Source organism: Pongo pygmaeus, chromosome 19 (genome assembly GCF_028885625.2).
Source record: "Pongo pygmaeus isolate AG05252 chromosome 19, NHGRI_mPonPyg2-v2.0_pri, whole genome shotgun sequence".
Taxonomy (NCBI): Eukaryota; Metazoa; Chordata; class Mammalia; order Primates; family Hominidae; genus Pongo; species Pongo pygmaeus.
In genome coordinates this window covers 50,488,187-50,630,879 of record NC_072392.2, presented here as the reverse complement: position 1 = coordinate 50,630,879, position 142,693 = coordinate 50,488,187, and the positions used below count along the sequence as shown (strand labels likewise).

Genomic DNA, 142,693 nt, shown 5'->3' with positions numbered 1-142,693 from the left:
AGGAGTGAGTCATTGACGTTTTTGAGCAGATCTGGAAGCCCAAATGTAGTGGAAAGGAAGGAGTCTAACCCTGAAGTTTAGGCTCCAAGTGTCCCCAGCCAGAGAGCCCAAGGGCTGGGTGACAGTTCAGAGTCTTCTCAGTGCTCCATGCAAGGTGTGGGCCTAGGTCTCCATAGATGAAGGAGGCAGCTTCTGCCAGAGTCCCTTTGACAACCCCTCCTCCAGGATTGTCAGTCTTGAGTAACCTTCCACCACCCTACACCCCCACTACACATGCCCAATATCACCAGCCATCCACAAGTTCATCCCTACCCAGCTCATGAAAACAAGATCCTCCTTGAGCTCCCAGCATGGTGGCATCTAAAGAGCTCAGGATTTGAATTCTGATAGATCTGGGTTCAAATTCTGTCTCACATTTATACCTGCATGACTTTCAGCAAATCCCTCAACCTCTCCAAGGCCTAGGGTCCTCATCTAAAAACCATGAACAATGATACTTCCTCCTTGATTCGTCGTGAGGATTAAACAGTGTGATGAATACGAGAGACCTGTTGAATGTCTGGCACATTGTGCAGACTCAGGGAGTTCACTTCTTCCCACAAGAAGGTGGGTCTGGTTAAGTCTACATTGCTCTCACCTCCAAGAGGGTAGGATCCAAGTGTATCATGGCCACTCTTCTATTTCCAGTAATGATGGCATGTCTGGTGCTTTGTGGGTGTTTAATGCATGCTCACTGAATAAATAAATGAACGTATAAGTGACCCCAAGTGACCCAGGTCCTGGACTCCAGAGGCTAAAGCCTCTTACCTAACTTTCCCTTCCCCCACCGTGAACATGCAATCTTCAGAGGTGCCCCCTCTGCTCATGTCCTGGGAGCCCGGTTCCTTGTCAAGGTTTTCAGGGCCTTCTCTGACCTGGCAGACTGACCCAGCTTTCTCAGGGTCCCCTGGAACCAGACAAAGCTTCCAGCAACTCATCTCCCTGCCCAGTGGCCTCTTCCATTGGCATCTAAATATGCCTTTCCCTGGCCCCACCCCACGCATCTGGCTGAAGCCTTCTGCCTTCCCAGTGCTGGGCACCTCTATGCTTGTGAGTGGCCCCAAGTCTGCCTCCCACTCTGGTACCTTGATGTCAGTCTTGCTGTTCCCAATCCCTCATCCTTTCTTCTTTCACCCTGCAACACTCTCTCTTAGGGGATAACCACCAATTAGAGTATAGCAGGTATCCTTCCAGACCTTTTTTTTTTCTACACAAAGTTTAAAATCCTCCCATAACATCCCCTTATACTTAACATAAAATCCAAACTCCATTCCATAGCTGACAAAGCCTTGTGTGATCTGGCCATGCTTTCCTCTCTGACGTCTTCCTCCCCACTCACTCCCCAGGCTTCTGTCTGATGGTCTTCAAACACTGAAAGCTCAGGGCCTTTGCACAGGTCGTCCTCTTTGCCTGGCACAGTCTTGCCCTGATTCTGACTAGCTCCTCAACACTCAGGTTTCAACAAAATGCCACTTTCTTGGAGAGGTCTTCCCTGGCCACACCATTTAATATTGTGCCCTATATTTTTCATAGCACATAGTATTATTTAAAATTGTCACTTGCTGATTTTCTCATGTGTGATCATCTCTCCCTCTGGAATGCAAGGCCCATGAGGACAGGACCTTCTCTTTTCTACGACTGCATTATCCCTAGTAACTAGATGAGAAACAGGCACACAAAGCTCTCAGTAAATATTTGTTGAAAGAATGAATCTTTCCATATATGTGAATAGATAGTGTTCATTTACTGAAAAATGGGTCACACTGTAGGGTTTTGTGGCTTTTTTCCCTGGTTATGTGGGCGGGTAATTTTCTGCCTTCCATGTTCACTGATCACTGTCGGCTTACTTGTCCATCACTGCCACGCTCTGAGAGTCCCCAGAGGGTAGAGCTCATGCACAGAAAAGGGAATGGTCTGTCCTTTGCATCTGACGGATCTGGCTTCGTGTCCTGCCCCATGCTGGCTCTGAGGCTGCAGGCAAGTTCCCTGCAGTTCTTGTTGCCTCAACTGGGATATTAATGGCTCCCACTTACAGGCTGCTGGGAGTGAGTGATGGTGTATGTTCAAGCCTCTTCCCAGTCAGCTCCAGGCACCAGTGCGACAGATGAGAGGTTTAACTGGGTCTTTAGCAGCCAGATCGTGGCTGTAAACACTACGAGTGTTTCTCCTCATTGGACCCTACAGCTCTGACCTGGGGCTTAGAGCTGTGGCAGACTCTGGGCCCCAGCCTCCATCCCCTGTAGGGTGACAGGTGGGAAGGGGATCCAAGGGCCCAGGTGGGAGACTAGCAGGTGGGAGACTAGACAGCCCTGAGTGGCCAGCCTGGCCCACTCCCCAGCACCCTCCCCATTTCTGGGAAAGAAGAGAACAAAAATAAACCTCACTGTCATCAAGCAATTAAGTGGAAATCAAATAATCCCAAGGACAGAAAAGGCAATTAATAAACGAGCAATGAAAACTAACAGAACTGTGGGGGCTGCGAGGAAATGCTAAGCAAACACAAACGGGGCAGCGGTGGGAGGAAGTTGGGAGAGGGCTGGGCTCTGGGCTATAGCTTCTGAGTGTGAGGAAGAGGACTCTGCAGGCTGGGAATCCGCTAGTCTGATGGGAGAGACAGCTTAGCCCGTGGGGAATCCTAGACAGAGTAAGGACACAAAACTCCTGCCCTGGAGGATTAGGAATGGAAGTGTTTTAAACCACTGTTACGTGTCAGGTCTTGTACCAGGTGTTTTTACACAACATCAATTCCCAAGAAGTTTATTTTCAGCTTGACCATTCCATCCAGCACCAAACCCAAAGTCCTCCCTCCCTACTGCTCACAAGGCCCTACTTAATGCGGCTCCCATCACCTTCAAAGTCTTCATCTATAACCTGCTTCCTCCCACCACTCTGATCACCCTTCTGGTTCTCAAACACTCCAGGCACACTCTTGCCTCAGGCCGTTGCTCTGACTGGCCCGCCTGCCTGGAACATCCTTCCCTTAGAAATTTACAGGCCTTGATTCACTTCCTCCCCTTTTGTCTAATACCACCTCTTCAGAGAGGCCTTTCATGACCCCTTTTCCTAAAACAGCAACATGCCCTGTCCTTTGGTCCTTATACCCTTTCCCTGATTATTTTTCTCCATGACAGTTATCCCCCACACTGGACATTTTATATGTTGATTTGTTTTTTTTTCCCCATCTTCCTCTTGCTAGGATGTGATGTCCATAAGAGACATTTGGACTCTGATCCCCAGAGCTATAAAATAATAAATGTATATCATTTAAGCTGCCATGTTTGTGAATGTGTTACAGCAGCGATGGAAGACTGATACCAATAATGTTTGGAAGCTGCTTGACCTCTGAGTGGAAGCCCTGGCCCAGGACATCTTCAGAACAGAGGGTGGACTTTGGGAGAGGACCATGCGCAGGTCCTCAGTATCCTGGACTCGAGACTCGGGGTTTAGAGGGATGGATGACCATGGACTGGGCTCAGCAGGGAAGACCTGGTCAAGGGGAGAGAGGGAAGGGGAGGCACAGTGGGAGGAAGTCTCAGGTCTGTGACCTTGGCAATGGACAATATTTCCCCTGCTAAGGCCAGGACATGGTCGGGTAGCTAGTGGTGGGGTGTTGGGGTGGAAAGCTTTCGCCAGAGTACCATGAAGCTATGCCCCTGACCCACAGTCCCTCGGCCATTGCAGGGCACTCTGCCCTAATCCTGCCCCCTCCATGCCTGCCTTTGGCTCACAATAAGCATGCACATACCCTCACAAGTACAAAGGTTCGGCCTCTTGGCTCAAGCTGCAGTGGATCTTTGATTTTGATCCTGGCCTTAGTGGGGTCTGGAAGATGACGGGCTATCCAGGGAAAGGGTCTGGGTTGGAAAGAGAAGCCAGCTAGGAAGGGAGGGAGAAGAAACAAGGGCAAATCCTGTGTTCCTGAGAAAGTCACTCTCCAATCTAGGACTTAATACCTCATTCATAGAAATCAAACCTTCCCTGTTTGCCCCTCAGGGGTTACAAGGATCAAAGTAGAGACTGGACATAAAAGCACTGGGTAGCAGGCAAGAGGCAAAATCTTATATTGAATGCCCAGGTAAGGGCTCAGGTCTTGGATGCAGGCAGACAGTCAGACAGACTTCAGCTCCAAATCTGCCCTGTTCAAACTCGCTGGAGGTTCTTGGGCACTTTGCTTAAGCCCTCTTGGCTCCCATTGCCTCGTCCATAAAGTGGGGACAGTAACAGGTCTACATCTCTTACCCACAATTTGGAAAACAGGAATCCCCCAAAACCAAACTTTTTCAAAACTCATTTGGTGACAAAACTTGACTTGAAAGGACATGAGGCTGTAAACATATAGGGCTTATTTGTTTTGCTTTGTGTTCAGTCACATATTTCACTGCAGATACATTCATGCATTTGATTACAGGGCACACCCCTGGAGGCATTATGAAATAAACAGAATACCCACCGAATTACCTTCCAAAAATCTGGTTGCAAGCGTTTCTGAAGATGGATATGGACCTATAGCACCTGCTCGATGGGGCTGAAATGAAGCAGTCCTCCTATGACTCCCTAGACACAGTGGGCACTCAGTCAATGGCCAGATGCCCCTGTGAGGAGGCAGTAGTGTTCCCATTTTACACATCAGAAAATAAAGGCTCGGGAAGGTTAGGTAACTTTCTCAGGATCACCCAGCAGGTAAGTGGCAGAACTGCATTCAAACACAAAATTCACAGTCTTAGTCACTATACAGGTCACTAAATCAAATGTCCATTGTCAGGTGATTTGTTTTTCCCAGGGTCAATTCAGGATGAATTATATTCATGACTTGTTCCCCTCCCACTTCCAGCTTGGCCCTGGCCTCTGCTGGACACAGGACTCAGGGAAAGGCTGGCGGAGTCCTGGGCTCCTCCTCTCTCGACTTGATGCAGGTGGAGTTTGGGAAGCCACAACTACCATATCTCTGGGTGATCTTTGGCCTTACACAGAGAGCTGGGTTTTGTTTTATTTTTAGAGAAAGGGTCTCCTTTGTCACCCAGTGTTGTGATAATAGCTCACTGCAGACTCAACCTCCTGAGCTCAAACCATCCTCTTACCTCAGCCTCCTGAGTACTTGGGACTACAGGTGTGAGCCATTGTGCCTGGCTTAGAGAGCTGTTATAGATCAGCACTGGGAAATGGGAAATGGATCTGTCCAGTCATTACCCTTCCCTCCTCCCCTGGGCCATTCCCACCAAAGCCTCTGGGGATCGGAGGGGAAGGATCTTGCTTAATTGCACCTGGAGCTGGTATGCAGGCCCCCTCTTTGCTATGTGGAGCCCTCATGGGCTGATTTAACCTAAGCCCTTAAAGTCAAGGAACTGTGGGGCTTGGGTGGGGGGTCAAAGAATGCTGGCTGGGGGAGCCTCAGCACCACTGGACCACTTTGGGCCATATGGGAGCATGGCCCATGAAGCTGGGGCCCCCAGTGGGGCTCTCTGTGCAGCTGGGCAATTGTGTGCAGCATGAATGGAGGGCTTGGTGGCAGCCCACAAAGGGATCAGCCTTGAAGAGTCAGGGCAGACAAGAGTTCCCTGTCCCCAACAACACTAGTGTCCCCAGCAATGCTCTGGAGCCCAGCCACCAAAGGCTGCTTAGGAACCAGAGGGATGGTGAATAAGCCCGATGATAGAATCAGGATCCAAGAGGATCTTGGTGATTGGAGCAAAGTCCAGCATCTAAGATGAAGCTTAACAGAAACAAAGGGCAAGTCCTGCTTTGGGGGTCTCAAGAGTCAAGGCTGGGGTCAGCAGGAGTGACAAAGACGTGGGGGCTTCAGCAAACACACAGCTGACATCAGGCAGCAGTTATTTTTTGGAGGGGGAGGTATAGATGCCCTAATATTCTCCTGGCCTCTGTTAATATAGCAGCCAAACTAAAAGGCAAGACTGTCCTTTTCTGGGCAAGTCCAATTCCCAGTATGAGACATGGGAAGGACTTTGACAAAATGGAGTGTGTCAAGGGGATGGCCAGGAGGGGCCCTGAAACCATCATATTTGGAAGAAGGGCCTGGGGCGAGCACTGAACATTGGGGTTTAGAGTCAAGGATTTGGAACTCCTTATCTGGGAGGCTGCCCAGTTTATTTTAATTGCTTATTTTTTAAATTTTTGAGACAGGGTCTTGATCCGTCTCCCAGGCTAGAGTGCAGAGGCACAATCAAGGCTCACCGCATCCTCCACCTCCTGGGCTCAAGTGATCCTGCCACCTCAGCCTCCTGAGTAGCTGGGACTTCAGGCACAGGCACACACCACCATGCCCGGCTAATTTTTTTTTTTTTTTTTTTTGAGATGGAGTCTCGCTCTGTCGCCCAAGCTGGAGTGCAATGGCGCGATCTTGGCTCGCTGCAACCTCCGTCTCCTGGGTTCAAGCGATTCTCCTGTCTCAGCCTCCCAAGTAGCTGGGATTACAGGCATGTGTCACCATTCCTGGCTAATTTTTGTATTTTTAGTAGAGACAGGGTTTCACCATGTTGGACACGCTGGTATTGAACTCCTGACCTCAGGCAATCCGCCTGCCTCAGCCTCCCAAAGTGCTGGGACTACAGGCGTGAGCCTAATTTTTGTATTTTTTTGTAGAGATGGGGTTTTGCCATGTTGCCCAGGCTGGTCTCGAACTCCTGGGCTCAAGCAATCCTCCCTGACAGGCGTGAGCCACCCTGTCCAGCCCCGAGCCACCCTGTCCAGCCCCAGTCTGTTTTGAGACAGCTGTAACTGGTGACATGTCAGGTCTGAAGGCTGAATGACATGGAAAAGCATGAGGAACTCGGGGTAGAGATGAAGAACTTCCTAAATGCTTAGGAATACCAGCCAAGGTCTTACCCTCCCTCAGGGTTCTGTTAAGAAAAAGCCCCCGCTGTGGGATCAGGACAGGGGAATGGCTGAGATGCCCACAGGGTGTCCTGCCCAGGCCCACCGAGCAGGGAAGAGAGGAATATGGTGCAAGTGGGGTGAAGCGCCAGGGGCCCCAGCAGCCTCATCAGCGGGGTCCGTGGCCCCAGGTGGGAAGGAGGCAGCAGGGCGAGCCTGCGAACATATTCTCCCTTCTAATTATCCCCCCAGCCGAATTGGTCTTCCAGCTTCCTCTCCTGCTGGTAGGGAGAGGCCTTGTTTGCTGCCTGCATGTTTACCAAGCAAATGGTTTTTAAAAGCTTTCACAGACACAGAGAACCCATTTAGGAGCCTGGGTTAGTAAAATTATTTATAGAGATTAATGGTTATCACTCTCTTGCCTCTAGGAAATCAGGAGCCATATGCCGCAGCGTGTGATCGGGCGGGCGGGGTGGGAGTGCTGGGCCCCTCTGCTTCAGCTCCCTCCAGGCCCCACCTCCTCCTGCGGTCCCCGCTCTGCTTCCTCTCTCCTTTCTTCCTCACTGCCTCCTTGCTGTGTACCTTCTCCCCTGCACCTGGTCTCTGTGTTTCGTTTGGAATTTCGCGTTCTCTCCGACTCCCTGCCATACCCCTTCCCATCTTCCTCCGTTTTTCTATGTCTGTTCGTTTCCCTGTTTTCTCACTGCCTGTCTTCCTCAAGGTCTATATTTGGATTTGTAGATTTGTTTCTCTGCGTGGTTCTCTGCCTTTGGGACGCCCTCTGGCTCTCTCTGTATCTTTTCCTGTGGTTCTGTCTTGGTAAATCCCCCTATGTCTCTCTGTCATTTAATTTTCCCCCATTTCTCAATCTCCGTCTCTCTCCCATGTGTCGTGTGCCCTTCCTCCAGACAACAGCCTCCGGGCAACAGCGGGCGGCCTTCCTCACGGGCCTGCCACACATTCATCCTGAGCCAGTGTGGGGCCATGCACGTGGGGGTGGGTTTCTGAGTGTCCTGGGCCTGGCTGCCTCCACCTGGTGGGGACTCTCATGGCTCCATGTGTGCGGGGACTTGAGGTGGGATCCTCTGCTCCCCTCACAGAGACAAGGTGATATGGTTTAGAGAATTGTCCCCTCCAGACCTCAGGTTGAAATGTGATCCCCAATGTTGCAGGTGGAGCCTGGGGGGAGGTGCTTGGGTCATGCTGCGAACCCCTCATGAATGGCTTGGTGACCTCCCCAGGGTACTGGGTACTGAGGGAGTTGTCTCTCCGTTGGTTCACATGAGAGCTGGTTGTTCAAAGGAGCCTGGCACCTCCTCCTCTCTGTCTTGCTTCCTTTTTCACCATGAGACATTCCTACTCCCCCTTCACCTTCCGCCATGGTGAAAGCTTCCTGAGATCCTGGCCAGAAGAAGATGTTGCTGCCATGCTTATACATCTGCAGAGCCATGAGCCACATAAACCTCTTTTCTTTATAAATCGCCCAGCCCCAGCTGTTCCTTTATAGCAGTGCAAAATGGCCCTCCATCCAGGGCCACCCAGTGCTGGAGAAGGGGAGCAGGGGAGTCGAGACCCGGAACCAGTGCACCATGCAGGTCTCTTGTCCTCCTCAGGCTGAGAACCCCAGGACAGGGGGTAGGTCCCAAGGGGATGAGCAGGGCTCCCAAGAGTCAAGGATTCCAGGGGAAGCTCTTGAGAACTGGGTGGAATTTGAAGTTTCTCTGAGATCAGGTCCACCAAGGCCCTCTCAAAACAGGCCCCCACCCACCAGCAAGCCCACCAAATGTCCCCGGGCCCTCCAGTCTCTGCAGGCCTTCCAGGGGAGGAATTCCCTACCTGTGAAGTGCTGAGTCTGTTTTTAGACAGCTGTGCTTGAGGAGGCATCTTCTCTATACTGCGCAGACACCCAGCTAGAGACTGCAGAAATTCTGGAAATAGAGAGTCCCTTATTCTGGGGTGCCTGGCCTGATGTGGAAGATGTAGCCTCCATGTGTGTGAATGGAAGGAGTGCTTGGTGTCCTGGAGTGTGGAGACAGACAGAATGCGCTCCAGTCCTGATGCAGGTGGCCCTGGTTACTAACCATGTGCCCTGGGCTACTCACTTCACCCCTTGGCCTCTTCCTCTGGAAAATGGGATTGGTGATCATGCACCTTCATTTCAGGGTTGATGGCAATGTGATATGGTGATCATGAACCCAAACTTGGGGTGAAGAAGGCTAAAGAACCCCCGTGTTCTAATTCACACTGCCCTACTTTCTAGCTGTGTGGCCTTGTGCAAGTTACTTAACCCCTCTCAGCCACTGTTTCTTTTTCTATAAAATGGTGATAGAGATAGTCCCTTACACCACAGAGTTGTGAGAATAATTCAATGAGGTCCTGTACACACAGTGCTTGGCTTCAACAAGTTACTTAACCTGTCTGTGCTTCAGTTTCCTCATCAGTAAAATGAGGATAATAACAGTGTTCCCTTCTAATGGTTGTGAGGACTAAAGGAAATAGCACAGTAAAGCTTTTGGACCAGTGCCTGGTACAGAGGAAGTGCCACATGAAGGTCACCTATTATCATTGGCACGATGCTTGGGCCAGAATACGTTGTGATCCACCTAAGCCCCACCTTCTTGGACTCTGACCCTCTCCTCCTTTGGAACCCTTCACCCTGACCCCTGCCAGGTCCACCAGGCCTGAAAGAAGAGAGTGTCTTGGTTATCATCAGAAATGCCTTCCTGTTCCTCCTGTCTTCCAAAACTACGTGGGGGAAAAGTGGGGGTACAGCCTGGGCCGCAGCAGGGGGAGGTGGGGCTGTGGTCTCCTGGGAAGATCTCCCTCCACTCTCCTGTTCATCCATCCATCCATCTGCAGGGCTGCAGTGGAGCCTCTAATAGCTCTTTAATGAACTTCCATGAAGTCTTTCACATTACCTGCCTCCCAGGACACCTGCTTGCTGCTCCCTGCTGGCTGCTGCAGCCCAGAGAGTGAGGGGTAGGGACGGGGATGGGGATACCCAGGTGGAGAGGCCTCTCACCCCCCATATGCCCCTGGTGGGAGTGCCTGGAGCTCCAAGCTGAAGTCCCAGGAGAACTGTGCTCCCTACGTGACCCCTCAACTACTCCAAGGGGGATACAGCAAACTGGGCACAGGACTCCTGGGATTTGGGGTGCCCAGGCCTTTGTGGCCAGCCTCCTCCTCCTGCCCCATCTACCCATTCAGTGGTCCCATCCTTTTATCTTCCCCAGGAGTTGGTGAGAGGAATTCAAATTGGTGGTAGTGGTGGGGGTGGAGGTGGAGGTGGGGTGTCCCCAGATTCTTGTTTTCTGGCTTTGTACTTGACCTTACATTTAGAGACATTTTGGAATCTCCTTGTCATCTGGACCTCAGTTTGCTACTTTATGAGATGAAATTAACAGGCCTGACCTCACTTAGCCTTTTATGGGGACTGGGGGCGGGGTTTACCAATTAATAATCTCTATAACAGCAGCTAGCGTTTATTCAGAGTTTACTGTGTGCTGGGCTTATGCTCAGATGTTTTACATGGTCCCACTGAGTGTTCACAACCTTATGAGGTAGGGGCTATTGTACTGTGGTCCCCATCCTCCATATGGGAAATTGGAGTGTTCACACAGTGAGTAATTGGTGGAAGAGCCAGGATTCCAACTTTGCTCCCGCCCAGTGCTCTTTTTACTGAATTATTATGGGAGACTCTAAAGACCCAGGACTTTTGCTGGAAAAAGGTGATGATTTCCTCCCTGGGGAAGTAGGCGCCATGTGAGAAGGCTTTCCCTTGGGGGCAGGAGGGTTGCCAGTGAGGTGGGTCAGCTCCCGGGAGTCCTGTGGGAGCCCTGCTTCCCATGGGAGGACTTATGGCCAGGTTTGCTGGGAGGGATGGGGTTGGCACAGAAGGCTTCTCTGGTTCCATAAGGCCCCACTTGAAGCCAGGGCCAGTTGGGCCGTGAGTCATGAGTCAAGACCAAGGGAAGGTGAGAGAGACCAGAGTGGGGAGCCCTTCTGCTTGGACTCTATTCTCAGTGCACCTGGCACCTAGTAGGTGCTCAGTTAGTGCTGCTTGAATGAATGGCTGACTGAGGACCCCTGGCAGAAGATCCCGAGTCCCCATTGTCTGGCCTCTAGAGCCCTCCTCTGTGAGACTCAAGGGCTAGTTATGACTAGGAAGAGAAAGGCCCTTTTCTGCTCAGAGTGTGGGGCTGAGGCCTCCCTTCAGGAGGGAACACGGAAGTCTTTCCACTCCCGTTTGAAAAAAAAAAAAGAAATCTTAGTGAAGCAAATGCTTCACTAAGGGAGGGATGATAGCAAGGGAACAACTACCTAGGAGCAGCAGTGCTGGGCCAGCCAGACGTTGGGGTGCACACCCCTGCCACTGAGGGCACCGTGTTCGTAATCCCAACCATCTCAGTTTCCAGAAGAAAGCTGGCCACTGCCATCTTGGGAGCATTAAATAATAATTGATTTTGAAAAAGTACAATCATGACTCTTATATGGAAATAAAATGAACATGTATTAAAGATTGCATTTAACTCATTAATTAGTGAGGGACTCCATGAGATATTACAACCTGTTCAAAGCAGAATTCCAGGTACCTCCCATATATAGTCAGATAAGGTATGCTGACATGAAATTAGAGAGAGATAGATGCAAAGCCTGGCGATCTAGTCAGCATCCACAGGACAACAATCAATTGCATTCCTCTGCAGACAATTTGCATTTTTATGCACCAGAATTATTTGCATTATGATAAAGTTGGGACATGAACGTCAGCAAGGTAAGGGGCAAGAAGATGGAGGGAGCCATCAGAAGGGACCTCACATTTTTGTTTTTGCACTGGGCAGCCTCTACCCAGGCTTGGCTTGCCCACTCCCAGTGCTAGGGCACAGTGCACCCGTGCAGGGCACTGGGTACCTGTGCATGATCAGGAAGCAGGCTGAAGTGAGTGGCTAATCTGAGACCTGTATCTTACCTGTGGGTGAGCAGTTTGTGGCCTAAGCCCTGTACACAGACTAGGAAAATCATTCCCACAACCTCACTCCACCCTCTGCATTATGGGTAAAGCCCATTAGAGGTAGTGGGGAAGCAAATAGAAGGCCAGGTCTAGGAGGCTGGGGATAGAGAAAGGGGACTGGAGCCTTGGTGGTGGCAGAAGGTTGGGAACCTCCTGCAGGTGGTTCTAGTAGCAGGCAGGGAAGAGGGGAAGGAGGAAAGTTTTGCAGAGAGTGAAGGAGAACAGGGAGAAGAGGCAAAGAAAGGAGGAAAGAGGGGAGAAACAGAAAGGTAGCTTGATCTGAGAGTGGAAGTCCCAACCTGGCAACCTGGCCTTGGTGGGTGGAGCCCTCCTGGGCCTCAGCCTCTCACTTGTAAAGAAAAGGTGAGATGAGAACATTTGCATGTTCCCCATTCCTTCTGGCTTCTCTTTGGGTCTGCCCATACATAAGAGCCTGGTGTTCCCCAGACCCACCAAGCACTCCCATGCCTCTGGCCTGTGCCCATGCTATCCCTTGGTTGGAATGCCTTTTCTTCCTTATCTGCCTGTCAAAGCCTTATTCACCTACCAAGGTCCATCCTTGTCTGAAAGTCACCTCAGCATTCTTAGGTCTTCCCGGGCATACTTGGTGGCTCCTCATTGCCCAGCTGTGGTCATGGTATAAGGTGGTAGGCGAAGAGTAAGTGACTTAATGCCCGATACACCGGGTCTGAACTCTGGCTCTGCCCCCATTAGACATTGCCACCTGGAGCAAGAAATAGCCTCTCTGAGCCTCAGTGTCTGTATCTCATGGGCCAGACTTACTTGCTTTATTATGAAGTTGGGACATGAATGACAGCAGGGCAAGGATCCAGGGAATGGGGAAGGATATCAGAGGGACCCCACGTTTTTGTTTTTGCACTGGACAGCCTCTACCCAGCCTTGGTTTCCCCACCATCAGTGTTAGGGCAGAGCCTCACTGTGCAGTGCACTGTGTATCTGTAGTGCACAGATGTGCTGAGATGGTTCAAGGAGATAATCCTTGTAAATCCCTCAGCTCTGTCCTTGGAACCTGGTAATCACTAAATAAATGTTGACTATTGGTATACACCTGTAAGGAAGCACATCTTTCTGGGTTCGCTGGGGGTAAATTCTGGCCACATGCCCCATGAAGTTGGGCTATATCTCATTTGTGTGTTATCCCCATCCCTAGTTCAGTGCCTGGGCCTTAGCAGGCTGTTGAGGAATCCCTATTAGATGAAATGATTTTGGAAAAATGATGACAGGTGTGGAGGAGCAGGGAAGGAATGATAGGAGGAGAGACTCAGGTGGGCAAGGTGTGGAGGTCTGAGCTGCCAGGAGGAGCTGCCAGGGCCAGTGATAACTGGCATGGGGGGGCAGGAGGAGCCCAGCTGAGCCTGGCTGCTGGTAGGGGAGCTGGGCTCTGGTTGGGGACTTATCTTTCCATACAGGAGGACTCTGGACTTCTTCCAGGACTTGGGAACCCTCCCTGGACAGATGGAGATGGGAGGTGGAAGTCAAGCCACCTTGATTTCTCTAAGGAGAAAAAAGAAAACTTGATGTCTGCTAAGAAGTGCTCTCCTTTTTCTCTGAGATGGGGTCAGGGAGCACTATATTAGCTTTGTCCTAGTGCTGCCTCATATAAACTAAGGCACAGAGAAGGGCAACACGTTGACTTAGGTTACATAGTAAGTTGGCCCGTGTGTAAAACGTATCCCCTTGAGTCGTCTTATTTTACAGTCACAGAGTTGTGGGAGATAGGATCACAGAGCTTACTCTTTCCTTTTTATAAGTGAGAAGAGGGGAAGCACCAGCCAGGTCAAAGGAAGCTCCAGAGAGGAAGCAGTGAGTTCAAGATGAGGACTCCGTCCTGCCTTCTCTGTCTGGGGGTGGGGACTTTGCTCCAGGGCCACTCATGATTGTATTTGAGAGCCTGGAGCTTGGCGATGAAATGGATGAAGGGTATTACTCTCAGAGCTCAGGCAGGGGCACCTCCGCCCGCTGGTAGCTGGCCTGGCAACATCTCAGGCTGCTTTGGAAACAGAGGGGCTGGGGGCTGCCAGGACTGTTGGCAGCATGGTAGCCACACTCTGGGAATGGGGAGAAAATGGGCCTTGGAAAGCAGCTCTGGGCCCCGGTCCAGCATCCTGGGCCTGTTCCTGGCAGTCCCCACCTGGATCCCAGCTGCTCTGAACCTGTTCTGTCACCACACAGGGTCCACCCTAGCGGCTGGCTCTGAGCCACCTCTTCCTACCCTCAGGCACGTTACAGGTGGGGACCAATTCTCCCAGTTGCTCTGCCAGCCAGGGAAACCTGGGGGCCCTGAGCCTTCAGCTTGTCTCTGTCCCTCTCTGTCCCTGTCCTAGCTGTCTATCTGCTTTGAGGCACCCTGAGCCCTGGATGCAGAGGCTACGGGGCCAGGTGAGGGTGGACAACTCTTTTTCCAGCGGGTCCTGGGCCTTGCAGATGAATAGGGGAGGAATGTGTGTGTATGTGAAGACTAACCCACTCAGTGTTTGTATGTGCTTGTAGACGTAGTTAATCTTCACAAAAACGGTATGGAGTAACTAGCATTGTTCCCGTTGTGCAGACCAGGAAGCAGACTCAGGGGTGAGAATTCACCTAGGCAAACCCATAGAGCTTTGAGGTGGTAGAGCCAGACCTCAAAAGCAGGCCTTTCCAGGCATGGTGTCTCATGCCTGTGATTCCAGCATTTCAGGAGGCCAAGGTGGGAGGATCACTTGAGCCTGGGAGTTCAAGGCCAGCCTGGGCAATACAGTGAGACACCATCTCTACAAAAAAATTTAAACATAAAAAATTAGCTGGGAGTGGTGGTGGGCACCTATGTTTCCAGTTACTTAGGAGGCTGAGGCGGAAGAATCACATGAGCCTGGGAGGTCACGGCTGCAGTGAGCCGTGATTGCGCCACTGCACTCTAGCCTGGGCAACAGAGTGAGAACCTGCCTTGAAAAAAAAAAAAGCAGGCCTTAAAGCACGTCACCTCTTTGTTCATCCCCACACCCCCATACCAGAGACCTCTCAGTGGGAGGGACAGATGCAGAGGCAAAGGTGCCCACCTAACATGATGCATAAGATAACAGGGGTGATAGGATGATGCTATGGGAACTCAGGGGAAGGGGCTGCAAATTCAGATGACAGGGTAGGTTTCTCAAGGTGGGGCATTTGGAGCCAGGCCTTGCTGAATGAATATGGACTTCTGTAGGTGCAAGAGTGAGAAGGGCGTCTCCAGCACTGAGGGCAGAAAGAATAAAGGCCTGAATATCAGTCAAGGAAATTTGTGCTGGATCCTGTAAGTTTTCCCCCTTGTGGATGTGACTATTTGATTAATATCTGTCTCTTCTTTCTAATTTGTAAACTCCATGAGGCCAGAGGGGATGTCTTTTTATTTACTTTTTCCTCATTGTAATCCTAAAACTTAGTACACTGTGGGCAGATACTAGATGCTCAATAAAGATTTGTTAATTGAATGGGTAGTGCCTGCTTCAGCTTGGCACCCCAGGGCCCCTTTCTCTGCCCTGCTCTCCCAGGCCAGGCTCCTGGGCTGGAAGGTGGAGGCTATTCTGCAGCCCTGGCCTCTGTTCTCTCTTCCTCCTTGGCCAGCCCATGTCTACCTACCATCTGTGGGGCCCAGGGCAAAGTGCAGAAGGAAGGCTCACATACCACATGTCTAAATACCTACAAGTCATTAATTCAGCAAGCAGATTGGTAAACAAAATATGTTTTATCCATCTCCCTTGGCAAGTATACCTTCATAATGACAAAATCAAAAAATATGTATAAAGCTTTGGTGGCAAATATTGAAGACAACTGAATTAAATTTTTCCTGTACATGTCCTGGTGTTCTGTTGTGGGCTGCTGATGTTTAGATGAGTAATAATAGAAAAGCACATAAAAGAAGCCAGACCTAAGAGACTAGATAATGCTTGATCCTGTTTATATGAAGTTCAAGAATAGGCAAAATGAATCTAGGGGGATAGAGATCAGAAAAGCAGTTGCCTCTGAGGTGAGTTTAACTGACGAGGAGTATGAGGTGTTTCCTGGGACAATACAGTTATCTTTTATTTAGACTGGAATGTTGGCATGGTGTATACACTGAGCCAAACTCATTCAACTGTATACTTAAAATAAGGGCATTTCACTGTATGTAAATTATACCTCAAGTACAACAAAAGCCTTAATGACGTCAGAATCATGAGAAATTTAGAATAAATTGGTGTTAAAAATCACAGAAAAATTGGCTAGGCACGGTGGCTCATGCCAGTAATCTCAGCACTTTGGGAGGCTGAGGCAGGTAGATCGCTTAAGCCTAGGAGTTTGAGACCAGCCTGGAAAACATGGCAAAAACCCGTCTCTACAAAAAAATACAAAAATTATCTGAGCATGGTGGTATGCGCCTGTAGCCCAGCTACTACGGAGGCTGACATGGAAGGATTGCTTGAGTCTGGGAGGTCAAGGCTGCAGTGGCTGTTTTCGTGACACTGCACTCCAGCCTGGGTGACATAGTGAGACCCTGTCTCAAAAAAGAATAATAAAAATTACACAAAAATAGATGTACTTAATGCTTAAATTATTACTCCATAAAATTTATTTTTCTTGCCATTATGTTTAATTGGTTAAAATTTAACACCAATTTTGTTAAAATGAGGATCTCCATATAACTTGGAACATAATAATTCTGAGTGACAGGAGGTGCCCCATGTTCTTTAAGGGTGTGTTTGTGTGGTGTGTGTGAGTTCCAGCAGATAGCTGCCTGTTTTTAGAAAGTCGTATTGGAGCATATCCAGACCCATTTGTCCAGATATTGTCTATGGCTGCTTTTGAGGTACAAGGGCAGAGTGGTTTTAACAGGGCCTGGATGGCCTGCAAGTCAGAAATGTGGCTAGTTGTGACTCACATAAAAAATGGAAAGAAACAGGTGAAATTAATTTTAATAATATATTGTGTTCAGTCCAAGATGCCCAAAATGTTATTATTTCAACAGGGAATCGATATTTAAAAACTATTAATGAGATATTTTATGTTCCTTTTTTCATGCTAGGTCTCTGGGATTTGGTGTGTATTTTACTCTTACAGCTCATCTCAGTATGCCAAGCCACATGTCCAGTGCTGAATAGCCATATGTAAACAGCAGATACTGTATTGGACAACTCAGGTAAAGGATTAGAAAATAAAACGCAATCTTATTCAGTGTCCAAAATTTGAAGGTATTTTTCTTAAACATTTAAGTTCAAGTATAGTACAAAATTGAAACATTATACTTATCTCATATATGCTTTCAAAAAAGTATTCAAAATCACCTATAAAATTAAAAGGTGTAATTCACATTATGATTAATGAATATAAAAAATTTAAACAAAAACCATTTGAGTACAGCTAAAATTATATTTAATTTTTTGGAAAAGATACTTAACTATTATTAAATATTTTATAAAGATAAAACTGTTCACAATTGTAACATGAAATGTGCCATTTTTAAATGTAATCAATCAGCATCGTACTTTTTACATGTAGACCTACGTATGCACCACATGATTAATACGAATTGCTAATGTAGAAAAATATTTCTCAGCTGCCATGTCAACCATAGTAAATGCTACAAATAATAATTTGACAACTCAGGAGTTCTTTCAGAACCGTTCATTGGAACAGGAAGACAGCTTGAGAATGGACACTTGGCATTACTTGGAAACGATACCTTTTCAACAATCTATTGCATTCATGCTGTCAAAGAGCAAGGATTTGAAAAAGCTAATTAATTATCTCCTTTCTTATCTAAGAGCTTCTGCTGCGCATACCCTCTCAACATTCTGAAGTGGAGCCTGATGTCACCAGCAGCAGATCCCAGAAATCTTCACAGCATTCTGACTCTGCTGTCTTTTCTTTTGAGAACCTAGAGCAAAAGATGTGGAAAAACATTTCCCCGGGGCCTGAACAGTGTTAATCATGAAAGTAGATGTTTAGGATTATAGGCTGCATCATGACAGTGATGAACATAATAATTCTGAGTGACAGGAGGCACCCCATGTTCTTTAAGAGTGTGTTTGTGTGGTGTGTGTGAGTTCCAGCAGACAGCTGCCTGTTTTTAGAAAGTCGTATTGGAGCATATCCAGACCCATTTGTCCAGATATTGTCTATGGCTGCTTTTGAGGTACAAGGGCAGAGTAGTTTTAACAGGGCCTGGATGGCCTGCAAGCCTGAAATATTTATTTCTGGTCCTTTGAGAAAGTTTGTTAACTCCAGGCAGGGGCCCCTTTTGCCTAGATCTGAGTAGTTCTCCTCCTGGAACCCCCTTGAACTGAGACCAAATGTACAATGGGGAGTCTGTCTAGACTTCTGCTGTAGTTGCAAGGTCCCTAAAGGAGGAGACCCAGGGAGCTGGGAAGATCTCCCAAAGCAGGTCCTCCAAATGCGTTCTGAGGGCTACAGCTGTTTTCTGTAGTGAGTTTGCTGTCCCCATGGCATTTGGGATAATATCCTCTATCCAAAGTAAGCCAGTGGTCAGGGGCAGAGTGAAAGAATGGTTCTCTTTGCTTCCCCTTTTTGCCAGGCCCTCCCCATCCTTTATAAGAACAGCCAGAGAGAATTTCCTACTCTCCTCTCAAGGTGTAGAGCTTGCACTAAGCTCTCTCTTCTGGCCCCAATGTGCTGGAGAGTGGTGGTGATGATAGTGGTGGAATCTAGGAGAGCTGGACTCCTCATCTGCCTGGGGGGCCTGATTCAGCTCTAGAGGGTGTGGCCAACGTGGCTGGAGTTGTGGGTAAGTGGATAAAGAGCACAGCATGTGGGTGGGGGCTGCTCACCTTGTTGTGCTGATGGTCAGAGCAGCATTTTGTTGGTTTCTGCATCTGTCACCTCAACTAGATGCATTGTTCTTGGCCAGCCCTTTGGGCCTACACAGTGCTGGACACATAGTGGATCCCCAATCAGCAGAGGCAGTCAGCCATCCATGGCACATGCTGTATGCCAGGCACAGGTAGAGAGTTAGAAAATGAATCCAGAGGGTGTGTGCCCTCGAGTGGTTCACAGCCCGGTGGGAGAGGCAGAGATGCCAGAGGTCAGGCCCTCACCCTGAAGACAGGGTGCTCAAGGAAGTGCTTATTCTAGGACTTCCAAGCAGAGTGCCACAATTCAGCTTTGATGCTTCAGCAAAGAGGTGACACACTGAGCTCCTTGTTGAATGAAAGCTCGAACAAATGAGTCTGATGCTGGGGCCGTGAACTTTAAAGATGTGGGAAGGGATTGCTTCTGAAGTTTTAAATTGAATTCATTTAAAATGTTCCTGGGCTGAAAGTGGGATGGGAGGAGAGGGCCGGAGGGAGGGGCTGAGTATTGAAGAGATGCTGAGAGCAGGAGGACCCAGGCAGACTGCCAAGTTGGAGGGTGGTCTCCAGGGTCCTTCCCAGGCTCTCACTCAGCCACACCTGCTGAGAGCTGGGGGCGAGAGAGATGAGCTGTCCTCGCTGGAGGACAAATCTCTTTTAATTTTGTTCTCCGGAGGAGGGAAAGGGGTTGGGCCGGCACTGGAGCAAGAGATTGGCGCAGTGAGTAATGGCCCTGCCGGCTCCACTAACACCCCACGTGAGGGATGAGAGGTGAAACGCCCCCTCCCCTTGCTTATTCCGGAGCTGGCTGCCAGGGGACAGGTAGGGACTGCTTTTTCTTGGCCTGTTTGGAGGATGCAGAAACAAGAAAAGGCATCTAGAAGTGGCCTCCATGGAGCTTTAAGGGGAATCCATGGTCAGGAAGCAGTCATTGCATCAACCACCCTGCTGGATGGTGTGTAAGGGGTCCATGTCCCCTCCCCAAGTTAAGATCTGGATTCTTCTCTCTTGCTTAACAGACGGGGAGGGAAAGGGGCTTGTCTAATGTCACATGGGATGGGGGTGAGCCCTGGGGGCTGGGCTGGGTTGTGATCATCTTCATCTTTGTCTCCCCATGGTCTCTGCAGCCTCTGGCTAAAGAGGGGCATTGAAGGAGAAGGACTGATTCAGGCCTCCTGATTGTTCTCTACATGCCCTTTCTCCTGGTGAACCATGGGGCAGGAGGTCTGGGGGATAAGAGGTGGAGACAAGACCAGGGCTTTGAACAGAGTCTGGTGTGTGTCACTGGATGGATGAGCCGTCCTTCCCATTTCCTCAGAGAGTCCTGGAAGTGGGGAGGGCTCTGGTGTTCCATGGAGCAGACTGAAAGCACCCGCAAGGGCCACCCACCTGGGGTGGCATAAATGTCATCTCTGCACTCCCCTAAAGGACACATATAAGGGGCAGGGGAAAGGGAGGAAGGCAGCCTCTTGGAAGGGTGACAGGATCAGAGACAGATTAGAAAGATGGCTCTGCAGCTAAAGGCTGTACATGGGGAGAGCCGGGCAGGGAGGCTGGGTAAGAGGGTGTCGTTGTTATCCTGGGGAGAACAAGGGGTGGGGAAACAGAGTAAAAGATCCAGCAGGGGCCTTATGCTGGTGCTGGGAACATTAAAAATGTGGAAAGGGACTGCTTCTGAGGCTTTGAATTGAATCCATCCAGTCCTAATCCTTGTGTTGCCTTCTTGTCACTTAGGGAAAGACTCATCTCTGCACTGGCCTCAGTTTCCCCATCTGTAAGATGGGAAATCATCACAGCAGCAACCAACCCTACTTAACCAATGAGGCCTGAGAACAAGAGGGCAAGCAGGCATGAAAGTGCTTTGACATTGCAGAGAACAGATGGAGGGACTGTTGGCAAGGACTTGAGAAAGGTTTTATAGAAAGACGTGATGGTGGGGAAGGGAGGAGGTGATGGGGAGTGTCAGGAGATGGACGAGTCAACTCCCCGGAGGTGTCCTAGTTGCTTTCCTGGAAGCACAATGCATTTATTTGACAAGAGTATCTGACACAGTCTTCTAGGAGGCAGCCTCTGATTTGGGGGAAAAGGGTGAGTTTTGGCTTTCTTTGTGTTCCAGCTCAGTCCTTGACTGAGCTGGAATGCAGATAACTTACTATCAGTGAAGCTGACAGGGAGGCGGTTCAGAAATGTCTCTGGGGGTTGGAGGTGGGATAAAAGCTATTCAACTACCTAAAGCCCAATCCAAAGGTAAGAGAACCACTACGCACACTGAGATCGGGCTGGGAGGATCTGGGACGGCTTCTGGAGGAAGTGACTTGTGGGCTGGTCATGGGAAGGATTCCAAGACTGATGCGGAGAGAGAAACAGCCTGAGCAGAGGGGCTGGCTTTGGGAACCTCAGGGGATCCCAGCCATTTTTCTCTGGAATCCATCTGAGAGGTGAGAATGAATTGGATATGGAATCATGGCCCACCTGACTTTCTAACTTTTGGTTCTTGGAGGTGCACGTGGCAGCGCCAAAGGCTCCCAGCCAGTGGGTCCTCCCCAAGAAACCCTGCCATTGTGGGCCCAGGGACATGGATACAGTGCTTTGTCCCAGCCTCCTAGACCTGTAGGAAGACTGCGAGCTGGGCTGGGCTCCAGGCTGCTCTCTGCAAGGCTTGCCTGTTTACCACTTCGCTGCAGAGCAGATGGATAACACGAAGGCCATATTTTTCTCCCATAGCAGTGGGTAAATGAATGTCACCAAGTGCTGCTGACATCATCCTCCCAGGTTCCACATCCATTGTGGACCGGGGCTGCTGACAGAGCACAGGCCCATCCCTCAGCCCTGCGCTGGGGCCCAGGGGAGAGAGTGGTGACAGGGAGAACATTTAGCATCTCTCCCTTCCTCGGTGCAGCCCTTTCCCTCCCCGAAGATCCGCCCATGCCACTGCGCAGTCCCAGCCCCATTCTGCTCCTCCAGGCCTGGGGGCATTGAGAGCACTTGGAAACAGATGCTCCCAGGCAGGGAGACGATGAGGCTGTGAGCTGGGGAGAGACGAAGAGAAGGCATTGGCTACAGACCTGACATCCTCACAGTCTTAAAGCATGATGAAGGGTGGTCATTTCACTGAAGCACCCAAAGGCCAAGTCGGCCCAGGAGTGAGGCTACTGGGAAGATGGAAGACGGAACAGTGGTTAGGAGAGCTGGATTTGAATCCCAGCCCCTTTATTAATAAAACTCTAGGACTTTGGAAAAGTCACTCTACTGCTCTGGGTCTTGTTTCTTCCAGTATTGGAATGGATTCCTCCCGGTACTAGGGATTGGTGATTCCAGACTCACAAGCACATGCTGGGAATTTAAAGACAAGGTACTCATGTTCACTATTTATTGAGCACTTATTATGTGCCTTAGACTGTATGGAAAAGATCATTGATCTCCACAACCATCTTTAGGAAAAGCCAACTTCAGCCCCATTTTACAGATTAGGTAACAGATACTGACTCAAAGTCACATGCAAGAAATAAGGTGAAGAACCAAGATTCAAATCCAACCCTGTTGAAATTCAAAGTCCTTTCTTCTTGCTAGATGACATGTCTGTCCCGGGGCACAGAGACTCTTGGAAGCCTGCATGTCAGGAAATCTTGTTGAGGAATTGAAATGAGGGATTTGGGAATCCTAAGAAAGCTGTTTGGGAAAGTATTTCCATTCCTGGCTTCAGTTAACACCTAGCATAGCTTCATCTCATTTAGTCCCTGTCCTTCTGCCTTTCTCTTGCATCATATCTGTTGTTCTAAAACCTATTGGTCTAATCTTCTTGAGCCACTCTCTTCGGAAAAGTCTCTCCTGGTACCCTCTGGGTCAGGATAAAGTCCAGACCCTTAGGACCGCCTTGCCTACTTGCCCTGTCTCTCCTCTCCTGCCATTCCCAGCTTGCTCACTGAGCTCAGTGGGAGAATCCTTGTGATTTTCTAAAATTTCCCAGGCCCCTCCTGCCTCTGGGTCTTTTCTGGGGGTCTAGATTTCGCCTCTTGCCAGCATGAGTTCTTCTTATGTTGTCCAGAAGAAAGTTTTGAACCCTTACTAAAGCCTTTCCCATCTATTTGCCCATCAGACTTCATTCCTTCCCTGCCCCGCCCCCAACCCCTGGAAAGCTGTCTGGGTGAGAAGGTTGTCCAGGTCTTTTTACAGGAGGCTGAGCCTGAGCAATCAAAGGCAGGGGTTCTCCCAGTCTGGGTGTAGAGCTAGGCTCCTGCCATGCCTGCCCAGAGACTGTGGGTTGTGGGCAGGTTAGGATAAGCAGGAATCCTCTACCAGGTTGATTGGACCCTGCAGGAGCTGCCTCCCAGCCTCCATGGGTTCCCAGCAAAGGATAAATTAAGCTGTTGCACATTCATTTCCTTCCAGCAGAAGGACGGGGATGATCCCAAACAGAATCATCATGCTCCAATTCATATCCATATTGTCTGGGAATGCATTATGGGCTAGTTGGGGTTAGAGATTTTATTTCACTTTATTTTGGTGGTAACTTCCACTGCCTGCTGAGGCAAGTGAGTGGCCTTGTTTACATTAAAAGGATTCCCTTTCAGGTGTGACCTAGGGCAGGATTCCAGCTGGGACCCTGGAGCGGGGAGGAAGGGTGAGGAGGGCCTGGGCTGTGACTTAGGTACAGTTCTATACCTTACCTCAAGTTCTCAATATGTTCAGTGTCAAGGCCACTTTGAGAAATGAATCAAATTCGAAAAGTCAGTGTGCAAGTGCGCACACCCACATTCCCTTTGTGAATCATTTCAGGGGGCTGTGGACTCCCTGACGTCCTTCACAAACCTCCAGTTAGAGCCCTTCTCCGGGGTTTGAATTCAGACTCCATACCCAGTGCCCTCCCCTCGGCCATGCCCTCCCTTCCCAGTGCTTCTGACCAGGGCAGAGTCCTTGCCTTTGAGTCTCCCACCCCACCATTCTCCCTCTACCCACAGCTAATGGCTGACTGTCATCGGATTGTTGGCGATGGGGTGGTGGCCCCCCTTAGCCTGTGAGTGCTCTCAGCTACCTCACAGGCTCAGGGCAACCCAGGATGAAACTGGCATGCTGGGCTTGAGGCCTTGGGCCCCAGGAGCTTACTATGTTGGGCTCCCTTTCCACCTGAGAGGGAGATGCTCACTGATGGTGCACACCAGCTTGTGATGCTCAGTGGGCCACCCAGCTCCCTGTGAGTGAAGCCTCTGCCCCTGCTCACATCCCCGCCAACTCAGAATTAAACACACGTATGAAGTTCCTCCTGTGTGCCATGCCCTGAGCCAGATGCAGGGATACAGTGTTGACTAAAACAAGGTTTCCGTCCTCATGGAGCCCTTCATCCTAGTGAGGGAGACACAGAGTATTTAACAAAATCGGATGTCAGGTGGGAGTGGGCGCAGGAAGGACAAGGGAAAAAGCTGGAGGGATGGACAGTGACCCAGGGCTGCTATTTTGGGTAGAGGGGTCAGAGAAGGGCCCTCTGAGGAGGGGATAGCCAAGCAAGAATTGGACCACCAGCTTTTCCCACTGGTCCTCCAGTCCTGGATCAAATCTTCAGGATATGAGTTTCCACAAAACTGACTTCAGGGGCCAACGGGTCTGGGAGGAGACAAACAGAAGACAGTTTTTGGGTCCTGCCCTGGGATCTGGCAGCCTTGGCCAAAGTGTGTTCATCTCCTTGAACATACAGGTGGACACCCCCAAGACCAGGGACTGCAGCCCTCCCAGGAGGCTCATCATCCTGAGGTAGGAGATGGGACTTGACTCTAGAGGTGGGGCTTGGACACTGGACTGAATTGAGGCTAGCTAAAACAGGGATGGGGAGGGGAGGAGATGGTAAACTGACATGGTGGAAAGGGAGGCACCTTTCCATAAGACATACCCACCAGTGAGCCTTGCCAGTTTACCATTGCCATGGCAACACCCAGAAGTTACTGCCTCTTTTCGTGGCAACGACCCAATGCCCTGGAAGTTACCATCCTTTTTCTAGAAATTTCTGCATTATCCTGCCCTTAATTTGCATATAATTAATAGTGGGTATAAATACAACTGCCACCCTGCCTTGGAGCTGCTACTCTGGGCACACTGCCTATGGGGTCGCCCTGCTTGGCAAGGAGCAGTATCTCTGCCGCTTCAATAAAAGTCACTGTCTAACACTACTGGCCCACCCTTGAATTCTTTCCTGGACAAAGCCAAGAACCCTCCAGGGCTAAGCCCCAGTTTGGGGCTCACCTGCCCTGCATCAATCCCAAGGAGTAAGCATTTGCAGATGAGGCCCATGGATGAGGCATGCTGCTGCCAGGTGGTGTCTTGCCATGGAAAGAGAGTTCCTGCCATGAGAGACAGTGGCAATTCCTGGTGATACCCAGCTCTGAAAAGGATATAGGCTCCTCTCTCTTCTCTTGCCCTGGTTGCTCCAACTGCAGAAGCTCTTTCCTCTGGAAGGGGCCCAGGCTGGTGTGTCTGGTGGTCCCTGTTCCAGTGCATAGCCCCTTCAGGGGGACTAAAATGCAGGTCTTGGAAGAGGAGAGGAATGGAGGGATGGAGTGGGGAGAGGTGGCAGCCAGCCGGCTTGTGAACACAGCCCAGAGAAAGGCCAACTGCGATAAGCTCCCTGCTGCCAGGCCAGCGCCTTATCTCCACCCTGCAGATAGACATCTCTGCTGGGCTAGAAGCTGAGGCCCACCATGGTCCTTGGAGCTCTGTGCCTGATAGAGGAGTAGGAGTGGGGCTGTGCAGGGCCTGTAAGCTCCCTGGCCTGCCTTGGCCGAGGGCCTGGTTCTATAGCTGAGTGCCTAGGGCCTGCCCCACCTAAGCATTCCTATCCCCAGTTAGTGTCACCTGGACAAAGAAGATTAATTTATTTTGCCTCCTCCCCTCTACACGAAAGGTTCAGTTCAGACCCCTTATTTTAGAATAATTCCAGGAAAGAACCCGTCTTGAAGGATGCTTTAAATATAGCTACCCTTGACACCACTTTAGAGTAAGCTCTGTTTTGAATTGTCAAACTGATGGCTTGAACTCCTCCTGCCCCAAATTAGCAAAACATCAATATCTTTCTTTGGGGTACTTCTAACAGCTTCTCAAAAGTACCCCTGAGAGCTGACTTAGTTCAAGAAGGAAGTCCTGCCTCTAAACACCAAACCAAAAAGTGAAAAATGTTTTAAAAATTAGAGTATCAGATGGAGGATCAGATCAGATCTCCCTGTCACATCCCTTTAGAAAATTCATCTTTCTTTGGAAAATGATAAAATAATAGCTTGCATTTACTGAGGTGAAATGTGGGCCAGACATTTTCTGTTATTCACAGGCAATAACTCATTTATTCCTCATAAGAACCCTATGAGGTAGGTGCTATTTTATCCCCATTTCATAGACAGGGAACTGAAGCTCAGGGAGAAATCAATTCTGCTGCCTTCCACGGCCAGGCCAGATGGAACCTGAATCGCCTGAGGTGCCCTTTTGCCCCAGCCAGCCTCCGACAGGCCTCTCTCCATCCATAGGAAGGGTTTTAATCATCTTTCCAGGATCTCTGCCCCTTTCCTCCCAGAAGTCCAGGGGCACCCCTGAATGAGAGCCTCTGCTCCCAGGTTGCAACTCACCTGGCACCAGCCCCAAATAAATCATTTCATGAGAGTTAAGAACATAGTCCCTTTAACTGCAAAGTGTTTTCACATAGAGAGCCCGCTAGTCTGCTTTAATGAACAGATAAGAATCTTTGTCATTAACTCAGTGTTGGCTTGCATGCAAATGGCTATTCTTCTGAGTGCCATGAGACTATTTATTTATTATTTTAAGTATGGAGTAGATATGCTCCTGGTCACCCCTCCCTCTGAGAAGCTCTTATTCCAGTAAGGACCTCTGAAGGCCATTTACACAGATGGGCAGCAGTTCCCCTCTGCAGAGACCCCATGGGTACACTAGAGTCTGGAGGGCTGCTCTCTTTACTCCAGCCCCTCTCCACTGGGCCCACGCCTGGGTTTGGCCACCACCCCTGTGACCTCTGCCTTCCCATTAGCTGCCTCTGGTTATTACTGCACTAGAGCTGTGTGGCTCCAATAGCCAGGGTGCACATGTGTATATGCAAGTGCGCATGTGTGGTGGGTGTGCGTATGTGTGCCTGCATGTTTGCACCCTGTGAGTGTGGCAAGTGTGTGAGCAGAGTGCTCAGAGAGTGTGCCTTTACAATGTGTGCCCTGTGAGCATGCAGGGAGTGTGTGTGCATGCGTGTGCCCTGTGTGTCCAGTGCCCACAGAGCCCGTTTCCTGTCTCCTGAAAATGGCTGCACTTTTGTCACCAGGTATGATTGATGCTTTGCCGTGTTTTCCTGGAGTGGGGTTTTCTGGGGTGGAGGGTCGCCCCGTGGCCCTGGCATCACTAAAGATCTCGAGGAGCTGCAGCTTCTGGAGCATTATTTCCTCCTTCTCCTCTCCTCTCTCCCCAATCGCTGGGACATGTGATCCCTGCCCAGTGGGCTAACAAGATTCTAGCTCTCCCACCCCCAAGGGGCCTACCCCTTACTTGGCAGAATGCCATCCCACAAGGGATGATTCTGGAACTGAGCCTAGAGAGGGAGGGACTTTGGAAGGAGGACTTGGTGGGCAAGTGTGTCTATATGTAGAGGGGGTGGGCTCAGGTGGGCCCACCCCTGACATCTTCCAGGCTCCTGTCAATATTGATGAATTGCATCCCACCAGGGAAGGGGTGGGCTGGACTCTCTGCTTCTTGGAGTGGCAGAGTGCATTGAGATGGAGGTGGCGGGTAGTGAGGAGGGCAGAGGCAGGAAAGAGGGACCCTTCCCTTGCCACTTTCCACCATCTTCAACCTTCTAAGCTCCCTTCTGCCCTCTCTCCCCTTCCCCTCTTCTGTGTCTGGATGTGGAAGGGTCTGTCAGGTGGGGTCAACCCTCAGGGCAGAGATTGGGCCATACAGCTCTGCTACAGATGAGGGCATGAAGGCTGGCTCCCAGGACATGCCCACTTTTCCTTTGTTCCCTGTCAACTCTCCTCGCTGGCAGCTTCCCTCACCTCCCACCTTGCAGAAGCTATGCAAGCAGCCCCAGTGCCCCTGTCCCATGGGAACCACAGGAGGGCTGTTGGAAATGCTTGTAATGGAGGAGAAAGAAAGCTATTCTAGAATTGCAGAAGATCAAGAGGGAAAGGGCCCTTCCAGCCCCACAGTGGGGCCCAAAGAGGGCTGCAGGAGCTGCCTGAGGTCACACAAGAAGGCGGTGGCAGAGACAAGGCTCTAATTCTGGGGGCCTCATCCTCAGGGGACTCTGCAGCTGTCTGCCTCGTGCTCCAGAGCTGGGATTAACATAGGGGGCTGAGGCCCCCTCTGCGCTCCAGCCCTGCTCAGTGGCCAGGGAGGGCTGTTAGACACCAGTGATGGTGATGCTTGAACCCACTTTGCAGACAAGTTGTGGTTGGGCCCTGAATGGGGAGGACACTCAGAGAACATTTAGTCCAGACCCATCTCACAGGAGGGCAGAGACCCAGGAAAGTTCACACTGTGACTGGAGGTACCCAGGGCTACTCCTGGCTCTGAGATCTGAGGGAGGGTCACCTCTTCTGCCTCCCCACACCCACTCCTCCTCTCAGCCAGGCCCCCAAGACTCCATCCCTCCATCCAGGCTAAATCCATCCCCGCTCCTAATCCTCAGCTTGTTTTTGACATCCCAGCCATCTGGTGGGCCCATTCTAGTACCACTCCTCACACCATTTCCACCCTTCTCCGGGCTACCTCTTTGATGAACTGCCTAGCTTCTGCATTTGCTCCATTTCCTCTTCTCAAATTACATGCATAGGTTGCTTTGCACTTATTTGTATATTTCCTTGAATGCCTGACATCATTTCTTCATGGTATGATTAGTCTCTCCCATCAGACTGGGTATTCCTCATGGGCCAGTGTCTTGTTTTCTCCCTTAGCCTGGGAGCTGCTGTAGGACAGATCCTTTTTCTCTTCTTTCGCCTGAGCACTCCTTGTAGGCAGATGATAGACGACTTGAACTTTCCAGCTCTGTCTTAACTCTGAGACTCAGTGCCTCTCTAGCACACACAGCAAAGGGGTAGTTACCATTCCCATCCTCCCTTTCTCCTTCACAATGCCCAGCCTCCTCCGACACAGCAAACCCCAAACCCACAGGAGCACCTGCCAATGGCAGCACCAAATAGAGGATGGTGGAGCTGGCAAAGCTTGGAGGACAGCTGGGGACCCCTGATGCTTGTTACTGCCCACCTCTGCCACCTCCTACCACACAACAACTGTCCAAGAGGATGGATGAAGGGAGGATGTGAACTGGCAGGTTTGGGTGTGCCCAGGCTTCATACCATGAGACCCAAGAACCATCAAGACTGAAGGGACAGCACTGGAGGGACCATCTGGCTCCTGGCTTCTTGTTGAGGGTCTTGGCTTGCTCCAGATGTGGGTGGTACCAGACTCATGGCCACATGACCAGTCAATGCCAGAGTGAGAACCCCACTAAGCCCCTGTAATCCAGCCGAGCACTCTTGCCACTGCATCAGAATGATTCTCTGAACTGGCAGGCTCCACTGAGGAGGGCAGTGTGGAGCAGCAGGGAGACTGTAGAACTTGGAGCTATTATAACCTGGGATTGAATCCTGCCTCTACTATTTATTTGCTGGGTGGCATGAGACAAATCATGTAACTTCTCTGAGCCTCAATTTCATCATCTGTAAAATGGGCATAATAATAATAATAATAATACCTACCTTATTTGGTTATTGTGAGGAGTCAATAAAATGATGGCTATACAGTGGTTAGTAGGTAATGAGCTCTCAGTGAATGCCAGTGGTTATTTAATACTCCTACTTCCTCTGTGCTTGCCACTCTCAGATCTATGGCAAGGGTATAATAAACATTCACTGAGCCGATGTGGCAAGGATGAGGGCCATAGGGGATGGCTTCCACTTCCCAGTTTCTCTTGCTTAGCCCGAGAGGCTGAAGGAACAGACAGTATCCCAAGGGAAGGGGCAGGTGCTGGCTTATGTTCATCTCCCTACATGAGACATCTCTGCTTGTGCCACCAGCTCTCCAAACAAGCTCAGCTCGGCACCTTGCTCAGGAAGGTCTGCTGGTTCTCTGCTTTCAGGAGTTGATGGTTGTCTGCTGTAATAGTCAGCTAGGGATGGAGTTTCCAGTGGAGGAGGGAGTTTCATTCTCCAGCAATGGCAGAGGCCAAGCATCTATGGCATATTCATAGTCTTCCATCTGCCCCAACACTATCCACAGTCTGTGACTTAAATGGGGGTCCCACAGCCTTGACCCCACTACTGAGCATATCAAATCCTTAGAGACCCTTCCCTCTTCTTCTCCCACTTAAAAATCTCTCCAACCTCATTCCCTTCACTTTCCAACATCATCAGTTGCCTCCGGATGTAGCAGAAAGCAGGTAGGTTTGGAGCTGCCCACCACGTCACTTCTAAGCTGAAGACAAGTTACTTGCCCTCTTTGTGTGCTTGCCTCCTTATCTATAAAACAGCCATAATTCCTATCTTCCACGACTCTTGTTAGAAATACGAGTGTTGCCAGGGTGGCTCATGCCTATAATCCCAGCACTGTGGGAGGGTGAGGCAGGAGGATTGCTTGAAGCTAGGAGCTCAAGACCAGCCTGGTTAACACAGTAAGACGCCATCTCTACAAAATATAAAAAAGAAAAATGTAGCTGGGAGTGGTGGTGCACACCTGTAGTCCCAGCTACTCAGGAGGCTAAGGCAGGAGGATCGCCTGAGCCCAGGATGTCCAGGCTGCAGCACGCTGTGAGCCCAGGATGTCCAGGCTGCAGCATGCTGTGATTGTGCCACTATACTCCAACCTGGGAGACAGAGTGAGACTCCGTCCCAAAAATAAATAAATAAATAAAAGGAAAAATAAAAAAAGAGAAAAAGAAATACAAGTGTTGGAATAGCAGGGCCTCTTCAGGGAGGCCAGTGGACACTGCCTAGAAGCGGTGATTCCCATGTTTTTATGTATGGGAACACCAGGGCTCAGAAACAGTGACATATTGGCTAAAGGTCACATGACAAATGCACTGTCAGACTCCAGGAGTCCCTGCCAATCTATCTTAGAACGTTTTGCCCCTTCAAATGAGAGTTTCCTTCTCTAGCCTACTTATTGTGTTTTCCATTTTCTCAACTGGGCTCCAACCCCACTTCCCACCCCCCACCCCCTGAAGCCTTCTCTTAAGGGGAGCACACTGAGCTGAGGTTAGTGTTTGTTAAAGACAGGCATGGAGAAGCGTCCAGGGCTGGTGTGGAGAGGACAGTGGGCAGCGTGGGGCTGGGGCTGGGGCAGGTGGGCTCTGGGAGGTTCCTCCGAATCTCCTGGTCTGCCTTCACCAGCCCTGGCTGTCTGAGAAATCTCATTTTGCTAGCGAACTGATTCATGATCCTGGCTCCCTGGTGCTCCCTGAGCAGCTCTCTGTCAATAACTATTCTTTATGAGGTCCCTCGATTCGTTTTCGGGGTTGAAGTCAAATTTTTAAAGAGGAGTGCAAGGACCGGGGCCATTCCAGAGGGGCTAACTTAATGTCCTGCTGCATTCCCACCAAGCCGGCTCCCGCTTGAACTCCACGAGGGTCAGGAGTTGACGTTTCTTGCAATTGCTTCTGAGTTCTCGCATTTGGACAGGAGGTGAGGGATGAGGAGAGAGGGACACAAATCCCTTCTGCGTTTGCCCACCCTGAAGTCCCCCACAGCATTCCCTGGTGCCCTCTACTCCCCTCCCGGGTTCCGTCTTGTGGGGGATAGGTGGCTGCCTGCCCTGTGCTGCAGAGGGAAGGCGCAGTCAGCAGGGTTAGGGGTGACTAAGGCGTAGTAGTGTTGACCTTGCTGTGGGTGAAGGGGAAAGCAAGGACGTCCCCAGGCCTCTGGCTCTGGGGTGTGATTTGGCTAGAGATGGATCCAGGACTCTTTCCCCTTTAGGTCCCTGCCCAGAGGGCAGCAGGCATGGCTCTGGCTCTGTTCCGAGCTTGTTGTGTGCCTTTGGGCCAATCGCTCCTCCTCTCTAGGTCCTCGTCTCCCTGTTTGTGAAACCCTGGGTGCCTGCAAAAAGCATTCCACTTTTCTGCTTGGGGTGGCCTGGTCTCCGAAGCTTATCTGGGAAAGAGATCTCTGCAGCCAAGCAGCTCATGTCTCCTCCTCGTCGTCCCTGTGTGGGATGTATAGTTGCCGAATTCTGCAGCCGAATACCAGTTTGCTCCCAGCTCTCTGTACCTACTGCTCTGGCTCAGGGCGTCATGCTCTCTGCTGCAGCATCCTCTTAACTGATCCCCTTTCCCCTCCATCCTTCCTTCCTTCACAAGAGCTAAACCTCACGTCTGAGCCTGATTCCCGTCCTTGCTGGACCCATCACCCTCTCTGGTCTCTGCACCTTTGCATGTGTGTTTTCTGTGCTTCCCCTCTCACCAGGGACTCATGTTCCAGGCATAGGGAAAGCAAGTGCAAAGTCAGGCAGCAAAACACAGGGTGTGGAGTCTGTAGCCTCTGTCCTCCTTACCGGATTGTCCCTGGCCTTGTCCTCAGCAAACTCAGCTTCAGTTGTCTTCTCCTCTCCTCCTTTGTGCCCTGTCAACCCAGGGTAAAGGTCTGTCATCATCCCAGATGACAGTGGGCAGATAACTTGTCCATCTTCCTTATGGGGCTGGGGGCTCCTTGAGGACAGATCCACAGTTTTGCTTTCCAGACTCCCCATCAGGGTCCCGGGTGTAGCAGGAGCTTAACGCATTGAAGAAACAAATGGCTCCATATTCCAAGTTTCACACCAGCAACCCGCCCCACCTGGCACAGTTCCCCAACGTGGGGTATTCTTCCTCAACTCACATCCCTGCCCTCCTCATCTCTCTCTTATAAGAATTCCAAGGGGATGAGGTGATGAACCTCAAGTAAGGTGGTAGAGTGTGCAAAATCCCCCAATACGGGATAATGTAAAAGCCATTTAGAGTTTGCATTTGTACTTAATTTGGTAGGCAATCATTTGTTGAGCACTTGCTGATTCCAGGCACCAGGTTAAGCACAAGGGGGTTAAAAAATGACTGAGACCCCCCCCCCATACCCTTCCAGGAGTATGTAGTCAGGGCAGTGTTTGAATGGCAGATATCTGTTGTTCTGGGAGCTCAAGGAGAGCCCCCCTGCCAAGCTCCCCTGTGGTTCTGCTTTGGGCTCAGCTTTCTGGTAGCTCCTTACTTGCTGCTGAGCTGCACCCGTTCTTTGTTGCTAAACGTATCTTGGGCACAGCTGGTCAGTCTCTAGTCTTCCTTTCAGACCTATGCCTTGCCTGAAAATTAAGACCTGGTTGTGCCAAAGTCCATTCACTGATACCCTCTATGCGCAGCTGTCTGTACTAGGCATGCTGTCTGCAGGAGCTGTGCAGAGTGCTTTCCATATATGATCCTATTTAATCCTCACAACCACCTGGGCTGAACCATCAGCTGAGCAGATGATTGTGGGAGGCCAGGCTTCCTTCCAGAGTGGGCAACAGCATGTCTGGGCAGGTGCCAGTGTAGCCCCAGTTCTGCTGCTGGCTGCTTCTGGGACACATGCTGGTTAGTGTTCCTTTCCTTTCCAAAAGTGGCTGCCAGAGCCACCTGTCTATGGGCACTGGATGCTGGCCAGGTAGCCTTGGCTGAGCTCCTGCCCCCCTCAGGCCTGAGCTCCTGTGCCCCCTAGGCTGCTGCCTGTGCTGGCGTGTGAGCTCCCAGGGCCTCATGACAGGCTGCGTGCACACTCATAGGTCAAGTGTGGCGTGAGATGCAGGTAGTCCACGGCCTGCTGGTGGGGAGGGGCACCCCAACATGCCTGTGCTGTCTCCTGTCTGGTTTCTAACATGTAGATCCCAAGGCTTTCTCCATCAACCCCAAGGGGGAGAGAAGGGAGGATTCCCTGAGAAGTGGCTACAGGGAGGGCCACCTCCGAGAGGTGGGCGGTGAAGGAAGCTGAAGTAACTCAGGTAGGCATGCCAACCCTCTCATCTCTCTCCTTATTTTTCTGTGCCCCCCAGAAGACCTTTCTCTGCAGTCCCGAGGCCTGCCCTTCCCTCCCCTGAGCTAATCAGGACAGAGCCTTAGAGGAGGCACCTCTTTATAAGGGCACATTGGTGGGTCAGTGGATTCTTCATCCCTTGACCTGGGCATCCCAAAGCACCAGAGGGTCTTAAAGGACCTGCATATTGTGGGAGGAAGAGCAGGACCACAGCCTAGTCTAGCCGAGTTTTGGTCTCATGTCATGTAGTGTGCCCACAGTGTGTGAGTGGGTGTGTGTGCATGCGTGCACTCGCTTGTGTATGTCTGTGTGTTTGCCCATGTACATAAGGAAGAGACAGAGCCAGCCACCATGTACTCTCTGTTCATGGGAGCTGCTGCCCCCACCTCCAGTCTGACTGCTTCCATTTATTTAAGAAAAATCTGACACAGTGGTGGGTAGAACCCGAGAGAAAAATGGCTGTGGGATGGGGTAGGGGCAACACTGGCTCCCTTCTGCGTTTGCCCACCCTGAAGTCCCCCACAGCATTCCCTGGTGCCCTCTGCTCCCCTCCCGGGTTCCGTCTTGTGGGGGATAGGTGGCTGCCTGCCCTGTGCTGCAGAGGGAAGGCGCAGTCAGCAGGGTGAGGGGTGGCTAAGGCGTAGTAGTGTTGACCTCGCTGTGGGGGAAGGGGAAGGCAAGGAGGTCCCCAGGCCTCTGGCTCTGGGGTGTGATTTGGCTAGAGATGGATCCAGGACTCTTTCCTCTTTAGGTCCCTGCCCAAAGCCCTTGGGGCAGAGGTGGGAGTCCTGAGAACTCAGGAAGGTGCCTGGCTTGGCACCAGACCTCTCTGTAGAGTCAGCTCCCAGGTCCTGGGAGGCACCCGAATGCCAGCAGATGCTACAACTGTCCCCCTAACCCCCAGATATTTCGTCCACAGCAAGATCCTTGGCAGGGCAGGCAGCTGCCACCTCCCCACCCTGCAGGACAGAAATCCCTGAATATTAGTTTGAGAAAAGTCTTTGTGCAGCCTGTAACACAAGACCCCCACAGAACCCCCTGCACAGGGGGACGACAAGGGGGACGGGAGGCGGGGCCGGGACACAGCGTGGGCCCATCTGACCCCAAGCTGGACCTCCTTGCCTCACTCTTGGGGCAGGGGGTTGCTTAAGATGGGAGGAGGTTTGGAAAGGGTAGAACAGAGGCTGGGGTTGCTTTCCTCCTTGCGAGCCACTGGAGGAAGAGCCCTCCACCTGCAGGGGGCAGAAGAGGGTAATGGTGTGAGGCGAGGGAAGGCCCACACACGGAGGCGGCCTGCCCCGCACGGAGCCAAGCTGCGGGGGCAGGGAGTACAAAATCAATTCAGCCGCCCAGAGTCAGTGTGAACCGGGGGTCCCGGCTGTGTCCTACCCCGAGCTGACCCCGCTGGGGGAGTCCCTGCTACTCCGGCTGGCGCCTCTATGCAATCTCTTTGATTCTGCGCATGTAATTGTGCAGGTCCGGGGGTGCAGTGGGCCGCGTGGTGCCCGCCACATCCGGGCAGCCCCAACCCAGGTCCTCTTCCTCCTCCTCGTCCTCTTCGCCCGCGGGCACCGAGTCATAGGCCAGCTCCTCTGACGGCAGCGTGGTGAAGGTGGTGAACTTGACCCGCTTGCGCTTGGAGGTGGGCGAGCTGGCGGGGTCCTCGGCTTGGTCTCGGGCTGAGCCGCCCGAGGAGCCGTCGCCCCGGCCGTGCACCTGGCTCTGGACACTGGTCTGCGAGCTGCCGCTGCTGTGGTGGTCGCCGTGGCAGCAGGCGGGCACGGTTTCCAGCGGGTTGCCTGCCGGCGGCGAGAGCTCTCCTTGCACCCGCAGCGGCTGCCCGTTGCCCAGGAACACCCAGTGGTGAGAGTGGTCCATGCTGGTCTGGCCCTCTGGCGGGATGCGCTTGTGCCGATAGCGCAGCACGAAAACGATGCAGTTGATGAGGAACACGAGGATGGCGAGGCAGAAGACGCCCAGCAGCGCGTACATGCCGATCTCCAGGTCGGTCAGACCCCGTGGCATCTGCAGGAAGCCGGTGGGCAGCGGCAGGAAGTCTTCTGTGGGAGGCACGACGGGGCTGGCGGTGCCCGGGCCTGGGGCCTCCGGTGCGGGTAGCGCAGAGCCTGGCGGGCCAGCTCCCCGGGCCTCGTCCTCGCCCCCGCCAGGCCCTGGTTGGCTGGGGCCCGGGTAGTCGTAAGTGGGGTCCTCCTCGTCCCTCCCAAAGTGCACCCGCAGGCCCACAGGGGTCGTGGCCAGCACACTCTTGCGTTTGGTTTTCTGGCAGCTCTCAGCGATGGTTAGCTCTGCGCGAAGCAGCTCCCCTGTCCCCTCGGCCTCAGCCACTACCAGAGGGAAGGCCCGGTCCTGGGTCACAGTGGCCACACGCTCATCCAGGCTGCTCACTAACAGTCCGTAGTCTCGGGGGCTGTAGAGGGAGAGTGGGGCTGTGGTGCCATCACTGTAGGACAGCCAGAGGCTCAGTAGGGCTTCCTGAGGAGAAGGAGAAGGAGGGGACAGGAGTCAAAGAGCTGGTTCAACTGGCTTCCTGCTAGATCCTGGGCTCTGTAGGGACAGGGGCCACGGGTCTCTGGCTCCCTGCTGTATTCTCAGCACTGGAACTGTGCCTGTGGCCTGTGGCGGGCCCTCAGGAGCTACTGTTCAAGTAAGAGTCCTCCTCACAGGGTGTGGGGAGGGTAAATCCCAGACCATGGCATCCAGGCCTCATACTGCTCTGAGGATGCCCTTGTCCACTTCACCCCTCTCCCCTGGATAACCTAAAGGTAAGTTTTGCCTTGGGTCTAATTCAAGTCCCTTCTGCTGCTGGAATAGCTCCATATCTCCATGCCTGACCTTGGGCTCACCCCCATCAGACAACAGGCTGTTGAGAATACACACCTACTTCCCACTTCTGCCTGCTGGCTAAAACCTTCTGAGAATTGCCCTCCCTCCAGATGAGGAAGCAGGGTTCAGAGAGAAGTGATTGGCTTGGGGTGATGGAGTGAGTTAGGGACAGAGGACCCGTGTCCTAACTCTGGGCTCAGCACTTGATGCTCACCTCCTCACTCCCCAGGACTCCCACCTGTCACCTCCTCACTCCCCAGGACTCTCATCTGTCACCTTTCCACTTTCATCCTGTGGCTATGCCTATGGTGTGTACTTGGGGCTCCAGAGATGAGTGAGGGTACTTCCTGAGGGTGATGTGGAGGTGACAGCCCTCTGTGAATCCAGGAGGGAGACCCTCAGAGGGAACATCTCAGGTGGCAAGAGCAGCAAGCAAGACCTTGCGCTGACCTCCCATGTAGATGTTGCGGCCATAGAGTGGGCAGTTGTGCAGGGCATGGAGGGCAGAGATCCTCCATTTCCTAAAGCCCTAATTTGGGGACTCTTGGTGCTAGGGCAAAGCAGAGCCCCCAAGTTCTCCTTCCATACCACCAACTCCCTGGCTGGTGGGCCAAGGAGCCAGTTACCTGCTTGAGGAAGCTCAAGGTCTGCTGGGCAGCTGTGGTGGCTAGGATGGTGTGGCTGCTCCCAGGGCTGGGCCGCAGGGAGAGGGCCAGGCTGGCCACCACCTGGGCCTGAAGCTGTGTGATGCTGACCTTCTCCTCTGTCACCGTCAGCAGCGTCTCCCCGAGCACAGCCTCCGTCAGCGGAGACACCACCTGAGGCAGAGCGGGACTGGGGTGGGAGAGAACCAGGAAAGCACACCCACCCCCGCCCAAGACCCCCAGCTAGGGAGAAATCCCAGCACCGCTGGAAGAGGGTCCTGAAGGGTGAGGCAGGCTGGGAGGCAGGACTTCGCAGCTCTGCCTCAGGTCTGCAACCAGGAACCAGTGTCCAGAGGTCATGAGAGGGTCGGGGGCTCACAGGAGCCAGGCAGGAACACAAATGAGAGAGGTGGGCCAATTCTAAGGAAAACAACAACCCCTGCACGGTGACTAGTAGCAATTGATGTGCAACCTCAATATCAGGGAGACAAAAGGGAGTGGCGAAGACTGTGGAAAATGAGGGAACTCATTCTCGTGTATAGGAGGCACCAATACTGGCTTTAGCTGATTGTTGCCAGATTCATTTTTTGTGAAACCAGAAATCTATGTGTATTTTTTAAATGAGAAATCTCCCAATTTAAAACACATTGGATCAATTGTTTTACAAAGAAGATATGTCTGCAGGCAGATTCTAGCCCACAGGTCACAACAGTTTCTTAGATAGATGATTTCTGTCCAGACACCCAATTGTCAGGGTAGAAACAAGTCAGGAAAGGTCAAAGTTGAGTTCCTAGATCACCAAACACACCTTCTTGGACTCTAGGCTGGCTGACTCTCACCGGCTCCCCCTCTGCTCTCAGGGAGGGGTCTGCTTGAGTCACCCACAATGAGGATTGATAAAGGTTGATACAGCTTGGAGTGAGAACTTTTACCAAGATGAAGCTAAGAGAGCTTGACCTTGGAATTTCAGACAAGGGGCAGGCAGGGAAGAGTGTTCTGGGGGCCAGTTGGGGTTAGGAAAATCTGAGTTCTGCAACCACAGGTAAATAAGGCTCCCAACACTGCCCCTTTGTGCTGGGACACAGCCCATACCTACCTTAAAGGGGGTGGTGCCTGGCTCCAGCCCTGCCAGCGTGCTGCTGTCCACCATGTGTGCCACTCGGGGGTCGCCCACCCGCATGAAGTCACTGACTAGGTCGGTGACCTCCACCAGCCAGTCCGGGCCTAACATGGTGACCACCTGGTCGGTGCCCTCGGATGATGTCGTGTGGAACTGGGTGAAGACCTGCAGGGTGGCATGCTGGTACTGCAGGGTGCAGCCACGGCTTGCACTCTGCCGCCGCTCCTCCTCCTCCTCGTCCTCGTCCTCGCTTTCCCGGACTGACCTGGGTTAGGAACATGCCATGCTGAAGGCTTCTCAGCTGGACTCTGACCTGCACAGTACACACCCCTCACCCTTGCCCTGTTGGGTCCTCCCAGCTTCCCAGAAGCTCTGCAAACGCAAGCCTCCTCTATGGCTCATGCCTTCCATCTCTAAGTTTGGAACCAGGAGTCCTAGCCTTTTATCTCCTAGAAAAGTACGTTCTTGACCCTACCTCCTGTCCCTCTCTGCCTCTTCTTGGCTTAAGCCAAGCCTGGGAATAGCTGGCGTCAAATCCTAACAGCAACTGCTGCCTCTTCTTCCGTACTAAGTTTGTGCCTGGCACTGTTCTAAGCTCTAACCTGGAGCAAATGTGATCCTTCTTACAGAATGCCAGAAATCTTAGCTGAATTGTGTCCTGCAGTTGTGTGGAAACTAAGCAGAACCTGTAGGTGATGAACTCGGACATTTAACTGAGGAGATTTCCAAGCAAGGTGTGGAAATCGTGGCCTGGTTTCCTCTTGCTGCTTTTAGTCAAATGTGAGAGGAGAGAGACACATGGATAAACTGTTAAGCAAAAGGGAACCTGGACTTGATGATTTGGGAAATTCTCAGCCTGTACACATTGCAAAAAATGCTAAAATTGAGAGGTTTACTGCCAGGAAGGTATGCTTTGGTGAGAAAGCCAAGTGTTTTTCTCTGTAGCTAGTCCTTTGTTAGTGTACTGGAGGATCAAGCAACCAGAACATTCATTCACACAGAGCGTTCTTTTACCTGTGTTCATTAATTTATTCCTCACAAAAATCCTATGAGGCAGGTGTTAATTGTGCCCATTTTACAGATACGGAGATGTAGGCACAGAGTGGTTATATAAGTAGCCCAAGTTTACACAGTTAGTAAATAGCAGAGGCAGGACTTAAACCAGGCTGTCTGGCTTCAGAGTCCGCTACATCCTTGCTACTCAAAGCAGTATTGCTATCACCCAGGAGCTGGTGAGAAATGCAGAATCACAGGTTTTACCCCAGACCTTCCCAGTCAGAATCTGCATTTTACTGAGATCCCCAGGTGATTCGTGTACACATTAAAGTTTGAGAGGCACTGGTCTACACACCTTGCTCTTCCAAATCTCTCTGAGTTGAACTCAGCCCAATTCTCACTTGGCGGCCTGTTTCTCTCACCACCTGCTTCTCTCTCCAGCCCTGCCCACCTCCTGCTCTTAGCTGCCTGTCACTTTCCTCTCTTCTCTTCCCTGCTGTGCTTTTCTCTCCAGCAGCTCTGAGTGGGTGATTGGAATGCAGTGAGTACACACGTATATGCCCCACATATGGGCACCCAGGTGCCTGAGCCTACAAGCCCACAAGGGATCCTGGGTATGAGTCACAGTGTGTTTGCACTCATGCACTCACTAGTGTGCCTTGGTGTGCCCAGGCTGGGACACAACGTGTACAGGTGTGTCTGCTTCATTTTGTCTGCCTGACTGCAGGCAGTCTCTTAACCTGTCTCCTCAGCCAGCTCCTTTCGGTTCATCCTTTAAGACTTAGCTCAAGAGTTGTCTCTTCCAGGAAGCCTGCCTTGACTTCTCCTGGAGGGAGAGGGGTTCTCTCCTTATGCCACTTGATTCCCTGCACACGGGGCTTCCCACCCACCACCATGTTCTGTGGCATGCACATGCCTTCCTCCCCTGCTGGACTGAGAGACTTGCAGGGTTAGGCACTGGCCACACACCCCCCATCTCTCAAACACTTGCCAGTGCCTAGCACACAGTAGCTGGTTAATGAAAGTTTGTTGACTGCACAACCAACCTACAGACTGTGTATACCAAAGGCCTTATACCCATATGCAGATCAGACTGTGGGCCGAGGCTGTATCCACCCATGAGTTTCCCAAGTATCCGCCATGGGAGAGGGGCTGTACCTCCGGTCGGGGAGGATAGGTACCCTCCAGCCCTTCACTTGGCTGAGGCGGGCATCTGAGAGCTCAATGTGCAAGGGCAGCTTGGGGACCCAGACTGTCATTTCCAGGGGGGCATTGAGGACGTCGTAGCGGAAGGTGACCCTGGCGTTCATGGACCCTCGAGACTCTTTTCCGCTCACAAACACGTAGTCGCAGCTGCTGGATACCTGGGGGAAGGGAGGAACAGTTGGCATGTCTTCCTTACAGGTCTTCCTGTGATGCAGTGCGGGGGAGGGACTTCAGTCTGACAAGCAGGGCTGGAGGGAAAGTCCTAGGAGGCTGAAGGGGAGGAGGCCAGTGGAAGGAAGCACTGATTCCTCTGGGAGTCCTGGCTTCCATCACTGCTTCTGCTCTTTCTCAAGATCACCTCTTGGTGCCCACTGGGGGAGGCTTTTTTTCCTTAGTAAGGAGCCAACATGCAAATGGACTTAAAGGGGCAGCTCCTGACCTGCCAGAGCCACACTTTGGAGGAGGTACCAGGGTGAGGGCCTCTCAGGGCTGGCTCCCCTCCCCCAGCAGGACTGGCGGGGCTCTGGAGCCAGGGGTCTGGCAGATAGAGTCCTCTACGATGCAGAAAAGGACATGGGCACTTGACTGGGCAGGGAGGGAGTTGAGGTGCAGGGGATGGGGATGAGGGGCAGGCCCATGTCCTCCGCGGCCTCTCTGGTATGGCTGCCCCAGGAGAATGGGCAGGTAGTTAATTTCTGGTGAGGGGTGCTGCTTAACCAGGTGTAGAGATGAGGAAATGGGAAAGGAAAACTCAGGACCAGAGAACCTCAAGCACAGATGGGTGGATGGCTACCACCAACGGGTGTGGCTGTTGTAAATGCCTGCCCACCTGGATACTGACTTGCATTCCTAGAGGTTCCCTGGATGGAAACCACATGCCTGCTGAGTACATCTTCGTTGATACCTGTGCCCACTCACAAAGGTGTCACTGCCAGTACTTTAGGGCAAATGCAGATGGCTCTGTGTGTTAAATACGCCCACACACACACCTGGCACCCCAGAACGGATCCTGTGTGTACATGCATCTAGGTGCTCATGCTGGTGCAAGTCCATGGGTGCATGGTCTTGAGTTTGGGGGGAGGTCTATCATTCAGCTGGTGGGCTGGTGATCCCCTGAAGGCTCTGGAAGGACCTGGGGTGCTGGGACTATGTTTTATCCATGGAGCATCCCAAACCCTACCAGCTCCCATCATCATCTCAGAGGGGTGGGTGGAGGGACGGGACAGCAGCCCTGCCAGAAATGCTCATTTCCCACCTCGGAAGGCAAAGAATTCCAACTGCAGACCTGTAAATTCCACTTAGAATGTGGCAAACTCCCTAAAGACCTGAGTATATTTCATCGAGATTTGTAACCAATTTCATTTAGAATCTTCTCCAATTACCCCTTGGTTCTGGTCTGCTCTGGAGCTGGGGTGGGGGAGTCTGGGTGGCAGAGAAGGTGCTGGGTGAGGGCCCTTGGGAGCAGGCTTGTTTCTTCCCATCCCAGTCTTCCAGCAGTAGACAGCCCACAGCTTCTGGTAAGGCTTCTCTGAAGGGGGTGATGCAGTGGAGTGGGGGTGCCAGACCATCTGCTCTGGCTCCCTTGGAAGGCATCCTTCCTGGATCATGGATAGATGAGGTGAGCCCCATGCTCCCCAGACTTGGAGGGACCCAAAGGCAAAGCATAGAGAGAGAGAGAGCAGGAGGGAGCCCAAGTGAACAGGAGGAGAAGGACATCTGCATTCCAACTGTCCTGCTTTCCTTCAAGCTGAATTATTTACAGGAGCAAGAACGAATTCAGTTGTCTAACCATCTGATTTTGATGCCTGCTGGAGGGTGGTATAGTGAGTGGCTGGCCCACCCCACAGGTACCAGGGCTGGACATCTGCTCACACCACTGCCCACTCTACCGCCTCCTCTTCCCAACTCACTTCTGACCACTGTTCAAAGCCAGGGGAAGGAGAGAATCTGGAGCCCTCTTGGGGAGGTGGCAAACTGGGTCATTGAGTCAGATGAGTGTCATATGGGCTGGGTTGTGGAGGACCTGGGGCCAGAGCAGGTCCCTAGGAAGGAGCTCAGGGGTGGGGTGGGAGCTCACGGCTGAGAGGAGCCTTTAGGAGTTGGAGGAGCTGGAGCGTGTGTGCTGGGAGTGGGGCCCTCAGTACACAACCTTCACGCCTGGCCTAACTCATGTGCTTCTTGAGGCTTCTTCCTGAGCTACATTGCTTCATCTGATCACTCGCACTCTGGGTTCAGGGCAGGTCTTTGAGGGGTTGTCTCCCTCACCCATCCCCTGCTGCCTTGCCAAGTGTCTGCCACACACCAAGGTTCAATAATGTCTTGCTAGATTGATTTCAAGTTGTTGACACTGCCTTCTCCCCTCTGGCCCGACAGTCTGTTTCATATTCCTACAGGAAGCCCTCCAGGACTGGCCAAAGCAATATCCAGGGGCAGGAAGAGGGAGTATCATGGGAGCAGTAGACTTGGGAAGCAATCCTTTCAGAATGGTGTGGTGAAGCTTGGGATGAAGTAAGGCCAGTGCTGTAGGAGGAAAAGGGCGGGGCAGCTGCTGCAACAGAAGGGGTCCCAGCACAGGGAGGCATGGGTTCAGTCTTAGAGGATGAGTAAGAGTCAGCCACCTGGACTCTGGTTTGAGGTTCTGCTCTCCTGAAGGCCTATGGCTTCTTCCCCAGGGGCCCCACCTGCAGGATGCCCACCTTGATGATGTCTTCATTGTCAGACTCGCATTCCACTAGGGCGGAGACGTCCAGGACGAGGCCATTCACCTCGATGGCAATAACCTTGACAGGGATAGCCACTGTCCGGCCAGTCAGAATGGCCGTGTTGATGATCTCTGTGTCCTGCAGGGAGGAGAAGAGGGGGCTCTACTTGTGGTCCCCTTCTGTCCTGGGACACAGCAGCCAAGGCCCTGGCTCCTGGCCCCCGCCCCCCGCCACTCCTCAGATGCACATCCTTCCAGTGGGGACACTAGCACACGTGTGCAGGGATAGGCAACCACCCCGCCTCACACTCCTTGACAGATGGTCTGCTCACTCAGGCTTTTGCAGGAACCTCAGGGTCCACCTCACTGTGCTGCCAGGAAACAACCCTTCCCCAGGCCCCTGCCATCTCCTCTTAAACAGCTTCCAGGCTCCTCAGGACTCACACAGTAACGTCCAACACACACCTGGCTATTCAAGCTGCCCTGGGCTGGCTCCAGACAATCATTCCAGCCCTACCACTCCATGACACTCTTTCTAAATCTATAGTTCTTTTGAACAAACTACTCATATTCTCACTACTGTACCTTTGCCCAAGTAATGCCCTGCCTAGGACGCACCCTGCATCTCTGGGAGGCTCCCTCCCAGGGGACCTCCAAGACTCAACTGCATTGCTACCTCCTTCTGCAAACTTCCCATCAGTGGTCCCTCCATGGTGACATCTCCCACCTCTGCCCCCCTGAGCATCTGCTGCCCTCATGGCCTGACAAATATAACACACATGCACACATGTTCTCACACAGGCATACCTGGGCATGGCAGGAAGTCTCACATATACACACATGTCAATTTGTACATATACTCAGTGGTTCACATTCTCGTCACACAAATGTGCACACATGCATAGACCCAGGCATCTTCTGGGCTGGTCACCTGCCTGCTCACCATGGCCAGGGGCAGGATGGCTTGCACATCCCGCTGAATGACCGTCAGCTCAGTGACTGCCCGCTCCAGGTCAGGCAGGGCGCCGTGGCCACGGTAGTCAATGTGCCACATGATCCTCCGCTTGACCGACTGGCTGGTGAAGTTCTCCATTTCAAAGTCAAGCTGCAGGATCTCCAAGGGGCCCTGGCCCTCCCTGCCAGGGGAGGGGAGGGAAGGAAAGCAGAGGATGAAGGGCTGGGAGCAGCCCAGGAGCTCAGAAACTCTCAGTGGGGACCCCACCCCTCCCCGGCAGCTGCCTGATGGGGCCTTCTGAGCCTTCTCCAGCCCATCTGAGGTGCTGTAGCCCCAGGATCCCACTGAGGGCCCTGGACCTCAGAGACCCCAGTGACCAAGCCCCAGCCCTCCCCAAGCCTAGCCTCCTCCTTCAAAGATTCCCCACCCCTCTCAGATGGCTGATTTGCAAAGAGGTGGGTAGATGCACCACCTCGGGCTCACCAGGGGGGCAGGGGTGTGCCGTGAGCCCAGGCCACATCCACGGTGGCTGTTGAGTGCTTTGCCCCAGTCAGCAGCTCTGAGGTCACATGCCACTGGCCACTCCGTGACTTGGTACCTAAAAGGGTCACACCCTTCTTGGCCTTCACCCTGGGATAAAGTGGGAGGAAAAAGAGGGAGATGGTCAGGCTACAGCCCAAAGCTGCTTGCCTGGCCACCATCACTAGACTGTACTTGGGGGAAGGGGAACAGATAAGCTAAGTTACTCTGAGTCCTGGATGTTTCAGATGAATGTTTCAGATGAACTTGGGGAATCTGGTATCACACAGCTGAAAACTCTGACCCTCGGTGAAAGCTGCAATCCCTTCTACCATATGCCTGTCAAGTCTTTGCCTAATCTCTACTGGCATACCTTAGTGATAGGGGACTCACTACTTCTGCACACATCCCATTCCTTTTTCAGAAAGATCATGAAAACTAGAAAGATCTTCCCTGGATGTAGTTGAGCTAAAACAGCCACAGGCTCTGCTGGGCAACAGAGAACAATTCTCTTCCGTCTTAACTGTAGTAGTTCTTCAAAAAGCTGGTGAGGCGAGTAGGTGTTCTCTGAATCTTGTTTCCTTCAGTGCCTCCAATTGTTTTTTGCCATAGTTCTGAATCACCTCACAGCCAGTCACACTCCTCTGGACACTAAATGTGAAGTGTCCCATACTAAATACAACACTTCAGCTGCACTCCAATGAACATTGGCTAAAGCAAGGTGATTGCCACCTCTCTAATTCTGCAAGCTCTACTCCTATTAATGCAGCCCAAGATCTCTGATGACTGATTTAACTTATGTTCACATTCAGGTATCAATCACTGAATGAGGCATGACCCTTTCCGACAGCATTTAAACTTGAAGGTAGGACACCGAGGAGACTTAAAGAAGCTGCAGGCTAATAGTGATGTTTCAGGTCCCACGCATAGTGCCTGGGGCTGAGGAAGCATTTTGGTGGGTGTCCTCAGAGTCACACAACATAACTCAAACCACAGATTCCTAGTGTGAAATATTATCATTTTTGGGGTGGACGTGATACAATTTAAGGCATTTTTGAGTTTGCAAACTGTGTCCTTTTCAAGGTGTAGAAGGACAGAAAGAGCTAGGAATTCTGAAAATTTTTCTCCCAACTCTAGGACTGGGGCAAATGTCCCAACACACACACACACACACACACACACACACACAGACACGATTCTTTTGGCTCCCAGCCAAGAGGCTGTTCTCTGGACCCCATTTCTCTTCCTTGGCCTCAGTCTCCTTGTCTGTAAAATGCCTAAGGGCCCTTCTAGTCCCAGTTCTATTATTCTGGACATCTATGCTTGTGAAACTGATATTTCCTCTTTACCATGATGCCATTTTTATGAGATCCAGAAATAGGAGCAGGAATGTTTGTTGCCATTAGACAGATAAGAGCATTGAGGCTCCAATAAGCGAGGTATCTTCTTGAGGTTGCTCAAGTGCTAAGTGACAGATCCGGGATTAGGATGCTGGACAGGGATACAGCTGGGAGGTCCCCCCACCCTCTAACCCACCCACAAGGAGTCAAGTATGCATTTGATCTTGGAAGGGAAACCAGATCCCCACCCATCTTCCCTACTACCTGAGTGTGAAGTGCTCCACGCTGGGGCTGGAGGGCGAGGAGGAGTTGGGGGCCAGATAGAGAAGGATGCTAAGCACTTCCCCGGGCTTGAGGGGCCGGTCTGGCAGGCGGATCATCAGGTTGCTGTCCAGCCTGTGCTCCTGCAGGGTCCTCCTGGGGGGCGGGCGGAATAGGCTGATGCTCCCGATGCGCAGCAGGGGGTGCTGGGTAGGGGTCTCCGCTCGGGCCCCCACCCCGGGCCCAGCGCCCCGGCGGGAGCCCCCGCAGCCCCCCGACGCATCAGGGGCGTGGAGCGTGTAGTAGAGCTCGGCCTGCTGGCTCTGCCCGGTCGCATCGGGCTCCAGCCCGTCCGGGGACTTGCGGCGGGCCGTGGGTGGTGCAGCGGGGGCTGGGGGCCCGAACCAGGCCAGGGGCAGCTCGGCCCGCACCAGACAAGTGGCCAGGCCCCCGCTGAGGCGGCAGGAGCTCTTGACTTCCCGGGCATCCCGGAAGGCGTGCAGGCGGACACAGGGCAGCCGCTCGGTGACACCGAAGTCGTCCCAGTCCCGGCCGGCCACGTAGAACAGCACCTGGGCCACCGGCTGCGAGGCGGGCACGTGCGAGCGGACGATGAAGGCCCGCACCTTCCAGTTCACTGTCAGGCGCTCGGGGATGTCCAGGGTGCTGGACGGCTGCAGGAGCTCCCGCGCCACCACCTGGCTGGTGCTGAAGGGCCCCAGAGAGACGTTGAGGACCGGCAGCTCCTTGGTCTGGAACACCACGAAGGGCTCGGAGCGCTGCAGAGAGCTGTTGGCGACCGCGGGTGACGGGGGCCGCGCCTCCCGCAGGAAGAAGGCCAGCCGCGTGTGCGACAGGCGGTAGCTGACTGGCAGCACCAGGCTGGCCTGCGGCCCCGGCGGGCTGGGGCTGGCCGGGTGGGAGCGGCCAAAGGCTGGGGACAGACAGAGGAAAGAGGCCCAGGGTGGTCAGGAGAGGACACGCTGGGGCCCCAGGGTGCCCCCAGGCCGTCTCTCCCACCCCACAGAGGGCTGCCAACTCCTCTAGCTGGGCAGGTTCAGCCTGGCTGTCCATCCTCCGGTGGGCCCCGAGCCTGGGTCAGGCCTGGCTCCCCGAGTTCCAAGCCTGGCACCCCCTTTGCTGGTATGTGAATTACCCTCTCACCCACTGCTTCATTTATTTACCTGCGACATTGGGGTAAAGCTAATACCATCGCAAAACCTTGTGAACCTTCAGGAAGTTCTATCCCCAGCGTCCTCACTTGTAAAACAAGTATAAAAATTCTTTCTGCCTCAAAGTGCCATCGTGAGGACTTTCAAAGTCGTGCGCATAGAGGGCTGAGTGGACTCTGGTGCTGAAAAGAGTCCCCGTGATCCCTGTGTATCCTGCACTGCGCTCCGTGTGGGACAGGCCTTAGCGTATTTCATCCTCAGATCAATCCTTTGAGGTACCTATTATTATGATCTCCATCCACGCGAGCAGTTTTCTATCAGTAACTTCCTTTTTGAGTGCCAATCCTAACATCTTACAGATAAATGAACTAAGGTGCAGGACATTTAAATAATTTAACCAAGTTACATGGGCAAAGGGGCCAGCAGTGGGACCCGAACCTGGGGTCCCCTGACTCTCGAACCCAAGCTCCTTAGTATTGTACCTGCTGTCTCAGCTGGTGTAGGGTCCCCAGGGATCCAGCTCTCTCCCTTCTCCCTTTGGCCACAGACTATATAAACAGGAAATTTTATTCTCAGTCTCCTACACCTAAACATGGGCCTCCTCCCTCCTCTTAACTCCCTCTTCCTACCCACCAAGGAAGCTGCCAACTTCTGGCAATTCCACCTCAGGCTGCCCCTTGTCCTCCCTCCCTGCCCCCATTCTGGCCTTAGTCCTGTCGCTATGACGACATACACTGGCCAATAGGATCTCCCCTCCTCTCTGGCATTCTCCTCCCCCACACAGTAGCCAGAGTATTTTTTCTCCTGGACACAAATCAGACATTGTTGCCCCTCTCACTCCCAGCCCAAAACTTGTTGGACACTGTCAAGGAACCCAAATGGAGGTTTGAGGTTTGAAATCTTACTTTGGATCTCCCCAAGAACCTCCCAAGTCACATTCCTCAACTGTAAAAACAGGACAATGATAACAGTAACGCTGGTCTTGCAGGAGGCTGTGTTGTCATTTGTTTTGTTTCTCAGAATCAAATAAGAAAGCACTCTATAAATTGTGCAACACAATGCAAATGTGTGTATATCAAAGAAGCGCTCCCATCTGCTTACAAAATAAAATCCAAACTCACTTTGTACCTGAGTGTGACATTCAGGGCCCCCTACACAAGGCGTCAGGATCCTTTTTCTCCTAGGACTCCTCCTCCCAGTCCCCTGCTGGTGGCTTAACTGGACAACTCACTGACCTTCACACTCATGGATGCTGCCTTATCTCCCCTCCTTTGCTCATGCTGCACCCTCTGCATTAGATTCTCTCCTTTCCTATCTGTGCACATCCAAATCTGAATCTTCCTCCAGGGTCCAGCTTCAATGCCACCTCCTTCGTGAAGCCCTCCAAGATGTGCCCTCAACTCCTGGGGGTTTCCTCAGAGCTTTGTCCTTCTCTGAAGGGACCTCCCATCCTGCCTGTGTGGGAGTTAGTTACCTACCTGGCCTTGCACCAAGAAAGCCTTCAACAAATCATGGCTGATCTACACTGAGTGATCTGCAGAGACCTATGTCCCAAAGAGGAGACTCCTAGTCAGTACTAGATATTACTTGCAGTTTATGCATATTTATCATTTTACCACTGTCAGTTAAACCTTGGCAGTTTCAGAAACATTCACATCCAGTTCCTCGCAAAAGCAGTGAACTAAAAATTCCTTGCTCTTGAGACTCTGGTCTCAATATCCTTCAAAAAAATCTGCAGTAATCTTCCTTGTTCAAAAACTAAGGCAACAGGCTTGGGGCATGACAAAGGCCCTTGGGGTCAGTTGTTTTAAGAGGTGTGGCACGTGCTCTCACCACTTCTCCTGTGGCATGCTCGGAAGGATGTGAGCAGCCCTTAGGACCAACTGGGGAAATCACTGGCAAGAAATGCTGGGAGCTGATGGTGGGGTGGGGGTGTGCAGCAGAGTCCAAGTGAGGACAGGAAGTTGTTTGCAGAGATAGGGAGAGCTTTTCTGGCTGGTGCTTGAGGTCTCATAACGTGTCCCTGCAGCCTGGGGAATGCTGGCCCCGAGGCCGACTGTGGAAATGCAGGGTCCACATTTTCACCCTGCTTTGGAAGCAGCAGCAAGCAGGCGAACCAACCGGCTTTGGGACTCAAGTGCAAGGCCTCTCCCTGCCACAGACTCACTGTGCAAGTTGCTTTCCATTTTGAGCCTCAATTTCCACCTCTAAAGTTGTGGTGGTGACATCAGTCCCTCCCCCTCACGGGGATGTTAAGAGTAGCTGAAAGACCAAGAACAGGACATCCTCTGGGACCTGCAGAGCAGCTCAGGGCAGGGGCACTGCTGCATGTATGGGGAGGTACAGGGCCTTTGAGTGCTGAGGCCAAGGTGGGGCCCCACGCTCCTCCCTCTGGGCTGGGAGAAGGGCAGCTGTGGTCAGTGAGCTCTCAGTGCTCACTATCCAGGCTGCAGAGGGACAGGGTGGGGGGGTACTAGCCCTGCCTTCGTTATCCATCCCTGGGAGACCCCAGAGCTGCTAAGTGGCACTTAGTCCCCTTTGCCCTCTCTTACTGTTCCAACTTCATGGCTGACCATCTGGATTCCTTGGAGGCACAGCAGGGGCAAAGACCACCAGATGGGCACCGGACTCAGAGGGGCATGAAGGAAGGGACTGGAGAATTGTGACTGCTTGCCCCACCTGAATCCCCTCACCCCCGGGGGGAGGAGCTGGTCTGGCAAAACCAACATCCTGGATCATCCAAACCATCTGCTGTTCTTGGAATATACTGAGAAAATGTTTCTACCCCAGGGCCTTTGCATTGTCGTTCCTCCTGCCTTGAATTTTCTCCCCTTGATATTCAATGTTTCTCTCCCCCTCTCTTTTCTCTCTCTCTCTCATCAATCTTTGTTTAGGGACATCTTCCTGATCATTTATCTAAAGTAGCACTGTCTCTCCCCCATCCCCGCCACTGATCTCTCTCTATCCCTTTTCCTGTTTCATTTTCTTCATAGCACTTATCACCACTTACCTCTATATTATATGCATGTGTCTGTTTCTGCCAACTAGAAATTAAGTTCCATAGGGGCACAGACATGGCTTTACTCCCTGCTCTATTTTAGTGCTTACAACATGGCCTGGCACATAGCAGGCCCTCAATATATTTTTGTTGAAAGAATGAAATTCTCTGAATAAGCAGCCCAGCACTGACTGGGATGCTGTGAGGGTAATGAGTTCCTTGTCAATGGGGCATCCAAGAGGAGACTGGGTGGCCACTGAGGGGAGGGCTCCTGGCACCAGGCCTAGCGGCTCTGGACCCTGTCAGCAACCTTGCAGATAAGAAAGCTGAGTTTCTGGAAGGGGAAGTAACCTGTATCAAGAAAACAGCTGGCATTCAGAAGAGGGAGCCAGAAAGCTGACATTAGGGCATTGCAATTTTTTATTTATGTCACTGTGGCCCACAGCAGCCTCTCCCATCACCACCATGAACCACTCCATCCTGCTGGGGCCCTTCAGTCTCCTCAGCATTGGAGCAGGGTGGGTCCCTGAGACCTAATACTAATCTCTGCTCTCCCACTCACTTGTTCTGGAGCTTAAAGGAACCTGCTTGATCTCTCTGGACCTCAGTTTCCCCTGGGAGGTGGAGAAGGCCCTGGAAGCCTTCTGGTATGGCTGGAGAGGGAAGAGGTAAGACTGGTGGAATGAGCAGATCACTTGGTCTGTCAAGTTTTCAGAGACACTAAATACGTGCTTGAGTGTACACACACGTGTGCTAACATGCACTCTGGCCTGCATCTCAGCACAGAGCTCTGACCACCAGACATCATGGAGCACGGCACGGGAGGAAAAGCTACTAGAAGGTTCCTTGAAGGAAGACAGATGTGGGATGGGGAGAAGGGAGGCTGATCAACACAGAGACTGAGGTCAGGCCAGGACTGGAGGTGGAAGAGAGGAGAGGTTGGGGTGGAAGGCACTGCTTGGACCCACCTTGGACGCACAACACTAAGGTGTGCCTATGCCCTCCAGACTGACCTGGGAGGACACACACACACACACACAGGCTGGCACCTGCCCGCCCCTCACTTCCACAGCAGGCTGTCCATAACAATTCTGTAGGCCTGGTTCTGAACCCTGGCTCCACTGTGCCCCCAGGCTGCAGTTCTGTTTTGACCCCAGTTTGCCCTGCAGACTAGTTTGCCTGCTGCCTTCCTGCTGATGACCTGGGTTCTGACTTGGTCTTCAGTCATTTGGGTCTGGCCCTGGGACCCTCTCCCTTGCTGCTATCTCCTGAGAAAAGGGGCTTCTCCATGTCTTCTCTGACTTATGATGGGGTGTTATGGGCTGAACTGTGCCCTGCCCTTGAGATCCTAACCCTCCGTATCTCAGAATATGACTGTATTGGAAGATAGGATTCTTAAAGAGGCTACTAGGGTTGAAATTAAGCTGTGAGGGTGGGCCCTAATCCAATATGACTGGTGTCCTTATAAGAAGAAGGGATGAGGATGCAGACACACACAGAGAGAAGTTGTGAAGACACAGTGAGAAGGTAGCTGTCTACGAGCCAGGAAGACAACCCTCACCAGAAATCAATCCTGCTGACACCTTGACCTCAGACTTCCAGCCCCCAGAACTGTGAGAAAATAAATTTCTGTTAAGCTACCCAGCCTGTGGAACTTTGTCATGGCAGCCCTAGCAAACTGATACATGGGGATTTGGTATTTCTGCCCCTCCTAGCCTCAGTTTCCCCAGTAAAATGTAGAGACAACATACAGGGGGAGGAAGACAGGCTGGGATCATCCAGCTTTTGCACATGGGGATAATGATGATGACTGAGGTGTTCCCAGCTCTCCCCAGCCTCCCCGACCCCTGCCAGACTGTGCTTAGCAAGGGACCCTTTCCATATGAACTGGACCAGCTCTGTTTTTCTCACAACCTCAAAAGACAAATACATGAATAGTGGCTTCACCAGCTCTGCAGGAGGGTATCTGACCCAACAAGACCCAAGAGAAGACTTGCATGTGGGAGGATGTGGGGGTCCCCGTCATCCTTCCATGCCCAGCTCAGGCATCACCTCCTCCTTGAAGCCTTCTCTGATACCTCTCACAGCCACCATCCTAGTCATTCAGCCCCTCCTCCTCTCTGCTACTGCTCTGCTCTGGCCAGCTCTGACTCTGACAGATCAGGAGGAGCCTGGTCCTGGTATGAGTGAAACGCATGTGATCTGGGAACTCTCTCATTAGTCACTTCTGTGATTGCTCCCCTGGGGCCATGAGACACTGGCTCCTATGTCCCTGTGCCTGCACAGAGGTCTCTCAAGCTATCTCCACCATTAGATGGCACATAGTTGTTTTTCATACCTCTGCCTAGCCAGCTGAACTGGGATATTGGTGGACACTGGGGCTGGACCAGCTTTGCATAGTACAAGGTCAGCTGGCTGAAGGAGAGGTGATGACTTGGGCCCGGTGGGCCCTGAACACTGCCCTCCCTAACCACCAGGACAGGGCCTCTATATATAATACTATTGAACAGTTGGTGTCTTGGACAAAGATGCCCAGCTCAAGTGGCACACAGTGGGTGCTTAAACAAATGTCAATTCCATACTTTTCTGAGGTTGGGGGTACCTGCTCAGGCTTGCCTTAGGTGTCTGGGAGTACAGCAGGGGCCCTCTGCCTCTCCCAGACAACCTTCTCCCCAGATGCAGAGGCCAGCCCCTACCTTATTGGGCACATAAATGAATCTCTGTGGAAGCTAGGGCCAGGCAGGCTAGGGGTGGGGGCTCCCCTGGCCATGTACCTACTTCTAATCAAGATCTGATGCCTCCTGCTTCTACCTCTAATTGTCTCCAAATTAAAACTAATCACTTGCAAATCAGAAAAAAAATTGTCATTAGCTTTAGTGAGTTTGTGGTTCAGGTGCACAGCAGGTGTGCCAGCAGGGCTCAAGGGTGCTGGGGCTGTGCTGGGAGGGAGCTTGGCCTGCTCACCTGTGTGTGCACACGCACATGCATCCACACCAGATGTCAGTGTTTAGGGATCTCTTAGCACTTGCTCCTGGGTTTGCCTGAATATAGGAATCAACCAGAGCAAATAAAACAACAGCAAACAGTGCCTAAGGAAGGGCCCAGGCTCATACAGTCAGAATTTCCAGGGGACAGGCCTGGTATCCATATGTTTATGAAGCACCCCAGGCATTGTTATCATGGCAGATGCTTGGAACATAGCACTAAGTAGGAAGGGTTGGTGAAGATGCTGAAGAGGCTGTGACTTGCACAGCATAACGTTGACATTGCTGATAGTTAATGGTGACAAGTACCCAGAGCCTAGAATAGTGCCTGGCCCATATAGATGCGAAACACATATATTTTTATCAAATCTACGAATGAATGAGTGAATGAATGAGAGGGGGCATGAGCAATGATTAGTGCCTATACAGTCAGAATTTCCAGAGGACAGGCCTGGTATCCGTATGTTTATGAAGCATTCCAGGCGTTGTTATTATGGCAGATGCTTGGAACACAGCACTAAGTAGGAAGAGTTGGTGAAGATGCTGAAGAGGCTGTGACTTGCGCAGCATAATGTTGGCGTTGCCGATAGTTAATGATGACAAGTACCCAGAGCCTAGAACAGTGCCTGGCCCATATAGATGCAAAACACATCTTTTTATCAAATCTATGAATGAATGAATGAATAAATGAGAGGGGTCATGAGCCATGATTAGTGCCAGTGGTGAGAATCCCAGGTGCTATGTGGTCCATGATGAAGAGGCCAGGAACAGGCTCTGCCCAGCGACCCCACCCCAACCCAGACCTGGAGGACCACAGGAGTGGTATAACCTAAGGGAGTAGGAGGGACTGGCCCTGGGGAAACACCCCCAACCCAGGAGACCTGCGGTGGAGGAAGCTGAGGCCAAGGGTATAAAGAAGAGGGCTCTGAACTGGGAGGAAGGATGCCTGGGTTCCAGGCCTGCTCTTCCTTGGCTGATTGGCAAGTCTGACCTAGCAGGTCATTTCTGCTCTCCAGGGCTGTATTTCCCCATAGGCAAATGGGGAATTATTAGCCCATGATACCAAATCGTTCTTATGGAGCAGAGTGTTGCAGTGGGAAAAACCTAGGCCTTGAGAAAGATGTTTCATTTTTAAAAAAATCAGTGATACCCAGTGTTAGCAAGGGGCTAAAGAACTGGTGCATTCCTCTGCCCTCCTAGTGGAGGGTGAACTAGGTAAGCTTTCTAGAAAGCAATTACAAAATATGCTTTAAAGGTCTTGAAACTGTTCGTGCTCTTTGACCCAAGAAATCCCACTTTGGGAATCTAATAAACAGAAATCTGCTCAAAGATTTAAAAATGTTGGCCGGGCATGGTGGCTTACTCCTATAATTCCAGCACTTTGGGAGGCTCAGGAGGGAGGATTGCTTGAGACCAGGAGTTCGAGACCAGCTTGGACAACAAAGCGAGATCCCATCTCTCAAAAAAAAAAAAAAAAATCGCCAGGCATGGACCTGTGGTCCCAACTACTTGAGAGGCTGAGGCAGGAGGATCACTTGAGCCCAGAAGTTCAAGGCTGCAGTGAGCTACGATCATGTCACTGCATTCCAGCCTGGGCAACAGAGTGAGACCCTGTCTCTAAAACAAACAAACAAAAAACAAAAAAATTTACATAGATGTTCACTGTAATGCTATGTTTATAGTAAAAAATTAGAAACAACCTAAATGTCAAAAGCAGAGTTAGATTAAATAAATGCAAATGCATAAAAATGGATATATGCAGCCATTGTAGATCAAGTTTTCAAAAATAATATTTACTTGAATGGGAAAATGTTCACAAAATAGTGCAAATTAACAAAGCAGGGCATTAAACTGGCTATATGGCATAATACCAATTTTATGTAAAAAGATGTAAACACTGGGAAGAAATGTATCAAAATGCTAATGGTGGTTATCTCTAGGGGGTGGGGATTATGGATGATTGCTATTTTTTACTTTATGTTTTTATGTATTTTCCAGTTGTCTGCAATGAACACACATTGCTTGTAAAATTAGAAAGGGAACAATAAATGCCATTAAAAATAAATGAAAGTGTTTGAAGTTGTTCCAAGAATTTTTTTTTAAAGAGGAAATCCTAAAAAAAAGAAGAAAGAACCTGTTTGGCTTTGGAGTCACATAAACTCTCACTCAAATTCCAGCTCCCTCATAGCTGTGTGTCCTTGGGCAAGTTACTTAACCTCTCAGACCCTTGATTTCCATACCTGTGAAATGAAGATCTTAGAACCTATTTCACAGAGTTGTGATTAAATAAGCAAATTGCTTGCTTGGTGTAATTTCTGGTACAAAGTTGGTGCTCAGTGTTCATTCGTTCATTCATTCATTCATTCATTCAACATTTATTGGTTATTTAGTTCTGAGAGGAGGGAAGTGCTGACCTGTTTTTCTCCTGCACTTGGTGCATTGTCTGGCTGAGGCAGGTCTTCTGCCAAGGTCGGTTAAGTTAAATAAGACAAGTACAGAGATGACAGGCCCATGGAGCAGTGTCCCAAAGGCCTCCTAGAGGCACCGAGGCTGGAAGGAGTGCCAGCTGTTGAGGGGCTCTAGAATTTGGCCCAGAAGGCTCTGTCACTGATCTGCTGCGTAACCTTGGGCAGTTTCTTTCCTTTCTCCGGGCCTCAGCTTCTTTCTTTGGGAGAAGAGGATGGTCCCTGATCTGCATGCCACACGGGTGACCTAGAAGTGGGTAGGGGTTATGTCTGCAGGGAGTTCTGGACTAGGTAGCAGTCAGCTGGCTGAAGGAGAGGTGATCACTGGGGCCCAGTGGGCCCTGAACACTGCCCTCCCTAAGCACCAGGACAGGGCCTCTATGTATAATACTATTGAACAGTTGGTGTCTTGGACAAAGATGCACAGCTCAAGGAGCAAACAGAGGTTAAAACCCAGCCCCGGCTCTGCTCGCCAAGCCCGGTGCCTAGTGAGGGGCTGCTTTTGTATCTTTCTAAATTGCACAAAGATACCATCTAAGCTGGTCCCCACAGGCATGTCCCCACCCCAGGCTGGAGCTGCAGTAAGCCACATTGGGCCAGAGGGGAGAAGAGGGGTCCAGTCCAGAGACAGAGGGATGAGTGCTTCCCTGAGGTCTGGGGTCTGAGGGAGATGTCCACCCCATCCCCAGCCCTGTAGCTCCTCCCTCCTCCAAAGCAGCTCAAACCTTCCCCACCACGAAGCTGCAGACCCATCTCTAGGACCAGCCTGGGTTCTCCTCTGGCACAGGCTGGTGGCTCCTTCATCAACTTGGAGGCTCCACTTTCCTCTCTCCGCTGTATTCCCAACACTGAGTGCCTCTGGGTGACTGCAGCCTGGGCTGGGCTAGGAGCAGCAGGAGCCCCAGAGCAAGGACATGCAGCCAGGGAATACATAATCACTGACTCCATGCTGTGGCCACTCCCCCAGTGGGTGGGTGGGAGGAAGAGCCACTGAAGCCACCAGCAGCCAGCAGCCCCCAGATGGCTCTTGCCCACTCCCTGGCAGGTTGTAAATCCTGGAGAAGCAGCTTCCCAGTACTGTCATCCACCCCACCCCCACGCCTGGCTGGAACCCAATGTTGGAATAAAAGTCAGCTGTGGGGAGGGGCCAGCAGGAGGGGCGCCCCTCCTCCACTTTGCCCTGAATCCCCTCCCAGGAGACCTCCTGCCTGCTGACTCCCAGCAGCTCTGGTTTCCTGCCATCTGCCTGGGAACTCCCCATCTCTTAGCTGAAGGGATGTCAGGGTCCCTCCCCTACCCCTACACCTTACAGATGAGAAAAAAGGGTCACAAAGGTTTGGGTCAGGCTGGCTCTGTCATTTCTTAGCTGTGTGATCATGGGCAAGTGGCTTCACATCCCCCACCTCAGTTTCCTAAACTGTACAATGGAGTGAGAATAGCCCCTTTTTCACTGACTTGCTTTGCTAACAAAATGCCTATGTTATAAGATTACCTGTGAAATGTTTCAGCGGTGTCTGGCACACAGGAAGCCCTCTTTAAATGTTAGCTGTTCTCTGAGTGTTATTATCATCGTCATTAAATGGATCCCCCACACGGCCTCCTGAGTCAGGAGGCAGAGATCCTCCAAGACCCAGCCACCGACTCCCCTCTCTCCTATATGTGAACCCAATGTGAATCCTCTTGTGCTCTGATTGAGGCTCAACTTGCCTGCCGCTAAGGGTGGAGACCCTGCTGTTTCTTTTAATCCCTGGCACCTAGCACAGAGCCTTACACGTGGTCTGTGCTGAACAGAGGATTGTCGAGTGAATGAGTGAGTGAAGGAATGACTGGGATGGCCCTGGAAGGTGGTTGTGGTTGTGTCTGCTAACACACACATACACATCTGTGCCAGTCTTCCCCTTGCAGGCAACCTTGCTGTACCCCATCCTGGGACATCTATCCTAAACTGGCCACTCCTTTTGCTCCCTCAGCCTAAAGCCAGACCAAGGCTGCTGCTCAGTGTGACTTCCCCATCTTTGAGAGTAAGGAAGGAAGGAAATCACAGAGACCTAGGCAGAGGAATCGGGGAGGGGGGTACTAAACTACAGATTGGTGAATGAAAGAATGAATCAAGCTCAGCTAACTTGGGGGCTAGGTCTGCTTCCTGAAAGCCTGAAGGAGGACAAGGGTACCAGAAGGACAGGTGGCCATGAGACCCCAAGAAGCTGCCACCAGGACAGCCCCTGAACTGGCCTCCTAGTCCTGCTCCTGGGGAAACCCAGGGAGGGAAGACTTGCTGAAAGCATACAGCAAGGTAGTATGAGAGACTTACTGAAAACCAGGGCTCTTGTTTCCCAGTTCCCTGCTAGTCTCAGGGGTACCTTCCTCTGGCCCCTGGAGCCTTGCCCCCTATGGGGAAGCAATCCCAAGAGGAGGCCAAGGAAAGGTTCCCTGGTCCTGGGAGATCAGCTGGGCCATGGTCCCTCCCTTCCCCTCTAGACTCTGCTCCCGTGGGATCCTGTAAGCTGCACATGGCACTGAGGGGCAGGGCCCCGGAGCACATCATAGAGAAGGAGGGTGAGAAGGAGTAGTTCAGGATAGGGTGATGTGGACCTCTGGGGGCAAGGACTACAACATGTACATGTACAACACAGGCTGGTGTCCCTGGGCTGGAGGGGTCCCAAGGCAGGAGGGGCTTGGAGTTTGGAGGCCCAGTTGTTGCATGGAGAGTCCAGGCAGAGGAGAGATATCAGATGTAGGGACAGAAGCTCTGGCCCTTCCAAGTGCACAGTGACCCCAGGCCCTCTGCGGTACCTGCTCTGTGAGCCTGCCGGGCAAGTTGTGAGCCTGTGTCTGTTAGTCTGTCTGCATCTGTGATTTCAGGATCAGGACGAGAGACATCAACAGGCTTATGAAGACAAGAAAGGCTTTGTACTTCTAGTCAAGCATCGCTTACCCCTGGGAACAGCTCTTTTATTTCTGAAACACTGGAGGGACCCCATCTTCACCCTTACCCCAGCAGCAACCTGCAGGGCAAACCCTTGGCCCTAGACCTCAGTCTGCCTAGCTGTAATGGGCTCTGATGTGAGGTCCCTTTTGTGATGGAAAGGGCTGCGTGGGGGTCTCAGGGATGTAGGAATAGGGGTCAGGAGGTTTATTTGTCACCAGGTCTGGAGGCCAGTGGCTGTGTGGCTAGAGACAAAAAGACACTGTTGAAGAGCCTCTCGTTCCTAGTGGAAAAGACACTCCCTACCACCCGGCTGCCCGGTGCCCAATTCAGGCCACATGAAACAGAGGGCTACCTGCTCCAGCCAGCATGCTGAGAGCCCTCACCTTCACCCCCAAGCACCCTAGCCTCCTGTGGGGCTCAATTTCTCGGATCTCAGGATGACCACGAGGGAATGGGGGAACAAGGCAAAGAGGCCACACTGATGTGCTCATGGGAAGGGCCTTTGGAGACAATGGCCTGCTTTTGCCAGCCTAGTCCTCAGCCAAAAAGAGTGGGTTGTGTTTGGGGGCGAGGGGTGTCAGGGAAGGCAGCAGCAAGGACAACCTCCTGAGGATCAGGCCCCAGGGAGAGGGTCTGGACTACCTACTACAGTCACGCCAGAGAGGAGAACTGCCACCAACCCCCCAGGGCCTGGAGCGTAGGCTTGACCTGCTCTGCTGGGCTACCTACCCATGGAGGGCTGGGGGAGGGAGAGAGACCCCCGAAATAAGGCAAGGGTGCAGAAGCTAGAGAGAAGGGCTGAGAACAGGGGAGAGGGAGAGAAAGCTAGGGTTCAAAGAAAGAGATAGGGGGAGGCGGAGAAAGAGGGGACAGAGAGGAAGGAAATAGGAGATAAGCCTGGAGACAGAAAATAGAGAAAACCCTATCCTGGAGTGGGGGGAGGCGGTGGGGGGCTTAGGGACAGCTGGACGGAGTAGTAGTGAGGTAGAGCCAGGGCCAACCAAGAAGGCGCAGGAGGGAACCTGAACAAACCTGCACAGCCCTGGCCTGGGAACCCAGCCAGCTAAGCAGGAGCAGCGGGGGAGGGGAGTGCGGGGGAGGGGGCTGCTCTCAGAGTTACACTAAATGACTAATGTGCATTATCCTAATTATAGCGGAGCAAGCTGAGCCTTCCCACTGGCGCAGCCGCCTGCATCTCCTAATAAACAATTAGCAAAAAGAATGTAAGAACGTGTGTGTGTGTGTGTGTGTGTGTGTGTGGAGAGAGAGAGAGAGAGAGAGAGAGAGAGAGTGTGTGAGTGCCACCATAGGCCTGCAGTGGGTGGAGAAGGGTTTGGAGCGGGGCTTTGGGAGGGGAGGCTCTGGGGGGAAGCTGGGGAACCACCTCACCCCTCCAGCCCATTCAGCCCTGGGCAAGGTAAGAGCTGCAACAAACAGCAGCCCTAGAGGTGTAGGGTGGGGGACATGGGGTCCCCCTAACATTTAGAGGCTGCCTCTGGAGTGCTAGGTACTGGCTGAGTGTCACCCCAACCTCACAATAACTCTGGGGAAACTGCAACTTTCCCACTCCACCCCCCCCCCCAATGATGGAACCAAAGCTGAGAGAGGCTGAGAGGCTTGCCCAAAACACACAGCTGAGGTTAGGCCCCACCGGCCCTCCTGATTTCCCTGGTCCTGGGCTCATTTCATGGGAGCAGTGAGCCTGGAAGTTGGGGACCAGGCGTAGAGATCCCCTGAGCTATGATCCCAGACCTGAGCTGGAGGTGGGCTTGGTCATGAAGGTGGGACTTCCTCACTGCTCTGCCAGGCACTTGTGCGTGAATGATCTCTGATGTTTTGACGACATTCCTGAGACTTGGACCATCTTCTGTTGCCTGTTTTAACTGAGGCCTAGAAAAGGGAAGATATTTGTTCAAGATCCCAGAGGTTTAGTGGCAGAGAGTGGGCTTTGGAACTCATACTCCTACCCCCCTGAGTGGGGGCTCTGCCAGGGCTCCACAGCTGGGTCCCATGAGCCAAGGCCCCTGATGGAAAAGCCAGGGCATTTCCAGGTGGGGAGGAGAGTGAAGAAACAGCAGAGCACATTCCAAGCCCCTCTAGGCACCTGCCCCTGGAGGAGGAGCCTGCTTTCCTCAGCCCTGAATTGACCCCTTCCTTTCTGCGCTTTGAGTCTTAGCTTGGTTTCCCTGACTCAGTTACATGCTGTCTACTTTCCTAGTGTCTTCAGTGGCCTCCAACTCAGGGCCAGGTCACATGAAGCCTAGAGAATTGGGTGGCTGGGAAGGACAGCCCCCTTCCTGAGCTGGTCCCTAAGCAGCAGGTGTGTGTGCGTTGAGAGTAGGGCAAACTCTGGGGGCCTAGGGCACTGCCACCTGCCAGGGGTGACTTGGGCCTCAGTTCACCACCTGTGGAATAAGTAGGCTGACCAACTTGTCCTGGTTTGCCTGAGACTATTACAGGTTTAATAGTAGACCTTCAGTCCCAGGCCAACTGGGACAGTTAGTCACCCTCAGAATGAGGCTAACCTTCCTTCTCTGCCCCACAGGGTGGTGACAAGGCCCAGAAAAGAGACCTGCAATGTGTGCAGAGGTGACTGGGGACTGGGCCACTTTCTTCTGTTGGAAGCCCCTGGAATCATCACCGTGAATTCAAGACACTTAGTCTTTGAACCTCAGCTCCCCTATCTACAAAATGGGACCAACAAAACCTACCCATACACAATTGTTGTGGAGTGAATATGGGAATCCAGGCAGAGTGCTTCTCCTGGACCCTGGCTCACACGTGACGTCCCCACTCTCCAGCTGCCTGGTCTTCCCCACAGAGCCCTCTCGGATGGGCTCTTCCCTGTTCTAACCACCCCACCAAGCCTACGCCTTATTATACTTGGTTTCTCTTGGCACGATATTGATTGATTGACAGTTGTCTGGCTGCTGCTTCATCAGCACTTCTAATTTAGTGCTGGAAAGGGGCCTTCAAGACTGTGGTTCAAACCGCTCATTTTCCAGAAAAGACTAAGGTCCAGAGAGGAGAAAAAGCCCGCCCAAGGTCTCACAGCTCCCTCCTCTCCCATCTGCCATTCTGTCTCATTTTAGCTCATTTCTCATCTCTTAGGGCTGCTTACCTTCCTACTTCCCAATCCAACTTTTCCACAAGTGTTTCCTTTGTCCCACCCCTGCCTGCTCTTGAGTTCTCTTCTCCCACTCCCCAACCCACACTCCCAGGTCTGGGCATCTCCAGCCATACTCTTTCTGCCTCTGTGCCTTTGCACATGCTGTTCCCTCTGTCTGCTGTGTTGTTCCTCACACATTCCACCTGGTAGGTGTTGAGACAAGAATAAAAAATTCCAGGCAGCAGTTTCACATGACTAGAGGCTATGGGCTGATAAGACTCTGAAAAACAGGGTGTGAATCAAGTTGACTAAGACCGACTGGACCCAAAATGGCACTGGATTTGATCCAGGTTTCACCTAGGACCTCATTATCCACTCAATAACACACTAAATCACACATCCACCAGTGCCATGACAGTTCTGAGAACATCCATATTTGGTATAAAAATGAGTAGCACCACAGTTCCAAGAAATCACCACTTTTTCAGGAGTTTTCATTAATATTCCACCCCTCAGTTAAAGAAATCCATAAAGGTAGCAGCCCCGACCCACTTGCATGACTCGCTTGAGTATGCTCCCGCTCCCTGTTCTTGAGTGTGTACTTTTTCCTTTGCAATAAATCTCTGTGATTTCACTGTTATTTGACTCATCCTTGAATTCATTCTCACAACAGTGTCAAGAGCCTCGACACCAGCTGGTTTGCACTGGTGTTTGGGGACCTCCCTCAGCCCACCAGTATCAGTGTCACATGTCCTTTTTCTCCCAGCATCACCTCCTCTTTGAAGCCTTCCTTGACCACTCCACAAGGCTGGGTTAAGCAGGATTCTGGGCTGCTCACATCTATCATTCTGTATTTTTTCTCTGCATTGCAACTGTCGGTTTGCATGTTTTATTTTCTCTTAGATGGAGACCCTGCTGCGGGCAGAGACTGGGCCTTTCACCATGCAGCCTGACTGCCTAGTACAATACTACATTTGTAACTGACACTCAGTAAAGATATTCAACAAATAAATATTTATTCAGCCCCTTCTCTGCACCAGACCCTGCTGGGAACTGCCAGGGAGACAGAGATAAAGAAGATAGTTTCTGCCTTTAAGGAATTTGCCGGCTAACAGGGAGACCAGACAAGTACGTAAATAACCATGCTAAAAGGTAGGAAGTGCTGCTAGGCTTCGGAGAAGTGCAGAGCTCCCTGAGCATTCTGAGAGCCAGATGCCCACACAAGAAAGGCTTTCAGGGGCAGGAGTCATTTGAGTAGTAAGATCTTGAAGAATGGGTAGAAACTCGAGGACTGATTGGGTGTGGTGGGACCTGGGTGGGGTCAGGGATGGAGGGAACAGAGTAGCAAGTGGGGTCCAGGGATTAAAGGCAGGTTTGATTGAGTGGCATGGAAGAGGGAAAGCAAAGAGATGGGGCTGGACCGGCAGGTTAACACCAAGAGAACAAAGGGCTTCGAATGCTAAGCTAAGGAGTCTGTGGATTTTATCCCAGGGGTTTTGAAACTGTACCCCTTAGAGCCCTAGGGCTCTGCAGAGGAGTCCCAGGTCTCAGGGTCAGCTTTTGTTGTCATGATTTTTCACATAAGACTGCTGCAAAAATAATAGATCCTATACTTTTAAAAGTTCGCCCATCATGGCATGAGCAATAGGGAGCCTTTAGGGTTCTTGAGCAGGGGAATGAGACCACGAGGTGGTGCTTGTCTTTGTCACCTCCACATTCACACATACCACACACACTTGGACAGCAGAGCCAAGGCAGGGGAGGCAGACAGAGCTGCCGTTCCATGGGGCTGGTGCATAGGGCGAGAGGCAAGTGCTGTAATTAAGTTCTCCAGCTTAAGTTATCTCAGCAATCTGTCAGGTCCTGGGGAGGAAAGAGCTCCCCTGCTCTGGCTCTGCTCAGGCATCCGGAGGTAAAGGGGCAGGCGCCACTCCCCTCACCTGATGACCTCATCTGCTCACAGTTGTGTTCCTCTTCCTCCACACCTCTCCCCGTCTCACTTCACTTCCGTCCATCTCATCCTCTTTCTCACATTCCTCGCCCTTCCTGAGGCCTTACCCAAGCTCTGCAAGGAAGGTTCAGGAAAGGCAGGGCAGCCAGAGGCTTCTCTTCCAGGCCACATACAGAACGGGGCACAGACCTTCTTCAGACACCCCCCCAAACTCCATACTCAAAACATGCTTTCCTCACATCTGCTTAATGTGATTCACCCCCATTTTACAAAATTCTGAAATCCCACCTCCTCCAGGAAGACTGTCCCGACTGCTGTAGAGCCAGGCTGGTTAAAAGGTTTTTCTCTCTCATGCCAAGGAATCTGAGATGGGAATGATTCGGGATCTGAGTCCAAACTCAGAGGAAGAAGAGAGCCATGACTGATTAAGGCTGCCTGCTGCAAGTGCTAGATGGGAAACAGGGGCCTCCATGTCATAGCTTTACTGTCCTTAGCCTTCTGACTACAATAATCAGATGGGGTATTCGGCTGGACATTTTTGAGGTTCCTATGAGGCCACACAAGAGCAGATGATATTGATATCTTCTTCAGTGCTAAGGCCACCTGCTCCCCTGTCTCTGCTAAAAAGAGGTCTTATGTGGTTTGAACGGTCCACGGCTGGGTCTTGCTGCCAAGCCCCTCCATCCTGATTTCTGAGAGGAAGAGACAAGAAGGCAGATAACAGAGTCATATTCCCAACAGTTCTTTGCAGACTCCAATGTGGGGTAAGTGTACAGTCCCACTTGGAAGGACAAGGTTTTAATTTCATGAGTGTAGATGTGCTAAGTGCTAATTCCATCCTGGGTTGCATAATGAACAATAATAACAACGGCCACAGCACCATTCACTGAGTTCTTGCATGTGCCGAGTGGTTTATGTATTCTACCTTCCATTCTCCCATGAGAATATGCATCCATCTTCCCAACTGTATACAGAAGGACACTGCAGCTTAGCCATGTGCAAGATCATCACTGGTAGATGATGGATCTGGAACTCAAACTCAGGTCTGACTAGCACCAATGCATCTGCAGAGCGTCCTGGGGAAGTGTGACATTGTGACGTAATAAGAAATATATATTTGGTTTTTCATCCCTGTTCCTGACACAGAGCTCCTAAAACCCTCGGAATTTCTGAGTGATAGGGGTGAGAACAGCATCTTTTGTTATTCATGATAAGCCCTTTTCAACTAAACCTGAGTTTATGCTAATGGAGTGACTCCAGGAGGTTGTAGCTCGTTGCCAGGGGAACCAGCTTGTGATTAGAAGGTTGAAACCTTCAGCCCCACTCCCTGACCTCCAAGGAGGGGACAGGGGCTGGAGACTGAGCCAATCAATAAAGGCCGATGATTGAATCAATCGCGCCTACATAATGGAATCTTTATTGAAAACCTACCTAAACCACGGGGTTTGGAGGTCTCTCAGGTTGGTGAACAATATATCCATGTGCTGGAAAAGTGGTACACCCCAACTTCAGGGGGACAGAAGCTCCTGCACTCGGGACCCTTTCAGACCTCACCCTATGTACCTCTTCATCTGATGGTTCATTGTATCCTTAATAATAAACTGGTAATAGTTAAAAAAAAAAAGATTTTCCTGAGTTCTTTGAGCCATAGTAGTAAATTATTGAACTTGAGGAAGGGGTCCTGGGAATCCCTGTCGTAGCCGAGTCAGATGGAAGTGTGGTACCTGGGTACTCAATACTTGCAACTGGCATCGGAAATGGGCAGCAGTCTTGTGGGACTGAGCCTTTAACCTGTGGAGTCTGTGTTAACTCCAGGCAGTTAATATCAGAACTAAATTGAATTGTGGACACCCGTTTCGTGCCCACAGAGAAATGGAGAGTTGCTTGGTGTGAGGAATAAAATCCTGCAAATTTGGTGTCTGAAATGTTGTGAAAAGAGGAGCAGGATTTTCCTTTGGGAAGAGATTTGTTTGTTGCTGCAGGAAGAATAGGGGTCCTCCTCAAGTCAACCCTGGTTTCCCCATCCTTCTCTGCCCGAGCATGTGTCACCTCGCACCATGTTGCCGTGTCTGTCTCCCCTGTGGTCTGTGGGCCCCTTGAGGAGGTGCAGAGTGACCCTATCTCTGTATCCCCAGTCCACAGCTTTTACATAGTAAGTTCTCCCTAAATAATGGTGGAGCTAAGATCAGTGCATACAAGTTTGGGGAAGGCTGTCTTGGAATTAAAAATGGGTTAGTAATTTCCCAGGGTCAGAGCTGCCCAGTAACGAAAGGAGCTGCCTTGTAGCGTACTGAGCTCCCTGTCCCAGGAAGGATCCCAGCCACCTGAAGCTGATTGATTCCCATCAGGGATGCCATGCAGAGCCTTCTGCAAAAGCAGCTGGTTGGTCTGGATGATTTTCCAGCTGTGAGATTCTGGGAGGCTGCCATTCTTCGGAGCTGCCGCCTGCTGTGTGGAAGGAGGAGGAGAAAAAGAAGGCGGCCAGGAAAGAGAGAGCGAGTGAGTAGGGAGAGGAGGGCCCCTGTACTGTTTTACGGGCAGAGGAAGTGCAGCCAGGCAGGTCACACAGGGTTGGAGCTGGGAAAACTGAAACTCTCTGCTCATTAGTGGAGGTTCTGGGTTCAGGAATGGCACACCACTGCCCCAGCCCCAGGTGGCCCAGCTCCTCCAACTTGCCAGGGGACCTATGTAAGAACCACGGTCTGAGAATGAGACTGGGCTCATACCTCCCTAAACACCCCTCGTCCAGGGACTGGGCTTCCCAGAAATCTGTGAGGGAGAAGGGGAAGTAGAGCTGTGGGGCAGAACAAATCCAGAACTCTGAGCGTGTGTGCTTCTCCTAGTTCTGCCCAGCTCTTGCTTTGTGTTTTGGACAAGTCTCTCCCCCTCCCTGGGCCTCAGTTTCTAAGCTTGTGACTTCTCAGGCCCTTCCCAGTTCTGACTTCTGGACTACTCTCTTCCTGTGTGGTAGACTGAACTATCAGTCTCAATCTTTTATTTTTGTTTATTTATTTTTTGAGATGGAGTTTCGCTCTTGTTGCCCAGGCTGGAGTGCAATGGTGCGATCTCGGCTCACTGCAACCTCTGCCTCCCGGGTTCAAGCGATTCTCCTGCCTCAGCCTCTCAAGTAGCTGGGATTACAGGCGCTCACCACCGTGCCTGGCTAATTTTTTTGTATTTTTAGTAGAGACAGGGTTTCACCAGGTTGGCCAGGCTGGTCTCGAACTCCTGACCTGAGGTGATCCACCCGCCTCAGCCTCCCAAAATGCTAGGATTACAGGCATGAGCCACTGCGCCCGGCCCGGACTCAATTCTTCACATTGCTCTGGAATAGTATGACATAGCCATGCTCCTGCCATGGCCTTCTGGTAGGTGGAATCTACTTCTCCACCTCCTGATATGAGGCTCAGTCATGGGACTTGTTTTAGTGGATGAGATTTTAATGAATGGGACGCATGTAGAGGTTTGAAACGTGCTCGCACAATTGGGCCTTTTTGCCAAGAGAAGACTACGTCTCAAGTAGCGTCGGTTCTGAAGACTAGGAGAGAAGCATGAACAGACCAAGACCAAATCAGCAGCTGGGAGTCCAACTGGCTGAACCCAGCCTACAGCAGCCAAACCCCAGACATCTGGTCGACTCATGAGAAAAAAATGCTCACTGTTTCAAGCCATGGGATTTGGGGGTGGTTTGTTATGTGGCATTATCATGGCAATAGCGAATAAATCTTCTTTCCTAGATGCTTGGAATCCTGGTGCTGATGGTGGAGGGCTTTGAAGGATAACCTCAGCCCTTCCTCTGCCTGTAGGCAAAGCTATTGCTTAGGAGAGCCACAGGGCTGTTCCCTGTCTGCGTTCAGCCCAAGCGGGACAGCAGGGTGGGGTCAGGATGCTGTGATGCTGGGGGTACTTGGGGGAGGCTGGCTCAGTAGGGCCTGTTCTGGATGGTGAGGGAAGGCCTTCCATAGAAGCTAGCCTGGAAGGGGCCACTCCTCCTGGCTGACCCCACCCACTGAGGGAGGTGCTGAGTACACCTGACCACTTTATTCCAAAAGGAAATACCTTTCCGGGCCCAGCTTTGAAGCACCACGTGGTTCCGAAGCTGGGCTGAGCCTCACTCATTACACGGTTCATGCTCTAAGGGCCCCAACAGCCTGTGTGACAGTAGGTGACAAGGGACCTGAATCCACTCACTTAGGACTTCATGGCTGATTACATAAGAAAATACAGGCAGCTCTTTAGGAAGTGGAGGACAGGCACATCCCTCTCAGTGCAGGCTACGAATCCACAGGCCCCATCCAGGATCACGCAGTTATTCTGGACAGCTTTGGCAGGTGGCTTACAGAAAGTAAAGGTCTCCAGCTTAAGTTTTGGGCTCAGATAAACCTGGCTTTGAATCCCAGTCCTGCCTCTTTCCAGCTGTGTGACCTTGAGAAAGTTGCTTAACCTTGCTGAGCCTCAGCCACCTGTCCTTTAAAGTGCTGACAACAGTAACATCCAGCTCATGGGGCTGCCGTGAGGAGGAAATGCAAGTGCCTGGCACAGAAGTGCTCAGAAATAAACATTAGCTGTTGCTATTAATAATAAATCATTCTCATTAGACTTTGGACTTCATCTTCCCTCAAAATGCATTCTTTCCCTTTCTTTGCTCCCTCAAGGACTTACTGTGTACCAGGAGGGGCACAGAGAGGTCAAAGTTGGTTTCTGAGGGGCACAGACCCACAAAGAGCTAGTGGAGATGCTCCGGGTGCAGAACTGGAAGCCTGCAGATCCTCAGCTGGGAGAGTGGCAGGACTTAGCCAGGCAGAGCATGAGGGGCTCAGTGAGCTCAGGCACTGATGGTCATCTTAGTGGGGGAAGGGGGCAGAGGGTGCACACATGTTTGGAGGGAGAGAATGAGATGCAGGTGATGACACAGGAGAATAGGCAAGGTCAGATCACAGGGGCCTTGGATGCTGCCATGAGGAGCTGGAAGGATCTCATCCTCCACACAGTCAACGGGAGATGGAAGCTATCAAATGTGGATGGATGCTGGTGACATGGTCAGATTTTCATTTTGGGAAGGGCTGTCTTGGCGGATGGTGTGCTGGGGAGACTAAGACTAGGGAGGGTGCTCAGAATGCAGCTGTCATGGTCCAGGGGAGAGATGTGGAGTCCCCAACAGGCAGTAGCAGCAAAGAAGGAGCGAACCCTTCCTAAGAAGCCATTCTGAAGAGCTCAGACTCTGCCTGCACTTGGTCCCAGCCCCACTGTTATCAGTGCTGTGTGACCTTGGACATGTTACTGCCTTCTCTGAGCCTGTGAAGTGAAGACAGTACAAGTACTGTTGTTGTGAGGATTAAACAAAGCCCTTAGAACAATGCCCAGCACTCAGGAAGAGGCTTACTGTTGCTGTTACTTTAAAGCAGCACAGTCCAAGGGGGCTCCAGGGCAGGAGGGAGTAGAGGGAGGGGTGCAGTTGTCCTGCTTTGGCTTCTGGGTAGAGGGAGGGTGGCTCCATTGAGTGAGGGAGGGGGATGAAAGAAGGGACCAGGCCTGGTGGCAGAGGGGGCTGGTACCCACAGTGAGGAACTCGTGGAATAGCCACAGGAGACAGTGGACGAGTGGTCAGCTGGAGCTCAGACAGTGAGTATGGCTGAGATGGCCAGGGATGGAGGCCCACAAGGGCAAATCACTGAGGGTGGCAGGCACTGCAGAGGAGCCACCATGAGGCTGAGAAGGCACGGCTCAGGGAGGGGAGGACAGGAACACCCAGGGGGAAGAGCTGGCCAGAGGAGGACCCTGCCACAGCCCACACAGGGAAGGAATGGCCTCTGAGGCTCCAGATGCAGGTCCACTCAACATCGCTGCCTGACACCTCTGTGTCTTCTGTCTGCTGGATCCCTGTGCAGGAGCGGGCATGGCACATAGCCCCTCTTCCTGCAGTCCCTGGCATGGCATGGAGGTTTCTGAAGTATGACTAGGAAAACAGTGCTCAGTTGAGCCTGGGAATCATACTCTAGCCTCTGTGGAGCACATCTGTACAGTGTGCTGGCTGTGGGGAGCCACCTGGCCTCAGTTTCCCCACCAGTAATAACAAGAGGGGGTTGAGCCAGCCCCTCCCTCAGGTTCCTTCTAGGGGTCCGAGGGTCTGTGTCTGTTACCCTCCAGGCTCCTGCCCTAGAGGCCCTAACTTTGCAGTGGAGGAATCTGAGGTTACACACATCTGATACAGACACTGGCTTATCCCCCAGGAGGATGGCTAGGAGGTCAGGGTCTCCTCCGTGCATCACTGTCTCGCAACCTGACCCCTGCCCATCCCACTTTCTGTCAGCCTAGATGCAGCCATGAAGAGGACTTAATGCAAGTGACTTAACATCAGAAGATGACCCCCTTCCTGTGTAAGACAGGCCTAGGCTGGGAGGACACAGCTTCTGTACCTCCCTGGGAGGCAATGCCACTTCCCAGCCCCATGTAGCTGGCTCTAGTGTTTGACACCAGCACCTCCAGGAAGATCTTGGAGAGGCGACTGGCATCTCTCTTTGCAATGACAGTCCACTTACTTCCATCCCACGTGGACCTGCTTCCCCAGCTTCTGCCCTTGGCGCCAATGATCCTGGCCACAGATGGGTTAAGGAAGCCATCTCGTGGAGTTTGAAAGGGAAACTCAGCTAATTCTGTCCTTGGTGGACACTAATCCTGCTGTGTACGGTTCCTGGGTTCTCTTCCCCAGAAACCACAGCTCCTTCCCTTTTGACCCCACTGCCCTGGGCGAAGCCCTCCCTCTGCCGGATTGGCTCCATGGGGATGAAATTGGAGCTGCAGCCTCCTGCAGGGGATGCTGAAGCTCTGGGTCTTCCTGTCCTTGCCAGTCTCCAGTGTGACAACATGTCCCACCTGCTCTCACCTGTCAAGAATGGAGACAGAGAGGAAGCACTCCATCTCCTAGACTAGAAGGGAGAAAAGCCTCCTCCTCCACCCTGGCCCCTGTTAGGCCAACTCTCCAAATGTGAGAGCTGCAGGGGCCTACTGCAGCCTTCCTCTTGAGCCCCTGTGATGCCAGAGATGGGTAAACTGAGGCCTAGAGAAGTGAAGGGGGCTCAGAATGGACAGAGCCTTGTGTCAGCCTCATCTCTGACCTGTGCCCAATATGGTGCTGCCTCAATCTCTTGCTGGCTGGGCCAGCCCTGGGGGCAGTGGGACATGAGAGCCAGCTTCAAGGCAGCACGATTGTTCATTTCAGACTCTGTCCTCTCCTAGACTGGGAGACCACGCAGAGGCAGCTGTCTCTCTCTGGAGACAACATTTTTTAGTCCCTGCCTCCCCCATTTTTTGGGTACCAGATGGAGCCTAATGGGCTGAGGAAGTGGTTTTTAAATGGTGTTCCCTGGAACCCCTCAGGGGGCCATGGTAGCAGGACTCCCAAAGGGCCAGACCATGGACCCAGTGCCTTGTGGAGACTGGAGAGGAGCACTAGACTGTGAGTCCAAATGCTGGGTTCCCCCATCTCCCACTAACTTGCAGTAGCACCCTCTCTAGAGGACCCCTAATTGCTCATCTGTGGAGTGAGATTAACCCTGAGGCATCGGCAGGGATGACAGCTGTGGAGGCCCTCTGGCAGGACAATGAGAGGGGTCACAAGGTTGAGGAAGGTACTTGGAGAGAGGTAGCCCCGTAGCCCTGTAGCCAGGGGACTGCCTCCTTCCTCTTCTCTTCCCTCTGAAGCCCCAGAGGGGCTGGAGCCATTACAGAGAAGAGACTTCAAGTCAACAAAGACAAATTGGCTTAATTGACCCAAATTAGCAGCAGGGAGGGCCCTGATGGCCCAGCTGCTGGTGCATTTAATCACTGTCACCCTGTGTGGTCAGGGACAGCCCCCTCCCACAAGGCCATCAGGGTCATCTCCCTTGTGAATGGCCCCCTCTCTGCAGTCCTCCATCAGTAAGAAGTAGGGCTGGGACTTTGGGGACAAAGACAGCCTCCAGCCAGAGGCCAGAGTTCCCTGCGAGCTGACAGCCTGGCTTCAGTAGAGACAGCCCAGCCTGGGACAGGGCAGTCAGGGACTGGGGGATCTCCTCCAAGCCCCTCACTCTGAGTTCAATGGCTGCCCCAGGGAGAGGGAGGGATTCACTGGGAAAGGCTGACTGTAGTACCCCCACGAGATGCTGTCTGCCTCCTGGGCTTTCCAGAGGCTCACAGAAGGGCAGGCTCTTCCCAGACCTCTGGACCTGCTCTGCTTCTCTCTCAGCTTTTTATCTATTTCCTCACTAATGCTGGCATGGAGGGCGTTGGGGATGTGGCAAGAATCAAATTGAGATCTCCTGAAATCCTCCTGAAAACTGCACCCCCTGGGATTCCTGTTGGCTGTTGCTGCCCAAATTTCACACCGTGAGAAGGCAGGAAGGCCATTTGTCCAGCCCAATGGCCTCCTGGATTCTGCCTGCTCCCCAGTGGAGACCAGCCCTTCTTCTCTCCCACAGCAAACATGGAGAGAGAGCGTCTGCCATGAGCTGGTGAGGGCCTAGGGGCTCCAGGCTGCCAGCGACCTCCTGGTTCCATGACCTCATGGCCTCTGTCTCACAGCTCCGCCTCTGCAGGTACATCCATCACTTTCCTGCTTGGAACCTTTGACCTGCTGGGGTTGCTCTTGCACACCTTGGAAAGGCCACGTGCAAGGCGCCCTGCTGCTCTGGGTACTTCACAGTTCCATCCTGGACTGCCAGTTCTGCCAGGGCCGCACTCCAACTCCTGGCCCTCCTGCCTTAGACCTGTCAGCCTTCTTTGGCTTCTCCTGGCTGCTTCTCTCCTTAGCAGTCACTCAGGCCCTCCTACCCCGACCTTGTTCTACTTTGCCATCTTCATAAATGCCCCACTGGGAATATCAATCTGGGTGTCCCATGGCAAACCTCAGGGCAGACTCCCAAGGGTGGATCCCCTGCTGGGTTCGTTGAGAGCAGAACTCTCTCTCCCCACCCTGCCACACACACACACACACACACACACACTCATATACGCTGAAACTTAACAAATGGGCTGCTTATCAAAAGTTCATTGGAAATCAGCTATTAGAGCTTGGAAACACATTTCAATACTTTCCCACACAGGGACAATATTATCAGTAGTAGTTCAGTAGTGGTAGCAATTATCAGTAGTTACGTTTGCAGGTTAGCCCACCAAACAGAGTTTACCCATAATTCCTTCAGTCAATATTTATTGAGCATCTACTATGTGTCTAACGAGACTAAAGAGTGGTTCTAAGAGTATTATCTTGGATTCTAGGTCCTAGAACAGGGGACTAAGTGAACGAGAGGAAGAAAAGAAGATAGGAAGTGAATAAAGGTTCCCCTTCAAATAATTAAAAAATAGGACATGCCTATCTTCCACACTTTTTCTATGTTCTTCTTCCTTCCTGGGGTCCTGTCCTCTGGCCCCAGGGCCTCCAAGTCCCCCTCCCCACCAGGGCCCCCAGCATCAGGGGATCTGCTCTAGGCCTGTCACAATGCTGGAGGGCCCTATAAAATGCAGGTCCCTGGGCCCCTCCCAGCCATCCTAATTCAGAAGGTCTGGTGTGGGTGCTGAGAAGGTGATTCTGGCCTCCTCCCCATTCCCTCCACCACACTTGGGAAGCCTTGCTCTGATAGTGAGGCTCAGGCTTGATTTCCCATTAGAAGCAACTGGGATCCCTGGGTGTGCCCAGATTAGTGAATTCAGAATCTCTAGGGCTAGGACCCAGGTACTGGCATAAAAAAATAATAATAATAAAAAATAAAAATACAAAATTAAAAAAAAACAACTCTTGAATGTGCAGCCAAGATTGAGAAGCACTGCCTAAGTTCTAGTTTTCACAAAAGTGTTGCCTTTCCCTGCATCTGAATCCACCAAATTCATTACCAAATTAACACCTGCCCTGTCCCCCTACTCTCCCCTCCACCCACTGCTGGCAGAAGCAGTGGCATTAGCCATTCATTTTGCAAGTGTCATCAGTGAGGTTGATATACCCTAAAAGCCCCAACACAAAGGCCACCATCAGATAAACCAGCCCTGAAGGTGAGGACTGGGTGCGCCCCATGATGGTGCAACTGCGCTTATGGCTAGACAGTGGGGGTTGAGCAGCATTAGCGGGCACCCTGTGGTGGGGTGTTCCTTATGCAGGTTTCTAGAATGTATCCTAATCTGAGTCATTCATCTTCCATGCTCTGATTCACCACATACCGTCTTGCTGTGGAGAACCCCCCACCTCAGTTTCTTCTGAAGACGCCAACTCTGGACAGAACCAGGAACCTCACTCCCACCCATCTTGCAAGGTTTTGCCTAAGGTTTGCAGTGCTCCAGTTGGGGCTCTCTCTGTTTCTCCTTGGGACCCCTGTCTATGCCTCGACAGTGCTACTTATTTTCATCCGCTTGGACTCAGGTCAGCTCCTATGAGCAAGCGTCTGTAAGCTCTGGAAGTGTAAGTAAAGGTTAGCTGAATGAATATCTGAGGCTGGGGACCAGGGTCTGCAGCAGCCAGGGGCTGGACTGGATTGCTCAGCATCTCTTCTGGTGGGACAATCAAGAGTGCTGTAGTTCAACACCTCCCCACCCCAGGGAAACCCAAAACTGCTAGGTCAGGACCAGGTCCCAGTCTGGGTCTCAAAGGCTCCTGCTGAGAGCAGGCTCACATCCCCAAGTTGGTGGAAGGTAATTTCAACATTTGTAACAATTATTCACTTAATTGGGTTCCAATTACTTCAGAGAGGAAGCAGAAGGCTGTATCTGTGTTTATTCTCCTCCTTCCACCTTCTGCACATCAAAGGGAGTGCAGGGAGGATGACAAAGGGGCTTTATCTCATCTGGAACAATCCCGCCTTCTGTCAGGGGCGGGCAGGGCTGTCCCGGGTAGGCCCCGCCTCTGCCTGCTGAGCTTCCCTGGGGCCTGCATTTCTAATCAGAGGCTGGACTCATTCCAGTCCTAGAGGGTGCTGGGTACCCAGCAAGAGCCAATCCTTCTCCTGGGCTTCACCCCCGCTAGAAAGCAGAGTGGGGCCCCAGGGAATCAGGGGGCAAACAGGTGATGGGACTCTCTGATGGGACTGTCTCCCTGACTATGCCATGTCTCCCTCACTGTCCCATCACCTGATGGGCTCAATAGAACCACCCAGACCCCTGTCCCCATGGCACAGTGGAAGTGGCCTTAGGACGGGATCAAGTTCACCAACAACTTGCCAGCTGGGCTCTCTGGGGGTGTCTCAAGGCCTTCCATGGGGTGACAGGGGAAGGTGGGACAGATGAGACCTTAGGGAGGTACCTCCACTCTCCCTTCAACCAGTAGTTCGGCTTTTACCAGTATCATATATGCATTATATATAACACATGTATTATATGTAATGTATATTATATATTGTAACGCATTATCTATTACATATATAATTTAGTGGCTAAAAACATTTTAGAAAATCATTGATTTAGTCCAATTCTGTCGCATCTCAGACAGGGAAACTGAAGCCCAGAGGGGGGGAAAGGACTTGCTTAAGGCTACACCATCACTTTAGGGGCTGAGCTGCTAGGACTGAGGTCTCTGGGCAGGATCTCAGCCCCCAGTGGCCAGGAGATGGCAGATCTCCATGGGCAGGAAGTGCGGAGGAGAGCATGAGTGGAGATTATGGATGGAAAGGTGGGCCAGGCCAGAGGCTCATGGGAAGCACCGGAGCTGGTGGGGCCCTCCTACCTCAGGCCTCTGCTTCCTGGCCCACACTGGACAAAGGCTGTGGTCATGAAGATCATGATGGTGGCCAGGAGCTGAGGCTGGGTTCACCTCCATGGGGTGTCAGCCTCAGGCTGGATGCCCTGCCCCAAGAAGATTCATGCCTGGGGTCTCTGGCCACAGGATCTCCCCAAAGGGACCACATCTGCAGAAGGACACATATCCAGTCAGTGTCTGGCACACAGTAGGTGTTCAGGAAACCTTTGTAGAATGGAGTGAATGAATGAATAGTTGACTGAATCAATGAAAAAGATCCTAAGATCTTTTTCCTAGGAATCAGGACCTAGATTTCTAACCTGGGGCAAAATAAATGAGGCTCTATAAAGGAGCTGGATGCAGAACAAGGAAAGTTAGACTCAGAGAGGCTTCTGAGTGCCCCTGGAGCCCTGTCCCGAGGGAATCCTCTGTCTGTTGGGGCAGGCACAGCCTCTCCTGGGGAAGCCCCTAGTCTGAGAAGGAGGCAGTCTTCTCTGGAGGAGTCCCCAGACTGATGAGGGAAGTGCAGGACTCCCCTGGGAGAGTCCCCAGTCTGGTGGTGGTAGGGGAAGGGAAGGGGAGGATACTGCTGCCCTGAGGAGCTCCCTGTCTGATATGGTGGCTGCAGCCCTGACTTGGGCAGCCTCCTGCCTCAGGGAGGAGGCAGAGCTCAGGCTGAGGCATAGCTCCCCCTTCCTAGCTTTGGAGCAGAGGGGCTGCATGTCTGGATGCTCGGTGGGAAGGAGCTGGGAGGTGCAGCCAGGCAGGAGGAGAGCCATCGACATTCTGGTCAGGCAGTCAGTCGCTGAGTTATTATTATTTCTTTCTTCCTTTTTTTTTTTTTTTTTTTGAGCTACTTGGAGCAATTTACAGAAATCATTTAGCGGCCGTTTAGGGAGAAGAGAAAAGATGAAGATTTTTAAAGGCAAAGCCTAGGGATGGTTTTATGCTGATCAGCTTTGCAGAGATGTGGAGGAAAATCTGGATTCTGAGGAGGAGCTGCAGGGTTCTGTCCCACACATCAGGGCTGGGAGACCCCTTGGGAAAAGCCAGGGACCAAGGAAAAGGAAGCAAATGATGGACCAAGGGCTGAGACACGTGAGGAGAAAAGCAACTGCCAGGAATGAGTCAGCCATTCCATGGCTCAGTTTCCCTTTTTTGTGACTGGGGCACCTGCACGGGTAAATTTGATGGCACTGGTACCAAGCTGAATGGGTGTGACACATCCTCTATGACACTAGAGGCTGGAGGCCTAGAGGATTAGGGCCCAGGGGGAGTAGAGGACACTGTCTCCTGAGCTAGAGTCCTGCTCTACTCATTCTCTCTCTGTGACCTGGCAGTCCCTTCCACACTCTAAGCCTCAGTTTCCTCATCCATATAATGGGAATCATGATTGCCAATTTCATGGATGAGGCTTACATGGTATAAGATGTTTAGCCATTTTTAAACTGCCAAGGGCTCCACACTCCTTGGTCATGGTGGGGAACAGTGGTGAACTTCAAGGAGCAAGAACCTGATCTTCAAATACCAATTCCTCTTGCCTACACCCCAGACAGGGGAAATCTCTCTTCTAAAGATGGCCTTCACTGGGCTGGAATCAGAGGCCTGCACTGGTTGCCTGGGGAATGTAGGTTGTGTGTGTGTGTGTGTGTGACAGAGAGACGTGAGAGGGAGAGAAGGGTTGGGGTCTGAGGGAGGGGAATGGGTGGAAAAATAAGAAAATCAGTCACACATTTAGCAAAGCCTTCCCCATAGTTCACATTTCATGCTGTTTGTGATGTGATTATTGGAGATGGAATCTGGTTACTTGATGTAAATACCAGGCCTACTGAGGTGCCTCCCCACATACAGTCCCTGGGGAAGCCAGAGGTGAGGGTGCCCACAGCTGTGACCAACCAACTTCCTTCAGCAATTGTTGGCGTTGCTGCCCCTGTCAATACCCTCATGTGAAACCAAAGAAGACAAAGAAGGAGTCCACTGGCCTGGGAGTCAGGCACACGGGTCTTAACCCTGGCTTTGTAACTCCTCCCCTCTCTGGACTTTGGTTTTCCCATCTTTAGAACAGAAATGGTTCCAGGTGAGAGGGGCCTGAATCTCCCTGCCAGCCCCCGTCCCATGTTTCTTTGACTTTAAGGATCACACTTCATTGTGATGCCCTCTGTGCCACAGTCCAGAGAGGAATTCAGAGTACACACAGGCTCTCAGTGCAGGTCCACACACACTGACTAGTGCCAGCTCTATGCAGGGCACCCTATAAGGAGGTCTTCCCATTGGCTGGTACCAATAATGAGGATAATCAGAGTATCTCTCCTGTTTATTGAGCATCTAGGCACACGCTGGTACTTTACATCCATCAGCTCATTGAATTCTTATGATCTAAGAGGTGGGCGCTGTTCATTATAGACCACCTTACAGGTAAGAAGACTGAAGTTTAGGGAACAAAAGTGACTCCTATCAGGTTGCTGTCAGAGCTGAGGTTCCCTAACTCCTAGGCTGTGGTCTGTTCACCACACTGCAGTGGCTGAATGGGCAAAGTCTGGACGAAATGTTACTCCATGATGATGCTGGAGCTCAACTCACCAATTCACATAGATTTTGGCAGTAGTTCCTACAGAATGACAGGAAGCCACACCTGGTCCTCTCCAAAGTCCAGGTAGGCCAGTCCCTGCTCCTCCAGCATCTTGGCATCGATCACACTGCACTGAAATTATTTGCATCCTTGTCTCATGTCAGCCAGCCACTGTGTCTTCATCTCTGCATGCCTGGTGTTTGCCACAGTGCTTGGCATGCAGTAGGCGTTCAAAAACATGCTCACACCTGTAACCCCAGCATTTCGGGAAACTGAGGCGAGCAGACCACTTGAAGCCAGAAGCTCAAGACCAGCTTGGATAACATCATTAGAATTCCATCTCCAAAAATAAAACCCCAAGAAACCAATTAGCTGGGCATGGTGGCATGCACCTGTAGTCCCAGCTACTACTCGGGAGGCTGAGGCAGGAGGATAACTTGAGCCCAAGAGTTCAAGGCTGCAGTGAGCTATGATCATGCCAAAAGACACTGTCTCTAAAATACAAAACGAACAAACAAACAAACAAACAAACAAATGTGCTGAATGAAACAACAGCGAGTGTCTATTTGAGCACTTCCTGCAAGCCAGGCGCTGCTCCAAGCACTTTACATGCATTAACTCATTTGTTCATTACAGCAACTCTATGAGAAAGGCACTCTTATTATCCCATTTTATAAATGTGGAAACGGAGCCACCGAGAATTTAAGCAATATTTCCAAGACCACACAGCTGGGATATGGCAGATGAATGTGTTAATGAGTGAATGAAGGAATATATTTTCTCTCTCTGGTTACTGCCAATCATGCCACCAATCTGTCTTCCTAGTGACTCCTTGGGTGGAAAGGGTGAGCGGGTGGGAAGGAGTAGGCTCCCAGGTTTATTCATTCATCCCACAGATCATTATTGAGCATCTCTGTGCCAGGCGCCAGGAGTTGGGGATACAGCAGTGAACAAAACAGAGATGGCCTCTGCTCTCAAGGGCTTCCGTTCCAGTGGGACACATAACCATGTCATATGTCAGGTGAAGGGAAACAGAGCAGGGTCGGGGACAGAGTGAAAGTGGGCAGGGCTGCTTTAGATAGAGGGGGACCAGGGATGGACCTGAAAGAGGTAGGAGGTAAGAGGGGGGGAGTCGTGTTTATTTGAGGGGCAGCAAGGGCCAGCCAAGTCCTTGAGGCTCTGTGCCTGGCATGTCAGGGACAGAAAAGAAGCCAGCGTGACCGGAGCCTAGCAGGTGAAGGGGAAGATTGGGTCAAAGAAGTAGCATCGGGAAAAGGGACAGATCATGCTGGTGGTGTGAGCTACTGTGAGGACTTTGGCTCTCACCCTCAGTGAGGTGGTTCTGAGCAGAAGGGTGATGATTTGACTTGTGGTTTACAGGATCTCCTGGCAGAGCGGAAGGGAAAGTGGCCTTAGGAGGCAGCTGGGAGCTGCCTACCCTGGCCCTGGAAGCTGCTGCCTCTGAATGGAAGGGAGTCATCATCGCCAGCACAAATCATGCCAGAGCTGAGGAAGGGCTGAGCAGGCACTGAGCTGGGCAGGGGATTTCCAAGAAGGACAGCAGGAGGTGAGTGGGCTCAGCTCATCAGTTCCAGAGCACTGACTCCGGGACCCTGAAAATACCTCCAATAGGAGAACTGGGTACGGATAAGCCCGTGGGCAGCATCCAGCCCTGTACTGTCCTGTTGGGTGGCCACTCACCACATGTGGCTGTGGGGCAACTGAAATGTGGCTAGTTGGCATGAAGATATACTGCTGGCAAGGCAGAATGCACAAGGGATTTTGAAGATTTAATACAAGAGAAAAGAACGAAGTATCTCATTCATAATCTTTTATACTGATTACATGTTTTTGTTTTTGATTGTTTCAATATAATTTTTTTTTAGTGTAGACATGGGGTTTTATTTTGTTGCTCAGGATGGTCTCGGACTCCTGGTCTCAAGGGATCCTCTGGCCTCAGCTTCCCAAAGTGCTAGGATTACAGACATGAGCCACCACGCCTGGCCCTGATTACATGTTGAAATGACAATTGTTCGGGCATATTGGTTAAAAACATATTATTAAAATTAATTCCGCCTGTTTCTTTTCGCTTTTTCTCACGTGATAACTAGACAAGATTAAGTGAGATACATGGCTGGTGTTATATTTCTATTGGACAGTGACGATGCTGCTCAGCAAACTCTATTTCAAAGACAAGAAAACAAAATTCCACTGGGAGGAAGGGTTTATCACAGGGCATGCAGTTGGCTGAGTGAACAGCGGTGGAAAGAGCAACACCAGAGGTGGGACTGTGGGGAGGTGGGGGACCCTCTGGGTGGATCAGGTTTGTCTGAGGTGACTCCTAAGGGTTCCTTGATGCCAGTGATACCATTATGAAATAATGATTATGGCAACCATTTACTGAGCGAGCACTGACAGTGTCAGGTGGAGTGCATAATTGCAGTGGCTCCATCCTCAACAACCCTGCAAGATGGGTAGGTTTTTCTTCTTATTGTTTGCACATAAAGAGACTGAAACTAAAGAGTAATATGCCTATGGTCACCTGGCCATCCTGGTAGGAGTAGACGAGGAGGCTCCTGCTCCAGGATCTTCAGGGTTCAAGCCTGTATCTCTCCCCATACACCTTCAGGCTGCAGATTAGGGAGGCCTGTATTCCTTGTCAGAAACTCCCTATAACCCTAGACCTGCTATCTGGCAATGGCAGTGCTGTCCTGGCAGTGTGTAGACAGACTTTATACCCACCATGGGGAGGATGCAAATTTCAGGAAGCAGTGGGCTTGCCAGCTGGATACAAATTTGGCATTGTGATGGGGGCCGGCTGCTGGACCCAGGAATGCCTCCTCCACCCCGGCTGGGCTGCAGAAGCACTGGGAACATGGGGCGATGCCTGTGACTGCTTTACCGGGAAGGAAAGTGGGGAGGGAGGAAGGGTGGGGGCCAGCAGCTGGCCACTGCTGTTTTTAAAACAAGCAGCATGTTGCTAAGAGGCATCAAGGGTTAAAAAAAAAAATCCCAAACAAAACAAAAAACCCAACCACCAGAAAACAGCTCTCCGGGAAGTCTTTGGCACTGTCTTAAACATGCTTCCCAGCAGTAAGGCCTGGCTCTAGGCAAGAAAGGATGGAAAGACCCCAGTTTACCAAGCCCCTCCAGCAGGCACGTAGCATTTGTTCTGGATACTTCCAAACACACCGTGGGATCTCATTCATGTGGCAGCCCAGCCTGAGAGAGGATATTACTCCCAGTGCAGATGGGGGAGGAGAGGCTCAGGGAGATGTCAGCAAGTGCTCCAGGGTCACTCAGCTACACTGCAGCAGGGCAGGCAGCCCACACCATTTCAACCTACATTTGTGTGACTTGAAGACCCACCACGATTCTCTGACATGACTGGTTCCTAAGACCTTCCTGGGGCCCATCCAGTGACACCTGTGTGGATCTGCTCCTTCAGCCTCTGGCTGACTGTTGGATGAGGAATGAGGAGGTAGGCTGGCTCTCCATTAAAAATAGTGAGGGAGCCTGGATGTGGTGGCTCATACCTATATTCCCAACACTTTGGGAGGCCGAAGCCAGAGTATCACTTGAGGCTAGAAGTTCGAGGCCATACTGGGCAACGATGTATTTGCAAGACCCCAGGGAGAGAAAAAACTTAAAAGTTAGCCAGGTATGATGGCATGTGCCTGTAGTCCCAGCTACTTGGGAATGTGGAAGTGGGAGGATTGTTTGAGCCCAGGAAGTTGAGTCTGCAGCCAGCTGTGATCATACTACTACACTCCAGCCTGGGTGACAGAGCAAGACCTTGTCTTTCAAAAAAAAAAAAAAGTAGTGAGGGAGATCCCATCTCTAGGTTCTCTTACTTGGCCATATTCTTCAGAACTCCTGACTGGACCATAAGGATGCTCCTGTACACCAAGGGGTCAGAACTGGCTGTGAAGTCACAGGCATGTCCCTTCTGCTCTCCAGGCATTGGCTGCTAAAATAATAAAGACACTTCCACATACTGAGCCTTCGTGCTGTGGGCTCCTCACCTTCAATTTGCCATCCAGTCTTACAGAGGTGGAAACCAAGGAGTGGAAACCTAAGTCAGGCTGCTGGTAAGCGGCAGAGTCAGCACTCACACTCAGATGCATCCCTCTGGTTCTAACAGTGAGCTCTTTGCCATGGGGTGGCGCCTCGGATGACTTCTAGTGGTCATTTCCCATCCCAAGACCCCCACTCTCAGATCAGATGCTGCCAACACTTCCTTCAGCATTGCTCCAATCTGCCCATTGTTCCCTGACTAAGTAATTATTGAGAACCCTGCTTTGATGATGTCACTCCCTCACTCCATAACTCTCTACAGCTCCGCAGCACTCCATGGAACATTGGGCCAAAGTTCTGAGGGGTCTTTAAAGATCACCCAGGTAAAGAGTTACCATTTACATACCCTGAATTTAGCATTGTATCTTGCTATTTCTTCACAGGCATTGTGGCTCTCTCCCACCAAGACTCTGAGAGTTAGCTGGCCAGTGACCATTTTTGCCCTGTGTTTTTATCTTATCCAGGGTATCAGACAAACAGTAGATGCTGGCTGATTAGTCTTCAGAAGCAGAATTCTTGAACTTAGTCAAGGGCTCCTAAAGTGGCACTTCTTCCATGAAGCCTCCCCAGATCCCTCTAACAGTTATGAGATTTCTCCCTCTTCCTCCACAATGCTCTGTATCCTTTGCAACATGTCTATGACTCTGCATTTTATCACAGTCTGTGCAGATGTGGAAGTGAGGCCAGCAGACAGGTTGGTTTTAGAGCTGAGTATAGGGAAAGGGTGAGAGTGGAGGACGAAAACTATGAGTGTTGGGACCAAGCCGAGAGAATAGAGTCCACAGGCAGCTCTGGGAGGGGGGGAAGATTCCTGGTGTCCAGCACAGGGTGTGGCTCATAGCAGGTGCTCAGTTTATAAGTGACCATTGAAATAACTAGCTAATTCAATAACTGCTCAGACACAGGTGTGTGGTCAGTGGTGGCTGGAGGTGGGGGCGAACTTCCCAGGCAGGAGGGCTGGCAATGCCCCAGGATGGAGCCCAGCCCTCTGCACCATGCCAGTACCCTTGCCTCTCACCCCACCACCTCCCACAGCATTTCAGACCTCTCATGCATGGGGCTGGCTGATGGCCGTTTTTATCCTGCCGAGTATAGCCATAGAAAATTGAGATCATTTCTCTGCTGTGTTGGCAGCTGAGAAAATGGCCATTTTTCCTATTTCCAATCCAATAGTTCCTTGCTTTTGGACAAAGACCCCATAAGCCAGCCTCTCCCCAGTAGAGACAGGGTAGGGGACAATGTGGTCATCCTGGGGCAGGTCACCTCCTTGGCTAGGAGGTGTGGGCTGCAGCCGTCATGCGGTGGCAGGGCTCCGGTGGTGGGTGGAGGGACCACCAACTAAGGCATTTGCAGACATAGAACGGCAACAGGCAGTGAGGTCAGAGCAACAGGTAACCCAGGGCCTTTGCAGGGTGCTCAGGGACTCAGAAGAAGTTGACTTTGCAGTCCCTGAACACAAGGACCCCCACATCTGACACTATTGCACTCCCCAAATCAGAGTGGTGTAAGATCAGACAGGCCAAACAAGTGCATGTAATCCCTGTCCCTGAACTGATTTTTTGTAAAGGTAGGTAATTAGTAAGAAAATCCAAATCTGTGAAATACACTGAAGGTTGCTTAGCATCCTATACGCCCTGGGCAGATGAGAACAGCCGGCATGTGGCCTCCATCATGACAGCTCTCTATTTCCCTCAGCCTGCCAGTCACTGTTCCTACAAGGTCGCCCCTGGCCCTTTCCCCTCCCTCCTGGTCCATCCAGGTGCTCTGCCCCGCTGGCCTCCTTGCTGTTCTTTGAATGGTCAAGCCCACTCCCCCTAGGGCTCTTATCCTGGCTGGTCCCTCCATCCTGAAGGCTCTCAGATATTCACTTAGTTTCTCTCTCACCTCCTTAATGTCTTTGCCGAAGGACATTCTATCAACGATCATTGGTATTAATGCTACGCATCCCTCCCCGACACACACACCCACCTCAGATTTCCCAATTCCCCTCACCCCGCTTCCCTGCCTTTAAAAAAAAAATAGCACTTGCCTGTAATCCCAGCACTTTGGGAGGCCAAGGTGGGTGGATCACCTGAAGTCAGGAGTTCGAGATCAGCCTGGCCAACATGGTGAAACCCCGTCTCTACCAAAAACACAAAAATAAGCCAGGTGTGGTGGTGCACACCTGCAGTCTCAGCTACTCGGGAGGCTGAGGCAGGAGAATCACTTGAACCCAGGAGACAGTGGTTGCAGTGAGCCGAGATGGCACCACTGCACTCCAGCCTGGGTGACAACTTGGGTGACAGAGCGAGACTCCATCTCAGAAAAACAACAAAACAACAAAAACCACTTGTTGCCTTTGAACATATATAATTCACTTATTCAATGAATTTATTATTTACTGTCTGCCTTCCCCACCCACAATATACATAAGAATGTATATTGAGCATCCCTCCTCTGACAAACATACCCACCATGAATGCAGGGATTTTTGTTGTGTGCGCTGACTACAACCAAATGCCTAGAACAGTGCTTGGCACATAGTAAGCACTAACTGAATACTTGTTGAGTGACAATGTCTCTGTGTGCTTGTATGTGCACAATGATTCATTCATGGATTCATTTGACAAGTCATCGGTTGCCTAGTTTATTCCAGACATCACTTCCCAGACAGACTCTGGGAATACAGAGGCAGAGAAGAGATCACACACGGTCCAGGTCTATTTGAGCTTTTGGCCAGCAGGAAGCCAGGCAATGCAGAATTAAAACCACGGCAAATCTGCAATGAGTTGCAGTGGGTAGTGGGTCCTTGTTCTTAGAACAGGGATGGGCTTCCAGGAAGAAGTGGTGGATATGCTCTGCCCTGAGAGCTGAGTAGGCAATGGAGTGGAAGTGTTCTGGTCAGAGGGAACAGCATGCACAAAGACTGTGACATGCAAAAGAGCGTGACTTATTCGAGGGACTGAAAGAAGCATGGAGGGCAAGGGAAGAGGAAGGCTCAGAGGAAACTGGAGGGTCAGTGGGCCCTGACAGCACCCTGCAGGACTCACTCAGGTATATGGGCCTGCATGGCTGGCTGCCTGCATCTGTGCTGATTCTGTTGGCAGGAGACAGAGAGGTATGGCAAGAAGACCTCCGAAGGCAGGGTCATGACTTCAAAAGCCAGTGTGGCCAGGACTCTGTTGAGCCTCAGCTTTGCCTTGCATGAAAAGGGGATCACTGTGCTGCCTTCACATAGCAGCCAATGTAACAAACAAAGCTATCATGGATCTGAACTGGAGAAGTGTTAGAATGCTCAAGCTTAGCAGTGTGTGGCCGTGACTGAGTGGGTGTGCACATGAGTGTGCACCTGTGCTCCTACCTCCCCCCAACACCATTCTTCCACCATGACAAGGCCGCTGCATCACCTGTACCAAGCTATAAAAATACACTGGCTTCTGGACCAGAGCCAGGCTCCCCCAAAACCCTGGGGGCTGAGGTAGGGAAGGAGAGACCAGGAGGGGCTGAGAAAGTTGTGGGGTCCTCAGTCTCTGGGCAAAGTGGTCATCAGTCACTATCAGACCACCACCATGCAAGGAATAAAGGCTACCCCTGAGATCTGGAGCTGTGCCTCCCTCATCTTATTGGGGCCTCTCTGAAGACGGAAATTTGCCTCCCTTGTTATACTGGGTGCTCCCCAAGTGCAAGAACCATTCCCCCCCACTGCCACTGCTTTTCTTCAGAAAAAGAGAGAGGTTGCCACTCTGTGATTGTGTGTGACTAATTCTGTTTAAGGGTTGGCCAGCTCCAGGGCTGTGTTCCTGGGGAGGGGTTTAGGAGTAACGGTGGGGTATCCTAGCTGCCTGTTCTCTAAGGGCCAGGGCCCCGTGGGGTCTGATGTTCAGTTCTGGGAATTCTTGGATGGAGATGCTGCTGAGAACCTGGACCATTTTAAGAGTCATCCTATCCATCCTGGTAACCTCATTCTCCAGCTCCAGTGGTCGTGAAACATAGGCCCAGGGAAACAAAAAATCTGAGAAATTCTGCCAGCAAGCACACATCCTGCCCACTGCCATCAGTTTGAACTGAACAAAAAAAGTCATGTAAGAGAAGAGAATAACCAGCTGCTCATTCTCACAGGCCAAAAAAGTGTGGGTGAGAATGAAGCAGGAAGGATTACAGTTTGATAAAAAGCAGAACTTTTTGAGGGCAGGTAATGTCCTAGATAATTTAGGCAAAAAGAGATTTTCTTCAATTATCTTTTCTACTTCCCTTTTTTTTTTGCATTGAATTATTCATCCTTGTACTCATTCATTCGTGCAACAAGCATTGAATTATCTAGGTAACTGCTTCCATTTTCCACTTCATCTTGCTGGGTTGTCTGCTAGCCAGCAGGGCCTGGGATGGAAGTGTGTATGGCAGAGAGTGGGTGGGAAGTGGTGGTGGTGGGGAGCTGAAAGGGTCAAATGAGACAGCAGAAAGGAGATAATGGTGCCTGGACTCGGACTGTGGGTGCTGAGACCACTCTAATGGCTTGCTTGTCCCCACTTGTTGCAACATTGGCCTCACTTGTCTCAGTCCCCCCTTTCTCTGGGCAGTCCATTTGTCCCACAGAGACCCGTGCAGTAGCTAGCTGAGTGTTGGTGCTCTGTGATACACTGTCCCATCCTTGGGGACTGCTGGAGTATGGCAGAGCCAGCTGAATTGGTGATAAGAAGGCCTACTTTTCATTTAAGAAGACAGAGAAGGAAAAATTTTAAAGAAATTTATGTTCTTAAAAACACACACATACACAACTGGTTCATTAATCTCTTATTAAAATTCTGTGTTGAGCATGGGCAAGGAAGAAGTAAGGAAGACCCTGGGGAGGAAATGGGGAGGAAGAATATGATTCTTCCACTTGTTAGCATTGGCTGCAGGAATCAGGGGAGAGAGGCGTGTGCTTGAACAGAGAAAGATTAGGGAGGTAAGAAGGGGCTTCTCCATCACAGAACAAAAGAGTTGGAAGGGGGCTTGGAGGGCACCGCCCCCTCTCATTTGGGAGAGCAAGAAAACAAGACCCAGAGAAGTAGGTGAAATTCCTGTGGCTACACAGCAAACTGATGACAAAGTCAGGGTTTGAACCCAGATATCCTGTATCCTGAGGACTGTGTGATTTCAAACTGCTTTGAATTTCAAGACTTTGGACCTTTGTCTCATTCCCCCTGGTTGGACTTTGAGCTACTGAAAGAGCTGGGGATCAGATCTGGAACCCCTCACATTTCTTTCATAGCACTTGGTAAGGTTTATTAATGAATGCTACTAGTGATTGATTATCATGACTGCTTGCAACCAGAGGCTGGCTTGAGGCTAGAAGCCCATCACTGGAAGAAGCTGCAGAGAGAGGGGATAGTAGAGGTGGTGGAATCTGTTGAGGAGTCTGGGGCAGACAGCCAAGCCAGGAGCCCCATTTGGGCTCTGGTGCTTGTTCTGATTCCAGAACAAACTTGCAGAGTGAGCTTGGCCAGTCCCTTCCCTGTGTGTCCATTTCCTTATCCACATGAGGTTGGATTTGGTGGTTCCTCTTTCAGTGTTTTGGACATCATTATGTGCAGGTCAACAAGGTGAGAACCTGCCCTCTATTGCACACTCCCCTGCCCCAGGTAGGTGGGACAGACCCCAGTGGTGGGAGTTGGTGCCTCTCAGGGTTTCAGTTTCTGCAGCATCGCCAGCACTCACTACCAATCTCAAGTCCAGGGTCTATCAGTTCCAGACAGGCCCCGGGCAAGGGCCTAGGAGACACCCAAGTCCAGTTCTGGTATTCCACAGTGGCCTTATCTCCCACAGCGAAGCACCAGCCATCCTCAGAATGGATTCCAATAAAGCTCATTTTCTGCCACCAAATTTATAACACATCCCCACCTACTGGTCTTAAACATTAACAAGGCTGTGTTGTGAATATGGCTGCGTGTGGCCAGAAGAAAGATGGGTGTGGGAGAGGGGAAGCAAGCGTCATCCCTCACGCCCGGCAATAAGGGGGTCTCCCAAGGGCTGGTGCTTACCCTGTCCTGCTGTGTTCCTCCTGCATCTCCAAAAGGGCTCAGGGCTTGGGTGATCGGGGGTTGGGGTGGGGGTGTGGACACAACCCGCAGGAGAAACTCAAGGTTGCTGGGCTGGGGATCATGGAGGTGAGGACACATGTTTTGAGATCACGTATTCAGAATGACCCTGGACACTACATTTGTATCCTGTGAGACCATGTCATAACATGTCACCGGAGACACATGGGTCTTGTATGTGCCCACTCAAGGGGCATGGCATGGGCCTGCTCCATCCTATTGCTCTCTTTGTGGTATCTCTGCCTGTCTCCCCCCCGCCCCTCTTCTGCCCTCTACCCCAGAGCTCCCTTTTCAACTGATGCTGGGAGGGTCCCTCAATACAGAGTTGTCCTCCTACCCCATCCATTTCTTCTGAGCACCTGCTATGTGTCAAACACTGGAGAGCCATGCAAACACACAGAAGACATGGCTCCTGCCCTAAATGCAAGAACGTGGGGATCAGGAGGATTGCATAGGTAAGCATGCCCATGTGTGCCCCTCACACAGCAGCCTATGAGGAAGAAGTGCTAGAGAAGTAGCATGAAGTACCAAAGAAGTCATGGAAAAAGTTCATTTATTTCTATCGGGGTACTGCTGGTGAGAAGCTAAGGGGTAATCTAGGGAGGCTCCCTGGAGGAGGTGACATTTGAACACAGCTTTGAAGGTTAAGTAAGAATTTCTGGAGGTGAAGTGTTCCAGACGGAGGGGCTGGTGGGTGCAAAAGCAGAAATGCAGGAAAGTGAGAAAAGCAATACCTCATACGGCACATGGAGGATGGCGAGAGGCCAGTATCTTGGAAGTGAAGATGTGGATTGGGACAAGATCATAAAGGGCTTTGGATTCCAGGGCAATGAGTGTACCCTTGATCCTAGAGGCCGTGGGGAACCAGTAATGGTTCCTGAGTAGGGAGCTGACATAATCAGCTCTCTAACAGATTTATCCACCACGCTGACCCCTAAACTCCTATTCGAACTAACAATGGGGCCAGGAGTCTCCCCAAAGATTAGATACAAGAAAGTGGCCTTCACAGATGTTCCCTGGAAGAAGCCTGGAGACTGGGAACAGTGTAGAAGCGCCCAGACACACCACTCTGCCTATCTCATGGGCTGAACTGGGTCCTGAAAAGGTAGTGGGGTTCCATTCACACATGGTCTCTGTCCAGGAGTCCTGGCAGAAACTGGGAAGGGGAGAGACAGGCCAGAGACCACACTGCCTGTGAAAGATGGGGAATGTGAAGGAGGCAGTCCAAGGTCACCCTGCTTGGTGGCGCCAGAGTCAGACTGAAACCCAGGCTACTTGGCTCCCAGTCTGGCTGTGTGGTCAGAACCCTGTGACCTCAATTGCCTGCCAGGCACAGAAAACTGCAACTGTCCCTCTATCTCCCAGCATTTTAGAAAAGCTCAGGAACCCCAATCAAGAGTCAGCTTAAAGGGAGACTAAGTCCCTGGACCCTATTCTTAACAGAGGGAAGGGGTGGCTAGGTGGGTGTCAGGCAGCCCTGGAGGAGGAGGGCGGCCCAGGGGAGATGGAGTTTTATTGTGGGGGGATTTCTATCATACTGGCCTTACCCATCTGGGGGATCCCCCAAGTTTTAAGTATCTGCTGGCACCCTTCTCTGTGGCAGGGGAGACTGAGACATGGGATGGAGAAGAGAGTTCAGGACTCAGGGAAGAAGCTTGGAAAGGGAGCCAGATAGTCAGGAGGGGAAATGTCCGCTCAGTAGGGCGATTCAGACCCTACCTCCTCAAATACCTTCTTTCTGCTCAGGCAGCCAAGCCCTCTGCCCTATGTGTGCTGTCACTGTGTTAGGCACTGGCTGTGTGGAGAGACAGGGAATAAGCCCATGGCTCTGCCTCCACCAATCCAGGACTACTGGGGCACAGAGAGGGCACTGGTGCCTAAGGAAAAAAGGAGGCCAAGGCCAAGACCAAGGGAAGGCAGCCAGGACGCTAAGGCCCAGCTGGAACTGCGTCTTAGGAACAGGCAGGATTCTGGCAGGTGAGAAAGGGAAAGGGATCTTTAATTCCAGGCTCATAGATCGGGAAGGTGGGCAGAGGGGCCCTAATGACAGAGTTTGAGCTGCCCATCACCAACGTTTGAGGTGACGCCATGGGTGGGCTTTGGGAAGGGAACTCCGTCAGCAAGATGTAAGAAGAGGGGAAGAACCCACCTAGACTCAGGCCTGGGTTTCTGGGCTTCCTCCTACTGGGCAGGGAAACTCCCTGCCGGCCAGTGCTAGGTCACAAGTGCAGCCCACGCAGCTCCAGTGCGCAGACAGGCAGCCCACCTCCCTCTCCCCCACTTTCATTCTCAGTGTTGCACACAGAGCCTAGAGATTTCTGATTTCCCGCTATGCTCCCACTTCCCCCCACCTCACCCTCGCCCTCCTGCTGGCACGCTCCTCTGCCTATTCCTCCCACAGAGAACTGAGGTTAGCTGTCTCTGGTGAACTGAACGCAGAACAACCCCCCTGGAGTTACCTCAGCCGGGAATAACCAAGCCACCCATAGAGGGAGGTCTGCCTGCTCCCCGCCCCCCTCCTAGCTCCAGGACCCTACGATTCCGAGAGCCCCTTCTTTTTCTTATTCTCTCAATCTTGAGAATGCGCTTTGGTAAGGGTGAAAGAGGCCGCTGGTTAGAGACCTTGGGCACACTCCTGGCGAGCTTGAGCAGGCTCTTAGGGACTGGGCAGATCTGGGCAAGAGCTGAGCCCAGCACATCGAGGGCGCTCCACCAATGCGGAGAGCCCACTGCCCCCTCCATCTAAGGGCCCTCCATCCTGCCTGAGGCTCACCCCTCAGCGTGGAGCATCGAAACACCCCCGCCCCCCAACCCCACCACGCCTTGCTGGTTGAGAAAATGTATCCCAGGTCGGCTGGTTTCACGTTGGGAGGGAGCAGAGGGCCCCGCTTCTCCACTCTCCTTTCGGAGCTCTCTCCCTCCCACCTCGGTCTGCTCCCCTCGCCTCCTGGAGCGTCTCCAGCTTGCGGAAGGCCCGCTGCAGCCTCCTTCCGTCTGGTCTGAGTTCCCACTCTTGGGGGCTGTTCAAAAACCCGCTGCCCCCCACCCGTATGCCCGCTGTCCCACCGCCAAAGCGCGCCAACCCCAATCCTTCCTTCTCCCACCCGCTTTACCGCGGAGCCCGGGGCGAGCCTGGGGAGCAGACGCAACAGATTGCAGAATGCGAGAGCGCGGAGCCCGCTCCCTCCGCGCGCGGCCCACGGCCCCGGCCTGTGCCGGTGCCCAGACCCCCGCCCTCCGGGCTCGCCTAAGCCGGCCATTTAGATGCAGCTCACAGGACCGCGGGCGTGAGAGCCGCGGCGGCTCCCCGGCCCGGAGTCAGTCCACTTCCCTTCCCGAGGACCGCCGCAGGAAGCGAGGCGACGGGCGGCGCGGCCCCGCACCGGCCTGCGCTCCCGGGGCGGGGAAAGACGCGATCCCGGCGGATCCCAACAGCCCCCGCCGGGCCGGCCGCAGGGGGAGACGGGGGCGGGGGGCGGCCTGGACGGGATCCGGAGGATCCCTCTAGATTTCCGTGGGCGGACACGCCCCCAGACCTTCGGGTTCGAACCCTTCTTTATAACCAGGAAAGGACAGGAGCGACACCCTACCCCCACCCTTTTCTGGCGCCGGGCTCGGTCCCCTCAGCTGAGCTCGCCGGAGGGCTCGGGGGCTGGCGGTAACTCGAGCTGCAGCCAGAGACGCCAAACCCGGAGTGGCGGCTGCGAGTCCAGGGGGTGTGGGTGCTCCTCTCCCCAGTCTTCCCCGTACCCCCTCCAGTGGCGCCTGCCGCATCCTCACCCCGAGTCCGCGCCGCGACACTTACCGTGGGCGAGCAGCGCTGAGAGGCAGAGCAGGGCGGCGCCGCCGCGGCCCGACATCCCCGGGGCCATGGCCGAGGCGGGGGCGGGAGGGGTCCGAGAGGGCAACAGTCAACGACGACTTGGCCCCAGGCTGGGCTTGGTCACATCCAACTCAGGGCTGCCGTGGCGCCCGGCTGTCTCAGATGCAGCTCCGGGGCCAGAGAGTGCAATTCGGGGACACTTTGCGGGGGGGGGGGGCGCGTCCCAGGCGCTGGCGGTTACACCCTCGGAGCCGGTGGGGGCGCAGCTCCGGGCGGGAGGAGCCTCCACCTCCCCCAGCTGGTGCCCCCTGCAGGATCTGCGAGGCGCGGGGGGAGCTGCACGTGCAGTTCCGAGCCCGGTGGCCGCGGGCGTCCCGGGGGCTACCTAGAGCCCAGTGCTGAATATCCCGGCCCCACGGCCCAGCGCGAATCCGAACTCACTCGAGGGTGCAGACTTCCAACGCAAGCCCCAATTTCCTCGGTTTCGGTAGTAACCGCACATGGATAGCGCCACTTTCTTCCTCCAAGCCCCTGCAGCAGCCCAGCATAAAAATCCCAGGTCAGATGCAAATGAATGCTGTCTTTCTCAAAGAAAGAGAAAATCCAGACAACTTTAATCCATCCGGAGAAGGAAAAGTTTCCGTGCGGTGCTAAGACTGGCGACGCTGGTCGCCACCACCCTAGGCGACGCCCAGACCGGATGCCCGAGGCGGGCGGCCAGATGTTTGTCCCCTCGCAAGGCTCGCTCCTCGGCTCCAGCGCGCTTTCTCCAGTTTGGATCAGGGCCCAGGCTCCACACAGGCCGGGTCAGCGCCTCCTGCCCAGGCAGCCGCTCGGCGGCTGGGGCAAGGGTGGCGCGGCCAGAACGGGCTGCCCCATGTAGATGGGGCTTGGAGAAGCAAGGGAGCGAGAAAGCCGGCTAATGCGCCCTGCCCCGAGCCCTTCCTGCCCAGGACGTCGACTCCAGCTTGATGACCATAAACGCTGTAAGATGCAGAGGGGCTCCTGCAGCTCGCGGCAGCTCCGGGCCACCCCGCTCTCCGCTCAGGTCTCTCCGTCTCAGCAGAGGGGCGCGCTGCCCCGCCTCGCTCCTCGCCTTCCCTGGGGGAACCTGCACAAACCTTGAACTTTTCTGGGGTTCAGAGTCTCCGACGCCTCCTCCCCGCCGCCCCCGCCCTGTCCCCGGACGCCCGTTCGCCCGCTGTCTCGATGCTGCCAGGCATTGGCTCCCGCTCTCTCCGAGTCAGTTTGGGCGAGCGGATCGCCGCGCCAGTCCGGGCTGCAGGCGGTGAGACGCGGGCGCGGCGCCAGGGGCCAGGGCAGCCGGCACCCGCGCAGCCTGCGGCCAGGGAAGCGGCAGCTGGTGCCTACGGGGCCGAGAGGAGAGGAGGTGCTGGCAGGGGAGCCGGCTCCCCATGGACGTGTGTGGGGGGAGAAGAAGAATCCAGGAGCAAAAAGGAAGAGGAGGTGGGGGGAGCCACAGTTGCACGAAGCAGCCGCTGCCGCCGTCGCCGCCTCCTCGGCGCTCGCGCCGGCTGCTCCGCCGTAAATGACTCGAGAGAGACACACACACTCGCGCTCGCCCGCCCTCCTCCTCCGTCCGGGATTCAGCGCCCACCCGGGCAGTAGCGGGCGCCGAGCTTGGCGCGCTGGCTCCCACCCCTCCCAGATTCCCCGTGGTCACGTGGCCCCGGAGCGCGCGGCCCACAGCTCGCGCGCCACGGAGACTCCCCCCACTCCTAGCTCCCCCTCCTCTGTCCACGTGTCCATTCCGCATTCCCAGCCTGGGGGCGCACGCGGCTCCTTAATGAGACTCGGGCCAAGGGCCTACCTCGCGATTCCGCTCGCACCTATTTTATGTTTGATTTTTCCTTCCCAACGCCGGCTAGCGCTGGGACTCAAATGGGGCCGGCCAGCTGCGGCGGGAGGAGCCTACACCTCCCCCAGCTGCGTTTCTCCAGGGTAGACGCCACCGCAGTCACTGATGTCCCTTTTCAAAGGATGTACGCTCCCCACCGGGCGCCGGAGGTGTTTTGCAGCCGCTCTTCCAGAGGCGCGGGTAGGGGGCACCTTACCCCCATCCCCAGAGTTCGCTGGGCACTGGCTGGGAATCAGCCTTGCTGCTGTGCCCAGCTCCTCTAGGGCCGCGGGGGCTCTGGGGCTCAGCTTCGTGCGGGATGGGTCCGGGGCGCAGCTGTGGGAAACCTATTTATTCCGTTGCTGGAGAAGGAAGAGGGAGAAGAGGAGGGGACAGTGCTTTGCTACAGGTTGTTTAGCAAGCCTTTAAAGAGGCATGAGGTGGGGGTGGGGAACTGCCCCTCTTGCATACTCACCCAGGCACCTGCTGACTAGGGGGAGGGGTGGCTGGAGTGATATCTGTTCCCACCATCAGGCCCTTTCCATTAGAGTGCAACCTAGAGCAGACCCGGCAAGTCAACCTTCACCCCTCATCTGTCAACCAGGCATCGGATCCATGGCAATGATTTTATAGCTTCATTGGGTATCAGCTCCAATCCCGAGGGTGAATTTCAATCCCACCCTACTCTGGAGGGACAGGGTCTTCAATCCCATGGACATATCCCTACTGGGGAGGATATGGATCTTGAGGGTCACGCTTCCATACCTCTGCACTCAACTGGAGTGAGAGTGTGGGGCCAGGTCAGAGCAAAGCCAGCTGGGGTGCTCAAACCGTGCCCTCCATCTGCCTGACTCCATGCTAGCCCTCTTGACCCTGAGAGTTTCCTTTCATCCAGGACAGTGACATTTTGTTTTTGGAAAATGTGCTTGCATTTTTCATGGAAGGCTTCCTCCTCCCTGGCTGCTGGCTGTTGCTGCCTGGCTTGGTAGTGGGGCCTGTAGAGAGCTGCTCTGGCCCTTCCCCCACCCCCACATCTGTCTGGAGCTGGGGGGAGGTGCAGCCTGAGGAGAGCTGGCCAGCTCTTGGAGGCCCTGGGGATAGAAGGTGCTGGAGTCGTCAAAGAAGATGATTCTCATTAGGCCCTTAATTCCTGATGGCAATTAATGTCACCCAAGGGCTTATTCACCAACCCCCTGAGAAGCAAGCTAGCAATCAGGCTCTGTGTGGGGGAGAAAGGGGGAAAGATACACCTACTGAGGCAGAGGAGGGCTTCAGGAAGAGGAGGAAGGAAGCAGGGAGGGCCCTCCATCCCTGCCTAGCACCCCATCCGAAGGGTCATGGAGCCTGAGCATGGCCAGAAGGAAGAGACAAGGTGCTTTTCTGAGCCCAAGACACACCTTACCCTGTGTTGTGGATAAGATTTCCTTTCTCCTCAAATGTTCCCAGTTGACGCTAGGGTCTGAGGGGCAGCAGTGTCACATCTCTCCCAGCCGTCTGTGGAAATAGCACAGTGTTCTGGTCAGGGTGGGCAGGGACTCAGACATCGAATTCTTTTCTCTGCACCCCCATCTCACCCCACCCCATAGCTCTTATGTGACCTTCCTTTGTGATTCAGTTTCTTCTCCTTCCTCCCTCCCTTCCTCCCTGTCTCTGTCCCTCCCTTTCACAGTAGTATGGTGCATATCTCCAACATCACAGGCATTGTAGGTACAACAGTGAGCAAGACAAAACTAGCTCTTGTCCTCATGGAACTTACTTTCTAGAAGGGAAGGCAGAACTAAGCTTCTAATTGCTTGCAATTGTGGTGTGATTTGACATCACGCACTTTGCTCATCTTATGGAGAAGACTGAGGCCTGTGGTTGGAAAGGGCGAGGGAGCAGCCTGCTATCTTTAGAGAATACAGTTTCAGCCCCAAGTTCTTCCTGTACCTCCGATATGGATCTACCCTTCCTGGATTGAAGCCTTCTGCCAAGTCCATGGGCCTGATGATCCTCTGACTCTCCAAATGCCAGATTTTCCTCCTCCTTGCCTCAGGGAAGTGAAGGGCAGCCGATAGCCCACCTGGAGAATAAAATATGACTCCAACCTCTAGTGCTCCATGGACCTGTCATTCTCAGCAGTGTAAATCCTACTGCTCAGAGAGAAGGCATTTGGCACAAGGTAGACAGCCAGTTGTTTCAGCTATTCCAATCCTGCACATCATTTACCTGGAAAGGGGTTCTATACATTCCCTCTGCCTTTCCTACTACCCCAGCAGACTGCCCTCGGTCTCACCTGTTAGTCCTAGTTACGGATTCCCAACCAGCAATGCCACTGGGGCTTAGATAAGGGGAAGTCAGAGGAGCCACCCCAACTGGAGCCCGGGCTGGAGAGAGGACCTGGCATGTGTGTACTCTTCTATCCCAGATGAGCACCTTATCAACTTAAGGTGGTAGTGTCTTTGCTGTTTCCATTCTGTTTGTGTCTTTCTGGACAGAGGATTGGCAATGGTTGGAGGTTATCTCAGTCAACAGTTCCCAGGTGATGCCTGGAGGAGCCCTGTCCTCCTGCCAAGAAGCCAGGCAGTAAGCAGGGTTCAGTCCCAGGCCCCAGTGCCCTGCATGGATGCTTATCAAGGACCCATACATAAACTGGCACCCACTTCCTCCCATGCCTGACCTGCCCTAAAGATAGGCCAGGTGACATCTGTCCTTCAGCATGCCTCTGTTTTTCAGAATGCCTACCATCAGGAGACAATCAGATGAGCCGATGTGGAGCATCATGAAGACACGTTCCTGGGATCATCCTGGAATCCTGCTCTGTCTCAGGTCAAGGGGGTTCCGAGATTTCCTAAGCTAGCCCTCTCATTTTACAGCTGCAAAAATGGAAGCCTGTTAATTCAGTCATTTTATGAAAGCCTTTGAAATTTTTATTGAGCTCTAATTGTGTGTGAAGCATTATGGAATGCTTCTGTACTGGAATGCATAGGTTGGACAAGACAGATAAGGCCCAGATGGCAGAAGTTCAAGAGCTTTCACCAACCCATATAGAGAACCTAGGAATATTAATGACTAATGTTAATGAATACATGATTTTTACGTGCCAGTCACTGTGCCCGGCATTTTGCATGCATTATCTGAGTCCTCACTACAATGCTGTTAAGTAGGTACTGTTATTATTACCATTTTCCAGATGAGAAAACTGAGGCTCAGTGAAGGTAAGTTTCTTGCCTAGGGACATAGAGCTATAAAGTAGCAGAGTCACAACTCAAAACCACATATATGTGATTCCAAAGCTCAGGTACGTAACCCATTTAGCCACTTTCACTGTGATATGCAAGGGCCCGGGATTTCATATATGGCAAAGCTATCATTTCTGGGTGGACATGTTTATGGGCAGTGGGGTACCAGGCATAAATAGGCCGTTCAACACCGGGAGGGCAGTGTGAGGAGGCCAGCACAGGGGCTCTGGGAACATAGGCACCTCTGATGAGAAAGTAGTGTTCTTTCTGCAGTACTGTTCTGAGTAGCTCAGCCTCTTGTTCCCCTTCCCCAGCATCCAGAGTCACACCTACATGCTGTTAGACATTCACCCCATTTAGTACACAGTTATGCATACACGTGGCTATTGAAGCAATTGTCCAGCCTTCACCCTGCAGCTGGGCTGCTTTGCCTTCCCCTATAGGCTGAGCTCCCAGCTCAGATTCCAGGACCAATAGCTATTTGTGGCTCAGGAGAATGCCAGCAGTGAAGGGCAGCATGGCATGATGGCCAGCACGTGGCTTTTCCAAGCAGAGACCTGGGTTCCAGTCCTAGAAGGCAAGGCAACTGTATTAGTTTGCTCATGCTGCTGTGACAAAATACCACAGACTAAATGGCTTAATTGACAGAAATTTTTTTTCTCACCGTTCTGGAGGCTGGAGTCTAAGATCAGCATGCTGGCAGGGTTGGTTTCCTCTTAGGACTCTTTCCTTAGCTAGAAGATGGACGTCTTCTTGCTGTGTTTTCACCTATGGTCATTTTTCTGTGTTCATGAATCATGGTTTATCTTCCTCTTCTTATACAGGACACTAGTCATATTGGATTCGGGCCCCATGAAAATGGTTTCATTTTAACTTACTCACCTCTTTAAAGACCTTAGCTCCAAAGATTGTTGCATGCTGAGTTACTTGGGGTTGGAACTTCAACGTATGAATTTTGGAGGTAGAAGATATATTTGAGAGTAAAACGGGGTTCTGTTAACCCATTTATGCCTGAGGTTGCAATTTTTTGAAGTTTTGCAATCAGATCTTCGCAATGACCTGGAGCAGTAGGATATAAATAATTCCCACATGCTTAGCATTCCAATAATGGAACACTAGGCATAAATGGGCTAAAAATTACTTTGGAGCAGCAGTCTCAAGTGGACCGTTTAGGGCAAACTGGAACATATGGACACCCTAACATTCTGGCCCCATCACTTACTCTACAGCCATCTTCTTTTAAACCACCGCACCTCTCTGAGTCTCAGTTTCTTCATCTGTTGAATGGAGATAATCATACCAACTCCCCCAAGCAGGCACTTTTAAAATCCTAGTAAATGCATACTGATTACCTGACAGTACTGAGCACCACTGCGTGCTCTGTAAAGGTTAACCATTGCTATTATTGAAACCGAACTGCTCACTGAGGTCTATGGGCCTATGTGATTTGACCCCTAGCTGCTTTTCCAAATTCATTTCTTCCCCCTTCCCCCTCTCCCTTCTATTTTATTACACTGGCACCACAAAGGCCACCCAGCAGTCATATATCAAGCACATTCCTGCCTCAGGGCCTTTGTACCTGTTGTTGCCTCCACCTGGAATGCTTTTCCCCTAACCCCTTGCTCCTTTACTTCATTCAGGTTTTTGCCCAACTGCCACTTCCTCAGAGATACCTTCCGATGTATATGATGAGCTGATATAAAATAATGCAACTATTGTTCTACCTCCATTGCTTTATTCTTTTACGCTACTTTAATTGGATTCATAGCAGTTGGTATTTTATTTTATAATTTGCCTGTGTATCTATCTGTCTCTTCCGATAGAATGTAAGCTCCCCAAGGGCCAAGATTCTGTATGAACCATTCACCAACCTATTCCCAGTGCCCAGAATGGTGCCTGGCATATGTGCTCAACAAAATAAACTGACTGGATTATTTATCCATATTCACTTACTTCAGTAACTGGGTCTTTGATTTTACCCAGTCCCGATAATTGGGTCTTGGGTCTGTGTTCCCATAAGGGCCCTGCCTGGCACCTCACTTCCATGATCTTCCAGAGCCTGGGAGCCCACAGCCCATGCCCCTGATGCTTCTCTTGGCAGTCCCAACTCTTACTATGCCCTTTTCCTTGCGGAGGCTGGAGTTCCTCCACCTGCCGTGTCAGCCTCACCCTGACTGGTAGGGCTTGGGCTGGGACCCCAGAGCCCTGATTCCTCCCACCACTTCCCACCACCAAGTCCTGCAGGACAGAGACATCTGCATCTCCTACCATTCCCCAACATGACTCCTCTGCCCCAGCCAGGCCAAGCCGAACTCCCTGCCACCACCATCACAAGGGATGCTCCTCTTCATGCCAGGCTCATTCTTCCCTCCCCACCTTTGTTCCTGCTGTACATAGCTTCCTTTGTGTTTTTCTCCACCAATTAAAGTCGTGCCCATCTTCACGTTTCAGCTCGGGGGTCTTCTTTATAAAGTTCTCAGACACATTGTGAAATGGTTAAATGGCCTCATGGAAAAAAAGAGCAAACAGAGATTTTGGAATCAGGCAGGGTTCAAGTTCTAACCACATTTCCTTCTGTTTAGTTTCTCTCTTCACCTTGAGTGTCTTGTCATCACTACACAGTAAATACCCCCTGCAATGGGGTCATGTTCTCATTAAGATTATTGCTCAGAATCCACCCCCTTCCTATTTTTATAGATAAGAAACCCAAGGCCCAGAGAGAGCTAGTGACAGGCCCAAGTCCACACAGCCAGTTACTGGCACAGACAGGAATATAACCCCATGTAAGGATATGCCTGGCTCCCTGCCCCACGGTGTGCCCATTCCCAAACTTTCACTGCCTGGCTCAGCCCTGCCTTGGACTTGGAAACCCATCTTTTCTTTCCTAGAGAGAATGAGGCTCCTTGGGTAATTATTTCAGGGATTTATCCCTGATGCAGTGTGGATGCTAGACTGAACTAGACCTTGGACTCCAGTTCTGGCAGTTGCATTTATGTACTCATCCAGTCATTCAGCCTCACCTTGGACATTTCTTCCTCTCTGAAACCTTCCCTGACACTGCCCACACCCCCATCCCTATTCAGTTCACCTGTAAGCCCGTGCGTCTCCCACATCTAAGCAGCTTTCAGATTGTGTTGATTTGCCTGTCTCCTCCCATAAAGGGGAGACACAGGAAGGCAGGCACTATCTGCGTTGACCCTTGTTGTGTGCCCCTTGCCTGATGTTTGTTGAGTATTCAGTTAATGGCTATTGACTAAGTGAATTATTAATCACTTACTGTGTGTTTGGAGCTATGCTAGATGAATGAGATGGCCTCTGCCCTCAAGGAGTTTGCCATTGTGTGGGAGATGGAAGTGGGCAGACACATAGGATTGTGATGCGCAGTGGCAGTGGGTGCTGCCCTGGAGGGAAGCACAGGAGCTCTGGGGCTGGAACGAGGGGCATCTAGTTCAGCCTAAGACATGAGTGCTGCAGGATATGGGAAAGCTTCTTGAAGGAGGTGACTTTGAGCTACGCTAAGGGAAGGACAAGCTGGTTTGGGGAAGTGGGGAGAAGAAAGGGAGGGGAGGAGGCTGCTTCACGGTGTGAAGGACACGATGTGATCAGGAGGCAGTGAATGTTTCTGCATGGCTGGGGCATTTGAGAGCTGGGGCAAAGCTAGGAAAGGGGCTGGAGAGGAAGCAGGCCCATTGCCTCTGTGCCCAAAGATACCTGTCTGTGGTGACGTGCATGCTCGTGGTTACTATATTCAGTTATACAACTTCACACTTTTGGGGCCAAAGACACTGGGAGGCTTATGAAGCATTTTATCAATGTGTTTGTGCACAGTCCCTAACCCCGACCCCACACATTTGTGCACAGTCCCTGACCCCGACCCCACATTAATGCCCAACATTATTTGGGCAACTCACCTTTCTGCAAAATGGGTTACCTTCTGTACTGGCTGCTTACAGATCTTTTTACTCCCATTTCCCTAGAATCTCTCCCTTTAGTTCCTCTTCAGGCAGCACACTTCCTCCAACCCCCACCCCGTGGCCAGCCCTGACTCTAGCTTTCCCCTTTCTCTTCCTCCCTCTGGCCCACGTGGACAGTAAGCTAGGACCACCCCGGGCACCCAGCCAAGGGAGGATTTGGACTTGAGCCATGCAGGCTGGGCTCTGCTGTCCCCTCCCCCTCTTTTCCTCCCCACCCCCATACAGCTTCATTTAATTCCAGGGCAAAGCACTTGCCTGATGCGAGCCAGAGAAAGAGAGCAAGAGCCAGGGACAGAAATACGGAGACAAAGAGAGCAAGGACACCCTTTGCCACAGCCCAGCAGCTAAATGGCAGCAAACTCTGATGTGGTTACAAGCTTCTCAACTTCTTGTTTGTTGGCCAACTTGGCTGCCAGTTACAAGTGGGAGAGGAAGAGCCGGGGGCCCAACTTCTTTCCATGGCCTCCTGATCAGTTGCCCGTGACCTCCCAGAGTTGTTGAGCCAGCTCTGCCTGGCTCCTGGGGTTGGCAGTACCCAGGATTCCTGAACTGGGCAGGAGGGCCAATTGGGCCTGCTGGGAGGGTGAGAGAAGGAGCCAGGCATGCTGAGGACTGCAGAGGAAGCCAGGTCTGCTCTGAAGAGGGGAAGCCCTCTCATCATAGACTTATGTGGCCAGATGGGCCATTAGAGACCATCCTGGTAACCTGTGAGCATTACAGGGGGAATGTGAGGCCCACAGCAGTGGGTATCTTGTCTGATTTCACACAGGAGCTCATTTCAGAGTTGAGATCAAAACCCAGGTTCTCTTTCCAGATCCTTTAAGATGGGAATCCCGCTTCAAGTTCCCACCCCACCTCCCAAATCTGATTCTCAGCTCACTTATGTCTTCCTCTTGCTAAAAAACCCATCTATGGCTCCACACTGCCCACAAGATTAATCCCAAATTCCCCAGATTTGCATTTAGGGTTTGACACATACTTTCCAGCCCATCCTCCCCACTTTTGGCCATTCTTCCCCAATAAGTCATGCCTTTCTCTGCCATGGTGCCCTTTTGCTCTGCTGGAATGCCTGTTCCTCCTTCCCCATCTCTTCTTGGGGTCCTTCTGTAAAGTCTGCTTCATCCACCCCAGGTGGAATCAATCACTGTCTGCCTCATTGTTAGAATCCATCTGATCTTGGTTTAGCCTTCCTCTCATTCACGTATAAAATCTGTAGGGACTAATGTGGTTTGGATGTTTGTCCCCTCAAATCTCATGTTGAAATGTAATCCCCAGTGTTGGAGGTGGGGCCTGGTGGGAGGGGTCATGGGGCGTGGATCCCTCATGAATAGCTTGTTGCTGTCTTTGAGATCATGAGTGAGTTCTTGCAAGATCTGAGTTACATAAGATCTGATTGTTTAAGAGTGTGGCACCTCCTGCTTCTCTCTCTCGCTCATGCTCTCACCATGTGATGCCTACCCCTCCCTTTTGCCTTCCTCCATGATTGGAAGCTTTCTGAGGCCCTCACCAGAAGCAGATGCCAGTGCCAGGCTTCCTGTGTAGCCTGCAGAGCCAGAAGCCAATTAAACCTCTTTTCTTTATAAATTACCTCAGGTACTTCTTTATAGCAATGCAATAATTGATTAATAGAGGGACACTTTACATTTTGTTCATCTTTAAATCTTCCATAACATTGAACACAGCTGCACACATGGGGTAAATGTTCCTAGACATTTACTGAACAAACGAATGTATGGCAAAAGGGGCAGTAGTTCAGATACCATAGCCCTGCACTGTCTCCGTTACTTTCTATCCAAAGCCTCTTTGAAGCTTTTCTATCATCTTGAGTGGTGTGTAAATATTATCTACACTTAGAAAGGAGGAAGCTGACTGATGTTCCGAGAGGGAAAGTCACTTGTTCAAGGTTATGTAGCTAGAAACTGGCAGAGCTGGGATTTGATCTCAAGTCTATTTGTTTTTAAAGCCTGTGTTTAATTCACCAGCTCACAGCACATCTGATTATAAATGCTCTCTGAGGCTGATCTTCCTGGGAATTCTTGTGTCCGCATCAACATCCATCAGCAGGGGATCCTCAAGGGGATTCTGGGGGTACCTGCAGAGGGTTTTCCTCACTTGGAAATCCCCCTTCCCTCCCCAGGCCAAGTGAAGTAATGTTCTAGGCTTGCAGAACAGAACACAAAAATTAACCCTGGTCTCATGGGGGCCCTGTCCTCATTTCCATCTCACCATCTGTCTCTCAGATACTCTCAGATGGTCACCAGGAGCTGTCATTGGGTGGTTCTGAACCCAAGTCCCAGAGCCAGGCTGCCTGAGTTCAAATACCAACTCGGCTATCTACTATGTGACATTGGACAACTTACCTAACCTGTCTGTGCCTATTCCTCATCTGTAAAATGGAGATATTAATAGTGCCTACCTTGTAATGTTGCAAAGCACTTTGGAGCAGTGACTGGCTCATGGTAAGTGCTCTGTGCACGTTTGCTATCATTGTTATCCACATCATATTCTTCCTCTGAGATGCAAGCCTCAAAGGGTTTGTTTTCTCTTCCTGCAAAGAGTCATCTCTGTTTCTTTCTGTGTGTTCTGTGTAGGCCTCTTAAATACTCTAGGCCTCCCTTGTAAGACAAGGAAGCAAAATTGGGCAGAAAGAACAGCTCCAAGGAAAGCCAAATCAAAGTGACTTTTGTGGTGACAAATGCTTAATAACAACTTTACAAATCCAGTTGAATTACTATGAATAACAACCCTCTTTTTTTTTGTATGGATACCGCGCCCATCTCCCAGAGAGCACCCAGCTACAACCCTGAAATCCACCCAAAAGAATAATTACTGCGAAAACAAACTAAAAATAACCCCATAGGAAACAGTGCCAGCTCAGAAGCAGCTCTTTGGAGGTGGGGGCCTTCAAGGAACCTCTTCTGTTGCTTCTGGGATAATAGATTCTAATTTTTAAACCTGCAGTTGCCTTGGGGGTGAGTTTTGGCTCCTGCCCCTACAATCTAGGTCCCCAGGTCATCTTCAGTATGCTTCCTGGGCATCTGGCCTCTGTGCTGCCTTCTGGTGGTCCAAAAAGGGGTGTGGCAGATTGGGGGCCCCACTCCTGGTCCCTGATGCTGACTCGGTTCTTACCGTATGGAACCTGGGTTGCTCCCTTTCCCTGTCCCTTGAGTTGGACACACCCAGAGTCCACTGTCTTCCACTGAGGGTCTCAGTGTGTCAGATGTTCTGTGTTTCATATACATGACCTCACTTCCTTCTCAAGGTGGTTCCCACTTTCTTGGTAAAGAGAGGAGGCTCAGAGAGGTTGAGTCACTGGTTCAAGGACACACAGGGAGGAAAACATAGAGTTAGAGTTGGAACCCAGGTCAGGCCTGTCTGACATCAAAGATTACAAACGTTCCTCTAGGAAGCCCTGCATTGAGGGGCTCAGTTTCCCCAGGCCTTCCATTGGGGGGAATGCAGGGGGGATACCCATGATGCAGCAGAGGCCTTGTGATAACGCCCCTTCAGATGGAGTATTACAAGGCAAGTGCTGTGTCTCTGCAGCCAGGGAGGGGCCATGTCTTCTCTGTGTCTCTCAGACTGGGCTCTCCCCAGGAAGGGCTGTGTCTCCTCATCAGAAAGGAGGGTCCTTCTTCCTATCAGTCTGGAAGACGCTCCACTGTAGAGGCATCTTCTCCCCTCTAAGTGTGTGGGCTTTCTCAGGGAAGGGCTGGATGTACTCCACCAGGCAAGGACACTCCCTGCGGGGGGCTGTCTCCTAGCTCTAACCAGGTTCCATCAGCCCTGTCCTTGGTCTCCCTTTTCCCACCAACCACCACCTGGGACTCCAGAGTTCCCAGCTGAATGCTGACAGCCGACTAATGGGAAGGGCAGCAGGATAAACAGGGGCTCCCCTTGGCAGGGACTCAGGCTGTTTCTTTCCTCCGGCAGAGATGAATGCTTGTCCCTGGGGAGGATGATGGCTTTTCTACCTGAGAGTGCTGCTGCTGCAGTTCCTTTTGATTGAAATGTGTCCCTGTGGTGATGAGGCGGCTCTGGGGACTGGTGGCTGCTAGTTTCCGCTGCCTGGCCCATAGGCTTTGTCCATCTACAGAAGATAGATGACGTTATTCCAAGCTGAGATGATGCAACCAAGGCCAGAGTGAAGCGTTTAATTGGAATGTCAGGGGCCGGGGCCTGGCTCCGCTGAGAGTGATTGATTCCCAAGCGGTCCTTGTCAAAGATGCAGCCATGGAGGGGGAGGTGGTGCAGGGGAGGCCAGGGCAGTAGGAGGCTGCCAGCCGCTGTCCCCTTGTGCACTGAGGCCACTCAGTAGGCTTCTGCATCTGTCAGAGGCTATGCCTTCTATAAAAGGGAGACTGAGGTACAACAGATGGGAGGCATTACAAGGATAAGGACACTGGAGCTCCGAACTTCAGCCTTCAGTTCTGTCTGACAGCTCTGTTTCCTTCCTGCTCTTAATCCCTTCTAATCCCCTGACTGGTCCTGATCCTTTCTCTGTGCTAAAGAGAGGGCTATGGGAAGAAGCACTGGTTGCCCCATGACACAGAGAACACTGCCCATCTTACAGCTGCACTCCTCTGGCTCCAGCTTGCTGTGGAAGGGAAGGGTGTCATCAGAGGTTGGAAGCCACTGACCCTCCATCTATGCATGGTAGGAAACTCTTCTCATAGTCTCCAGAGCCTAAGGGATCACTCTCATGTTGGGGAAACTGAGGCTGAGAATTGGGTTTGATGCTACCTTGTGAGCAACCCTCTTACATCCTGTAGTGGTCTTGCTGCAGAAGTCAAGGAAGAGCTAGGGTGTGGGCAGCAGGAAGAGCTTTGGCTGTCCTGTATTAGAAAGCTGGCTGCAGGGCGGTGCTGAATGGAAGGAGGCCGAGGCAGGGAAACATGAAGTGTTCCAGGTATAAATAGCTATGATGACTGTGTGTGCTCTCCTTTCCTGGGTGTAGGAGTGAGTCCAGGGAAAGAACAGGCTGGGGAGGTGGCCAGGGGAGAGCAGCTGAGGCTGCAGAGAGGGAGGTGACACACATGGGCTCAGCATAGAGTGGCACCTGCAAGGAAGGGGTTGGAGGAGATGGGAAGGCTGAGGGGTCTGGAGCTTGGATCAGGGATTTGGGGTAACTTGGAGGAGAAGGTGTGATTGGAGGCCTGGGTTGGTATGGGGTGGGGAGAAGTTCTTGGGTATGAGGTGGAAGGAGTGCTGATGTCTCCAAAGCATGCTCACTGTTTTATATGTCACTCTCAGAAGGCTGGATCCAGGGCATTACATTTTGTTTTTGTGAACACAGTCACCATCATCACTATTGTCTTCCTCATCTCAACTTTCATCACTACCATCACCATTGTCACCATTATTACCAGCATCACCACCACCATCACAAACATCACCATTATCACCACCATCATCACCAACATTACCATCATCATAACTGTCATCACCATCATCACCGCCATCATCACAGCTCTCACCCCCATCATCACGAACATCATCATTGTCACCATCATCATAACTCTGATTACCAACATCGCCATTATCACTGCCATCATCACTAACATTATCATTACCCTCTCATAATAACTCTCATCACCCTCATTACTGTCATCACCAACATTGCCACTATCATCACAACTCGTGTCACTAACATCACCATCATTAGCACCATCAACAACCTTAACATCAGCATTATCATAACTGTCACCACCATCATCACAACTCTCATCACCAGCATCATCCTCATTACCACCACCATTGTCATCATTACCACTCTCATCGCTGTCACTACCATCATTATCATCATCATTATCAGTCATCAGTCATTGTCCTTGTCCTGCCCTCCATTCCTGCTTGATGCTTTACAATTTATTCCAAAATAATTCCACATCCTTTCTCTAATAAGAAATTAGAGACCTTTGAAACAGGCCAGATTGGTCTAGTTATCTCCATTTCACAGAAGAGGAAACTGAGGCTCAGAGATGGTAAGTGACATGCCTGAGGTTAAGCAACATGTTCACTTACTCTTACTAGAACTGAGTTCTTATCTACTGATTCAAGCCTCTTCCTACTGCACCTAGCTGCTGTAGAATCTCCATTGCCTTCCTTATCCTGTTCCTCCTCTTTCTACTTGGCACCAGTACAAACTGGCATGGAAAACTCTAGTTTTGATAAAACAAGAGAGGCTTTAGTCATAGTAGTACAAAACTGGATGTATGCTCATGGGTAAGTCTCTTCCTCATGTTGGGCTCCAATGTCCTCATTTTCACAGGTACCGGTTTGGGTCTGATAAAGTCCAAAGGCTCTTTCTACTCTGCTAGTCTATAATGGTGCCACAGAAAAAGAGTCATATAAACAGAGAAAAAAATAGAACAAGACAGCGCAACAGAGACATAGACACACACAGACCAAGGCAGAGACCTGGAGAGACCTAGGAAGACCTAGACAAAAGACTCATTAAGATCCAGGAAGATACAGAGAGAAATAGAGACAGAAAGCAGCCAAGAGACAGAGTACACGTCAAAGAGGAGATTTAAGAGGCAAAAAGCCTAGAGAGGAAAAGTAAGTTTTTGAGCAGGACCAGGGGGCAACTGATCTGTGTGGTGGTCTCTGCTTGGGATCCCCACCTGGAGTTCTCCAGGGAGAACTGGCTAAAACGTGGACAGACAGTGCAGCCTGGAGATATTTCTGAAAGGTTTTGGCTGAATTGGCAACTTCTATGTGTGTATTGTATGTGCGTGCTTGTCGGCATGTTTGAATTGTGGGCTTCAGAATGCTTTTTCTTTTTTCAGGGACCAGAAAGGGTGTTAGGGCCTCCTATCACGGATTTTTACCTCCCTGCCACCTGGCTTTCACAGCGGCAGGCTTGCTGATTTGGCTGCCTCTGTCCTTGACACATTAGTCCAGAAAAATAGGATATGGAGGAAGTGGGGGGATAGGTTTAGGCTGCATTAACAAAGGAGGTGTGGTGGGGCTCCCAGTTGTTTGTAGGGTGTTAGAAATGGCTTCTTCCCTTCTGTAAGGTGGGGAGGCTTTCAGCCACAGAAGCTGTGCAGCCCTGGATTAGAGATTGGGCTCAAGTTCAGCTTGGACTCTCATACAATGACTTTGAGCAAGACTCTTGCTCCTTATCTACATGAAGAAGTGGGAATGAGTGAGCTCTGCCTTCCATGAGTCTGGGAAATAAACTTTCTTTAGTGACTAGCTCCCATTAGTGTACTTTGTGCCCCAGAGCCTCTGATTTATGGGCAGAAGGGCCAGGGCTACCTCCTCCATGAATGTTCTGGCCCACACTGCCAAGCACTTAGAGCATCTTCCCATCATCTGTTTAATTCAAAAATCTTGCTTGATCACTTTCCTCTTTAGAATCCATCTATGGATACCTATTGCCCTCAGAATAAAGTCCAAGTACTTCATCTAAGGCCTTGTAGACCTGCTGCAGCACTAGACCTGGAGGTGGCTGAGCTACTCAAACCCCTCTGTTTCCCCTATCAATCTCATCTGTGCAAATTCCCTAGTGAAAGGGCAGCCATGGGCCTCCCTGGGTTTCAGCTGGCTGGACCTGGGGTAGACTTAACTCAAGGCCAGGCAACACAAGGCTCCAGAATTACTAGAGTTTACAGGACAGTCCAGGAAAATGAGGAAGAGTCAGGGCCTTAAGAGGTCATGGCCAGCACAAGCTAAGAGGAGGCATAAGCCAAGAGGAAGCAGAAGCTACAAGGTAAAAGGAAATGACCTCCCATTTTTGGCAGGTTTTGTTGAACGTGGACTCGGCTACGGGAGTCCCCAGTGATCCTAGAGATCCCTTACTCCTTGGTGAGACACACACACTTATCCTGTCAATGCGCCCCCATTAGTAGAGGGAATCTATTCTCAGGACATAGTGAAGTGACACCGAAATACTTGTCCCCTGCTTGCTTTTGCACTTAATTACCCCTACTCACTCCTTTCCTCCAATTCGGCACCTGATGCTTTAGCCACAGATGGCTGTGCTCTCTGAATGTCCTGTGATGTTGAGAGGCTCTGCACTTGCTATTCCCTTTGCCTGGAATGCCACCTCCCACCTGTTCTCAGGATGCTCACCTTTCAAATTGCCTTCTCTGGGAGGTTTTTCTAACCACTTCCAGCCTCAACTGCAAAGTTGATTACTCCCTCTTTTGCCCCCATATGTCCCTGCAATTGCTTCCCAGTGCTTGGTCCATGTCTGTCTTTCCCTTTAGACTGAGAACTTGCCAAGGACTGAGACCATGTCCTTCATTTTTGTATCCCCAGCTCCTGGCACAGGGTCTGCTAGAGAGAGGATATTAAAGTTGTGTTGAACAAATGGATGTCTTTAAATGTTCATGCAATTACATGGGGAATGTGGGAGGAAGACCAGGTTGGGGTGGGCTGGGAGAGAAGATAAGTTAGGTTTGGACCAGGCTGAACTTGGTGTGTCTGTGGACTTGGACAAGGAAATACCCAAGAGGCAAGGAGAATATGAGCCAGGAGCTTGAGAGAGAAGTTTGGGCCGGAGAGCAATTTGGGAGCTGCACACTTATGGGTGGCAGTTGGAGATATGGGGGTGTAAACATGTGCTTGGGAAAAAGAATAAAGAGAGAAGATAAGGAAGCTGAGGAAGTATGGGCTTGAGGAAGGCAGACCCCCACCTCTTCTTCTCCACCAACCTGAGCTGGAGATGCCCACCAATCATTCTGGGCTCAGAGGCAGCCATAATTTGGGGGAGAGGCAGATTCTCAGGATGAGGGTACCTGTGCTACCTTGGAACATCTCTTCTTCATCAAGTCCCTAGGTTTGGGGGGATAATTGTTTTCCTCATTAATGAGCATGCATATAAACCACTGAAGTTTTCCTTGGCTCACTCCTTTGCCAGGTAGCCAGCATTCCCGTCTCTCCTTTCATGGGTAAAAGATGTACCAGTGTCACTGCAAGGCATGACAGGACTGCAGACACCTGATGACAGCAGGAGGCCGACAGGGTGGGATAGACCGAGAGGTGGGAAAGGCCAGGCTCAGAGGCTGGGGCCAGGGTGGAGGATAGGTGTCTTCGATGCCTTAACCATTGGAGAATAGCCACCATTTCTAAAGCATCTGGTATGTAACAGGCACGGTGTCTAGCACAATATAGGTGCTATCTCCTCGACATCTTTTTTGGTAGGGAGCTTACCCTGTTTTTCAGATGAGGAAACCGAGGCTCAAAGAGGATACAACCATCCACAGTTACATAGAATTGTTGCAAAACCAGCTTCTAAATCCAGATCTCTAGGACTCCATAGTCCAAGTCTTCCCTGGGACATCACCCTGGGAGGGAAGCTTTCTCAGGACCAGGTGTGCTTGCCACAGCAGGCAGATCCACCCCAGTAGTTCTGGCTGCAGAGCATAGCACTCCCCTTGTTTTGAGCCATAGCTGTTGCTTCTTTCCTCCTTGTGGCCATCATTAGTACTGCTATACAGCTATTTCCAGCTGTCCCCACCTGTCCCCACCTACATGGTAGGATTGCTGTGCCTGGTCCCCTTGAGTGCTTGAGTGGGGTTTTGTGTTAGTTCTGTCTCCTCACTTTGTGAGCAGAATTGGCATGTGTCACTTCCAGGCCAAGCACTTAATTGCCAAAGTAAGACCCTCTAGAGCAATCTTCTTCTTCTGGTAGAGTGACTGGCAACATGCAAGATGTTAGCCACTCCATCAGTCCGGGGTCCAGTGGCGACCCTGAGCAGAACCTCCTGCTGAATGGTGATGGAAAGTTAATGACAATAAGATGATTTTGGGGTTGTTACTGCAGTGTAACATAGCCTATGCTGAACTGAGATGTAACTTTTCTCATTGCTAGAAAAAGTCATGTAAACCAGTTTGCTCCCAACACTCTACCCTTGCTAGCCCCAGAACCATCTCTCTCTGAGCACTTTCTTCAAAGAATTCTGGCATTTGTGAATGTTCCCAAGAAAACTAGACAGAGATCCAGATGCTTCTCTAAGCACAGAAACTGAAAGCCAAGCTTTCTGTGAAGTTTCTATATCCATGGTACTGCTGTCAATATCTGTAGATAGTTTCATAGTTTACAAAGACCATTTATGCTTGCAAATATGCCCAGTCTTAGAAACAGTCCCTCTGAGAGAGGCGTAGTTGTTACCAATTCACAGACAAGCAGAAGGGAAGTCAGAGGAGTTAAGGCTCCTTGGCCAGAGCTGCATGGTTCTTTGAATCACTCACTATGCAACTTGGGGCAAGTTACTTAACATTTATGTTCCTCAGTTTCCTCAACTGTAAAATGGGGATAATCATAGTGCCTATCTCATATGAATGTTATGTGTATGAAATGCGATAATATACATGAAAGCATTGAAAACAATGTTAGGCTCTTGTAAGTGCTAAATAAGTATCTGCTGTTATATATCATTGCTGTCACCATCATCACCATCATCACCATCAACATAATCACCACCATCATCACTATCACCACCACCATCATCATCATTGTCATCACCATGAATACCACCATCACCACCATCATCATCATCACTACCATCATCAGTATCATCATCATCATCATCATCAACATAATCATCACCATCATCATCATCACCATCATCATCATCACTACCATCATTGTCATCACCATTGTCACCATTATTGTCATCATCACCACCATTATCCCCACCACCGTCATCTTTATTATCATTCTTATGGTTCTGGACATATCACTTCAACTCTCTGGGCCTCAGTTTCCTTACCTGTGAAATGGGAACAGTAAATATTTGCAAACCATATAATAATTATAGAGTTTATTGAGTGCATATCGTGTGCTTGATACCATTCTAAGTTCATTATTCATTATCTCGTTTAATTCTCATGAGCACCTCCGAGATCAGATTATAAATAGCAGAACTGGGATTCGAACCCGGGCCATCTGACTCCAGAGTAAGTCTCTTAATTACTACCATATAAACTTTATATGGTAGTACAACCTTTGTGTTTTAAGCTGTTATTACAGGAGTCTGAAAGTTAAAAAAATTAAAAAGAGTTTAAAACTAAAGAAGTTACAGTAAGCTAAGGTTAGTTTATTACTGAAGAAAAAATATTTTTAATAAATTTAATGTAGCCTAAATGTACAGTGTTTATACTTATAGTCTCAAGCCTCCTAAGTGGTGATAAGTGGCATATGTAAGGTAGCATGTAATGCTGCAAGATGTTTCTTGGACCTTTAATAAGTAAACTGATGTGTGAGCTATGTGAGTTCATGAGTGTTAAATGTCTGTGTGTGCACACTTATGTGTGAGTGTGACATGCTATTTAAAGTATATGCAGTCATGTGTTGCTTAGTGATGAAGATACATTCTGAAACACGTATCGTTAGGTGATTTCATTGTTGTGCACACGTCATGGAGTGTTCTTACAGAAACCTGGATGGTATAGCTTACTACACACCTAGGCTATACAGTATGACCTCTTATTGCTAGGCTACAAACCTGTACAGCATATTACCGTGCTGCATACTGTAGGCAATTTTAACACAATGGTGTTTGTATATCTAAACATATTCAAACATAGAAAAAAGGTACAGTATAAATACAGTATAAAAGATAGAGAATGGCACACCTGTATGGAACACTTACCATGAATGGCGTGTGGAGGACTGGAAGCTGATCTGGGTAATTCAACCAGTGAGTGGTGAATGGACGTGAAGGCCTAGGACAGTACTGTACACAACTGTAGACCTTATAAACACTGTACATTTAGGCTACATTAAATTTATTAAAAATATTTTTCTTTCTTCAGTAATAAACTAACCTTAGCTTACTGTAACTTCTTTAGTTTGTAAACTCTTTTTAATTTTTTTTAACTTTCAGACTCTTGTAATAACAGCTTAAAACACAAATGTTGTACAGCTGTACAAAATATCTTCTTTCTTTGTATCCTTAATCTATAAGAGATTTCCTATTTAAAATTTGTTATTTCTTTTTTACTTTGTAAAGTTTTTTGTTAAAAGTGAAGGCACGAACACACACATTAGCCTGGGCCTACACAGGGTCAGGATGATCAATATCACTGTCTTCCACCTCCACATCTTGTTGCACTGGAAGGTCTTCAGAGGCAATAATATGTATAGAGCTGTCATCTCCTGTGATAATGATGCTTTCTTCTGGAATCCCTCCTGAAGGACCTGCCTGAGGCTGTTCCTGAGGTAGTGTCACTCTTTTCAGAAACATATACATGGTGGTTTGCTTGGTTGTTTTATTTTTTCATCATAGATTTGCTTGTAAGCAGATAATGCACCATGAACATTCCTCTCTGTTAATGCAAACCTTTTGTTGTTAGGGTCTACATTTTCAAACCTTTTAAGGAGCTTGTTGCGGTCTGCAAAAGCTTCTGCTAAACTCCTCACTGTGAATTTTCTTCAGGGTTCTTTTTCTTCTCCTGCACTTTCCCTTTTTCTTGCCTCTTCTTCAGCTATGTGATCCTGTTCCAGTTCCAACAATTCCTCCTTAGTCAATTCTTCGTGAACCACCTCTGAGAGCTCCTCAATGTCATCCTCATCCACACCCAGGTTGAAGTTGTTTGCCATCTCAACCACAGCCTTGTTGATTTTTAATTCCCTTATGTTTGGAAAATCCTTTGAAGCTGGGATAAACCTCTTGAATGTCTTCTTCCAGATGCCATTCATACACTCATTGATGACATCACTTAAGCCCAAGCAAGGTTCACGAGGCAAAGATGTAATTTTTCCAGAATTGCATCAGTGTCTTCTTAGTGCCTTCCTTAGTTGTAGCAATTGCCTGAACAGAGATCTTCCCTAAGCAGTAGGTCTTACAAGCTGCTGTATTTCCTTTCTCCATTGGTTGAATCAAAGAGGTGGTGTCTGGGGACAGAAAGACCACGTTGATATTGAAATGAAGATCACCAATAAAAGAGGGATGTGGGGGAGCATTATCAACAATAAGCAAAATCTTGAAATGTATGTTATTCTCCAAACAGCATTTCTCCATTTTGCTGGCATAGCAACTCAAGGGGACATCTTGGAAGAGGAGTTGGGTCATCCATGACTTATTATTGCTCCTGAAGTACACTGGCCGTGTGTGCTTATTGATATGCTTGGGGCCCTGGGGTTCTCACTGTCCCAGATCACAAAGGGTTTCAATTTGTGGCCTGCAACATTGTCCCCAAGCAAGACTGTCATCCTGTCCTTAAAAGTCTTGAAATCTGGCATTGACTTGACCTTCTTAAGGATGAAAGTCCTTTCAGGCATCCATTTCCAGAATAGGCAGCTTTCATCCATATTGAAGATTTGCTCTGGCAAGTAATTTTCCTCCATGATCAGATTGCTAGAGTTTTCAAAAATTCTTCAGCTGCCATCACATCAGCACTTGCAAACTCACCACTCACTTTCACAGAATGTAATAAATAATGATTCTTGAATCATTTAATCCACCCAGGGCTAACAGTAAATTCAGCATCATAGTTGGGTCCAGCATCTTCTTTCAACATCACGAAATTTTTGCTTTGGCAGTGATCATCATGGTGCTGGGAGGGATAGGCTTCTGTGTCTAGTCTTCAAATCAAGTCATTAGAAATTTCTGTCTATCTGATATGGGCCCTTTTAGAACTTTTGTTAGTATCATTGCCTTCAATGAAGCAGATCCTTTAACAGCTTCGGTCACTTTGATCTTGTTCTTCAAGATCGTAGCTATGGTGGAATGGCACATGCCTGACTGATGAGCAATAACCATCACTGATTCTCCACCTTCATAGTCCTTAATCACTTTTAATTTTGTTTCCAGGACAATCACTTGATGTGGCCTCTTACTGGCAACATTAGCAGTGGATTTTGTTCACTTTGGGGCTATGATGAACAAAACATTGTGAGGTTAAATCAAGCACAAGAGAAAACAGTGCAATCAAGAAGTGCAGTAAACACGAGATATATGAGGCTGCTGCTGGAGTAACACAGCATACTGTTTTACAGTAAACCTTTTTTTTAATAAGTAGAAGGCATACACTCTAACGATAAAAAGCATGGTATAGTAAATAGATGAACCATCAACATAGTCCTTTATTATCATTATCAAATGTTGTGTACTATACATAATTGTATATGCTAGACTTTCATACAATTGGTAGTGCTGTAGGTTTGTTTACAGCAGCATCACTACAAACATGTGAGTAATGGGCTGTGCTACAACATTACATCACTAGGCGATAGGAAATTTTCAGCTCCATTATAGTCTTATGGGACCACCCTCGAATATGCAGGCTGTTGTTGATTGAAACATCATTACCTGGAGGATGACTGTATTTGATTCCTGTTTGAGATCTGGCAGGCTTTCTGTCTATGTACTGGCTCACCTGTAATATTGTTTAACCTGTGATTATTGGTCTCTGTGTGTTTCAGTGTAAGTCATACACACATTTGTGGGTGTGATGCCATGTGAACCAAGTGTGTGAGTTACCATGTGAGATGTATAGGCCACTGTGGATGTATTTGTAATGATATGTGAGCTATGTGGTCTGATTGGGTATGTGATACAGTGTGGCTGGTGCATTTGTGTGTTTGTGTGTGTGTGTATGAGAGAGAGAGAGAGAGAGAGCTGGCATGCAGTGTGCTATCTGCACTGTCTGGCTGTGAGTCTGTGGTGTGTATCTGGGTGCTGTGAGTGTGTGTTCACTTGTGCATCTCTGTAGGAACCAGTGAGCTGTGCATCTGTGTGTGCGTGCATGTATGTATGTTTGTGTGTCTAGTCATGTCCCTGTACACAGGGTATTGTTGTGTGCAAGCATGTGTATCAGTAGGCAGAGTGCCCTGTGTCTCTAAGAGCCAGAAGGCCAGTGCAGCGTGGGTTGAGGGAGCTGTGAGTTAGAGGGTGTAAACAGGCTTCTTGGCTGGCCTGGGTCCAGCTCTCCCCTCCCAGCCTCTGCAAACACTGCCTAGCAGATGCACTGAGTTTTTATACACATGGAAACAGCCCCTTAAATATTTACCCTCCAGCCTGGTGGAATGTCCTTCTTCTCTTGCCTGCCCTCCCTCCACGGGCATTCAGCTCTCCTGCTGCTCCCTGGGGCTTAGCTTGGCAGGTCTCTGCTGCCCCTGGGACTCACTCTGGTTTCCAGGAGTCAGTGAGGAGGGAAACCCTAGGAAGGCTGAAGCCAACACAGCTCTCACTCTGGGTTGCATTCCTTAGCATGGCCTTCATAGCTGCCTTCACACCCACTCAACTCCCTTACACAGTCATGGCATTTACATTTCATTTACTTCACTTTTACACGCAGATATGCCCAAGCCAGCCTCACCACTTGACACTCACTCCCACCTCCTTTCATAGGTCCAGCCCTTCACACCTCTCCAGGCTCCTCCTCTTCTTCCCTTGCCAGTCTTAGGAGCTTCTTCCCCTACTCCCCTGACCCATCCAAGATGCTGTGAGCCGCCCTCCTTCCTTAAGGGCCAGGAGATCCCAGCCATGAAACTCTGTCCATGGTTCTGAACCGTCATACCTGGCAGATGCTTCGCCCCTTAACCTTGGGACATTGGTGGTAACTCTTATTCAAAAGTTTCCAGGAATTCTGAACTGGGTGAAGAGTCAGTGGTAGGTGAAATAAGATCATGTGCGTGTGTGTGTGTGTGTGTGTGTGCTCAGACTGTCTCTGAGGGATAAAAGAGAGACAAAAAGATAAAGAGAGACAAAAAGTAACAGACAGAGACAGACACAGAGCCATGGAGAGAGATAAAGGAGAGAGACAGAGACAGTGAGACAGGCAGGCAGGCAGACAGATAGGAGAAGCCACTGGAATGTCAAAAGTGCTGAAAAGTAATCCTACCTACAAAGAAGGCATCTTATTTTCCTCTGGGAAGTTGGAGGAGTACATGACCCCTGATTCTATATGCTGGAACAACAGCTCAGGTGGTGCAACTCCCTGCCAGGGTTTATATTCATTTAAAAGGAGAGTCTAGTAGTGTAATCTTGTGCCTGGATTTAGGATCCAGGGTGGGGCCCCAGTGCCCACCCTAGTCCAGGACTGGCATCCTGGCAGGCCACTGTCTTTTGTCTTCTGGTACCATCCAGGCCTGCTAATCCCTCACCTCCCCCACCTGCCCAGGCTGAACAAAACTTTTAAGGTCAGATATCATCTGGAGGAAACAGCTGGAAAAAGGTGGACTCTGCTTGCTGCCCAACCATGCTTGACATCAAGGTATGGGAGACAGGAGGGTGGGGACATTGTCCTCTTGGCTCAGGTTTCCTCCCCCTTTCAACCCTGCTGGCTTCTCCCACCCACATAGGTGGCTCCATGGATTACTTTCCTCTTGTGTCATTTCCCAGGCATCATTTATCTGCTGGGCATTCTGCTAGGCACAGAAGTCACAACAGCCACCTCAGGAGCTTCACAGTCACCTTGGGAGATGGCTATAATTTACATTTTACAGACAAGGCAGCTGAGGAACAGAGAAGTTAAGTAACTTGCCCAGGGTCCCACAGCTACTAAGTTGCAGAGCCGGATTCAAATGCAGATAGTCTGGCATCCTCTCTGAATGGGACTCCTCCAAGGCTGATGTGTAGCATCATCCACTGGCAGTTCTCAAGGGTGGCACTGTGTGGTTGTGGAGGCAGCACAGGCTTCAAAGTCAGAAGCCCTGGAAGTGGTGGCCCTTGGGGTTTCCACATTTTCTGGGAGGATTCAGTTGGGGCCTTCTTAGCCTGGCAGCCCCTCCTTATGTCCCAGGAGGGGGTACCCGAGGATGTCAGGGGAGGGAGGTGGCAGCAAAAGCCCAGCCTGGATGGGCTGGTGGGTTCAGCCAACCATGAAATACCACAGCCTCCGGCTGCAGGTACCCCTGCCCACAGTAGCAGAGCCCGCCTGGCAGGGCGGGAGCCCAGCTAATGGCCATGTTTATAGCTCAAAGCATTATTAGCTCTTAGGAGTGCTCAGCCGTTGCTTGTTGTTGACAGCTGAGCTTATTGATTGAGTGACTTGATGTTTTTGTTTATTAAGTGCCTGGAGTGCCGGCAGATTTGGACCAGCCTTGGCTAGGTCGGGGAGGGAGTGCATGAATAGGGGAGGCTGATGGACACATCCCAGCCTTGCTCATTTGTTTGGGCACATGTGTTGGGGTGATAGGTGTGTGTGTGTGTGTGCGTGTGCTTTTTGACTGTCATGTTTCTGAATGCAATTTTAGAAGAACAAACCTTGGTTTCTGCACTCAGCAACCATGGAGCAGCTTTTGGGGGGAACTGGGATTTGGATTTGGGAGGCCTGGCTTTGAATCTTGGTCTTATCTTTTCAAGCTGTGAGCTTGGAAAAATCCCTTACTGTCTCTGAACCTTGGCTTCCTTATCTGAAAAATGGAGATTAAAATAATACCAGCTCTGCCTACCTTTGAGACTGAGAGTTAATGAGGTACAGCAGTTTGCAAACTGTAAAGTGCTGCACACATGTCAGCGGGTAGAACAATTGTGAGCTGAACTGTGATGCCGTAATTATATTTATGTTTAGGGAACAGGTTGGTGGAGCAGAAAATGAACAAGAAGGCAGACCCTGGAGGACAGCTGGGAACTCAGGCTCTGAGGTGCCTGGACCTGCTGCTGATGCTCATATTTTAGGAGGTCCCTGACGCAGACCAAGGGAGGAGGGTTCCAGACCTGGCTCTGGCATCAAGGTGCTGTGTAGCCTCAGGAAAGTTGGTTATCCTTTCTGGGATTTCCCTTTTATTATTTGCCAAAAAAAAAAAGGCTTAGATTCAATGGTCTCTAAGGCTTTTTTCAGCTCAACCTTTTCATGAATACAGGAATCACTGAATCTTTTCAATCCATATGCACAGACATTGGTGTGATTCACATTTTAATGTACTGGACTTGAGTCTCCATGTTCAAAATAGCCTGTGTTTAAGTTTCACTGTGCATATCCACAGGGGTACACATGCCCCTGAGCTAGTGTGTGTTTGCCCAGCTCCCCCCAATCCTGAACATATATGTGCCTGTCCATTCACTTTTTGTTAAGGCAGAGGGGCTGGGAAACCAGCTGCCTCCCTGGAATCCAGCAGCTAATGGGGGAAGCCCATTTTAATCACTGACAACAATACAGGTCCATTAAAAGAACAAATTAACTGCAAACCCAAGGATTACTTCTGTTCTGCTGGTGCTTGGTGAAGGGCTGTCGAATGCTGAGCTCCATTTGCTAAATGGGCCCCCACCCTCAGGCGTGGCTGCTGCCAGGACAAGCTGGCCTGGCCTTTCCTACTCCTCTTTCTCCTTCCATGGAAGTCCTTTGTAACTCCTGTCAAAGCCCTATTCAAAGCTACTTCCTCTGTGAAAAGCTCCCTCATCCTTCCTTCACCCCTGGTTGGAGTAATCCCAGAACGCCTTCCTCCTGGCTCTGACATCCTAAGCTTGGTGGAAGGAAGCTGGCCTTCCCTGACTCCTACTTCAGCTTGGTGTATTTCCCCACTTTTGACTCTGCTCTCCCTTATGGGAGCATCTTTTTGTTGATCACTTGGTTGTTCGTTCATTCATTCATTCATTCACTCACACATTTAACCAATATGTTTTGAAGACTCACTGTATGCCAGATTGTGTGCTAGGCTCAGCTCCTGCCTTAGAAGAAGGGGAGTCTCATGCTGTGCAGAGTGGGAGGGAAGCAGAGGACAGAGTACTGGGTCTTGCTGGGGAAGGTCAGGCAAAGCCTTACAGAAGAGGTGGCATCTGAGCAGCAACTTGAAGAATCCATGGAGTTTTCCAGGTGTAAAGGGGCACAGGGGACTCCGTTCAGAGAGACCAGCATGAGCATTCAGAAACAGGTCCTGGTGGAAGGCCTTGCATAGAGTGGGTGCCCAGTTAATGTTATGGGAAAGTGAAATGTTTATAAAGTGTCCACTATGGGCCAGGCAATGGCAGGTGCTGGAACGGCAGCCTCAGTTTCCTCATCTGTGAAGTGGGAATGACAATGTTACCCACCTCACAGGGAGAGAAGGTAATGGATATGACGTGCTCAGGACAGTGCCTGGCACCTAGGAGTATCAGGAGGCAGCTTGGGGCTCTGCTTCCTCCTTTCTGTCCTTTCCAGAGCAGGAGGAAAATCAATCTCCCTGAGGCAGGAAGGCCATCCTGGGCAGGCAGAGGACCAGACTGCTGCCCTTCCCCAGGCCTGCTAGAGGATGCCAAAGGGAGTGCCATGCCCCACAGGCTCAGCTTCTGAAGGCTAAGTGGAAACAGGTCTAGTAGCAAATCACCTACATAATGGAGAGAAAGTAGAAAAAAATCCATTTTGGGTTTTGGTGTTTGGATGTAGGACTTAACCTACCCTACTAAATCCAGAAGCATGCTTTTCTGTGTGGTCTGATATGGGGTGGACACGAGAGAGAAGAATGAGGAATTCAAACCCCTCCATGGCTACCATCTGCCTCCAGAACAAAGCTCATGTCCCTTGGAGGGGCAGTTAAGGCCCTTTCTAAATGACCTCTCATCTCATCTTTGGTCACTACCTCCAATGTCTTCCACTCCAGCTGCTCCAGACTGTGGGTCTCTTCTGGCAACAAACAGCTGCTGTTCCAGACCCCTGTGCCTTTGGATGTGCTGTTTCCCCTGCCTGGAATGCTTTTTCTACCACCTCATTGCAGAAAATGCTCACTCATTCCTTAAAGCTCCATGAAATATTATCTGTCTGGAGAAGTTTCCACCAAGTCTCCTTGGGGAGAAGGACTCCCTGCCCTTTCTGGGTTCTTGTGCATTCCCTCAATTGTGAGATACCATCGATTGTGGGATGCATCATCGATTTAATAATAGCTTTTGGGGGAACAGAAACCCTGCTCTAAATGTATGTATCTCCATTTCAGAAATGAGTAAGAGTTTTTGAAAAGTGCATTTTGGAGTTAGGGAGAAGCAGTCAGTGCTTCTCTCATGGCACAAAGGCCACGAGTATTGACTCAGGCATTCACTTATCCAATCAATCAACAAATCAATCAATCAATCAATCTTTATTGACCTCTGTTGCAGGCACTGAGGGGGAGCAGTTAACGAAATCAAATCTCTAACCTCATGCAGCTTATATTGCATTTGGAGAAACAGATAGTAAACAAATAAAAATATAATTGAATCTAAATAATCTAAAAGAAAGGTCATAGTAAGTGCTTTGAAGAAATACTCAGGTTAGGAGGATGAAATGAGATTGGGGTAGTTCTTTTAGCAAGGGTGATCGGGAAAGCATCTCTGAGGAGGGGATATTTGTGCAGGCTTGAATGAAGTGAAGAAGTGAACCATGTAGGTATTTGGAGAGGAATATTCCAGGCAGAGGGTATGGCATGTGCACAGGCTTTGCAGTGGGACTGTTCTTGGTGTGTTTGAAGAACTTTTCTCTGGAGTGGCACAAGTGAGGGGTAGTGCTATGACATGAGGTCAGCGTGGTGGACACATCCCTGAGACAAGGGCAGGTGTGTGATTTTTATCCTAAGTGCAATGGGAGGGTTTTGAGCAGGAGTGTGCCGTGAGCTGCTTGCAGATTGGACCCATATGCCCCAGGCCTGTCAGATTGTAAGTTCCTTGAGGGCAGGGACCCCAGCACTCATCACCATGCCTGGCATACAGTAAAGGTGTGTTGAGTGAATGTTGGATAGCTTGGGATGATAGTCCCAGGTGGGAATTCAAGTTTGAGGGTATAGTGTGAGTGAGACCTGGGGCAGTGCAAGGGATGGGAGGCCCTGGCAGGTAAGACCACCTGCTGATGCAAGCCAGTCCCCAGCTTCTGTATGGATTCACTCAGATTCCAGAGCCTGTGGACCAGGGGACGGTTCCCACTGGCAGCCCTTGCCTTAGTCATCTCCACATTCACCATGGTGCTTCCAGGCAGGTCCAGAATGAAACAGGCATAGGCCAAATATTTGTTAAAGGAGTTGATGTGAAAATAAACCATCATTTTATCTGTGGTGCTTCACAGTTCATCTTTCATGTGTGTGTTCTTATTCAATCCATACCTTGAGCCCATTTGATTCCCTTTTTACAGGTGAGACTGGGGCTCAGAGAGGGTCAAGAAGTTGCCCAGCATAAGCAAGCAGAAAAGGCAGGGCTCAAACCAGATGTCCTGATGCCTTGTTTTCTTTCCTTTCTCCTCCATGGTTAGAGTCTAAAGGATGGTGTAGCCTTTGAGTTCTGCACTTTAGTGCAGTAACAGAAATGGTGTTTTCTGACCCCTCAGTGGGGACACAGACTTGATAAGCTCAAGTGTGGTAAAAAGAACAGGCAGATGGTGTGTCTGGACTGGGAGCTGCCCTGGGGAATCTGGACTATGCCATCGCTGTAATGCCTCTGCTCCCAGTCAGGTGACCTGGGCTCTGTTCCCAGCTCTGCCAGTAGCCTGCTGAGTGACATTGGGTGAGTCTCTACCCTCCCTAGGCCTCAGTTTCCAAAACTGTCAGGTGAGGGGGTTGATCTAGATGTTTCTCTAAGGCCCATTACAGCTGGGACACTGCATGACTCAAAAGCGTGCCCTGCAGGAGAGGCACGTGGGCAAGGTGCAGGAGGCTGGACCAAAGGCAGACCTAGGGGAGTGTGTCTGTCCTCTCTTGCAGGTGGTAAGTGGTTGCATCTTCCCAGAGAGGCCTTTGCAGGGGACCTAGTGTCTTTGCCAGTGTGCTCCACTTCGGTTCTCTGCAGCACTGCCATTGCCCACTTACCTGAGATACTGGGAGACACCAGACGCCCCCACTACCTCACTCCCACACTCAGTCACTGCGGCCCTTTGCTCCCTCCCCATCCCTTGAGTTTGACCCTCCTTGGTGTCTGTGTCAACATCCCTCACTGGTCCCAGCCCTCGCTTTTCTCAGTGGATCACCGCAGCCACCTCCTGACAGCTCTGCCTGGCCTCAGTCACCCTCACCTCTAATCCATTCTCCATACTGCAGCCAGAGCGATTTTTTCAAACTGTAATTCTGGTCGTGTTATCCTCCTGCTTAAAACACTTCCATAAGTTCCCTTTTGCCCCCAGGATAAAGTCCAAACTGTTTAGCATGGCTCACACAGCTGTCCATGGCTGGCCCCTGCCAACTGTCTACCTCCCTCCTCCTTCCTCCTCGGCTTCCAGCTCTCATTCTGTTCCCAGCCCCACTGAACTCTCTGTGGTTCTTGGGCAATGCCACATCCTCTCTTGCTCCCCTGCTCTGCACATGCTGCTCCTTTGGTCTAGAACATTATCCTCTGGTCAGTATCACTTGCCACACCCAGGTCTAGGCTCCTGCGAGTCTGGTTAACACTTAATTGCTCTTCAGAACTCAACTTTAAGCAAACCCCTTCTGGAACCCTTTACTCTTCCCACCCTTCACTGCTGGCCTGGCCAGGCCCTCTTGGGCTGGAGTCATCTTTGTTATTTGTCCCTTGGTACTGAGTTTCTAGATGACAGGAATCTTGTTCATCTCTGTACCTGCAGGTACTATAGTTGCTCAATGAATATTTGAGAGGGAAAAATATCACAAATGAATGAATAAATGGATGGGAAAGCATTTGTTCACATTCACTCATTTATTCATGTGTTTATTCAACAGATGTTTGCTGATTACCTACTAGATGCCGGGAGCTGGGGGCAGCACAGAGCTGAACATAAGAAGAAGGAAGAAGGTCCTTGCCCTTATGGAGCTTGTGTGCCCACAGGCAGAGGAGTGAATATTGTCTCTTTTCTTTTGCAGCTCTGAGGTTTTGGAACTTAGATATTTTTTCTGCTTGAATCATTGAGAAATCCTTTTGGGTGAAGATAGCAAGACCTGTGCTAGGGTTGGGGCTGGTGCTAGGGCCAGGCAGGAACCTACTAACCTGCTTGGGGCCACCTCCCTGGCCCCCCTGAGGGTGTACCTCCTCAGAGGACTGCTCCCCTTCTCCTGCTCCTACCCTTCCTCATCATCCTCTCCCCTCCTCTTCCTCAGCTGTTCTATTTCCAAGCAGGCAGCTTAACTTAGGCCTTCCGGTTGGGCCTTTAATTTGGATTTATTGCTGGCTGTGATTGTATGTTAAACAAACTCTAGGCGATTATTAAAAACATGATTATTGCCATTTATTGTCCTGCTTGGTCCTTAGTGGGTTTTCTGGTTCTGAGAGCTGGCCAAGCCTTTCTGATACAGTGCGAGAGGTGAAGACCTCCAGAGTGGATCCCCATACCTCCCCAGCCTTGTGACACCTCTGGGGGAGGAGGGGCCGAGGGGACTTCTAGGAGAACAGAGAACCAGTGGAGGTGTGGTGATGTGGCAGGAGCACTAACTGGGCACCAAGGAGGCCTAGTGTCAATTTGACTCACAACTCTCCTCCTCCTCCTTCTTTTTAGAGACAGAGTCTTGCTCTTTTGCCCAGGCTGGAGTACAGTGATGTGATCATGACTCACTGCAGCCTCAACCTTCTGGGCTCAAGCAATCCTCCCACCTCAGCCTCCAGAGTAGTTGGGACTACAGGTGTGTGCCACCGTGCCTAGCTAATTTTTAAATTATTTTTATCTTTTATAAAGATGGGGTCTGGCTCTGTTGCTCAGGCTGGTCTCAAACCCCTGTCCTCAAGCAATCCTTCTGCCTTTGTCTTTCAAAGTGCTGAGATTATAGGTGTGACCCACACCATGCCAGCCCTTGACTTACAATTTCTTTGGGCTTCAGTTTCCACATCTGAAAACCAGACAGTTGGACCAGATAACCCAGTGCTCTGAGGACTGAAACCCAAGTATCTGTTGGGAGCTGGAGGGTCTTCACTTTGTTCCACAGAAAGACGCCAGCCAGGGGCACCTATAAGCCAGACACAAACCAGAACATCCCATCATGGGTGTCCAATGAAGATCCACTCACTTTCTTAACTTGGTCATGCTGACTTGGAGAATGTCTTTCTGTGGTCAGATAGCTGACATCTGGTTTGGGTGACCAAGGACACATCCAGACAAAGACATTGGCAAGGTGAAACTGATGCAGAAGCAGGCAGGCTCCAGGCCTGGGAGCTAGAACCCTTGGGGTCCAGCTCCAGCTCTCCTACTGACTGGCTGAATGGCCTTGGGCAAGTCACTTCTCCATGCAGGGCCTCCGTTTCTTTTTCTCTAAAAGAAAGAGTGGACTATTCAATGCTATGCAAATTTTAAAAAGTTAACGGCATTTTTTTTTTTTTCCAAAACAGAATCTTCTGTAGCAGCTAAAGAGACAATGTGGATGAGGAAAGGAGCTACTGGAAGCCCAGAGGAGAGTGCTTGGCCCAGCAATCTCCCTTCTTCCCCTTGCATCTGCCCAGGCTGGAAACACCGGGCTCTCCCGGGAGCTCTCAAATACCTTCCTTTACAGTCAGTTGTGATGCCATCCAATTCCCTTTCCATATGTTAAAGCCCTCACTTTAGAGAGAGTGAGGCCTGCCCATTGCCTCATCGATCCTCCCGACCTCCTTGAAAAGGACGGGCAGGCTCTGACTCCTACTTTGCAGAAGGTAAGGCCCAGGCTGATGAAAGGTTGTCTCCAGAGGTGGGATCAAGCTTCCCCAGGCAGGCTGCTGCCCTGGTCTCTGGCCTCTCTCCACGGGGTGGTGCAGGGTTCCGCATATAGGCCTGTGCCATGCCCTCAGTGCAGCTCCAGAGGTCTGCACTGCCTGCCGGCCTCCTGTTCCACCTTGACTTGGCTCCTCAGGCAAACACTTGGGCCAATCCCAAGCCTGATGAATTTTTGATGAACTCTGAGTAAAGGCACTTTAAAAAATTCAGAAAGGTAGGGAGGTGCTGAGAACCGGGGAGACGTTGCCGCTGCTCCCCTCCCGCGCTTCTCCTCATGAAGCCTGAGCCCTGGAGCATGTGGGTGAGGAGAAGGGCGGGATAAATCTGAGCCACCCAGACCAAGTGAGCCTGCAAAACAAGGCCACTGCTCTGCCTTTCTGATTGGAGCAGAGGCAAATTCCAGAAACAAAGGATGTTAGGTATGGAAAAACAGTAAGAAATATCATCTAAGTCTAACCTCCTTGTACTATATTGAAGTAAGAAACTGAGTGTCATAGAGGGGAGGTGACACACCCAAAGTCAAGCTCAAAGGGGCCAAGAAAGGACAATACCTCAATCCCTCTTTCTCCCATCCAGTGCTGAGTTCACAGGCCACTTCTGGACCCAAGTGCCTGAGATAGCTTTCCTAACCCAAAGTCAGAGCTTTGCATTCCAGTGCCCCTACCCTCCAATGCCCCAATAGAGCCATTTCCAGAATGTTCAGAACCGAGGGACAGACTGGTCATCCCTCAGTAAAGCCTGGAAGGACAGAGACTTGGGAAAGTGGCGAGACAAGTGGCAGCTCCCTACCCTGGATGCTAGTTTTCACTGATGCTAATCAACAGTAACCCATCAATTCTCATCCCCCCAGTCCTTAGAGCTTAGAGGAACTGGGTCTCCTCCTCCCTCTGTTTATACCCCAAACTCTTCAGGTTACCTTTCTGTGGCTTAATTTCCTCCTTCCATCAGCCCTCAATGGCTCTTCCAGCCTGGTCTGGCCTGGTTAAATCCATGTCCAGACTGGCTTGGAGTCATCTCAGCTGGTGGCTGGATGGAGAGGGACTGGTGTGCAGTCAGTGATCTGGATTCCAACTGGGGTTCTACCAAAACTAGCTGTGTGACCGTGGCCAAGTTATTGAACCTCTCTGAGCTTCTTAAATGGGAGATGCAGAGAATAAAATGAGACAAAACAAGTGAAGACTTAGGAAGGAGACACAGACCGGATGCTGCACACGTGTTGGATATGTTGCTTTCACCTTTTGAAAGGGCATTTCCCATATCTTACTTCACCATCCTCTTTGACTCCCCACCATGGCTGATCTCCTTAGAAATCCTCATAACCTGAAGATGGAGCGGGCTGGCATACTGCGCAGCTTAAGGGGACACCATTTGTCTTGTTGAATAGCACGTGTGAATGGCACATCCCGGAGTCAGGGGGCTCCATGTGATGCCCCTGGCAGGGAAGTGGCATGGAAACCCTGGGTCTTTAGCATCTGATAACTTTCTTGGGCTTGTTTTTCCTGCTGAAGTTCCATTCCCTTGTCTTGGCAATGATACCTGTTATCTTGTCTGGTTCTTTATGAACTTTACTCTGAGAACTGAGACTTCAACTTGATTCCCATAATTTAGACTTCAGCTTTTGGAACAACTTCTGTCTTCACCAGTGTGTCCTACTTTGATTTCCAAGCACGTAAGATTCTAGAGACACATTTTTTGGTCTATTTCAATTGCACATTCATAGGACTTGTAAATATAAAAGAGGCCCATAAACTGAGAGATGCTGGGTAATGGCCTTAAAAACAATAGGTTTTATATCAGAATCTGAAGAGTGGTCCCTAAATCAGGCATCTGGGTTTGTGCCCTCCAAGTCTTCAAACCCAAGGTGAGATTCTGCATGTGCTTCAAGATGTGTCAGGAGGATCATAGTGCAGGAAATACAGAGCCCAGTTTTATGTTCATCTTTATCTTTATATTTTGAACCCTGGCCCTTCTACTTCCTGACTGTGTGACCTTAGACACACCCCACCACCTCACTGAGGCTCAACTTTCTCATTCGTAAAATGAGGCTAATAATTACCCACTGGCATTATAGGGCTGGGGGACAGATATCTGAGATAATTTTTGTAAAACGGCTGCCATTCCATACACCCCAAGATGTTGCTTCTTGCCCCCTCCTCACATCACAGAAAAGAAAGTGGAAGCTCAGGGAGGTCACTTTGCCAAAGATTGTTCAGGCAGCTGGGATTCACATCCAGACCTGCCTGACTCTGAAGTTCATGCTTCACTTTCCAACCTAGCTTTATTGAAATAATTTTAAAAATTGTAGTAAAGTATACACAGCATAAAATTTACTACTTTAACCATTTTTAAGGGCATAGTCCAGTGGCATGAAGTATATTCACATCGTTGTGCAACCATCACCACCATCCATCTCCAGAACTTTTTTATCTTCCCAAATTGAAACTCTGTCCCCATTAAACAGTAACTCCCCATTCCTCCCTCCCCCAGCCCTGGTAACCACCATTTTACTTTCTGTTGCTATGAAGTTGACTATTCTGGGTACCTCATATTGGTGGAGTCAGGCAATCTTCGTCCTTTTGCGACTGGCTTGTTTCACTTAGCTAACGTCATCAAGGTTCATCCATATTGCAGCATGTGTCAGAAATTCCTGTATTTTTAAAGGCTGAATAATTTTCTGTTGTATGGATATACCACATTTTATTTACATAAGGATCTGTTTTAATGCACAAAATAAGCCCGGTACACAGTAACTGCAAATCATGATATTATCATTATTGGTACTTATTATCATTCAGCTACTTGACTATTACAACATTTGCTATAAAATTCAATTCTTCTAACAATATTAATAGTAGTAGTGACAATAATAAATGCTTACCAAATAGAGATGTCCATCCTTTTTCCATCTGAGGATTTCCTTTGTCCAGTAGGCTCAAACTCTGGCATGCCTCAGAGCCACACAGGGAGTTTGCTAACCACACAGATGCCCTAAACCATCCTGATGTTTTTATTGTCAACATTCTCCCTGAAGTCTGTTGTGCACCAAAGTTCTGAGCACCACTGTCCTGGTCTTTGAATCTTTCCATGGCCTACCATCCCTGACAGTGTCTGGAAAGACGCCTCAAGACCAAGGTTGGGAGGACATGTGGGCAGAGGAGTGGAAGCCCGGAGGCTCCTGGGCAGCTTCTCTGAGACCACAAGCTCTGGCTTTGTGACTGGTCCTATTCTGACCTCTCCTGTATTGGAAAAGCATTCCAGCCCTTTCTGGAGGAAATGCCTGGTACAAGAAATGACCTATTCAGACCTGTGATTGGAACTTGGGCAGACAGCTGTATCCCTCTGACCTCCACTCCACCCTCCCAGTGGGTTAGGATAGAATTTTTGGCTCAAGGCTGGCATAATTAGGAGGTTTGGTGAGCAGGCTGGTTGGGGCACTTTGTAACTCACCTTGGAAAGGCTTCTGGCATCATTTTCCACACAGAGAGCAGGGAGTGTGTATACCCTGGAACCCACATGTCCATCTTTCCCAATTAAAGTGCACCATTAGCTCCATCTTCAGACACCCAACCCTAATTCCTCCACTCAAAGTTCAGGCAGGAAGTCGATGCTGGCTGCAGCAGGGGAAACACCAACATCTTCAGCATCCCCTTGGCCAAACTCTGTGGGAAGCTGTGGGTCCCAGAGGAGGGTGGAGAGAGTGATTCCAAGGGGGCAAATGGAAGGTATCACTGCTTTCCCATTTGCCTAAAAGTCCTTGCCTTCCCCTGTTTCTCCCCTGTCGAACTGGCAACCTCCTACTTATCCTTGAGGACTTAGCCCAAAGTCACCTCCTCCGGGAAAGCTTCCCCGATGTTCCTGCCCTAGGAAGCTTACTGTTGTATCAACTGCATGATTAGAGACCATTGCTCATTTATCCCATTACCCTGGGTCTTTTGTTTTGTTTTGTTTTGTTTTGCTGAGGGAGTGGCGGCTGGAAATGGGAATCTCAGGTAGATGTATCCATATTACAAAGGTATAGCTAAAAAGTACACCACAGCATTTTTACTAAAGGATTATATTTTCACACTAAGAATCATGTCCTGGTTAAGAATTCCATCATTTCGTGTGAGGCCCAGTCACAGATTTAGGCTGTGGTTTGTTGTATTGGTCTAGAGATCAACTAGGGATTTGAATGTGACTGAAATAAGGCAGGCCGTATGTGACAACATTCAGAATTCAGCATAGCATCTTTCTCATGCCTTCCATTTCCTTCCCGTCATCTTGTTTTCCTTGTAGCCTTAAGGACAGATATCCCGGATAATGTTCTGGTGATGAACAACTATAGTTCTACTGAAAGAAAATTATTGTGTCACTTTAAAGTTAATAGTTTTGAAAAAGGGAAAAAAAGAGCCAGTTAAAGTCCAATTGCTTATTCAAAATGGTTCTCCCAAATCTTGTCATGGTTCTGCAAATCCTACTCTAAATTCTATCCTGTGACTTTGTTACTGCCCAAGGACATGACATTTACAGAAACCAATAGACATAGACAAAAATGTCAAATTATTGATGCCTATGAAGGTAGCTTAAAATGCCCCTAAACACCTGGGATTATCTAGTAAGTACTCCCTCAGTTCAAGGTCCATATCCTTCATGTATTCTCGAGGCCCCCAAAATGTCCATTTTGACCACTCAAGGGTTGTATCAGTGAATATTTACAATATAGAGAACCTACTATGTGTCAGACCTTGTGCCTGTGTGCATGGCGCCGCCTGGAGTTACAAATCGGAATAGCACCAATTTATGTCAGGTCCGTGCAGTGCTGAGGGGCACTTGGAGCTACAACTGGGCTCTACCTGTGGATTTTCTATTTTAAATCTAATTTTGGAACATTTTGAGATTTACAGGAAAGTTGCAAATATGGAGCAGAGAGTTTCCGCATACTGCTCCCCTGGCTTTAGGGGCTCTTCCTTAGAACAGCCTAGAGAGGAAATTATCTCTCTGGTCTCAGCCTCAGGATTGCTTGAGCACCTCCAGAGCTATTTTCATGCTTTATTTTTAGGAACACTGTACATTTGACAACTCCCGGGCTTTCTCCTTTTGCATCAACTGCTAGGAAGCTCAGCGCCAAGTTTGTGGCTTAATTCTAGCAGAAGTGTAGAAACTCTCGGCAGATATTTTGGGTATTAACTTTACCCTTGATTTCATCTTGTTCTTCCTGCATCATTTCCCTTTCCTCATTTACTTAATTTTCACTTTGTTATCTGTATTGAGCTTTGCTGGCCTCTTGAAATCATTTTTGGAACACGGTTGGGGTACATATAACTGGATAAACAAATAGATCGTTTCCTCTATGTTCCCAAGGTGTCTGATACATGTTTTTACTCTAGTATTTACTGCATTTTGTTGTAATTGCTTGTTTATGTGTTTGACTGCCCCGCTGGGCTGGGACTGCCACCTGGTTTTCCTGAAGCTGGACTCCTCGGCATGACTGAATACCCAGGATGGGCCACTGTCTGAATCATATTTTTCAGACCCTGAACCTATCACCACCATCCCATTTCTTCCCTATGTGGACACACCCCCACACAGGCTCACAGCCAGCCTTAGCATCTTTCCTACCTTGGTGGATATCCTATATGTGCCATTCTTGGGGCATGGCCAGATAGGACCAGTCAATACCCAAAGGGAAAGAGAATCATGAACCAATGTGCACCCACAGTCAGAAGATGATGGCCTGAGAAGGTGGAAAGGAAAGTAGGGGTGTGTGTTATTTCCCCCTCCTGCTCAGAGCTGAAGGTGGCACCTCTCCTGGCCTTGCTCTTGATCCATTTCATGTCCCCTCCCCTCTCCCTCCTCCCTTGGCCATCCTAGTGATGAGGTGAAGAGGCCATGTATGGCCAACAGAATCCCAGGATCACAAGGTTGTCAGCTCCAGAATGTTCATGTCTCACCTGGCAATTCAATTTGGACCATCCTCTTCCCCGACCTTCCCCCTCATGAACTCCTTCATTGTATAAAAGGGGCAACTGAGGCCCAGAAATGGAGAGTGATTTCTTCAAGGTCACACTTGAAGAAATTGGCAGGCTTGTTCTCTTTCCACCTGAAAGCAAGGGTTCTGTGCTCTGTGAGCAACAGGCACAAACTGAGCCAGCATGGGAGGGTGTGTGTGTTGGGGGATCTGGGGAGCTTTCCTGAATTCCCTGTAAGCAGCCACCCCAAGGGGCTAGAGGGGTGGCTGATCATGCTGGGCAAATCCCTCTTCTCTGCTCACCCTCCTGGAATCAGATACACTCTGAAAGTTTGCTTTGAAGGAGGAAAATAATGATAAAGGGGCAGCTTTGGGGTAGGTGGAGGGCAAAGTGGGCCAGGGAATGGCTCGAGTGACTTTGTATAGGAGGTGGGAGGGAGCGAGTGGATCGGCAAAAGTAGAAATGGCAAATTCTAATGCCCTCAGGGATTCTGTTGAAGGGGTGACAATGTGGGGGCCATAGTGGGAGCAGGAGAAGGCAGGTCATTGTCTAAATTATGTGCTGACTGATCTCCTGCCGCTGGGGAAGGAGGCGGCAAAGTTGCCAGATCTTCTGGGTTTTTTCAAGACAAGCTGAAAACCTGATGTTTATGTGAAATCCAGATTTTCACATGTTGACAACTAATTCAAAAATTTAAAAGCTCTGTATGAATACAATGCATAGACCTTATTTGGATTCAAACAAACCACCTGTAAAAAGACATTTTTGAAACAATTAGGAAAATTTAAATAGACACTAATAAGGAATTATTCTTTATTTTGTTAGGGTGATAATGGTTTTGCGCTTACAGTTTTAAAAAGTCTTTGTCTGCTAGAGAGACATACTGAAGTATTTATGGGTGAGATAATGTAATGTCTGGATTTGCTTTAAAATATTTCAGAAACAAAAAGAGGTGTTTTGGGGTTAGATGAGATGAGATTGACAAAATGGTGATAGGGAAGCTGGATGGTATGTATATGCAGGTTAATTATGCTTGTCTTTGCTTTTGAATATGTTTCAAAAAATCATCACAAAAATAAACACTTTGGGTTGAACAAAACCTGTCAGCGGGCTGGATGTGGCCTCAGATCACCATTTTTCAATCTCTAATCTCTAGTCTAGGCCTTTCTCCCATACATAAGCCATGGAACACCCGTGGGTTAAGAAAAACCCTAGAGATCAGGCTGGGCTTGATGGCTCACGCCTGTAATCCCAGCACTTTGGGAGTCCAAGGCAGGTGGATCTACAGGGTCAAGAGATCAAGACCATCCTGGCCAACGTGGTGAAACCCTGTCTCTATTAAAAATACAAAAATTAGCTGGGTGTGGTGGCGGATGCCTGTAGTCCCAGCTACTCGGGAGGCTGAGGAAGGAGAATCACTTGAACCCGGGAGACAGAGGTTGCAGTGAGCCAAGATTGTGCCACTGCACTCCAGCCTGGCAACAGAGTGAGACTCCATCTCAAAAAGAAAAGAAAAGAAAAGAAAAAAAAGAAAAGAAAAGAAAAAAGAAAAAAGAAAAGAGAAGAGAAGAGAAGAGAAGAGAAAAGAAAAGAAAAGAAACCCTAGAGATCATATGGGTGAGGGGTTGGCAAACTACAGCCTGGGGACCAAATCTGGCCTGTCACCTGTTTTAGTCAATAAAGTTTTATTGGGACACAGCCACATCCATTTTGTAACGTATTTGTCTCTGACTGCCTTTGTGCTACAATAGCAGATTTGAGTAAGTGTGATGCAGACTGTATATCTTACAAAGCCTAAAATATTTGCTATGTTACACTTTACAAAAGAAGTCCACTGACTCTGAGCCAGGTCAACAACCATCTACTTTTAGCATTGAAGTTCTTGTGCCACATCTTCTAAGCCCAGGGATAAGTTGGAGCTGGAGGGAAGGTGGGTCCTACTGATGGAAGGGGGCAGGAGACCTGGCGAAACAGGACTCTGACGTGGAATGAGAGTAGTTAGGTAGAATGGGAACCTTAAGCACATGCACTGGACCCTGCTGACATTCCAGGGAGTGCCAAGGACCACTCCGAGTAAGAGACAGTGTGAGGGCAGGCAGAGAGCTTGGGCTTCAGAGCCAGGAAGGTCTCACGTCCAATCCTGACCTAAACTATGCCTTAGTTTCTTCTTCTGAAAAATGGGACTAAGAAGTGATAAACAGCGCTCCCATGAAGCCAATCATAAGCAGGAGGGGTTTAATAAATAGTAGATATTATTGTTATTATATCCCTGTTATGCAGTCATTGACTTTTTGGATCATAAAGACCCAATGCTACTAAACTTTATTGTTAACTGTAGAAATATCCTCTTAATAAAAGGAAATAAGTGCTGATTATAGAGAATTCACACAACTTTTGTTAAGGGCAAACAAGATGTTTATTGATCTTTTAAGAGAAAACAAAGAAGAAAATTGTATTCTTGTGCATGTAAAAAGGATAAGCCTCTACTTGAGTGAGAAACTAGAGGTTAATATCAAATGCCAATGGTAAATAAGGTTTTACATACAAGCATATTATGAAACTATGTTCCCCATATAATCTGGTTTAGATGGCAGTAGGAAGACTCAGGAAAATTTTACATATGCGTAGATAGGGAGGTCATGGTTGACATAATCTTTCCAGACTTTAGATATGTAAGCATCAGTAACATTGAGAAGGAATACCTACTGCCCAGGGTTATCCTGGAGATAAATGAGATAACCTATGTAAAGAACCTCACACAGTGCTTGGCATATGTTAGGTGTTCAACAAATCTTAATTCTGCCAATCCATCTGTCCTCCCATCATCCACTGTTAGTCTGTCTGCTGTTTTTCCTATGCCCAAATGCCCTGCATTTGGTCTACATGCTTAATAGTTCAATAGTTTTGCTGTCTACGTATTCTCTACTCATCTGGTTTTTTTAAGGCAATTTTTTTATTATTATTTTTTAAAATTTTATTTATTTATTTTTAATTTATTTTGAGATGGAGTCTCGTTCTGTCGCCCAGGCTGGAGTGCAGTGGTGTATTCTTGGCTCACTGCAATCTCTGCTTCCCAGGTTCAAGCAATTCCCCTGCCTCAGCTTCCCCAGCAGCTGGGACTACAGGCATGTGCCACCACGCCCATCTAATTTTTGTATTTTTAGTAGAGATGGGGTTTCACTATGTTGACCAGGCTGGTCTTGGACTTCTGACCTCAGGTGATCCACCTGCCTCAGCCCCCCAAAATGCTGGGATTACAGGCATGAGCAACCTAGCCCGGCCTTATTTTTTATTTAAAAATTTTTTTCAGACAAGGTCTTGTTCTGTCGCCTAGGCTGGGATGACAGATCGTGCAGTGGCATGATGATAGCTCACTGCAGCCTTCAACTCTTGAGCTCAAGTGATTCTCCTTCCTCAGCCTCCTGAGTAGCTAGGACTACAGGCATGTGCCACTGCACATACCTAATTAATTTTTTTTTTTTTTTGTAAAGACGGGGCCTTTCTATATTGCCCAGGCTAGTCTCAAACTCCTGGGCTCAAGCGATCCTTCTGCCTCAGCTCCCAAGTAGCTGGGACTACAGGTGCATGCCACCATACTTGGTTCATTTTTTTATTTTAGTTTTTGTAGAGATGGAGTCTCACTATGTTAAAGCATGCTTATTCGACTGTAATATGTATACAGATTCTTATTCAACAGTCCTGAGAAACAATCTCCCAGGTGAGGCTGGACCTCAGTCACACTTTAAATATCAAGAGTGTAAAGCAGGGCTTCTCAACCTTAGCACTATGGATGTTTTGAGCTGGGTAATTCTTTGCTATGGAAATCTCCTGTAATTTTAGAGTGTTTAACAGCATCCCTGGCCTCTACCCACTGGTTGTGACAACCTCTCTGGTTGTGACAACCAAAAAGCGTCTCTACACATTGCCAAATGTCCCTTGGGAGGCAAAATTACCTCCAGTTGAGAACAATTAATGTAGAGAATAACTTATCCACAGGCAAGGGCAGAGACCAGGTAATTATTTTCAAATAGTCCCATTAATTACCATATGCAATCAAGCATTTAGTAACAACATTTGATATTCTGATGATGATGGTGATGATGATGATGATGATGATGGAGATGGTGATAAGAATGACGAGAATTTTAGCCCCCACAGATTTCTATGCCCAGAGCCTGGTCTTAACTTTTGCATCTCCTTAGGGAAAGGTCCTGCTTACCTTCATTTTGCATCCACTTTCCCAGTAATCCTACCAGGACATCTTACTGAATGTGAATCATCATTTAGAGTTCACATGTTGCTGTCACTGCTATACACTACATGGAGTGGCAGGTGTTATCACCATTGTTTTGCAGATAACATAACTAAAGCTCTTCAGGGTCAAGTGAAGCATCCAGGGCCATAAGACAACTTGGGAGCCAGATCTGGGTGATAGCTAAGATGTCATAGCTGCCCCTGGGAGGAGGTAGATCTAGTCATTCTACCCTGGAGCACAAGGAACTGCTATCCCTCCCTTCCCTCCTCTTCCCTTTGGTCAAGGGTACACAGAGCCACTGGACTAGTAATGGCTGGCATTTATGGGGCACAGCTTAAAACATTTTATGAGTATTATTCTATTATTCCCTCATGACAATACCTTGATGGTAATATCACAGATGAGGAAACTGAGGTACAGAGAAGGTTAAATAACTTGACCGAGGTCGCAGAGTTAGTGAGAGAGTTAGGATTCAAACCCAGACAGTCTGGCTCCAGACCCCACATGCTATATTGCCCATTGAAACTTAGAAATAAAGTTGGCTGCCTGCTAGGCTGTCATTTTGTCAGCATGGAGCCAGAGGACATGGTCACCAGCTGCCAGAACACCCAGGATAGACCCCTTTGCTGGAGTGTGGCTGCTGCTGAATCTAGGCAATGCCTAACCCTGTTGGAACATCTCCTGCCATCCCTGCCTGGTGGGAGACAGTCCTTCTGTGCGAGTCTTCAAAGCTTATTCAGGTGATCTCACTGAATGACAGGTGCACAAGCTTGTTAGCCTTGTAATGAATATCCCAGCCTCCTCTGGTGGGAGCCAGCCTGCCTAAGGATGATAGGGAATGGAGAGAGGCAGAGAAACCTCCTTCAAAAGGCTTCAGTCATTGTCAGAAAGTTTAAGAGAACACACCTGTGCCGGCAGCTAGCTTGCAGATGCCAGCTGGCTGTTGTATTGTCACTAAGGAGAGGGAGTGAGAGAAAAGAACATGGGATTTGGATTCAGAGTTTAAATCTCAGCTCAGCCACTTTCTAGCTTTGTGACTTTTGGCACTTACTTGACCTCCTTGAGCCTCAGGTTTTTTATCTGTAGAATGGGGTGCTAACACCTATCTTGGAACCCTGTTGGGAGGATTAGGGAAATCCCATGGGTAGTGCCTGGCAGATCCTGGGCATTCAGTAGGTAAAAGGTGTGGTTATAAGGAGGCCTAAATGCCAATGAGCCAGGTGCCGGGAGACTCTGTGGTGCTTGTTGGGAAGATGGAAAAGCCATACATAGGAGCACTGTTGTGTTTGTCTATTCAAGATTCCCCATCTTTGGGGAAACAACTCCCCATCTTTGGGGAACTTCCTGTCTCCCATTCCATGCAGTATTGGTGGAATTTCCAACCTCAGCATTTCAAACTCAGGGTGGGCATATAGCCCAAGCTCGAACTGGAATTTTATATCAGACACTTGGGCAAAAAACTCTTTCCTTGTTGCTTGAGATTACTAAACTGGATTTATTTAAGCCTAGAAATATCTAGGGCACAACACCTACCCCTACCCTTCTGTCCGACCTACACAACCCCATGGAGAAGCCTGTCTCCAGCAGGAAAGGTCCACAGACATTTATATAAGAAAGAGGGCACTTAAGTGGTGGTATCATTTCAGATGTGTCCCCCTCCCCCCTCCCAGACTTCTCTATTAAATGAGCCTAGTGAGTCCTGTTTTAGCTTCAGCTTTCTCAAGTTGGGTTTTTATAACTTTCAACCATAAGAAACCTAGCTACTACAAAGGAGGTATTCTAAGAGACTTGGGGCAAACTATAGAGGGCATCCTGCTAAAGGTGTTGGGGTCAAAAGTCAGGAAAGGCTGTCTTAGAGTGAATTTCCCCTGCCATGGTTCTCTTGCTTGTATTGATTTCTTGCATCTTTCATGTCCTTTTATCTTAGAGTATTTTACAGACTCCCATTGTGCTTGAGGGAGCCTTAGATAGTCAGGGCTGGAATTCTATACCTAGAATTTTGTTCTAGCTTTGCTCGGTGGGCCTTATCTACAAGACACTGGGTGCTGGGCAGGATGTACATGATCTGAGTTGTAACCCTAAAGCCAAGAAGACAGCATATTCTTGACTTGGATGTGAGTTCCCAAGTGCCTCTGGGACAGTGCAGATGTGCAAGATGCCAGGAGAATGAGCAATAGTGATGAAGTGAGGTTAAGCCAAAAGTTGGCCCTCCCAATTATGTTTGGGGGATAAGCAAGTGAGGTCCTGTTGGGGGCTCCTAGCATGCCCCGGCTTGATGCATGGGGTTAATTTGATTAAAGAAACTTTCTCTATGCAACTGTGATATAAATTGGGAAAAGGAACTCTGCCCTAGATTTAGAATTAGTTGAGCAGGTAGCCTTAGGTTATGTGTTGAGAAGAGTTAAAAGTGTTAAGAACACTGACATATTATAATCATAAAGCTAGGGAAAGAGGAAACTATTATTTATTTGACTACACATCACACACCATACTAGGTACTTTATAAACATCATCTCAGTGGAATCTCCTAAGAACAACCCTGTGCCTCATGCACTGCTGGTGGAAATGTAAAACGGCTAAGATGCTTCTGAAAACAGCCTGGCAGTTCCTTAGCTGGTTAAGCATAGTTACCATAAGACCCAGCAATTCCACTCCCAGGTTCATGCCTGAGATAAATAAAGACACATGTCCACACAAAGACTTGTGTACAAATGTTCATACAATGTTATTCGTGATAGCCAAAAGGTGGAAACAATCCAAATATCCATTGACTGATGAGTGGATGAATAAAATGTGGTACTGTCTGTCTATAAAATGGCCAAAAAAAATGAAGTACCTCTACATGTTACAACATGAGTGAACCTTGAAAACCTTATTCTAAGTGAAAGAAGCCAGTCACAAAAAAGACCACATATTATATGGTACCCTTTATAGGAAAGTCCAGAGAAGGCAAATCTATAGAGACAGGAAGTAGATTAGTAGTTGACAGGGGCTGGGATTAGGGAGGGGATGGGGAAGCTGGGAATTGATGGCTAAAGGGAGGTGAGACTTTTTAGGGGGATAATGAAAATATTTAAAATCATTGGTGGTGATGAATGCACAACTCTGTGAATATGTTAAAAGCCACTTATTCATACACATTAAGTGGGTGAATTGTATCATTTGTGGATTATATATCAATAAGGCTGCTAAAATTGAAAGTGTCTTAGAGAAGTAAGAGATGGCAGCTATTTTTCAAAAGTCTTGAATAATGATTTGACCTTTAAACTATAGGCATGTATAACACAGAAGAAAACAAAAATTAAATTAGAAATCACACACTAATTCTGAAAAAAAAAAAAAAAAAAGAGGAATAGTCCTGTAGTGTATTACTGTTTCTGTTTTACAGAGAAGAAGCCAAGATTCAGAGAGGGCTAAATAATTTACTCAAGGTCAGGTTGCTAATAAACAGAGGAGCCAGAATTGGAACTTAGGTCACTTTGAGTCCTAATGTTTAACCATTTCTAGGGGTTGGCATAAGAAGGATCAGATGTTCCTTGGAAAATCATCCTCTTTGGGGGATTGTGCATGGGCCATGGACAAATGAGGTTGATCTCATTCAGCCAGACAAGCCAGTCCAATTAGCCCTAGTGATCTGTGGAGTGGCGGGCACCCTCTCACCCATCCATGTACTGTAAGAAATGCCATGGGTCTGGATGCAAGACTCCATGCTTCCAAGTTTGTGTAGGAAGGAGGGGCTGGCAGGAGAGCAGCAGACAAGGATCTCAGCTCCGCCTCTTCTCAAAGATTCCCATTCCGATTTCTGCCGCTGGCCTTAGGGGGATGCTGGCCCTTCGGTGTCACTCTGGCCCCACCATGGACAAACAACTCTTCTCTTTATACCCTATAACAGGGCCAAGTAGAGACCAGATGATCTTTAGAAAAGGCTGTGGCGAGTCTTGACTCTAGAGGGTGGAAAGCAGGGGTGGAGAGCAAGTCACTTTGTGGTTTTGAACCTCAGTTTTCTCATCTGTACAAGGGGGATAAGAATGCCCAGATTGTAAGAGCATGAAGATTTAATACTCAGGCAAAGTTCTGGTATGGGGGTGAGCACCCGATGCCTTTGTGTCCTTATGCCTGTGCAAAATCCTGGGGATAAGAGATAGCAGTCAGGGCATTTCCACATTTGAATCCCTAAGCTTGTCCTCTTCATGTGTCTAAACTCACTTTGGAGGAGTAGCTCCTGTGAATTATTTCCTAGAAATGGCTTGGGAACCATCTTGCCTGGGGTCGAGTGCGATCCCTCAGGAGCTGGCTCCTGCCACTAAGTACTTGCCAGCTGCTGCTTTTAAGTGTGGCACTCTGAATGGCTGCATCGTCCCCACCTTGGGACCATGAGGTCCTGTAAGTGGGATGGGGGTTTGATCGCCAGTCTTTTCCTATCAGTCAGCATGGTGCCTGACTTGCAGTGGGTGCTCAAGATATAGATTCAAGGACGGGAAGTAGAATGTCAAAGCTGAAAGAAACCTCAGAGGACATCCAATCCAGTAATTCTCAAGTTATTTTTAACCTCAAAACCCTTTCTTCAAAGGAAAACTTTATGCAGAGGCCCAGTCTATATATAGATAAAAGCTGAGTTGTTCTGACAGTGGTGGGTGGGGCCAGGCCTCTCCCAGCTTCGACTTCCCTCTTTCCATCCACTTTGGTAGATTCCTTACAACTGCAGGGAGCAGAGGTTGAACCTCACTGATCACATCTCAAATGCTCATTTTACAGATGGGAAAACTAAGACTCAGAAAGGAGGAGTGAGTTGTGACTTGCTTAGAGTCTTGGAGGGTGCAATGCTGGGTTTGTAACAGGTACCCTAGCTCTGGGGATAGTCCCCCTTGCCACACGAATCTCTAAGCACCCTAGGCCTTGAGTGTGCGTTGAGAGCCCCAAGCGTTTCTAAATGCTCTTTTCTTTTCAGCAGTGCTGACTGCCCTGGACTCACACAAAACAGCATCACTATCAGGATCATGTTAATCTTTAACTGGAGGGAGCACAGGGGCAGAGGAGAAAGGCAGAGGTTTGGGAACCTGCCAGAATAAGTCAGACTTCATTAGCATCATAATAAACGGATACAACTCCCACCTCCTCAAAGGAGCAATTCCTCCAAGGTGGAAGGGATCTATTCCTCTTCCATTCTGTTTCTTCCTTCCTCCTTCCTTTCCTTCTTTTCTACCCTACTCCTTTTATTCAGCCGTTTGCCAATGCAAGATGCAATGGGCCTTGTGTTATTTAGTTGTTTTTTTGATTTGAAAAGCAGTCTACATACCAGTCCCTGGACACATAGAATTTCCACTGATAAAACACACAGTCCCTGCCTTTCTGGAGAACCTGTCCTAGAGCTGGAGAGAGACAACAAAGCAGTTTATTATGCTGCACTCTGCTAGGTGTTCCAAAATAAGGCAGCCAGCATGGTTAACTCTCCATTATCCTTATGGCGACCACATTTTCCAAGCCCCACATCAGGACACCTGACCCGGCAAGCACTCATGTACCTAGGGAGATAACAGAATGGAATATGGGAAATTGTGATGGAGTGAGGAGTAAAAGAACAATAGTGGATGTATTTCAGAGGGCATGCTCAGGTATCTTTGATGCCTTGACCTTTTCATCAGATACCACCCAGAATCTGTATTTTTGTTTTCTTCTTTAATAAAATTTTGGGAAATTTTAACCCTGTTGCAGAGCAAATACAATCAGATTTCAGTCTTTGCAATAATACCCACAGCTGATTCCATGCACTTGTAACAGTTGTTTATGTTGCTGACTGCTAACCCGGCCCCCTCTCTGGGGAGTAGGGCTCTGTAAGGGTGTCTAGCTTCCTCATTGGCAGGACAGGAAGTTCCTTGAGAGCAGGAATGGAGTCTTATTTATCCTTATTTTTCTATCCCCTCCAGTGCACTGCACAGCCCTTAGAATGAGGTAGGGCTTAAGTAGGGCTTGTTGAATTGAATTATTGAGTAGACAGGCTTGCAATGGGAAATAAACAAACAAAAGAATCAACGCCTTATAATTCAATGCTGCTCAATCTGTCACTTGCAGACCAAATCCCCAGCTCCCTCGGAGGGCTGGAGAAGGGAGCTCCCAGACATGGAGAGAGGGATGTACCCGGCACTGCACTGTGCACACAGGATCACACTCATCCTTCCTGCATCTCTGGGATGGAGGTGCTCTTACTAACAGGTTAGGGAGCTTCAGTCTCCCAGGGAGGACCTGGAGAGCTGGGATTGGGCCCGTGGTCTGCCTATCCCGGCTGTGCCCTTTTCCTCCCAGACAGTGCTGTCTGGGTCAATGTTGCTATGACTCCTCCCCTCCCCTGGCCCCTCACGATTCCTGGAAACAGCCTGCAATCTCCTGACCTCTTGATCAGTGGCTATGGAAACAATATCTACTCTGACCTCTGTAGTGGCTTTGCTCTCCTTATTGGTCCCAAGTTTCTAAAAGATGTCAGTGTAAAGATCTCACCCAGAGTCCTGTAGGCATCAAGGGCTGCCTTACTGGTTTTTGGTTACAGGAAGGAATTTTGTTTCTTTGGCCTTATTTCCTTGTGCGGTGTCTGCCACATAATAGCTATGCAATTCCTGCTTGTTGAAAGAGGAAGGAAGCAGGGCTGGATTGAACGACTGAATTGTCCTGGCTTGGGTCATTCCTTAGCCCTCCATTCTTTGGACAGTGGAGGCTCAGCCTGTGAAAGCAAAGCAACCAGGAAGGAAGGAAGGAAGGAAGGAAAGAAGAAGGGAGGGAGGGAGGAAGAGAAAAGACCAATATCTCCCCCTTTTCCCCTACAACCCTCCCTCCCACCAGCTGTGTACATTTCCCAAGAACAAATGTTTACCCTG

The 142,693-nt window shown here is 50.3% G+C and overlaps 2 protein-coding genes across 2 annotated transcripts; one reads left to right on the top strand and one right to left on the bottom strand.

The window, feature by feature from the left end:
- Nucleotides 1–34,049: 34,049 nt before the first annotated feature.
- On the bottom strand, nt 34,050–93,896 carry TMEM132E (transmembrane protein 132E). The gene is made up of 9 exons (XM_054458584.2): nt 92,092–93,896; nt 46,285–47,215; nt 44,645–44,791; nt 44,150–44,342; nt 43,202–43,345; nt 40,458–40,663; nt 38,280–38,568; nt 37,166–37,357; nt 34,050–36,188 (listed from the first exon to the last, which is right to left on the bottom strand). Exons 1-9 carry the CDS (start codon nt 92,156–92,158, stop codon nt 35,133–35,135), a joined length of 3,225 nt encoding a protein of 1,074 aa, XP_054314559.2. The 5' UTR covers nt 92,159–93,896; the 3' UTR covers nt 34,050–35,132.
- Nucleotides 93,897–93,966: 70 nt separating this feature from the next.
- Nucleotides 93,967–95,730, top strand: LOC129017815 (uncharacterized protein TMEM132E-DT-like). Its single transcript, XM_063655376.1, is given in 2 exon segments — nt 93,967–94,376; nt 95,637–95,730. Coding segments are annotated over 2 exon segments (504 nt in total).
- Nucleotides 95,731–142,693: the final 46,963 nt, after the last annotated feature.

Coding starts and splice junctions, on each gene's coding strand:
- TMEM132E (XM_054458584.2), bottom strand. CDS start 92,158: ATGGCCCCGGGGATGTCGGGCCGCGGCGGCGCCGCCCTGCTCTGCCTC. Junction 40,664..43,201: donor ACAATGAAGACATCATCAAG/GTGGGCATCCTG, acceptor CCCTTCCCCCAG/GTATCCAGCAGCTGCGACTA. Junction 36,189..37,165: donor CCTTGAGCTTCCTCAAGCAG/GTAACTGGCTCC, acceptor CCTTCTCCTCAG/GAAGCCCTACTGAGCCTCTG.